General features: G+C 40.0%; 2 protein-coding genes across 5 annotated transcripts; both read right to left on the bottom strand.

Moving 5' to 3' along the window:
- Positions 1-34,314: 34,314 nt before the first annotated feature.
- CMYA5 (cardiomyopathy associated 5) lies at positions 34,315-83,289 on the bottom strand. The gene is made up of 14 exons (XM_056514582.1): positions 83,247-83,289; positions 83,044-83,149; positions 61,757-72,149; positions 59,001-59,096; positions 58,021-58,254; positions 56,257-56,279; positions 54,164-54,285; positions 50,083-50,232; positions 49,040-49,186; positions 45,631-45,775; positions 37,742-37,875; positions 36,871-36,970; positions 35,753-35,929; positions 34,315-34,903 (listed from the first exon to the last, which is right to left on the bottom strand). The coding sequence occupies exons 1-14, from the start codon at positions 83,287-83,289 to the stop codon at positions 34,651-34,653; spliced, it is 12,123 nt and encodes a 4,040-aa protein (XP_056370557.1). The 3' UTR covers positions 34,315-34,650.
- Positions 83,290-83,906: 617 nt separating this feature from the next.
- TENT2 (terminal nucleotidyltransferase 2) lies at positions 83,907-130,038 on the bottom strand. 4 transcript variants are annotated; one of them, XM_056513390.1, is made up of 15 exons: positions 129,886-130,038; positions 128,209-128,400; positions 127,471-127,608; positions 125,990-126,245; positions 124,878-124,992; positions 124,665-124,756; positions 124,245-124,311; positions 117,894-117,963; positions 114,689-114,765; positions 111,348-111,476; positions 109,151-109,194; positions 103,019-103,155; positions 94,924-95,015; positions 89,909-89,988; positions 83,907-88,061 (listed from the first exon to the last, which is right to left on the bottom strand). In XM_056513390.1, the coding sequence occupies exons 2-15, from the start codon at positions 128,361-128,363 to the stop codon at positions 87,987-87,989; spliced, it is 1,527 nt and encodes a 508-aa protein (XP_056369365.1). In that variant the 5' UTR covers positions 128,364-128,400; positions 129,886-130,038; the 3' UTR covers positions 83,907-87,986. The 4 variants fall into 4 exon arrangements, with proteins under 4 accessions (XP_056369365.1, XP_056369364.1, XP_056369366.1 ...); XM_056513389.1 differs by having other exon boundaries at positions 129,703-130,008; XM_056513391.1 differs by lacking the exon at positions 129,886-130,038 and adding an exon at positions 129,577-129,786.
- Positions 130,039-130,531: the final 493 nt, after the last annotated feature.

The raw sequence follows: 130,531 nt of genomic DNA, 5'->3' as shown, positions 1-130,531 counted from the left end.
TCTTTGAAGAGACCATCCTCCTCCAGGCCTAATACCTCCACAAGTACCAGAATGTAAAGAATATAAAATATATCAAAGAATATAAAATGTCACTCAGTATTTTGTGAAAACCAGTACTGGTGAGATGAACAGAGTGGGGTTGTATTGGCATTAGTGTGTGACATGGGACTACATTTAGTGAGAAAGCCTGCCATATGGTATCCTTTGAAAATCTCCACCCCCAAGCTATCCTAATACCTGCTGGCAGGTGCAGAGATTTTCTGCATAACAGAAATATGACAATTCTAATATAAAGTGGAAATACACCTGTGAAAGCAGAGGAGGAAGGAAGAAAGAGTAAGGTTTAGAAGAATGACCTGTGCTCATAGGACTTGAGTGGAAGCAATGAAACTGATCAACAGAGAAGAATACAATGTTTACAAAAGGTCAGATAGCCTGTGCTCTGATGAAGCCAGGCTGTGATGCAGGGAGGGTGGCAACAGAAGTGCAGCCTGGTCCATGTGCCTGTGCTTCTTCCAGCTCTCCCAACAGGACAACAGACCATAGTGGCACAAATGCCCAAAACTGGGAAAGAAAACAGTAGGGAAACTTGACTGTATGTCTTCCTTCCTTGGAATATGTGCTTGTGAGAATGTCAGTGGGTAGAAACAACTTACACAGAGATTTGCAAAATAAAATCCCACTCTCCTTTCACACGGTCTTTTGCTTAGTCTTCCTACACTAATTTCCTACACAGACAGTAAATAACACTTCAATTTACAACTGGGAACTTCACCTAAAGAAGCCCACTCCTGAAGCTTTATTGAGAGGTACTTGCCTTTGTCAACATTAGATCTCAAAAAGAAATGACAACCAATAATACCCAGAGGCCATGGGAGTTAGTTCACCTCCAAGACATTTTGATTATCTTTTCTAGAGAAGGATGGCAGAAGGTGGGTTTTTAAAAAAGCACATTTGCACTTTCAAAATGTCATTAGTCAAATGGCTGTCTAGACCTGTATCTCCAAACATGTAAACCAATGCCCATTTGGGAGCTCAGAGCACACACTCCTCCTTTTTTTCACCTTGTAGGAAATTATCAGAAGCAGTCAGAAGGAAAACTCCCTGCTGTTTCTGACCTGGAAAGAATGCTGGGCCTGAAATGCTATTGCCAAAGGTTCCAACACAAATAGACAGGGGGAAAAATCAACACCTCAGCATGGAGGGGTGGGAGAGATAACAGGATGGGATAGGTTGCTGCAACAGCAAAGAAAATAGTCAACACTACAGAGTTCTGTCCAAGTGGTTAATGGAAATGGCATCTGAATGAAATGAGAATAAATAAAATGCCAGAAATCAAAATTTCTGCTTTATATGCCCTATTCTGAGCTAGTCAGTAAAAAAACACAGAGGAAACACTTATAAAGAAATGGGAACAGTGCCCATACTTCAGAAAAATAAACAGAAATGTCTTTACTTATATGAGGCAGGTAGTCTGAAGTAAGCAACCCCAGTAAGTGTTGTGGGGAGCTCCACCTGGAGTCTGACTCTCCCAGCCCTGGAATAAATGCAGACCAAGTAATCTGAATGTGGGAGCAGAAGAGACACAGCTGTGATGAGAGTCCACAAAAGATGAGGTCTATCAGATCACCAAAAAAACAGGAGTAACCTTGCTGGAAGACAGAGTAGATTAAAGCAGAGGACATAGGTCCCAAGCAAAGGTGATCAGTGAGTTATTTCTGAGATCATTACTGAATTGCAGAACTCCTCATGATGAGCAGCATGTACAGCTTGGTATCTGCAATACCTTTTCATGTGAAAAATAAAGCTTCTGTCCACTGAATTATACTGGAAATTTTCCAAAGATGAGTATCAGCCCATGACTGGAATGGCTCAAAGCCACTTTCCTCAGTATCTGGAGGGGCACATATTTCACCCAAGATAGTCCAAAACTATTGACAAGCTGCAAAGCCAAGACATATGCCAGGTCTGTATGAAGTCTGTACAAATTTAACCAGTGAAACAGAGCAAAGGTACTGTATTGTCCCTTTGGAATGAATCCTATTTGTGTACAATATCAAAATGTCACAGGGGCTTTAGAAACTCTACAAAGGAGTGTGGTTCTCCAACACCAAGAAGGCACTGGACTGCTGCACATATGACATTTAAGTAAGGAAAAATATCACATCTATGATAATTCTAGTGCAGCTTAACACACAGCTAAGCTGTATTAGAATTATGTGAAAAAATGCACGTCATCCAGAAAAGCCAGCTACTATTCCTATATATGAAAGAAAGGGCACATCCAAAAAGGGTCAAACCCGAAATATAGCTGAAAGTATGAAAGTATAAGGACAGGTGCATTCCCCCATGCAATACACTTACAGAGAAATATCATGTCTAACTTCATCTCAGACAGTTCCTTGAAGGAAGACCTAGAAACACCTGATGATGTACTGCAAGGTGAATTTGATGTAATTTCCAAGCCTACTGACACTGCTGCAGACATCAGCAGTTTTGGCTTTGGTGGGTGCAGTACAAGTAATGCAGATGTGAGTGGAAACCTGCAGTGAATTGCTCAGCTGGTTATCAGACACCAAAACTTAGGAAAATAATATTTAACAAACAATTATTATCCTCATTGACTCAAAAGGTCACAAGCTTTTTGTATCCTGAACAGACAGGAGCTATTCTTCTCTCATAGTTTTTTCTTCTAATCTATAAGCAAATGAGCTGTCAGAGAGAGCAAGGCATGCCAATATTAAAAGAAAAAAAATCAACAATTCAAAAACCCCGTCTTGTTTACCAGAACAATTCCTCTGTACAAGAACAGCATTGCAAATCAAGGTCAGTATCTATGTGTTGAAAGTATCAGGCTGGTCCACTACACAGCCTTAGGGGTAAGTCTCAGCCTGGCACTGGTAGCTCTCTTTAAAGCATGTGGGGCTGAAAGACACCAAATCTACAAAGATTTAGTCAAGTTAACTTATAACCATCAAACAGCAGAGTATGATTGCCCCAGACCTAAACAAGTTCTGATGAAAAACTGACTTTATGAAAAACATAAAGTACAGGAAGCAATGATTAAGAGCAGCCTCTAGGGAGCAGGCCTAGGTGAAACTCTAAGAATGCAATGTGAGAGATGGGGAGGAATTTTCTGAAAAAATGCTTTCTCTAAAATCTGCTTCCTTCAATTATCATCTTGAAATTCCTATGTAAAGAACTCAGAGTAGCTAAGAGCCTTATGGTCTGAGTTTTTACATAGGAATTTCAAGATGATAATTCAGCTACCTGCTCTTAGCAACAGCAGCATCACTGAGTACTAACAGGAAGGAAGATCTCGAGTACATCTGGTCCATCACCTTGCCCTCCTGAGAGCTCTGAGAACACTAGCAGTACTCTTCTCAGAACCTACCAATTATCTTTTTTTAATGGTATTTGAGTTTCTGTCAATAATTAAATATCAGAATCCCAGGGACTGGAATTTTAGAGATATGGTTGGACTCAGTAATTTGTGGGTGGATAAGGCAATCAATTTGTCATGCCAGATCTTAGTTTCACCCCTGTTTGGAAAAGCATTGTCACTGAAATATGTAGAAAATTCTGTAGGATTGAAACTTCTGGTGTCTTTCAAGAAGTACAGAGCCTAACAGGAACAGAGCGAATCTTCACCTGGTTCTAAACACAGCTGAACACAACTCATCAACAGCATTATGACCTTAGTGCAGGGAAGATTCTGAGAAGGCTTTCAGAGGCTGTAATGAGACAGCTTCAGAAATGCATAGATAAAAGAAAAAAAAAGTGATGAAAATCCTTCTGTGAGCCACATAATTAAATCCCAATGATGGGTGAAGCTGGTGACTTGTGGGCACCATAACTAGCAGATCCTAATAAAGACTGTACACTATCTTCATAAGTCTCAGCAAGTGACCAAGTGAAGAAAGTGGCTTTATTGTTATGGCTTGGGGCCCTCCCTAGCCGTGGAGCAGGGCTCTGTTTGGGGCAGATGTTGCACAGCTGGACAGATATGCCAGTCTCCACTCTCTGTACCCTCACCCTTGCAACGGTGTTCTGCAACCCACAGATACCAATACCTTGTCTGACCAAGACCCTTTCTCTGCAGCAGAACCCTTAGGGTTTTTCCTGTCTTGTCTACAAGGCTACAGGCTGTGTCCATTTCTACAGCCTCTATCCAGGTTCAGGTTCTCCTGAATGAGATGTGTGTTGAAAGATGAGTGCTGACTCAAGGGTACTTGCAGAACAGTGTTCAGACAACCTTTCCAGGAACTATCTTGCTTAAGAGATAGGGTACCAATACACGTCCAAAATCATAATTGCCTTTGTTTAGGTTGTTATGAGTCAGTTCTCGTCTTTGTGACGTAGAACAGCATTCAGGTTAAAATTGTTTAAAGATGAAAGTTTTTATGTGCTATGACAAAAACTGGATCTCTAGTGGTGGCTTTTAAAGGTAACAGATATTCTAACATCCCCAAAGTGAAGACTCATGACAACTGGAAAAAATCAAAGCAGAATTAACTGCACCCACAGCTTGCAATAAAATCCCATTTTGGATATCAGACATCTGCAATCATTGTCAAAAAGTAGGACATACTATGGCTAAATGCCTCAGGAAATTCCAAAGCACAGTCTTGGTAACCTCTCAGTTGTTCCATTAGTTGCCAATCATAAAAGCCTAGGGATCTAAGAGGATATCCAGATATGAAATTGCAATTTCTATTGCTTTAAGTCTGAAAGGTAATACATGTTTTTCTAGCATCTTGTAGTATCTGGAATTCTCACTGGTGATCTTTCTGGCAGAGCCTTTTGTGGTACATGCTTTATTTACTGCAATATTGCCAAAGTGAATTTTCTGCTACATAAATGTGATGATGGCAGAACCTGATCTCCTCATGAATTTCTGAATCTTCTTGTTATAGAATCTCTTGACCATTCTAATTATTTTTCATGTCTAGTACAAAACCTGTTTATAGAATGCAATAAATGAAAAAAAGTTCCTTCTTGCTTATTTTTCTGATCATATCACAGAATGGGTAATGTTGGAAGGGGCTACAATGAGTCCTGTGGTCCAACTTCCCTGCTCCAGCACATCCCTGAGCAATTTCATAGGATTGTGTCCAGACAGTTCTGCCTTGCAGTGAGGGAGACTCCACAATGTCTCTGGGCCATCAGCTCCAGTCACCTCCACAGTAAATAAGCTCTTCCTTATGCTCAAGTAGAACTTTCTGTGCATCATTTTCTGCCCATTGCTTCTTGTTCTATTGCTCAGCATCACAGAGAACAGCCTGGTCCATCTTCTTGGTATCTTTTTTTCAGATCCTTGTACACATTGATGGGGTCCCCTCTCAGCTCTATCTCCTTGAGGCTGAACAGCCCCAGCTCCCCCTGCCTTTCCTCATAAGAGAGATGCTCCAGACCCCTCATCATCTCTGCAGCCCCACCCCAGGAGCTCCATGTCTCTCCTGTCCTGAGGAGCCCAGAACTGGACACAGCACTCCAGGTGAGGCCTCACAGAGCTGAGTGCAGGGGCAGGATCACCTCCCTTCACCTGCTGGCAATGCTCCTCCCAATGTCCCCCAGGATCCCATTGGATTTCTTGGCCACCAGGACACGCTGCTGGCTCATGGGCATCTTGTTGTCCAGCAGGACCCCCAGGTCCTTCTCTGCAGAGCTGCTCCCCAGCAGGTCAGCCCCAGGCTGTGCTGGTGCCTGGGCTTGTTCCTCCCCAGGTGCAGGACCCTGCTCTTGCCTTTGCTGAATATCACAGGGCTCTTTGTCCATCTCTCCAGCCTGCCGAGGTCCTTCTGAAGGGATGCACAGCACTCTGGGGTATCAGCTGCTCTGCCCAGCTCTGTGTCCTCTGAATTTGCTGAGCAGGCATCTGCCCCTCCACCCAAGTCATGGATGAATAAGTTAAACAGCACAGCATTGAACCTTGAGGGACAGCACTAGGGACAGGCCTCCACCTGTGGCCAGGCCCTGTGCCACTGATTTTGACCCTCTGGGATCTGCTGTTCAGCCAGTTCTCAATTCACCTCATTTTCCACTCATTCTGTCCACTCTTCCTGAGTCTGCCTATGAGGATGTTGTGAGACAGCCTTGCTGAATCTGAGGTAGACACTATCCACTCTTCTCCCCTCATCCATCCAGGAAAAACCTCTGCAGGTCTAACAGGTATCAATTGTCAGCAATGTCCTGTTTCTCTGTCCTTACGTTTATCTTTAACAATAAATTCAAATAATCTCAAAGAAATATTTACTACTGAAGACAAAATCTATTTATCTTTTAGGCCTAAAGTAACCTCATCCTACTCTATTTGCCCCAACCTATATTCTTCTAATACTTTCTCACCTTCTCTTTCTGATGGCTTATAAAGTTCATTGATTTCTCTTGTATTTACACCTCCTGTGTGGTATAAAGACAGCTAGCACACCAGCACATTACATTTTTAAGGTGTATGACTAGATGGGGTCCAATATGGTAATAAGCGAGGGGCAAGGGCAGGAAACCAAATCAGCAACTGGTTGGTGGTTCAGGGAAGGGAATACCTCCACAGGGCCCAACAGAAGAGATGGCTCAGGGCTTGAGTTTGTTATAGCATTCCTAAAGACAAAGGCTTGGTAAAAATTTTAGCCCACTTTTTGAGAGCTTTGGTCAAGGCTCACAAAAAGTGGACCAGAAAAGGATGAAAACTAGGCACCAAATATATCTATCCTAAATGCAAAACAAATACAAAATGGAATACTACTGCTAGACTATGCTCAACTCTAATATAAATATTAGATCTGGAATATTCACACCTAGATAATGTCAGTCTTGCCTGGTACCCTTTCTGTGGTACAGAAGTTAGGAGGAACTTCTGATTTTTGGGCTCAAGTTTTCCCTGACTATGCCCAGGAAACACAGAGATATAAGAGGTGATCAGGTGAGGAGGTGGCCATAATTTTACATATTTGTCTCCATTAGTTTGGTGTCAGTAACAAAGGCAATGTTAGGTTGAGGCTTATTTCTAGTTTTGGAAAGGGAAACCAAAATTCTCCTTTCCTATTCCTTGCAAATTATGGCTAGACTATCTTCTTATCATGCATGGTGGAACAGAGTTTAAAATCACAAAATAAATGGACAATAGCTAGAAACTGACTCTGCAGAGAAATGATCCCATTTCTCTCTTCCTGCTTTTCCCTGGTTTGGGGACATATCACAGAATAAGGGCATTCAACAGTAGAATCCAAAATAGAAGGGGGTTTGCAGTAGGAGATCACCTTTCTTGGCCTTTCAAGAAAGAAAGAAAAGATCACAAAGGGGATGTGGTTTTGTATAAGTAAGAAAAAAGAAGTGAGGAAGCACTCTCCACTTCCTAAGTGCAAGGAGAGGTTCATAGTCATAGGACACCTTGTGGCTCACGCTTTGTCAGATGATAGGGGCAACAAGATGAGCAGACACAGGTTTTAGCAGGGATTGTGGGAGAGTCTGATCCAATACAACAGCAATACAAGGAGTTAGATAAAGCAGAGTACTCACAAGCTGATCAGACTAACCACTTTGGGCTGAGCATGTTGTCTGTGACACTCCCACTTCCTCACTAATCCTTCATCAGGAAGTCTCTCCTTTGTTGCCTGCAGTCTTCTCTGATGACTGCACTTTGTTTCTCCATCCTTGCTCAGCTGCTCACTGCTTGGTAGGTGATACAGAAACATTGATACGTGCACAATGGTTCCCAAAACCAGCACCTAGCCACACACTGTGCTGACATGCACGTGCAAACCATTATACAGTCACGTAGTTTAGTTAGATCATCCAGTATAGTTTAACCCTCTTCTTGAGACTTTGATCACTGCTCTGCTGGAAATGGAATATTCCATGGTCTCTCAAACTAGTTATTCAAAAGTTTTCATATGAATGCTTTTCATGCAAATACAAACCCAGCAATTATAATGAGGCAGATATTTGAGGCTGATACATCCCCATGCTGCTACAAAGGATCCACCTTCACTTCCCAGCATGAATTCCTAGCTCACAGTGACCTGTACTATGTATTATGAAGGTCATTTAGCAATATGTAGAAAGAAAAAAACACTTCATAGTTTTCTGCAAGCACTGGATTATGATCAGACTTTGAACAACAGGTTTCTCCACTAATATACAGACCTCTAGACTGATGGGTCATAGGAGCCTCAGCTGTTCCTGTTGCAATTACTGGCTTCCAAGAAAAAAATTAAGAGTTCTTTTCTGCAATGTCTCAGTAATGAAGAGCACAAGAAAATACATGGTAAACACATTATTCATGTGGAGAATCAGCTCTTTTGCAGTTCTGGGAAAAGAAATTCTTCTAATTTTGATGTTGGAGTCTGCAGACAATCACTCCAACATAGTTCCTTTTATCATCGTAATAATATGTTTTTCTTTCCTAGTGCTTATTTTCTCCCTGGTAGATATGACGCATTATGCTCTTGGGTTTCTTTAAGAGCTCTTTTTTCTCTCTCTCAGTGGTGGTTTCTAAAACCATTTTTATCTAGTCCTCACTTCACTGCTTAAGCATTTGTTATGTTCTAGCATTCCAATTATTTTAATTGAAAGCTTAGCCAATTCAATAAAGTCTGTTTGCTCCTGGTTTAAACTGATGATGTGGCAGGATTAGTCTCTGATCCAGGCTGCTATGGGGTAGCTGGCTTATCTTGGCGGGAGAGCTGGAATTCAGTGTTAAATCTCTGCAAGAAGAAACTGTTTTAAACCCATGCAGATTCCTCACAGCTCTTTCTGCTCCAAACATCCTCCTTCCCACTGGAAAGGAAAACAGCACAGGAAGATAGTGGTGCTCATAACCAATATGACCAGAGCAGGATCTTCTCAGAGAAGCAGCTTCTGGCTCCACTGGCATAAAAATGAAACTGTAAGTGTGCCCTGGCTGATACAGGATGACAACTTTCCCCCTTAATCAAATGTAACAGGTGTAAAATATCCCAGGTTTAGTGCCTCTGCACTCATAGGCAGTGCTTAATGGGCAATAGAGGAGCTTTTCTGCCTGTCTTGGGCTAAAGGAAAGCTGGAAAGCTGGAAAGCTGTCATCTAAGGGAGCCTCCAGGAGCCTGCAGCACCATCAGGAATGTGAGGTAAACAGACACTGCTGGTGTTTCCATTAAGCATTGTCCCATTAACCACTGTCCTATAAAACAATATCCTCTGCTAGAAATAGCACCAATTTCAAGGATCTTCCTTTGTGAAGTATGGAAGTTAGAAACTTCAATTTTCCTAATTTAGTGAGGAAAACAAGCTGTTAGAAAGTTCCTGGTCTGTGCAACACTAAAGTAAAAGAGATGTGATGTGGGTGTGACTAAAGATGGAGAAAAACAAGTAAAGAAATAGTACACCAGAGAGTTAACTATTTTTTTTTCAAGAAAAAAAACAGCCTCCCCTCCAAAAAAAACCCCCCCAAAAAAAACCAACAAACACCAAAAAAACAAAAACCCTCCACAAAAACCTCTAAAACATACAAACAAAACCACAAACACCCCCCCTCCTCCAAAACGAACAAAAAACCCCCAAAAAAATCCCCACAAAAACAAAAAACCCCACAAACAACCCCAAAAAAAAACTCCCACCAACCAAAAAAGGAAGCCTACAAACTATTTCTCCCTTACAGGAGTGTTGTGAAAGAGACTTATTGATAAAGGGCCTGCTTATATTGCATGAGTTCAAAGGGAAGAACAGGTTGCTCCTTCACTGTGTTACCTTTTCAGAAAGGGTCCTGTTGGAATTGTCAGTAATAGGTATGAGGTGATTCATTAAATACAACAGTTTGGAGAAACTCAGCATTTGGAAAAGTAAGGTGATTCAAAAGATAATGCACTCCAGCTCCAGATGCAATCCCTGTCTGAGGTTGTCAGAAGGTATCCAAGGCAGAGAAGCTGTACTGAGATTTTTCAAATGCCGTGATGCTCAAGCCTGGATCTGATCCCCAGAGCAACCACTGTTACCACTTGAAGGCTTAGCTGAGTTCTCTGTTTCTGTTTATTTTGCTTTCTGGACTGTCTGATATCCTAAGGCTTGAACAGAGTGATTAAAGCAAAGGAAAATATTTTTCCTTCAAGTATTCTCAATTAAACTCTAGCTGACTTATAAACTCCAGTGTGGTATTGGATAGCTCAAGTACCTAGTACCCAGCCTAACCTACCCAGCATACTGATGTAGTCTGTAGTGGGAGCATCTGAGTTCAAGAAGCATTTGACAGCACTGTCACACACAGGGTGTGATTCCTGGGTGTCCTGCATAGGGCCAGGAGCTGGACTTCATGATCCTGTTTGGTCCTTCCCAACTCAGCATATGCTACAATCCTGTGATCTCTCTCTTTTCTCCAGTTGAGTTTCCAGGTGATCAAACATCCTGCACATAGTGGATTTGAATTCTTAGAAGCCAACCCTCTGTTTTCCAGAGGAGATTAAATATTACCTTAGGTCATAAAACACACTCCCTGCATAGAGTACTTAATCCCACAAAATACTGTTAAAACATATCCCAAGCCAGACATTTGTAGACAAAAGGTTTGGACTTGGTCTCTTACAGATGGAGGCTGCTAAGAGACGAGAGATTATCTCAATACATTATGTCATTAACTTGATTGTGCCTTAGTTTCCTATGTAATTTTTACTTTTTTTTTTTTTCTTGAAGAGTGGTTTTTTCCTTGCTCAGTCTTTTTGAGGTCTCCAATTGCTTTTATCTAAAGCAAATATTTTTTGCTTTCTGGATGGAATATTAAAAAAAAAATCCAAATATCATTATTCCATCTTTTTCTCCCTTTTTTTTTTTTTATTTTTTTAAGAAACTCCCCTTAAGATTCACATCGGTCAAGAGTATAAGCATAGAATCATGCCACTGAACAGTGAGCTGTTGAAAAAACTTGCTATCAAAATTTTCTCAGTACATTGAAGTGATATAAAAAGTTTTTCACCTAAGCTGGACACAATTGATTACACCATCAGTAAAAACAAATATAATTTTCCCAGTCAAACATAATGAGGTAAGGCAAGTCCATTCATTTATGCTTAAGAAGGATCTCAAATTGTTTTGCAAGTATACTGTTTTTTTCTTAAATCCTATCAGTGCAAACAGGCAGAAACCAATTAGGAGTTTATTAGTGTGTTAAGGTGTTATTAATTCTTATTATATTCTTATTCTTATATAATGAATCAATGTTTCTGCATTAGCCTTTGGTCACTGATTAAGCAACACACTTAAATACAGACTTTAATTATGGGAACAGTCCTCTGAAGTTAGTCATGTGTTCAAGCGTGCAAATTATAAAATGCATGTCATGTTTACAGTGTAAGAGCCATAATACCAAAGACTCTCTGAAGCAAGGAATGATTCAAGCTGACATGTCTCCTACTGTTAGAGCTTTTCAGAAGGTGAAGATACTTCCATGTCTTTCCTTTCCTGTCTCCCCACCTGTGTTGTTAGGTAATAGCAGATAAATCCAGAACAACCTTGTGGGAAGAGCAGCGAAGAAAACCATGGCAGGCCCTAGAGCAGGATGTTAGGAAGCACAGAAAAGTACTCCATTCAATGGGTGAGAGAAGTGCCCAGCACTCCCAGCTGTTGGAGCTCCTTGCACCACTGAGTGGCTCTGAGCCATCCACGTGTCCGAGTGAGCTGAGCAAGGAATGCCTTGAGCCTGGAGCACAGTAATGCAGGAGGACAGCACTTGACAGAGAGCTCTGTCTGGACTGCAGGCAAGCAGGGGTTTGTCACTGAGGTGTCTGGAAGACAGGCACGGCTGGGCAGTGCCTATGGCAAGGTGATGGCTCAGGTCAATGCCAGGCTGAGCTCTCCAGCCGGCCCAGGGCAGCTCACTGTCACCTTTAGCAGCGTCTGTAGCCTGGGTAGTCCTGACACAGGCAGCATGACTGTTCACAGGCTTTCTGTTCTGTCACACTAGCACAGTCTGCTATAGCCATCACACAGTAATTTTTCCCAGCCAGCAGTCAGAATACTCTCTTTGGAGGCCTAACAGTGTCTCAGAGATACAATAACTACTTCCATTTCATGGAGACATGACTTTCTCTGGAGCTGGTCTGAGACTCTGGAAGTTGCTCTTCAGCCATGCCAGGAGCCAGGGATCTTCTCAAAACTCAATGGTATGTGCAGTGTGAAGAATGCTTTCTGGAGTTTTCTATGTGAATACACAAAAAACTAAAGCTAAACAGTTTTCTCTCAACAACTTCAAGGGCTTACCAGACCATAAACTATGATCATGCAAGTCTCTCTTTGGCAGAAAAGTGTGGCATTATGAACAATACACCAGAACAGTTGATTTTATTTTTCATCTGTTCTAGTAAGTGTTTGGGTGTCAGAGCAGTACAAAGCAGGCTTAGATGCAATGCTAAGTCTACCTCAGCTCCCTAGAGGAATGAGATGGGATTAACTGACATGCAAACTTTCTAACCAGTTACTTGGGGCTTGTTTCTGCATATAAATAATCAACATGCTCTTAGAGGAACTTGCACAGCCTCACATGAACATCTAACCTAAAGTCTGAATTGGGGATGTAGACCTGGGCTCTCTATCTTTAATCACCTATCTGAGCTGATAAAGGTGCCCATACCAGTGCTCTTTGAACCTGTAGAGTCTGAGCTGGCTGAATCATCACCTCAGGTGCCATTTCTCTCCATTCACACCACACCTTTCACTGGACAAACACACTCCTAACTTAGGCATCTCACTCAAGTGTGCTTTGCATCATCCCTGTAGCTCTGTCCAGAGCAGTGCTGGTGTACCCAGGGATATGCCTTTAAGTGTTTGTCCTCAAGATTTGGGATTAATCCCAGTAATTTGTGCCTAAGTCTTAACCATTACTGTGCTTTAATCTGCCAGATGCAAGGGAATATAGTCACTTGTTAACAATCTCCTGTCTTGTTGTTGATAAGCCTTCCCTATGGCCTCCTTAAACTAGCTCAGGTTAAATATATACACGCTATTTTAAAATAAGAAGCTGTAAGAAGAAGAAAATCAGAGCCTATATTACAGTGGCATAACAGCAGTGCTGAATGCAAACAGAGAGCTTACTGCTGTGGGAGGCACAGCACCATGGCAGCAGCTTGCCTTTCGTGTGAACAAAGTGCAAGGAGAGAAGGCTCCTGCACAAGGCGTGACACAAGATGCTCTCCAGTGTGCCACGTCTCTGAGCTGAGCCTAAGCAGGCTGCAGCACTGAACCTCAGATTCAAGAGAGCTGCAATATGAGGACTGAGGAGGCTTAGAGAACTTTGTGAAGTGTTGGAGCAATCAAAGGCTGTGGAAATGTCTCACAGGTTGGTTCAGGGCATCCAGTTCAGCTTCACCCTCTTCACTTAATTGACAGCAGACTCCAAGGGAGAAGCCTGACTTTAATCTGGATCGATGTGCTTCCCAATATATTCATTTACCTTTGAAGAGCCCGTTTCTCATATGAATCTTATTATTTTTCTGCCTCATGCTCTTTGATCTATAAAGAATTGAAAGTCCTTGCAGAGCCCTTGTAGGGCCATTCTTCCTCTATTTCCTTCCCATGGATGTCTATGTTATGACATTTATAGATGCAAGCTCTTATGTGCATACTTACATGGATGGGCACTTACAGTGCCTAGGCTGAGACATACCTGGAAATGTGTTCCTACTTCAAGTCCATTTTCTGCCTACCCATCTTCTTTTTTTGGCTCTTTCCGATGATTTCATTCCAATACTATTTTTGGTTTTTAATGACTTCTCACCTCTTCCATCCATTCCTTTACCCGTTTCTTCTCTAAGCTCCCTGATCACCTTAGTTTCCCATACAGAGGTGGCAGTATAGGGGTTACTTGTCTTTTTTTTGTCCTTTTTTTTTCCTTTTTTTTTTTTTTTTTTTTTTCTCTGTCTCCACTAAGTATTTTTCTTCTTTTAGTTACCCCTTCTGAATCACTTTTCTGTTTTGGACTTTTCAGAACCATTATCCTCTGAATTGTCTTTGCTCTTGACTATTCAACACCCTCTGGGCTGACTCAGCCCAGGCTGTGTGGGAATTGATTGGGAATGAATCAGCAGCTCAGTGCTCAGAAGGGAATTAACAATCTATTTACTCTCAGATGATTCCTGTCTCTCCACCTCCATCTCCAATGACCATTTTCCAAATAAAACTATTTATAATCTTCAGATATATGAACAGGCAGAGCTCTAGAGAGGGGCTGTAAAAGTTACGTTAAGGCAGTAGGTGGCTGAAGCCATTAAAAGTTTCAAGTGGCAATAGCTAAAATTAGTCCAAGTGGAGAGAAGATTATTAGCTAGGAGACTTATGGGTCCTACGCAGCAGGTGGTCTGTTTCCAGAAATCAAAATGTTCTAAAACCCAGCAAATACCTTTCACATTCAAGTGTTATTTTTATTCAACTCCAATTATAAAAATGGTCTTTCCTCATGTGGAAGTATCAGAAAGCAGTAAGAGCAACAAGTACATATATAGGGTGGGAACTTCTGTAGTGTACAAAAACTTTTTGTGATAGTACTTCATTTGAGTACTTCATTTCAAGCACAAAGACCCTTTTCAGACACATACTTTGAGCAGCCAAATGATGAAAACTGCAGAATACGCAGAAGCTGCTCTTCAGTAAAGTCAGTTTCCTCTTCCTCTGGAAACGCTCTTGTTAGTCAGATGCTTCTTATTTTTTCCCATAGACTAAGTTTATTGTACAGTCTGCTGCTCCTACAACACTGGATGCATGAACATGAGGGAATTTACCCTCCACTCTTGACAAGGGACATAAACCAGAAATTAGCCTAGTAAAGTCAAAGTCTTACAGTGGTGTAAAGGTGAAACAAGAGCATTGGTTCTGCAGAGGAGAAAAGAGGAGAAAAGAGGAGAAGATTCTCAATATTTATTTCGGTAACAGCCGCAGTATGAATTTGTCTGATGCCCCTCTGGTGAGGTCTTACCCTTTTTTGTGATGTGATTGGAATTAACTTGTTCTGTTTTGTTCCCCTTTAAAATTACTGATTGCAGTAATTTTAAAGAACAGAAGCAATTAGAAAAAGCAGAGCCTTGTCATTTCCCTGAGTATTTAGGCTTAAAGAACAGGATGTTCATCCTTGAAAAATGCTTCTTGAAAATTCGACAAGACTCTTCTACTTCACTCACTGTTCTTTCCCTCAGATGAACACTTGTCCATGTCTGGCCTGTAATTACAGTCCTGCCAAATTAAACAAATAGAAAGAAGAGTAGAAAACATTATAACAAAGCTGGAACAGAAAGCATTTGATTTGAGGCAGTATCCTTTGATTTGCAAGGTGAAGAGTCCAAATGCTTGTTTACCTCAAAATACTCTCCCTTTGGCACCTGCCAAACAATAAATTTTTAACTAGTTCAATTTGAAATGGACCTTTTATGCTAGTTTTAGAGGCAAACATCTTTGTAAACACAGCATCACAGGCCTGCCACAGAAGAATGCTGGGAGACCAAGCCAACATAAATGGCTAATAACCCAATTGTTTTAAATAGAAATGTACCACAGGAGAACCACCTGCTTGGCTTCCACTTCCAAAATTATTTCCATGTGAATAGTTTAAGAGAGCTGTGAATACAGAAGGAAAAGAAGACAATATGATCTGCATTTGTGACAGATTTTGTGGTGGCCACCAAGGCAAATAATGCACTGACTTAAGAGAAGTTTAACTGGTCCTTCAGCCACCAGTTGTTCATCATTAGATATCAGGAAAGAGAAACACTAGGTTTTTTGAAGCAGAAAAATAATTTCTTTCTGGTCAAAACTGTTTCAGTAGGGTTTACACTTTGGGGTTTTAGTCAGTAACAACTGAGCTTTTCAGAGTAATCTCTAGAGAAGAAAAATTCAGCTTCTTATACACTGACCTACTAAGCAAATGTCTTGATTGCTGGAAACAGAATGTATTTTAGAATCAAAAAATAAGAGGTTTTACTGTTTGCTTCATCTTCACAATGACACTCCCATTTCAAACATCATTATTGGAGGATCATCTAGCTCTTGCACATGTAGATTAGTAATGAAAATGCATCCTAAGAAGACCAGCTAAGGTTTCCAACTGACAGCATATTTCAGCATCACATAACGTGATTCTGTTGTACACTGGTTACTGAGAAACAAAATTAGAAGAAGCAACTATGAATTAAAAAGCACTGAGAGACCTGTTTTCTTTGTAGACATGATGGCCATTTCCATCTACAGAACAATCAATTGCATCAGCCTTTTAGCTGGTCATGGTCCCAGTGCAGTGAGATACTCATTCTAGGCTCCTTTCTTCTCTCTGAACTGGTTTTTTGTTTTGGTTTTTGTTTTTGTTTTGTTTTTTTGTTTTTTTGTTTTGTTTTGTTTTTTTAAGAGGACCATCTGTTCTTCATATCAAATTCATAAGAGAAAAATGTTCTCAGTTTTAGAATTTTAAATCACTTTATCTCCCTCTTCTGTTTCCTTAGTATTCTTGTTAGTTCTAATTTTGGAGATATATTTGGTATTAAGACAGAAAGTATGTTGAAGTAAGGAGGTATGTGGCCAGTTAGGGAGACTGGATACATTTAGCATTTAAGGATGGATACACCTTTGGACCCGAATCCTTTGGTGCTCACTTGCTTGGGCTCTCTGCAGCCACAGCAGGGCAGTGTGATGGGAAGCTTTCCCAAATCTCACACAGAGGTCTCCCAAGGCCCATCCCAGACCCTGGTGGGAAGCAGGGACGTGTGTGTAGCCATAGGACAAGCCAAATTAGAAGCAGCAACTACTTTGCTTCACATGGGGCTAAAGACCAGGCATACAAATAGGAATCCACCATCTCTTCATAAGGACTCAACCTCTGTCAGCACAGAGGCTGGCCTGGATTTTCTGAAGCATTTAAGGAAAAGTGGCATAAGAGAAAAGTCAAATGGAGAAGTAAATCTGAGCTCCACCAGTGGTGATTACCATGCCTGGGAAGGAAGAGGGGCAGAAAACAAAAACTGGCTTTAGCTGTGCAGAGGGGAAAGGACATTTAGCACCATGGAGGTTAAAATATCTTTTTCTGTACTTGAAGCATTGGGGCATAAAGGAGTTTTCTGTCAACCCAAGCCTCAGGAAGTTGTGCTGTGCTTCACACCAAGTTCCCCAGTTCCAAGGAATGGCAAAGTAATTGGGAGGTCATGCCTCTCTCATGCTATTTTTCAGAAAAGGAGTGATTTTTTTTTTCCTGAATTGATGATCAAGACTGACTCAGACTGCCTGGCATTTCAATGATATTGGGAAGCTGGCCTCTGTAGAAGCTAACAACTTTACTCATTAGCAGAGTGAAGATATTTTTTGCCACTGTTCCTGGAACACATTCAGAAACATTACCATACACCAAAATACTTAAATAGTACAATTTACTCAGAATGTCTTTCAGATAACAGCAGCTGGAACCAACCAAAACCTATTAGAGACTTGCTTAACAGATGCAAGTCCTGGCCCCCAGTTCATAATTACTGTCCTCAGCTCAGTGGATCTGATTACAGATTTACCCCTCAGATCTTCCAGTCTATGACTAACAGAAGAGAGGATGAGACTACCAGGGTGTCCTGTGCATATTTTTCCTTCTGGAACTATCACACAGTGTCTCTTCTGGCATATCCTATCCTACACAATTTCCAGGACAGGTAATGATCACTATTGTGATCTGTCAAAGAATGATGCAAACTGCTAGTGCAAGTGCCCATCACTGTGACACACAGAGGACATTATCACCACTTTTACTCCACCAATTATATTCAGCCATGACTAGCGCAGCCATGTCCAAGACTGTGGCACAGATGAAGGAAATAGAATATGTCTGGAACATCATTTTTTGGCTAATCCCAGCTGTTTGGCATCAGTGGCTTCTGTCCATAAGGCTTTTTTTATTTTATGTGGAGGATCAGTCTGTCTTAGGAATAGCAAAGTCATATATAAGCTCAAAAATTATCTTTCCCTCTCACCCTTCTATGTGGAGCACTTTATGAAAGCATAAAGGTGGATGAACTGCCAGTGTACTGACATAGATTTCCCTTTCAATACCACTGACAGGATATTCCTCTTATAACCTCATTCATTTCTGACAAAACAATTTTTCCACAAGCATATAGCTTGAGCTGAACAATGTATTTATACTACTATACTGTTCTTCATACAACATATCAAAAAGGGAAGCAAAAGTTGCCATTTTCTCTTGCAACTAACTTTTTCTCTCTCTAAAGACAACTGTCTAAAACACAGCTGTCCCAACTGAAGGCCAAAAGTGTGTAAAATAAAATTAGCTTCTCAAGAGCTGTGAGTTATCAATAACACCATCGGTCCAGATTCTTTGAATTCCTTCCCAGATGAAGAAAAGCAGAGATAACTGGGTGGCAAAAATGCACCTAGTCTTGGGTCCCAACAAAAACTTTCTGTGCAGTTCAGTTCTTCTTGCCACATATTGCCTTGTTACAGAAAATAGGTGACAAGAAAATAACTTTATTCTTAAAAAAATATATTATTTATAATTTTTTAAATTGGAAAACACATGTTTCTCATCTCCAAAATACCCAGATGAAAGAAGGAATTGTGACTCCACTGCTGTTTCAGAATAACTTCAGTGATTTGTACGTTGTTCCAGTAACCTACAACAGAGCCTGGGGACAGTCACAGTGGTGTAAGAATGTTGAAAGACAGAAGCAGAGCCCAGAATAACCCTACCCTACCTGAAGAAAAAGAGAACCCCTTAGGTGAGAATATATAGTTACACATGCATGGGATGGGATCAGTAATGGATGGCAGCAGCAGTTCAAAAATGGGTCTGTACATTTCACTGTATCATAAGTTGTACTATTATACAAAAGGCATGTATTTTATGGGAGTACATAAGCATAAGTAAGAATTCTGGGAAAATACTCTTCTTGACTCAGTACTAGTTGTTCTCTATTTCTTGTATTAGTCAGTAGATGTCAGGAAAAAACCAAACTACAAAAGGAGTATAGCAGCTGAGGAGCATGCAGAAAATGAAAAGTTGCTGCTCAGAGGTGTGGAAAGATAACTTGTGAGAAAATAGATTAAAAATCAGGTTTATGCAAAGATGATATTGTACAGAGACACAACGATGTAAATAAGTATCAGCAAAATGGAAAGAAATAGATATTTCTGCATGCCACTTGCTTACAGCATAGCAAAGAACATTTATATTTGGCACAAGTTAAAAATCTGAAGCCACAAGGAACATCAAATACCAGATTGCTTTTCAGAGAGCTTATAGAATTTAAAACATTGGACAAGAGAACTTTCCTGAGCAAAATGATTGTGAAGTCTGCACACCATCCTTAAATACTGTGGCCCTAAAAATAGCTCCAAAATTTTGCCACAGATCATATAAGATGCTGGTTAAGAGTGCCTTAATATTTATGCAAGGAATTCCAAGGCAATCTCTTAATATTTACCAAAATGACCAGAAGATGATGCAATGCCATGTAAATCCACTAGAATGGACCTATTAAAGGACAGTGAAAACGACAGAAAATAAGAGAAGCATGAGATAGGTTAGTGAAGTTGCCATCAAAGATTTAGAATCAGCTTTTAACATAGAAAATATTGGGAACACAACATATTTTTGCTATTGTGTCTCCTCTTTGTATACAGAGTGCTGTTCCCATGTCTGGGAAAGCTCCAATAACAGGGAGAGGGAAAGAGGATACAATCTTTATCCTCCAGAAGAGGTTCTGGGTACCAATGCGTGTCCAAATTTAGGCAGTGTTAATAACCCAGGACAAGCATCTCTTTGCCAGGAGTCTGCAGCTGCAGCATAATCTGAATGGACTGTGTCAGACAGGACTGTGACAGACATCTCTGGATGTGCCCATCACTCACTAGAAAACAACTGTTACTCCTGGACTGGCTCAGCAATTTCTCCTTTCCTACATCTGTCCCTTTGCAAAGGCACTTCCAGAGCTTTGCAAAACCTGCAGACACTGCACCTAAAGGAGCAGGTCTCTTGTGGTAATTCTATAGGTGAAGGGACAGAGCCTCATGATGACAAGCAGGTACTGAGCCTCAGCTGGCCCCAGCTCCCCACTGGGTTCATGGCCAGTGTTCCCTAAGGCTAGGCTAATGCTATCTGAGCTGAGGAAATTAATAAATTTTGAACAGACTTTCACAACAGTCCAGGTTCTGACAGCAGGACATTGGTTGCAGACCTTTAAACAAAAGTTTTCTGAAGGAAAGAAGTTGAGAGTTCCTTATGTCCTCAGAGCACCAGGGAAGTCTGCAAGGCAGTGCTTGGCTCTGAGCCACGCTTGGTTCAGATAGCAACACAGATAATGGGGTGAGGTACCAAGCCATTGGTATCTTCTTGGAGATGAATGAGCTGTGAGCCAGTCACTTTACAGCTTCAGCTCTCCTCCTCCTTCCTGGATGGAAGTTAGAGCAACCAGCTCCCAGGCTGCAAAGGATTTGCTTTCTCCTAAAGAAGCTCTTGGTTGCTAAGCAGTATCTATGTGGGCATCAGACCTCCACAAAATCTTGGGGATCTGCCTCACCAGAATGTCATGGTGAAGCTCAAACATCCCACTGAGATGTGATTACATGCAAAGTTTCCATTATATAGTGCTAATTTTACTGCAGCAGCTTAAAATAATTTTTTGAAGGGGTTACAGAGGATACTTTTGTTACAAGGTTGGGCAGGTGAATTCAGCACGGAGATCAATGGTATGAGGTCTAATTGGAAGCCAGTAACACTTGGTGTACCCCAGGAACTCAATACTAGGTCCAACATTGTTCAACATCTTTATTAACAAATTGGATGATGAGGTAGAATGTATTTTCAGCAAGTTTGCCAATGACACATAACGGGGAGGAGTGGCTGGTATGCTAGTGGCTGCTGGCCAGAGGGACCTTGACAGTCTGGAGAAATGGGCTGAAAGACACGTCAAGACACGTCAAGTTCAGTGAGGGGATTTGCAAAGCCTGCCCCTGGAGAGGAACGAGCACCAGTAGGGAGCTGGCTGACTGGAAAGCAGCTATGCAGTAAGGGACCTGTGGGTCCTGGTGCTCTGTCAGGACTGTGCCCCTCCACCTGGAGCACCCCCTCTGTGCCAAGCCTTGGCTGGTGGCATGCTGCAGTCCCACACAGCAGCTATGCCATCACTGTGGGTGCCACTGAAGACTTCCAGCCTTCCTCTGCCTTCCCTGGCTGCCTCCTTCAGCACCTTTTGCTTGCTCAAGTTATGATGCTTTTGAGGGTGGAACAGATTGGGTAGGAAGTCTTGAACTGTGAAGGGGATGAGGAAGATAGGGAGATTGGAGGGCAGTCCTTGGGGCTGGCTGACCCACAGGGCTGCTTCTGCTGCCACATTTCATCCTTCAAAGACACAATTTGTGAGGCTTTTGACTCTCCTCTCCCATCTTTTTCTGTGTCTTTCTTTGCTTTTCCACTTGTAGTGCCAAGAAATCTCTAGACTTGCCTCTAGGCAGGACATGTTTTGCGTGCTCAGGACAGCCAGGAGCTGAGCACCTCTGCTGTAGCAGCCACCACCAGGCAGCTGCAGTGGGCAGGGCTCACTGGAGCTGAGCTCCAGCTGCCTGAGCAACGTCAGAAGTGCAGCCCTTTTCGACAGATGCTTCCACACCTTCTGTTTCCACTGCATGCTGCAGTGATCTGCCGTGACGGCTGTGGCTGCTCTGCAGGCAGCTTTCAACTGTCCTGGATGTGTAAGGGCAGTCAGCAGCTGTACAGAGGCCATGGTCAACCTGGCCTCCTGCTGGAAAAATGCTGTGTCCAGGGAGCAGAGCCCTGCAGCAGCACTGCACCCAGTGCCAAAGGCCCTGGCCCCTGCAATGAGCCCACCTCTGGCAGAAGGGGCACGGGGGGAGATGCCAACAGCTCCATGGTTTCCCAGTGTCTCTGTCCAGCAGACCACAGGGTAGAGTACAGCAGATGAACCTGACAGTTGCTATGCCCTGCAGTGCTGAGAGGAATTTGAATAAATATGCAGAAGCTTTCGGATAGCATTTGTTTCAAAACCAAAGCACAAGCTACTGCAGAGAATGCTTACCAGCCTCCTCCCTCTCTCTCCCATCCACCAGGGCAGAGCTGTCCAAGTATCTCAAGCACCTGCTGGGCCACCTGTCCTGAAGACCCGTGAAGCAGGGTCCCCTGACAGAGCCCATGCTGACAGCCCTGTCCTTGCTGGACTCTCTTGCTGGTGCCTTTGCAACCAAGTAGCTCCTGTCATCCTCCATTCACAGCCCTCCAAGCCTTTCCCAGACACTTTTCTAGAACAGCAGCCAAGCTATCGCAGCTCCAAACATTGCTTGAGGGCTCCACTGGGCTAGGAGGCAGAAAACATCAGGACCATTTTTGTTACTTTGAGGGTGACAGAATAATGGTACATGTTGCTCAGAGGGCTGGTGGAGTCACCATCCTTGGAGATCTTCAAAAACCACCTGGACATCATCCTATGCAGCATTCAGTGACTCTGATTGTCAGGGAGGTTGGACAAGATGACCTACCGAGGCTCCTTACAACCTTAATAACCATTCTGTAATTCCATGATACAGGTGATGGACCTTTTATACTGGTAGATCTATGGGACCTAATAGGATATGGCCCTCTATTCCAAAGCAGAATATATAATGAAATATATAGACCCATCTTGTTTGAGTTACTGAGTAAACTCAGAATTTTCTGGCTTAGTAACATTATCTTGTCTTCTCCTGGTCTCCCTGGAAGTTCCACAAACCCTTTCCTTTTTTTCTTTTAAATTAATAGCTCTTCCCTTTTCCTCAATCTGAGTTACAAGAACTAATGAGCTGGCATAAAATAGTCCAAATATTCATCATTTGCACCAAGGTCATTCCAGGAATGCAATCAGAGGAAAGTGTTTTAAGAATTTGTCAGTCCTTGTGAAGCCATACTTGCATGATATACACCCACACATGCATGCTTTGACTGTAGATTAAAAAAGGAGAAAGTGAGAGTGCTTCTCACATTGCTGCAGTCACTGAATTAGACACTTGCAAAAACAGAAATCAGTGCTGTCACTACAGGCTGAATGAGAAGTAGGAGAGAAAATCTGAGACTGGCTATGGCTACTAGTTCCTTTACTTGTAGGTGTAGGCTGTGGATAGAGTCGTAGAAATATTAGAATTGTTAGGGTTGGAAAGAATCTCCAGGATCATCAAGTCCAAACATCAACCCAGAACCACCATCAGTTTCACCATTAAGCCATTTCCCCAAGTGCTGCATCCACACATTTTTTTAAACACTTCCAGGGAGGACGACTCCACAGTTTTCCTCGGCAGACTGTTCCAATGTTTTACCATGCTTTACATGATTTTTTTTCCTGATATCTAATCTAAACCTCTCCTGGCACAACTTAAGGCCATTCTCTCTTGTCCCATCACTGTTTCCTGGGAGAAGAGACCAACCCCCACATGTCTATAGCTTCCTTTGGCAGAGTCATAGAGAACAAAGAGTTTTCCCCTGAGCCTCCTTTTTTCCAGGCTAAACACCCCCAGCTCCCTCAACTGCTTCTCATCAGACTCACAGCATTGGCCTCAGCCAGATCCCTCTGCAGAGCCTTCCTGCCCTCCAACAGATCAATAACCCACACAGCCTGGTGTCACCTGTGAACTGACTGAGGATGCTCTTGGTACCCTCATCCAGATCACTGATAAAGATATTAAACAGGACTGGTCCCAGAGCTGATCCCTGGGGAACAGCACTGGTGGCTGATCACCAGCTGGATGTGACTCCCCTCATCTCCTCTCTGGGCCCAGCTGACCAGGTGGTTTTTAAATCATGAACAGTGCACTGACACAAGCCATCAGCTGCCAGTTCCTCCAGGATAGTGCTGTGGGAGACAGTGTAGAGGCTTTAGTAGAGTCCATGCAGAGCACAGGCTTTCCCTGAATCTACAAAGCAGGTCACCCTGTCACAGAAGGAGCTCAGGTTGGTCAGTCAGGACCTGCCCTTCACAAACCCCTGCTGGCTCGGGCTGAGCCCTGGCTGTCCTGCACACACCATGTCATGGCACTCAGGATGAGCTGCTCTGTGACTTTCCCTGGATGCTCCTTCTAAACCTCCTTTTAGATGGGTGTCACTTCTGGTCGCCTGGGGCCTCCCTGGCTAACTAGAATTTGTGGTAAATGACAGAAAGTACCTTGGTTAAGCTCTAACTCCCTCAGGTGGATCCCATCTGGCCCCAAGGACTTTTGCAGATCTTAGTGGCACAACAGGTCACTGACAGTTCCCTCCCAGATTGTGGGATTTATTCAGCTCCCTGTCTCTGTCTTCCAGATTCAGGAATCTGGATACCTTGAGGACAACTGGTCTTGCTATTAAAGACTGAGGCAAAGAAGGCATTAAGTACCTCATCCTTCTTATCCTTTCTCACTGTTTTCCCCACAAACAACTAAGGATGGAGATTCTCCTTGACTCTCTTTTTGTTGCTGATGTATTTCTCAGTTCCTCAGAGAACCTGTGGGTGCCCCACCCCTGGAAGTGTTCAAGGCCAGGTTTGATGGGGGATTGATCTAAAGAATGGCAATCCATTCCAGGGCTGTTGGAAAGAGATGATCTTTAAGGTCCCTTTCAAAGCAAATCTTTCTATGGTTCTATGACTGCCTGCCATCCCAAGTAGAACCTCATTTCAATTCCCCTCATCTCTGATGTCCCTCCCTCTGCCTGGTGGGATAGAGGGTAGAGGATCCACTGCTTCTTGTGATGTGGATTGCAGATGTGCTTGTCCCAGGGTGGTAGAGTACAGTTCTACCAGTCAATCTCCTCAGAGTCCCCAGCACTTCTCAGCCTTTCTCCTTCTTCCAGCTCTGCCACCAGGTTGAAGAGACTGCCCACATGATCATGTTTCACACAACTGTTTTCTCTGCTGCCCTCTAAGAGCAGTGTCAGGCTCTGGCACTTCCTGCAGCATGGAACCCAGACAGCTCCATGTTTCTGTGGGAGCTCCATCTGGGCCATCCCATCCTTTGTGGTGCACAAAAGAGGATTTGTCTTTTGACTGAGTGGAAGCCAAGCTTCTTCAGTGAGACTGATGGCCACCAGCTGAGCTAAGAGTTTGGGCTGGCAGTCCTCAGCACCCACCCTGGGCATCCTTCCTTGCGAGCTGCTGCACCATGCTCTGGTTGCTTGCACTCCCTGAGGGTGGCTTTTGTACGTGTGGGGGTCACTGTCACTCTTACTGCCACCCACTCTGAGTCAGAGCTGCCTGTGAGTCAGGGCTCCACTGCTTCCTCCACTGCTCAGGGCAGAGGGGCTGGCGTACCTCTCTCTACTCTGGATTTGAGGTCTTACCAGCTTAAGAAAGCTTCTCTTGCTCCTTTGGCCCAATCCTTGCCTCCAGAGCACATCTGTCCATGCAGTTTGCCTTGGAGTCTTCAAAGATGTTAACATTGGTGGGAGCAAGGACATTGCAAACAGAATATAAATATTTAAAAGCAAAAGGCAGGCATGTACGGGTTAATCCATGAAAGGCAGGTGGGACTAAACAAGTTATTGGTTGATCTACCACACCAGCAAGCCAACCAACCAGTCTTTGATAGTCACAAGCAGGCACAATTCAGCGGGGATAATGCACCATATACTCTGGTATGGTTACCAGAGGTGGCTGGGATTCATGGTATGAGCACTTTCCCCACATGGGGGAGAACAGGGAAGCTTATAGAAAGGATTACAGAAGACTAGTTGCATACCACAAGTCAAGAATTTCCTTAAAAATCTTTTTTTTTTTTTTTTTTTTTAAATTAAAAAAAATGCCTACTTGTCACAGCTGGAAATTTCAGTAAGATGTGAAGAACAATAATTGCACTCATACAGAATTACAGCAAGAGACCTGTTGCTGTGAAATTGCTGTAAGTCAAGTACACATCACATGTAGTTACTATTTTCAGTCATGTTTAGGAGCTGTTGCTTGGTGGGGACTAGCTATTCCACGTGCCAGCTACATTCTGCAGTCTTTCTGGTACCTGATTTGGAGCTCGCCATTCTGTTGTTTTGCCTTAAGTATAGGATATTGTATCCTATACTGAGAGGGCTGAGAGGGATGATTTAACAGCTTACCCAGCTGCACCTCTGCAGGGCTGAGGAGATGGAACTGCACTCCAGCATCACTGTCCTTTTCAGTAGTTCCTTTGTCAGTCCCAAGGAAACTGGCCTTCCTGGCAGCATTTGTCTTTCTTCTCAGTGTTAGGTTCATTTCTGCAGTTTGTCCACAAACCAGACTGGAAATCTCAGCTGAAGCAGGCAGTGAATCAAGGATGGCTGTTCTACAGTTCTCAGAGGGAGGGAAGTATCCAAGGAACCAGACTATGTAAAGCTCTAGTGTGGGAACTGTTGCTCTGAATTAATTTCAGTGCCATGAGTCTGACAAAATGTTTGCTTTTTTAATGCACACATATATGATCTCTTGGTACCTAATTAACAGATCTAATTAACTGTACATTAAAAAGAAGAGTTCACAGAATCACTTGGGTTGGAAAAGACCTCTAATAATGATTATCAAGTCCAACCTTTGACTGATCACCACCCTGTCAACTAGACCGTGGCACTGAGTGCCACATCCCGTCACTATGTGCTGTTACATGTCTGTTACAAGTTGACAAAAATAAGACCTGGTCTAAATACCCAGCATATCCCTCTTTCCTATCCATTCCTTCCTTTGTGAAGTGAAAGTCAGCATTCATATATTCTATTCCCGAGTAATACTCAGTAATATCTCCAAGCTTTTGCTTCCCTATGGAATATTTAAATGTTTTTACATATGTGGTGCCAGTCATGGATTTTTTTTTTTGCTTCATCTTGATTGTTGCAGCCTTTACCCATTGCATCTTTTATATCCTCCATAACCACTGCACTACAGCTAATAGAGCTGCCTTGCAGTTACTATACGAACAGAGCATGTGTACCACCTTAGAACATAGAAACTAAACTGTAAAAGGCAGATAACTATTTTAAGCTTTGAAAGCTAAAGCTAGCCTGCTTAATTAAAGATCAAAATTATACTAGTTAAAGGAAGAGTTTCACTAATGTAAAGATCTTAAATTATTTCTAGTCTTGTTTGAAAAACAACAGTGTAAAAATTATGCCAAAGACAGAGCTCTGTATAAATTCTTGTGATTTCTTGTAAATAATTTTGCTGTGAGCAGAAATCCACTTTTTTAAAGATGAGAAATATACTACAAAGTGGTTGGAAATACAGCATTCAGTGGCAGAACATAAAATACTTCCTTACTGTAGGCCACAATCCTAAAGTACTTGGTAGGGTAGTTGGGGAAGAGAACCTTTTTAGTGGGTTTGTCTCTGGTAAATTCAGTGGGGCTTACCCACCTTTGTCCTTTTAACTGAACTGTTTATTTTGGGCATGATTTAAAGTGCACAATAAACTCTTGCATCCTGAATGTCTTTGGCAGCAGGAATATTGTTCAGATGGATACTAACTGCTATGCTCACTCTACAGGATTTTCCAGGGTCCAGCAACTGTGGAAGAACAACTGGAAGTAAAGCTGGTGGCATTTTGAGGAATTGTTTGATTTATTGCTCTTTACTTGCCCAAATGTGCCACATGTAATCAGCATGCTCAGACTATTCAGGCTCTACTGAAGTTATTGAATGTGTGCAAAAACAACTGCAGTGCCAGGCAGCAAGGCTGAGTGCATTGAAATCACAGAATACAGCACCAATTTATGGTAGAGAAGCATAACACAGATGTATATGGCCCTGAGTTAAAAATGCAAATTTTTCACTTGGGGCTTAGTGACTCTCTTTACTTATTTAAACTATTTATTTATTTATTTAATTCTTAACACCCAAGAAATGCCCCAGTTTAATTTTCAAAATCTGCTTTTATAATCTAGACAGTAATGTTCTTTCTGTACCTGGGCAGCCTATGTCTGCTGTGAGAGCAGCACAGAAAGCTCTTTACTTACCTCAACACACATTCTTTGCTTTGAAAGGAAGCCCTCATTTCACACAGGAAGTAGTGACACAGATTATTTCCTAAGCCCTAGCAGTCATTTATTAGTTATTTACACTGCTAGTTGCACATCTGGTTCAAAATAGTTTTATTCAGATTGTACTTCTTCAAAATACTTTTATTAATATTTGTTTCAGAATAAAATACTTATTGGGAAATGATACTGGTAGTCAGTGTGGGACACCAGTACCAGTGGATGTTGTTGTTGGAACAGATGCAACACTCCTTTCTGATAAGATAATTTCTTCTAGCTTTCCTTTTTTTTTTTTTTTTTTTTTTTGGTTGGCTTTTTTTTTCCCAAAGTCTGCTTTCATTTTTACTTTTTAATTGTTTTTTTAAAGATAGCAGGAACCAGACATATGCATATCTAAAACATGGTACAGAATTAGGTAAAATAATCTCTGTTGATTTTACTTCAAAATGCAGTCCTCCCCTTCACAGTGAAAATGAAAATTTGCTGGTGACAGGTTTGCTGCCATCAACCAGCTATGAAGTCTGCTCCAGTCCAGGGAGGGAGAGGATGCCATCCAGAGGAACCTGGACAGGCTTGACAGCTCGACCTGTGCGAACGCTTGAAGTTCAACAGGGCCAAGTGCAAGGCCCTGCACCTGGGTCAGGGCAATCCCAAACACAAGCAGAGGATGAGTGGAGGATGGAGAGAGAACAGCCTTGACAAGAGGGACTCGGGGACTTTTATGGACAAGACACTCATCATGGTCTGACAACATGCACTCGTAGCCCAGAAAACCAGCTACATCCTGAGCTGCATCAAAGGCAGCACAGCCAGCAGCCCGCCAGGGAGGTGATTCTGCCCCAGTACTCCCAAGAACATGAGCACTTTGCCTGGAGTGCTGTGCCCATCTCTGGGCCCATTCTAATGAACAGCTGGAGCAAATTCAGAGCAGGGCCACAGAGATCACCAGAGGAATGGAGCACCTCTGCTGTGAGGACAGGCTGAGAGAGTTGGGACTGTTTAGCCTAGAGAAGAGAAGGCTCTGGGTAGATCTTATAGCACCTTCCAGTACCTGAAGAGAGTCTACAAGAGAGCTGGTAGAGGGACTTTTGAACAGGGCATGCAGTGACAGGACAAAGGGGAGTGGCTTTAAACTGAAGAAAGGCACGTTTAGATTAGGCATTAGGAGGAAATTCTCTACGTGAGGGTGAAGCACTTGAATAGGTTGCCTAGAGAAGTAGTGGATGCCCTGTCCCTGCAAGTGCTCCAGACCAGGTTGGATGGAACTCTGAGCAACGCGGTCTAAGGTGTCCCTGCCCATGGCAGGGTGTTTGGAACTAGACAATCTTCAATGTCCAGGGCAGAAATCTGTTCCATTTTGTCTTGGTTTGATTTAGATTTGCCTATTTTAATATACTCAATTTCTCTTTGAGATAGGATTTAGGAGCAAAAACAAGGCAGTCCTAAAACTTAAAGGGGTATAAAGAAGAAATTTATTAGTAACACAGAGAAAATAAGAAATGCAGAATAAGATTTCCAGTTCACTCCCTCCACCCCCCTGCCCCCCACCTTAACATATTTCTTAACAACAATATAAAGAGTACAATATTCATTCAGTTTTCCAATTAAATTATCATCTCAGTTCACTCTAGACAGAAAAGTTCCCTCTTGTTTTAGCCATAGGGTTCTATTCCAAGAGAAGAATAAAGTTCTCGTTTGTCTTCACTTTCACAATTTGCATCCGCCTGGGAAAATCTGCAAATCGTGGAACTCCTCCCATCTTCACAGTCTTTCCAGAGCTTTGTTATGGGTCATGTAAAAAAATCTCATGGGGTATTACCTTTAAGAGCAAGCTGTTCAAAGACAAAAATTCTCTTCATCTCTTTTTCCATCAAATATCTCTGTTCATCTTTCCATTCTCCAGAACAGAGACCCCCATTCCCTCAGGACAAAGGATCTTTTTCCTCAAACACTTCAACCCCCTCAAGCTTTCTCCACAATTTAAAGGAATTTCACTGTAGTCCAGTCCACCCCATAGCTTACAAAAAGGGTTTTCAGCCAAACTATTAAAGGTGTCTCTTCAATCTCTTCCCATGTGGAAACTTGGCTCCCACTTAACTGGCTTTAGTATACTTTCTGCTTTATTCCTCTCATTCAAGGGAGGTCAGGAGATCTGCAGTCTTATCGGAGCATTGGAAGGGTTAAAATTGCACACAGAAGATGAAGGGAGCCGTGCCAGGATTTTTCAGGCCGCTCAGGCTGCGCGGGGGAGACTCGGCTGGACTCTGTTCCAGCTGCATTTCTCCCAAGCTGTGTGGGCAGCTGGGGGGGAGCTAGGATCTTAGCAAAGGTTTGCCTTTCCCCGGCCATCGGGGCCCCGAGTTGAAAACGGGGGGTGTTGGTGGCTCCCCCCCTCGCCCAGCCAGGCCGCACGGGGAGGGGCCGGGCCGGGCCAGCCTTCCTTCTCTGGAGGCCGGAAGGCAAAAAACAGCGTTTGGCTTTATCGATGCGATTCATGAAAGTGAAGTAACTTTTTAGTTGGTTACCCAGGCTGTCAATCACTAATTCAGCCCTCCGATTGGTTTTAGGAACTCACAGATGAAGTTCTCTTAGAGCAAAACTGCTGTGTGTGTCTCTGTGCTCTGTGCTTCTCCTCCTCTCATGCAAAACCAGCACACATTTCCTTCCAACATGTGTCCTGCAGGAACTGTCCTGCAGTGTAACCTCTGGTCAATAAATACTACTTTTCATAGTGCCATAAAACTGGACAAACTTACCATGAAAAACGTAGCTCAGTATCTCTTCCCCAGCAGCAGGCTGGAAGTTCCTCTCTCTTCCTTGGTGGTTCTGTAACTGTCTGAGCATACTGGGATTCTCTATAGCTAGTAAATCCATCAGCAAAATTATAGTAATGCAATTGTGATTACACCACAGAATGTGATTTTTCAAATCAAACTTAAACTTCAACATGCTTCAGGTCCTACTTGTTAATCTGAAGTGAGAATAGTTTGAAAGATACTAATTTCATATTACTCTTAAATCCATCTTTATGTACATATTAAAAATCCCTGCAATGCTGATAGAAATAGTATTTCACATGTAAATCACAGGCAATATCACAGGACTGTGGATCTAGCAACAACTTAATGGGCATGAGTCTTACAACAGATTTAGTGATAATATGCACATGGTTCTCAACAACAGTGGTCTGGGGGGGGGGTGGTTAATGTACCTGTTTGTAAAATAAGGCATTACCTGACCATTTTCCGTACCAATCATGCTGAAAGAGCAGCCAGGTCACAAGCAGAGGTGCTCCTGCAGGTGCAGAAGTGGTGAAAGCTCTGTGGTTTGCAGACGCATTGCCACGTCTGCCTGACGTGGCACAGAAGCATGAAATCCTCTCTGGGGCAGACTGATCTAAGCAAGGTTTGTGGATCAATATGACTGATACTAATAGTATTTCAGTTCAGCTCTATTTTGACAGTAGAAATAAATGCTTCTGCCTTTACAGTCAAGCCTATATTCTCATCTCAGTGCACAGGCGTTTACAAGCCTAATCTAAAATCTGCTGAAGCAAGAGGGAATTGTTCCTTTTACTGTAATGTGTTTATGTGCTTCAGGCCAGTTCAATTATTTATTAAATGCTTACACTTCTAGGCATAAGCTTTTGCACTTCAGAATGAAAATACACCCCAGATTACTAGTGAACTCTTTTGCAGATATTTGTGTAACTTTTAAAATGTTGTTCTAAGCATAAAATGATGACTACACTGTGTACAGACATTACACAACCCTCACAATATTTTTGTGAAGTCTTAGTAATTATCAGCAAAGTTAAGTAACATTATTTGCTGGGTTTGAGCTATTTCTAAATGCTAAATTCATCAAGCACAACAATAATATAGTGACTTGGAGTTTTTTGTCTTTTTCTTATAGCATACAAGCTACAAATGTCAGGAAAAATTAAGAGCAATAAATGTCAAAGTCTCAGTTCATCTGAATGCCAAGTTATATTGAAGTTATATTGTGAACTGTATATTGAAGTGCTTAAGGACAGTCACCTTCTGGAAAGTAAGTTTCTGAACTTAATGCCCATCAGACAAGTAAAACATCACAGTAGATGTACATTCCTCTGAGCTTTCCAAGGGCAGGCTAGGAAAGTTTTCACTGTATGCTGTAAGTCCTAGGAGCTTAGCTGTGCCTTTCAGGGCCTGCTTACTTCACCAACATGATTTTTTTTTCCTTATACTGAATCTTTACTTGTATATAGTTTCCTGTTTAATGTGCACTTTTTTTCATTTTTCTGAACAGGACTTCTTCATCTGGCATAGCTTAAAGCAGACCAGATTTAGACATTCAAATGAGTACTGCTTAAGCTCTTTGAGTGACACTTTCTTTTTAAAATAACTTACCCAGCTTTCACAATAACAGTAAATACATATTTTGATACTTTTTTCAATTTAAAAGGTGGACCTTATATAAAATTCATCAAGAAAACAGGCCATTTTTTGAAATTACCCAAATATTTCTAAGAATGAGGTGCCTCCAAAAAAAAACATTTTGCCAAGCTTAGGTGCTGTGGTAACTGAGTGATAATGTCTGGCAATAGACAAAGCTTTCATTTTTCATTTTAAAATCACTAATTACAACTAATACATTGTTGCCTTTAACAAGGCAATTGCTTCTTATCTTCACTTAAAAAAAATCCAGATAATCTCCTATAATTTTGTTCTCCTTTTATCACTGTCTCTTCCCTTGTCAACACATTGTACTGGTGTCCATGAAGCAATCCCCTTTTGGAATGGCAGTGATCAGGGTGAGGAGGGCAGAGGTAGGATCAGCCCAGTACTGGGATATTTCAGGCTTACTTCTAAGAACCACATTAAGCTCTGGAGGTAGCCAAACCTTTGGTGAAGCTCACCGGCTGCAGGAGTCTGAGGAACACACCCTGCTGACACCACTGACCTGCATCTTAGTTTATCACCATCTGCTTTGTGTGAGTTTCCAACCTACCTTCTGTCGCCTCCTCCTCTTCAGCCTTCAGAGTAATGCTACCCGCATTGCCCTTTCTGTCTTTCTTTCCCAATTAATCCTGGACCTTTTCTCACCATCCTCCACACCTCTACAAAACTCTCACTAGAGCCAACAGGACACAATCCTGCTATTTTATTACGCTCTCTCCCTGACAGGGAGTCAGAAGTAGCACCATTTTATTGAAACTCCAGGAAGAGCTCCAGCTTAAAATAAGTGGTCACAGGATTCTTTTTGTGTTGCCTTAACCAAGCTCAGGCTTGCCTGAGCTTGCTATGACAGTCTGGATTGCGGCTCTCCTGGGACAGCAAGCATATAGCAGGCTGGAGCAGAAAACACATGCCTTGGTGGTGTTAAATCATAAATAAACCAACAGCAGCAGGCACCTTCTCCGAGCATAAAAAGGAGAAGCTTCATTGTAACTCATTTAGCTCCTCTTTTCAGCTGCAAACATTATTGCAATCCTGAAACCTGTCTTAATTTGGAGAGTACAGCTCTTCAGCTGAGCTCAAACATGAGTCTGGCAACAGAGTCCCCTGAGGCAGAGATCTCCAGAGCAGGCACAGCATGAAAACATTGCCTGCCTGCTCTAAGATTAATTTCCCCCAGCATTCACTGGAGTTTAGCACCACTGGCATTTGTGCCTCCAGCCTGAGACAAGGCCATACCACCAATCTGTGAAGTGCTTGGAAAATGGTTTGAAAAAGCAAAGGAGAAAAATCAGCATCCTACTCCTGTGCTGACATAAACCAATTTTAGCCCACCTGTTTTGGTGGCCCTGAAACACTGCACCTCACTGTCATGTTGCTGCTACTAGCGTGGATAACAGTAAGGAGCAGAGAAGATGCAGGAAAATGTACAAAAACCTGAAATTAGGAGCATCAAATTTGTAAGAGCAAAGCTAAAAAGCAGTGACAGGAAGTGGTGTTCCACAAGGTCCTGCACAGCAATCTTCCTTTCACTATCAAAACCACTGACTTGACATACTGAGGATGAAAAACACAAGAGAAGAGTTTTATTACTACTATCAAGTTTCCTTATACCTGTGCTTTGTGAGCAGCTACTCACAAGCACAGCTATTTATTGACACAGACAGGTAGCCTTTACTCTGCTGTGAGCAGGACAGGTAGGTGTGGCATACTCAGACTCCACATGACTGATACAAAGAATGAGCTTGGGACTCCCTCATTTTGCAAACATGAGGATCTGTATGTGACCAACTTTTCTTAATTTGTCCATTGGCAAACAAGGGCACAATTTGCAGCATGTTTCAGTTGCTGAATTTTTATACATTTTCTAAGCACATCATCTTGGATCCAGGCTCTGACTGTCCTGGCAAATGATAAAACAATGATTCTCATATATTGCAGTGAGAAATGCATTTATTTCATACATGGGTTCATGATCAACTTTAAAAAGACAGCTAGCACTATCATATCTAACAAAACTTCTTTATCCCCTTAGAAGTACTGCTCTGTGTATTACTAGGTGCGTGCTCCATCTGAAGGAGTTGATTTTCTTCCAGGCTCAGGGTGATTATTTAGCTGAGCAGTAACTACAATTACTGATGATGTGAAGGAGAGCTGTGCACGTAGCATTCATCAGTGAAGACTAGCTATCCCTTCCTGGCATACCTCTTCCTCCCTCTACCCCCTGATCCTGTATTTGCCAGTTTTCTGGAAACTGTGAAGCAGGAGATTAGCTCTGCTTCACAAACTCTGGCAGCTCCATTCCTGTGCACAGGGTAAGCACTCCTGCCTTCTCCAGAGCAAAGGCTGGGTAAGCAGCATCAGTGAATTTGTGCCTGATGGCAAACAGCACCAGTCCTCTCTCTGCATTGAAGAACAGCAGCCTGCCACTACTGTAATCCAACAGAATGCCAATCCTGGCCAGGTGTTCCGTCACATGGACATCACTCATCACACCAGTGTGAAGAAATCTGTAAAGATAGCTGCGGGAAAATAGAAACCATAATACAATGAGCCTCCCCACAGCAATTTACCAGAAATAACCTGCAGCTTAATTCCAATCTATTAACAGGTGGCTGCATACAGCAGCCTATCACGTGGCTGCAGCATTTTGCTCGGTATGTAGGCAAAGCAAATGTGGCATCACTTCAAGCCTTGCCTGGCATCCTGACAAGCTTTTTCAATTGGCATATTTGGACTCATAGAAAAATGCCTCTTGGACGTGTCATTTTACTAGTAATGGTCATACATCTATACAATTCCACACTGAAAAAGCACACTTGTTTAGTTCAAGAGTACCTTTACAAAGTAGTAGGGTGGTGTCTTATAAATCTCCAAGCAGCCTAGCACTGGCCTGCTACCACAGACTACCCCAGTACCCTGCAGTCCTGCCACAGTGGCAGGTGAGTGTCTATCACTGTGAAGGACAAGGCCAGAGAAAACATTCCCTATCAAGTCTTAATATCTCCTGCAAATGGAAGTAGGTTCTAGAAAGGCTTCATTTATGGAAATAAATACCCTGGCCAGGATTTTGTGAAGCAAATCAGGATATGAGCAGCAACAAACTAGATCTTTAAGTTTCATTCACTGTCTGGATGAAGGGTGCTAAAATCATCTGTTTTACTTTAATTTTCCTTTTTAATGTGCTTTATAAGATCTTTTAAACTAAGAAGAGGTCTAAAGATCTTATGTAGATGGCCTTTTCTTATTATTCAAATTTACATAAAGGAAGCAGAAAAATCCTTTCTGCTTTCATGATTCTTGTGGCTGGCCAGCTTTTTTCTCATGAAGGACAAGTAACTCCCCAAGCCAGCAGACTGAATCCTCTTTACCTGGTTTGTGTAGGACAGCACCTCATGCACCACGAGGTATCACTCAACCCCAGGACATTGCTCTGTGTTATTGCCTCATAGCAAATCCCAATCCTGTAGCTTCTGCAGGCAGAAACAATAATTTCCCAGTAATGACATCCTTGAGCAGGCAGCAGTTCACCCAGGACTGAAGGAAATCTGTTTGTGGAAGATGCAATACAGTAAAGAAAATGTGGTGGTAGACAAACTATATTGTGATATTTCTTTCAGTCAAATCATGAAGCATTATGTAAAATTACTCTGTTGTTCTAACTGCAGGATTTTATTAAAGATTTAATTGAGAGTCTTTTCATCTTTGCACTGAGATGGACTTACCTAAAAGATCTCAAATTTAGAAGGCTTGTTCAAGCTAGAAAATCTGACGGTTTTATGTAGACACAGTCACAAACATCTTGTGTACATTCAGAGGTAACAGCAACAAAAAGTGCTTAAACCTGGAAATCCTCATCACCTTTTAAAAAGCCCTGACAGTATGGCACAAGTTATACAAGTGGATCTGTACTTGTCCTAGGACTGATATCATGTCAACCCCATTGCAATGTTCTCAATGGATAGAGCTAGCCTGGTACAATCATGTTAACATATCCCAGGAGCACCTCCTAGCTCTCTAAACCCACAAACACTTTGGAAAACATTACCAATAATGTCCTCAGGAGAGAAGAAAACTATGGAAGATGGATTACTTCTATCCACAATATATTAAAAACAAAGACCACAGAGCTGACCTTCTCAGGGCAGCAAAAAATTGCTTTGAAACTCTGATGGATTAAGCGGTGACCATGGGCTGAAACAAATCAAACAATCCAAGTAGGTACCACTGCCTTTGACTTTCTAGCCATTCCTTAGTGTGACATTGAACTCTTCCCCAGTAACTGTATCAATCCCACCACTGACCTTATTGAGATGTTACAGTGTTTTAAAGTGGGGCTCAGTTGCATGAAGCCCAGAGGCTGCATGATGAAAATGATTCAGTTCTTCTACAAAATTAGTGTAATGTGAAAGATATCAATTGGCAAAATATTAAAGTGAGGGATCCATCCTGAGCCCAGGATGGTTTTGCTCATCATACTGCTACTCACCCAGTGAGTTTGGTTTTTTCAGGAAGGTGGATCACTGTTGCATTGGAAGAGATTTGCAGTGCAGGATGCGCTGTGTCACTCAGCAAGCGAAATCGAGTTCCTGGTACAATTCATGAGAAAGAAACACCATCTGAGAGGCTGGATACATTAATGTGAGATGAACCACAAAATGTTAAGCAACAACTACAGCCATCTTAGCTGCACAGCGCTGTGTCTGCTGGCAGGTAGAAGTGACAGAAAATTGGATGCAAATACAAGAAGTCTTCCAAGCTGAGACAGCAGTCATATTCAGAAATGCAGACAGGTGATAAAGAGGTCTTGAAGAGTATGCAAGAAGTTTTAACAATTTTCAATCAATTGCTTTTTTGAAAATAGCAAATTTGAATTTTGAGGCTGATCTGGAAGAACCATACATAACACTATTTATCTGGAAATCTTAGAGTTTGAATCATCAATTACAACTGCTTTGCTTGCTTCCTCATCACTCAAACTCCATCAGGTTTTAATTGTGAGAGGTTCTCTCTAAGATCATGACAACTTCTATCTGATTGTGCTCTGTCAGATTCAAGCAAACTGAGATCCCTGAAGAATACTTAGTCACTTCATCTTTCTGACAGAATTCAACATGTTTGCTTCTGAGATCACACCAGTTTTACACAGGACATAAATATACGAACTTCAAGTGAAGTAGTCCTGATTATTCTAATTTTAAGGAAAAAAATCGATATAAATTTGAGTTAACAACATAAAAACTTCAAAAACTCGGTCACAACCATGTTGGGAACTTCAGGTATAATTTACAAAGAACAATGTTTGGCTACCTTGCCCTTCCACCATATTGTTTTGACATCAGAAAGTGATGATGATCTACCTTTAGTTGAGATGAGAGCTGCTTCACTTTGTTCACTTGTCCCAAATGGGTTGGCAGCCCTCAAATAGAAGAAATAGTTCACATTGGGCTCCAGGGATACTTTCAATTCAGGTTTCCTTATACCAGTGAAAGATCTGCAAATGTTGAAGATACATTAAAATGTATGCAGGTATCCAAAGCAGACAAGACTATTTTATGCCAACAGCTAAGTTCCCTAGCCATAGTATTTACTACTAAAAAAACAAACACCATACAGAAACTCCAAACAAGAAAGGCAAACATTGTTTTCACAAACAACTGGGTTATGCAGGAGCTTCAGCATTTCACTTGAGGGATTGTCATCCCTTTGTCTGACGAAGTTTCAGGCCTTTGCTCCTGCACCAGCTAATCACCCAGTGCAGTCATTTGTAATGATCACTTTATGTTCATTATGTGGCAAAATTCATTACACAAAACTTAAGCAGAACAAATCCTCATCTGCTTCCTGTGAAAAATCTGGGGGTTTGTTTTGGTTTGGTTTGGTTTTGGTTTGGTTTGGTTTTTTTAACAAAATGAGCAAGTTTCTGAAGGAAAAAAACCCACCTTTTAATTAATTAGTTACACGACATTGAATACGCTTGTGCTTTACTATCTGGGCACATGCTACTAGTCCAAAAGAATTGATACCCTTATCTGCGGCAGCACAGAATCATGCTTTTCATCATAGAATCATCATAGAATGGTGATTAACTTCTTATTAGGAACTCTCACTCACAAATCCTGCAACAGCTAAGCCTGGGCTCCATCTTTGTTGTGGTGCCATGCACTCTAACAGGGCAGTTTTGCAGGAGGCAGAGCAGAGAAGCTGCTTTCACACAGTTCTCTGCTTTGATTATGCTCCCCAGTGCAGTGCCTCAAAAACTCCAGCCCCCACATCCTCTACCCCTGGTATCTTGACACACTGCTAGAAAGCAGGAGTCAGCACCCACTCAAATTGCTTCACAGGTGCTTTTAAGTACCAGTGAAAGCATTTTGGGTGGATAGAAAAATGCCATTTTATTTTCTACATTGACAGCAGTATAAAAGATTGGCTTAACAAATTCTCTTGCACTGGATCTTGATTTTCCTCTTTTTTTTTGCCTCTTATGATAACAGCAAAGCCAGACAATATATGTGCTCTACATTGTATGCCTGCAGGTAAAGACTGTTTATCTGTATAAAGTAGGCAATTTCCTCCCAGAAATGCTTTTAGGAATCTACAAGGCAAGTACTTAAATTCTAGAATGGGAGACTTGCCTTTGGAGAGTCAGCAAGACACTTTTCCCTTTCACCTCAGGTATGAGAGTGGAGCCCACCATGATATTTCTCCACGACGGCAAGCAGTGCCTCTGTGAGAAGCCAGACTAAATGAATTACTTTTTCCAGCACAAACTGCTGTGACCCCAGAGGAGGTAAGGCGAGTCAGCAGTCAGATCAGATCGTTTCTATTCATTAGGGGTGACTGTTCTTACGCATATATCCCACCAGAGAGCAGTACAAACTGAAAAATAATCAGTGCTCATCCATCAGGATTTTTCACATGCCTGCTTCTGCTGCACTTATCACATCGAGGTAAAACCTTGCAGCTCTTAATACACCAGATTCCTGCTTACACCACACAGATCTCTTTCTAGGAGGATGGCATCTTCAGAAAAGATGGGTGCATCATCCTTATTAGTCTGTGACAGGTATTTTGCACTGACAGTTATCATTAAGAGCAATTGAGAGCATCGAGAAAATGCACTGGGTACTTCTGTGACCTGTTCCTTCAATTTAAAAGAATTTCAGAGCGTCTGGGGCTCCAGCATGATCAGCACAAGACTATGCTACTTTCAGGGAATGTATTACATTAATGCTGGAACTCATGCAGTAAAGACAAATGGCAGAAATTGCATTGTTTGTTTCACCCTCGTGACTCACCAAGACCCTGAACACAAGACCACTCCAGCAAGGCACTGACAGCACAGCAGGCTGAAAATTTTGGGTAAGAGATGTAATCTGATGAATTGACTGATAAGAACACAAGCTCCTTAGACTTGAGTACAGGGGATGAGAAGATAGATTGAAGATGGATTGAAGAAAGTGACAAGATGGGAACTAAGAAAGGAGACAAATATGAAAGAAGTGAAAGGAAAAACAGGATAGAAGCAGAGGTAGGGGAAAAGAAGTAGGCACCTAAGATTTGAAGAAATTTGACCATGCTTCCTAGGCAAGACTTACCAATCTGCTCCTTAAAATTAGCACACTGATATCTTTGATGTAAATCTGAAGCACAGACCACCAGAGAGGAGTTTTGAGCAAGGAGTTGTAAGTGAGATGAAAAGAGGATATGCTAAGCTGCTCCTTGAAAGCTGTCTGCAGCACTGTGTAGATCAGTATGCCTTAAGCACAGTGACGGTCTGTACATGGCTCCTTCTTCTGTCTTCTGAAAAATGCCATGTAAGTCAGTATCCTTCCAAAGAAATTAGACCTTCTTTTTCACTATGTACTATTTATCAGATGATTACATAATAAAATAAAAAATAATTCCTAAACTCAATTAGACATTAGTTACATTGTGGTATAACAAGTAGACATGGAGTATTCATACTCTGGGGTATGGATTCCAGAGATATCTCATAGGTATTTAGAGAACGTGTTGGGTCCAGACATTTGCAGATGAGGATCAGCAGTCAGTGTTCAGACTTAGGTCTCTTACAAATACAAAATTCTCTAAATCAGAATTTGGATGCATGTTTAAGTCAGAGGGCAACAGCATGCTGCTTCTCAGTCATAATAGTGAGACAGAAAAATCTTGACTTCAAGCAGATCTGGTCTGTAAAACAGCGTTCAGATTTTTGAATAGCATGCTCTGCTTGGTAATCTATTTCAGCCAGCTTTAAGCTGCCTAAGAATAAGAGCCCATCAGTTTTAGCTATGATTAAAGCTTAAAAACAGTTTTGCTGCTGCCAACTAATGAAAGAGAATATGCTGACAAGAAGGAATTCCATTTGATATATTCTGAGCCAGATCCAACAGCAAAAGAAGCTGCGAGCAAAGAAGAAAGAGGTCTTGCTATCTGTTGCCTCTCCTCCCTAGAAGGTAGAGTGAAGGGAGAGAGTGAATACTGAGGGGTCTCCATTAAGCACAGTAGTTTATCATGCTTTAGATTTAGATTTAGATCAGTGCTTAGCTTACAGCATACAGGTTATGTGTAGGAGAAGGCGAGGGAAAATGCATCCTGACTGTGTTGGTGGAAGGCTGTTTCATTTCTGATTTCTTGTAACAAGCTCTGCAGATGGATCTTCCTCAAGCTCACCTTAAGTAGTGAACCGTAATTTTGAAAGAAAAAGAAATCCACCTACAACTTTTCTAATGTCAGATAGTTTCTACTTTATATACACCTGCCCACTTTAGAGATGACTTGAAATGTAATAATGTTGTTATCAAAGCGTGAGGCATCCTGGTCCTTAGATTAAATGGTATTCTTTTTGCACTGTCCTCTGAATTTCTTGGTATCGTTGACACAAAAATTAGTGCACAGAAAGTCAAGAAGCATTTGAAGTAAATATTTTAAGCATCTCCTGTCAATCCATCTCATTGTAAAAGGAACCTGTAAGACTGAAAATCCACTCTTCAAATATCAGGTACATGCTATATAAAGCAGAACAAAAATGACTTGCATGTTCCTTCACCTTTAACTTGCCAAGGAATATTATAGTAACAGTTTTCTGCTAAATTTGTGATTTCTCTGGTTTTAGAGAAATCTGATGCTGTGTTTTCATGCCCATTTCTTTCATCAGCATCCTCATTTATTTAAAGGAAACAGCATCTAGGGGATATTTTTTAATATTGCCTGAACCAAGCAAACTATAAGCCTTGCAGTGATTCACAACACCCTCTGTGCTATAATTGTCATTTCCACCCCCAAGATCCCACTGAAACAGTACCTCCAGAGCTGTGCTGCTATCACTGATATGGAGTTAGGGTGAAAGTATGCAAGCATACAGAAAGGGTGCACCACGAATGGAAAAAACCTCTTGAAGCTAAAAATAAAGAGCGAATAGATCTGAGTTTGCTCCCAGCTATGCTGCATGCCTCTCCTCTCCTCTCCTCTCCTCTCCTCTCCTCTCCTCTCCTCTCCTCTCCTCTCCTCTCCTCTCCTCTCCTCTCCTCTCCTCTCCTCTCCTCTCCTCTCCTCTCCTCTCCTCTCCTCTCCTCTCCTCTCCTCTCCTCTCCTCTCCTCTCCTCTCCTCTCCTCTCCTCTCCTCTCCTCTCCTCTCCTCTCCTCTCCTCTCCTCTCCTCTCCTCTCCTCTCCTCTCCTCTCCTCTCCTCTCCTCTCCTCTCCTCTCCTCTTCTCTCCTCTCCTCAGGTTGTCAAAACACCCCCTGCTTTCTGCTATCTGCAATCGGTAGAGTTAGATGGAAGGAAGGTTATGTGTTTCCAATACCCTGTTTCCTGAGCTACAAGAATTGTCATGTGGGCAAAGAAAGAGGAGGGAGGCTTGCTTCTCTTGTTCAGCATTAGATTTGCTCCATGAGGAAACTGAAAATTTCACTTCCTAGAAGTGCCGGTCTTGAGAGGATGACATTCAGTAGCTTCCACTTTCACAAGCTCATCACATACTGCACCTATTTCTGCCTCCCTGAGTCTTATGGATTTCTCATGATGTGACACAGGCTTTCCATCTGAACAGCCTACATACCTAATCCCTGGACTACATTTCTCACGGCTTTCCATCTTCCACCCACAACTCCATTGACTTCTCAGCACAAAGAGACTGAACAGTGAGAAAATAGCAGAGCTCTTGAAACTGAAAGAAACATTTTAAAGCATCACTCATAAAGATTCTGGAAAAAGATGCAACCTGGAAGGAGCTTTGAAACTACTGCAGAAGGCCAGGGGTTCATTCTTGTGGAAGATTTAAGATGATTTTATATGATGATTTACATGTCCCTCAGTTGGCAAGCTGGAAAAAAGAGAGAAAGGAGAAGGGAAAATGTAGATGTGGGTGGAGGTTTTTTGGTCAGTTGATTGGTTGTTGGTTTTTTGTATGTTTTGGTTGGTTAGGATTTAGTAGTTTTTTGTTTGTTTTGGTTTGGTTTGGTTTTTGACAGTATTTGAAAGGAAACTTTAGTGAGGTTTCATTTCCAAATGTGTTTCATATTCTCCATGGGGAACTGGGATTGCTCCTAAGATGTTCTTGGAGTTACTCAAAAGCATCCTGGGCAACCAACTCTAGGGGGCTCTTCTTGATCAGGGGTGTTGCTTTAGATGATCTCCAAAGGTCCCTTCCAACCTCAACCATACCATGATTCTGTGGCATGCTGAAGTTTGCATGGGCCTGACTTAGACCATGTCTCTAGCTGTTCAATGAGAGCGTTTCTCTCTGTTTACTCCCTTGGCAGTGTCCTTTACTTTGGGTGAGCTTCCAGAATGACATCTGTGAAAGCAGCCTTTAGGGATGGGATCATGCTGCCCTCTCCAGACCTTTTCTTGAATGTTCTTACCTGACCTCTGCTTTCACACTATGCCCACAGCAACAACTGAATGAACCTTCTAGGGTTGCTGAGAAATGTGTTTGAACTCCCACCCAGGGACTGGGAAATTGCTTAGCTCCAGGGCTGCTGCAAGCACAAAAGGCACAGGCTATGAGAGGGCTCCACATTTGGCTGACCCCCAAGATGCATGTTGCTCAGGAAACCTGTAAAGGACAAACTCCAAGCTTTCAAAGAAAACAAAATCAGAAGAATCTACAAAATTTGAGACCAAAATTCTGGGTGTGCATAGAATCAGAGTTTAATTCTACCTTATATTGTTACTTGGCTTCTAGTCAAGTTGATTGACTTCTATTCAAGCTTATTTCTAATTCTAAATTGCACCTTTGGAGGCCTTGGATACAAGTGATACAGGCAGTGTTCTCTACCTACCAGTGGGCTTTTTTCCCTTCAACCTTATGTAAAATCTTAAACAGAAATCTTCAGAAAAATGTCTCCATCACTATAACAACTTGCAACACCACAGAAGATTTCCAGGTTATTCTAAGAGGGATGATTTAGGAAAAAGAAAGAGGGAAATTGTTTTTAGGGAAAGTAAGTGGCAAAACATTGTTTTTGACACACGAAAAGAGGCCAAAGTCCTTCTACAAATAGAGAATTTTAAACGATAGCAATTCTGAGAAAATTCATTATTTAGTCCTGTGGAGTTTTCACACTTGTCACATTTAAAGGCCAGCTTCTGCTGACAGGGAGGCCAAAAAGTCAAATGTGACTCAGTATAATTATAAACACGTTAGATTTTACACAAGGTCACTCAAGAAAGCAAAGGGGTCTGTTCTGGAAGCTTTTTTGCCACATTTATCACCACACAAGCAAACACTTAGTGTTGCCAACACCTTGCTCATGGATTACAGAAATCAGCACAGTTTCTGGTTTAGTTTTGAGAAAAAAAGTCAATTTCAGATAACAGCACAGAAACTTGAGGGCAAACAACCAGCATATGTTTTGGGGGCAGCTCCATTATCTTTGACCAACAGTGACTTTGGCAGGTTGACAGGGACCTGACAGCCTCATGAAATATGTACGAAACAGAGCAAGCCCCTCCGAGAGGCAGGAGAACTGGGCGAGATCTCTCCTTGATTGCAGTAATGCAGCACACTGGTACTGCATGATAAAAAGTCTCCCACCCACACAGAAATTTTTAATTTCAGTTTCCAGCCTACTTTTGTAAGGAGCAAGGCATTCACAATTTCACAGTTGTACTTCTCTCTTATAAAGCTATGAACACTTCAGTCCACCCAACTAATTTTGACTGCAGGGCATGAAGCCCTTCCCTCCTTTTCATAGAGCTCTTCTCTCTCTACCCCATCTCCATGATGCCCACATTAACTAGCCCATAGGTGAAGACCTTAATCAGGCTTCCCAGGAGGTGCAAAAGACAACATCATCTGGGCTGAGACTCTTCCACAGAGTCCTGTAGGGCAAGTCATCCCTCTCCACAAAACTTCTCAGACCTTTGCAGTTATATTATGCTGGAATATTGTCACTGTTTTAAAAGGAAAACAAACAAAACCCCCAAGCCCTAAGGACATACAGGCCACCATGTAACTCCCAGCCTACAGCTGACGGGCTGGAACTAGATGAACTTTAAGGTCTCTTCCAACTGAGGTTATTCTAAGATTCTATGATTCTGCAACAATTTTCACTGCATTTCAGCACAGTGCACAGTTACACAGCTCAGGGGTGCCAACATCCCTCCTTGACCTCTCTTCTATGCAGCACAGGCTTAGCATAGGGGAAACCATAGAGGGTCTGGCATAGGTAGCCACTGCCCTGAATTTCAAAGCCACTCTTGGAGCCCTGTGGCATGCCCGCACAGCCAGACAGCGCCGAGCTCAGCCGTGCGTTGTGAGATTCTGCACGCATGTCCAGACAGCACAGATGGGTCACCAGGATTACTGAGACACCCGTATCACCCTTGCTAGCCCAGAGATGAGTCTGTCTTGCTCTCCGCAAAGCGAAGAGCAAACCGGGCCATGCTGCTCCATCACTCCCCTTCCCGTGGAGCTGCCCTGCTCTGCCTTGCCTAAAATTGCTTCCCCGCCCAGCACAGCCCCCAGACTTCTGGCTGATGGCAGGCAGCGTACATCTCCACGGTGTTGGCCTCACAAGAAAGGGATTGTCCGGTTAAGCAGAATAAAAAGGAAGTATTTTTATGTTTCAGCCTAATCTCACAGATTAGCGCCTGCCCCTAAATTGCTCAGCACACAGAAGCAGATTTCTTCCGTGCGTGGCTGCAGGCAGGATAATCTCTTGCGTGATGAGCCGCGGTCCGGGGGACGGTCACCAGTGGCCTGGCGTGGCCGAGGGGCTTTGGTGGGCGCGGCACTGACCTGAGCCCGTCTCCCTCGGGCGAGTGCTGCCGGCAGAACTCCACGATGAAGGACTCGGCGGACGCGGGCGCGGCTCGCCAGCGCACCGTGGCTGTGTCCCAACACACGGTGCAGTCCTCGGCCTTGATGGTGGGCACGGCGGGTGCTGGGGACACAAGGACACGTCAGCTCTACTGCCAGGAGGGTGGCCCTTGGAGGGGCATCTTAGGAGGGGAAGGAACAGTCCCCCTCCTTGAAAACCCACGCGATGATTTTTGCCCATCCAGCAGTGATCTTTTGCTTGGTTGTATTTGAATGGCAGAGGGGTACATTACAGGGAAAACAAACGATAAAAACATGCCGGGAAAGTAATTGTGAATAGCTGTGCATTTGTCACATCCCTAGAATGGTAAATTTTTATGCCTTTCCTCAAGCAATGTGTCCTCATTTCTGCCAGTCTGCAAGGAGCAGAGCACCGAGGCAGCCCTGCCTACAGCTCTTCCTGCATCACCTCAATCCTGTCCCCAGCAGTCCCTGCATGAACTGCATTAGAAAAATGTGCTGCTGCAGAAATGACAGGGAGATGGTGACTTTCTGTTTAATTATGTCCTGGTTATTTTTGCAATGCTAAAATTCTGTCCTGTAATTTCTCCTTTTTAGAGATTCTGTTTAAGAACTACAGGCCCAACTGCAATACATAAAATGGAATATAAAATAATGCACTAGCTGCAAGTAATCAAAAGCTATTGTGTGAAACTGCAGATTCAACACTGTAGGCTGAAAATGGCTCAGTTGTATTCTCTTGCTTTTTCCCATTCTGGGATATAGCTACAGAAAACACCTTACGACCTGTTGTGAAACTCACATAAACAGTCCTAATGCCAGTACTTTTGGGGTTCCAAACAGGAAACCTAAGACGAAAGTAGGGATTAGATGATTTTATGACAAGATAATAGGACTACAGGAAACATTCCAGATGCATTCTGGTTTTTTAAGAAAAATTATTTGTTTTTATTAGAAAAGGAAAGGAAAACACCCACAAGTATTTAAGAGTTTCCTAGTTTAGTGAAAATCAGGAGGTTAGCAGTCAGGTTAAGTTTTATTTTATATTTTACTACAGGAACAACTAATGTACATATTCAGAAGAACAATGAATATGAGGGATAGAGCATCATCTGGCAATACCTCTTTGTACCTTCCTTAGCAATAGTTCTCTACTGGTTAATTTGATTATTATCTGTTTCTAAATGCATCCTTGCTAAAGAATGAAAAATTAATAGCTGAATCCCCTAATACCTGCATTCAGCAGCTTACACACATACCTACACCTACGTATGTGTAAACAGTATGTCACAAGTCATTAAGCTTTTTCTACTGTAACTTGAAAATATCTGTCTAAAGAGTAGCTGAAGTGAGCATACCAGAAAAAGCTATTACTGTGCTTCTGAGATTTTTTTAACAAATCAACTGCAGCTAGAATACATAATCTAATTTAGTTGTAATATTCTGGAACTCATGTAAATGATTGTGTAAGAGGCAAAGAGCCAACAGGGTGAGAATCACACAGGTTTTGAGGAACAGCAGAAGGTAGTGTTCACTCTTTAGGACTGCAAGGTGACACCACCAGGAGATCAGCTGTGGGGAAGGGGTCAGGCAGATAGAGAGGTACTCCTGCCTTCTGCACCACCCCCTCATAGAAAATACTGTTTGGAAACAGAATGTTCCTCAGCCGAGGAAAGGGAGAGCTGTGAGTCTGGGAGGTGGAGGATCATGAGCCAGGGAGTTCTGGGTGGATGGTACAGTAGCATCTACCTGCATTCCCCACAACTCTTCAGGCTATTGACACCTCCATGGGTGCAGCGCCAGAAGAGAAATTTTGTGGGCTTTCCCAGTAACTGGAAGAGTCTCAGCTTTGTTCAGCTATTATATAATTGCATGTACCAGCAAATTATTTTCTTATATGTGCAAACTTTTAATCTGAATTTCTAAAAATAAACTCTACATTATTGCTTCTGAGTTCATTGGGCTGCTTGAAGAATTGAAATATTTTATCTTTATATCAAAGCAGCTGGACTACCACTGAAAAACTGGATTCCATTACTGGTGCTCACCTTCTGCCTCCAGTGTTGAAGAGAATGCAGCAACTTTGCATCAGCAATCCTCAGCTGTGTCCCCACAAGTTCATCTGGAGCTCATGCACTCCAGAGGGAATTCAACTGAGCTTTGAGGGAAGGTATTTAATAAGCCCACATTTTCCCCAATTTATTTGTTTTCTTAAAGAAACAGACTGAAGGAAGCTGTTAAAGACTCATACAAATTAACTTTTCTTAGAAGGATTCAATTTTCTTAGGAAAAGGTATGCTGAGCCTGACACTGAATGATAGAGGGCTTTCTTAAAAATAATGATTTTAGAAAGGTGAAACCTCCTTCTAAAATTATGATTTATTAGCTAGCAATAACTCATAATTATTTGTGCATTTGGCAGAAAGTTTGCACCATGTTCAAGTTGCATTGCTAGGCCAAAAATTTTAATTTCTCTTTTGAGTTCTCTGGAAAATAACCTTTGTTAAAATACAAATCACAAATTAAGTATTATTAATAGATTTGAAGTCCAGTAGATTAAGCAATAGGCTAGAAGCTGTGGCTGCTGCCAAGTGATTTCAACAAGAAACTCAGTGTGGTACAGAATTTTTTATTATGAAATTGTTAGATATCTTTGCCTGTATTTGTGACTGCAGGAATGGAATAATTGTTTTTATCCTGCAGCACTGAAAAAATTGTCTGGCAGGAGGGCCTCAAACAAAAGGATGCTTCTTCTTGCTTGTAATTCAAGAAGCAACAGTTTTGTCAATACAAATTATTAAAGAAATTAATGCTCAGAAAAATTAATCAGTCAAATGAAGCTCATAAGCAATACTCATCTAGTTACTCATCTCAATTTATACTACTTAAACAACAACAGAGCCTCTCATGCACACCTGAGATTTGTGCCCCACTGAGCAAGACACAGCAGGTAACTTCAATAAAGCAGTCCTTCCCTTGAAAAACTAATACCTTAAATCAATGCAACATAGATGTATCATGGATGGGAGAGAGGCAAAACATTCAGCCATCTCCTCCACTGTGGGCAGGAGAGGGAGCAGCAGGAGGGAGCAGCCAGGTGGCTTTCCCAGAGCTTCCATGGGGCACTGCAACACACTCAGAAGATAAACACAACAACACTGGAAACATCTTCAAATCTGAATGCCTTCAAATTTCCTCTCAGGAGAAATTATGCCACTATTTCTTAGCACAGGGGAATGTCTATGAACTGCCTGCTACCTGCCAGATGGGCTAAATGAAGCAGTTTCTTCTGTGTCAGTAACACCTGGACTAAATTGGTCTAAGGACCTGAAACTTGTAATAATCAAATGACAAAAAATGTACGTACCTGTTTTAAAAATGGCTTTTTCACTGGGTAAACTGCAGCCTGTGCCATTCACAGCCATGACCCACACACTGTAGCAGCGATCTGGCTCCAGGTCCTCCAGAATGCAGTGGCTCTCTTTCACTGTCACTCTGTATTCTTCCACTAAGGCTAGGAGAACATACACAAGCACAGGACCTCACACTCATGGTTGCACTGGTAGGGCTTACAACTAAGCCTCTCAAATGACATAAAAAAAATCCAGAAATTATTACTAGCTAAGTTATCCATATTTCATTATGATAGAAAGCTTTTGACGTGCCTTTGAGTTGAGACTACACAAATGCCCTCCATGGCAAGTGGAGATTATTGCACTCAGTTCTATTGGATTGCAAGTTTGGAACATGCAACCAGCAGTTACCAACCCTGGTGTCACCACTCTATAGTAACAGTTCCTCATAATGAACTATATATCTATAATGAACTAACTTAGCTATAAATTACATATTACTAAAATCCCATAACATCCTTTAGCCTGCACGTATATGCATACATGGATTTGTGGAGACTGGTCCAAATAAAAAGTGACTTTATTAATTTTTAACATTTGAAATATTTTGAAAAAATATTTGTCTACATGTGGAAATACTGACTACCTTTTCCTAATGCTTTTTCAATGAGGACATATTTCTGAAGAACATTCAGGGTCCTAAAAACATAATGAAACCTGTCCCCCTGGAAGCTCTGAAGTCCCCATGAGTAACAACAGGGCAGCATGGACACATCCTCTCTGCTCTCTGATGGTCAGGCATCTTCATGAAAAGGCACTTCAACCAGTGAAAACAACTGCCCTTGCAGACCATGATATTATCTTGCATTTGCGGGGACAAAGGGGAGGAGAAGAAACAGCATCTTGCTCATGATCTCCTCCCCAGCTGCCTGTCTTTAGTTCTATACCTGATGTCTTCACAGCCTATTTCTCTTCCCATGTCCTGGGCACTACCCTGCAGCTCATCCTCCCATCTGCTTACCCCAGGCCAGGGCAGAAAGGGCAAGGTTTTACACACCCCCTGCATCTTTGCTGGCTTGCAGCTCCTCCATACAGTAGACCTGGAAGCAGTCAATGGTATCCCCGTCATTCACAGACCAGTAGACAGCAATGGAGGTGCTGGTGGCTGAGTTTGGCTCCTGAGGTATGACAGTTGGTGTCTGTGGGACTGAAAGAAAAGTTTCCCATTGTTATACATACTCCTGTGTTTTCAGCCAAATTACCTACAAATCCATCAGTCAACCCAATTGCTTATTTTCAGTCAGGTTGCTTATTTCCACAGAGCAACAGCAGGAAATACAGAATACTGGTGCAGTTTTAGAGCAACAGCAATTTCTAAACTAGATACAGAAAAAAAAAAAAGTATCTGCTCAGCATTGGAAGACCCCGTTTCCCTCACAAGTCTGAACAAAATAAGATGCACTCCTAGTACTGGGACCACCCAAACTCAGCACAAAGTGTGCACCTACACCCTCTCCCAGAGAGACATGTGTGTACTGATCCCAGAAACATGGGCAGGGAAAGGACCTGCCACACCAGGAGGGGATTCGTGCAGCGTGTCAGCGCTGCTGATGCTGACAGCAGAAGGGATGTGCTTCAAGCAGAGAAGGCTCAACTGCTCTGGGGAGCAGGAGGATCCCTGCACTCTTGGGTCCACCCCTGCTCTGGGGTGCACACACAGCTTGGCACTCCTTCCTGCCACAGTCATTTCCCCACAGAGCCAGGGGCCTGACAATTCTTGCAGGTGAACCAGAGCTCTGCCAAAGCATCTGAACCCCATGGGGCTATCAGGATCATTCCTCACAAAGTGCTTGAAAGACTTCAAGGCTCCCCATCTTTCACACAAACTTTTGTCTCCTGATTGACACAGATTCAGCCCCAGATGAGATATTGTTCGCCTCTGTGATTATGTCATAGAAGAGAGGGAGGGGAAAGAAAGAAGCAAAAAGCCCCAAAAGATGATAATTGTTAAAGTGATTGCAGGGAACGAAAATACATGGTTCTATTTCTTCACCCAGTAAATTTCCATATTTCATGAATTCTCTTAGAATCTTAGCAGAAAGCTTTAGCTTTCTTTTCAGTTATCTCCACAGTAATGATGATGATCCCCTGTGGCATGAACAAGGCAAATGCAGATGCTGGCTGTTTCCTTATGATTTATAAAGAGAGCTACCAGTACAGTAGCATTACATCTGCTTCCCATTGAAAAAAAATTATCCTTCTTATTGCTAAAAACAATCCTCATTTTATCTTTTGACTGCATCTAGTGTTGGCATTTAAGAAATTTATCACATCTTTAGGAAAATACTTCCTTTCAGTGGACATGGTGGGGAAACCATTTTTTCCCCATGAAGTTGCCTAGAAACCACTATTTTTGATCACAGAAACCCCACAGTTGCAAGATTTATTATTATGCCAAATCTGAACAGAAGCTAGTTTACTGAATGAAACTTTTGGAAAAAAAAAAAAAAAAAAAAAAAAAAAAAATCACAGATCGAAATTCAGTTCAGCAACACTGAGAAACATTTGATTTTGATTTCTAATTTCCTTTTGCATAATATGAAACAATTTGAGGGGAAGCAATTTCAAAACAAGAAGCTGAACTGTTTTCTTCAGAAATAGGAACTTTTTTTTATTATTCAGAAATAGAATTGTCCTCTTTTAAGTGTTTCTTTTTCAAGTGAGTTTTAATAAAAAATATGAGGTATTTGCAATGTGAGTTTGACTAAATGATATTTTTCAACAGAAAAGTGGCATATGTTCTCATCAGTTCAGTTTTCATTGAAGTCCTGTGGTGTACAGAAGTTTTCTGTCATGCTAAGTAATCTCCACAGTAATCCATGTTTTCTGATATAATGAGAAACAGTATTTCCTCTGTGACCCTACTGGAAACATTTTCACAATCAGCAAAGGTTCCTGCCTTCCAGTATAAAAGGCCAGGACTTGAACTGGGCTTTGGAAATAATGACTTTACATTTTTTTTAATTATTCCCTCTTCTATTCCCAGGCAGAACTTGAGGCTCCATTATGCTCAATGGCCTGCTGCATTTATGAATGGAAATGGATTATGTAAAAGGAAGAAGAATTTGAGAGAAAAGAGCTTTTCATTAGTGGATATGGAAAATTTGGAAATGGAGGGCATTTTGAAGGAAAGATGTTTTTTGAAGTAGTAAAAATAATATTCTATAAAATTGTTCAGTAAAACATGATTCTTTCTGAAGGAAAATACATGGATTAAAGAAACTTGGCACATTTATATGCATTTCATCATATGGCTTCAGTCAAATAAAATTCCAAGCATCTGAAAATGGTCCCCTGTATGTGATCAATTATGTATTCAAGCCATTCAATTCCAAGTCAAGTTTCATGTATACAGGTAACAATTTTCCTTCAGGAAGGTTGTAACCTTGAAAAAACAAACTATCAAATAAATAAGAAAAAACACACCAAAATTTTTGTCCACTGCTTGTCGAAGTAAAAATCATAGCAGTTGAAATACTTTGCAGTAAAAGTGAAGACAGAAAACTAGGTATGTTAGAGATTAAGTAAGCATAAAGGATAAGGAGCTTTGAAGATCTCTTACTAGTGGATAATTATTCATTTGCAGTTTGTCAAAGCAAACTGGTCTAGAGCCAGCAAACAGAGTAGCTAATGCAAACTAATCCAGAAAGCAGACTACAGCAGTTTAGAGAAATAAACATTGGAGTGGCTTGTGGGAATAGAAAAAAACAGTGGCTCTGTCCTCTTGTATGACCTTGGATTCCTAGGAGGAATGAACAATTGCACCCATGGGACTGCAAGAGGTAGTTTTGGAACTAATCCAAGACACACAGCACATTTACACCAGCAAGTTAAATGGCAGAATGAGTTACAAAAATGTAACTAATTTATCCTGAATTTTATCTGTAACTTTTATCTTCCCAAAAAATGACACTGCAATTGTGCTGCATGTACAAACGCTTCAAATAAGAAGCTTCAAATGCCACAGGCAAATTCATACACATCTGACAAGGACATTAACATCTCAGATATATTTGAGTTCCTCTACGTCTAATAAAAGCAGTGGTGTGGAGAAGAGAGACAATCTTCCCCTATTCACTCTGCTAAGTGCACTCAGCCCTTATTAGACACCAGAGAGTCTGCACAAGGTGGGCACTTCTCCAATGTCCCATTAATCTTGAAAATCCAGCCAGTGAATGAAGCACCTTGGGGAATCTAATGCTCTAGTTTCAGTGCTCAGGGACCAAACATGTGACAAAAGGTCTTCCCTTCAAAACCCAGGGAGCGACTGTGATGGCAGTGGTGCATGTAATGATGAATGGGAGGCCACAAAGCATGACAGTGAGGTGTGAGATCCCTAAACCACTGTTCTCTTGAAAAAGAAACCCTGGAATGAGGTCCCATCATGAAGAAAATGTATCCACAAAATGGTGCTGACAAGATCTTCGTTGACAGCTGTGCAGATCTAGATAATACACCTATATATACAGACAGAGCCCAGTCAGGCTTTTTAAAGGACATGAAATATCAGACCCTGATATTTCAAGCCTCTTTCTCACATGCAATTTTCACTACTACCTTCCCAGGCAGAGGCTGTTTCTAGCTACAGTTAACCACTTTCCTTTCACATCCCTTGGGAGTTTCAGGTTCTTCCATTCACTTGTGACAAGTACAGGGACCTCAGCCACCAACCAGCCCCCTCCTCTCATTCCCATTCCAAGCATTTTGGGGCTGCCACCCTCAGAGGAAAAGAGCTCAGGAGACTCTTTGATTGCTTCTTCTATCTCTGCATGCAAGGAAAAGCAATTTCTTTATCCCTGGGAGATTTACAGATCATGACCTTCAGCTTGTCTGAAGTACAGACGTCTGAAATGATGCAAGAATCCCCCAGTTTAGCACTTCTCCCTCTTGCTTATCTTACTGTACCTACTATAAGCCAAACACTTGTGCACAATTAAACTTCATTTTACATTCAACTGTGATTGCTAATTACATGGTTATCTACAGTTCTCAAATAGATTGTATTTTTAGCTTCCTGAAATTTCCAAAGTATTGCCAAAATGTTAGCTTTTGTGAAGATAATATCTGGAGTTTCTTACCAGCCACGTGTTGTAAGGAGTGTTGATTGCTTTGTCCTGGACTGTCTGCATAGTGCTCAAATAGTGAAAAAGCACTGGGCACCTTCTCTAAAGAGAGAGTGGTATCCATTGCAGAAAGTAACCTAATTGGAAGAAAACACACATCTGTCCATGTAAATCCTTTGGGGTATTACATAGTTTTCCAAAGGCCAGAAGTAAAGACCACATGACATATGCTTCTCTGAATGTTTCCTGGGAACTTGAGGACAGCATGCAAGGAGAAGCTGTCTTCCTGATTTTGAACAGTTAGACCATAGTGCAGTTTCTAATCAGGAGCACAGTGAGAGTGCACATGGTCTGTTTACACTTAACCCATGAGAATATGAAGATGTGGAAGTTCTCAGCAAGACTCTCAAGAACACAGGGGTTTAGGCTTGCTAATGCAGTGCCTTTAAAGGTTACAAACCTTAGAGCTAACTAGAGCAGCTGACTCGAGAGATGTAATGTAAAGCAGCTGCTTGTGGCAAGCGAAAAACATGAGAGGGAAGATAGCTCCCACTTAATTAGTCTGTATTTGCTGGGTTCGTGATAGGAAAAAAACCCAAAACATTTTTAACTCTAGGACAGAAGCAGCCACAAGAAAATGGAAGAAAATTTTTTTCAAGGCTTCTGAACTTTTTATTTCTCCCCTTTGTTTTTTTTTTTTCAGTCACTGAAGTAGTTAATTATGCATAATCTTAACAAAGCAAACAAATGTAAATACACTTCCTTTAGAAAAACATGCATTGTTAAATAGACTTGTTCTTAACCTATTTTAGGTAGACAGGTATTATCAAACTAAAGTAATAACCAAGCCCATGCACCAAACAGAATAAACTTTACTGTGTAAGTAAAAAAGCAAAGATCAAGTGGACAGAAAGCCTTGGAAAATTGTTTTGTCCCATTTTACCTGCTTTAATCTTATGCAATAAACTAAATGCGGTTCATGGCCAGACAGTTTGACTTGCAACAGGTGAGTCCAGATCTTTAGTTCTAATTCTGGAGATTAACAGAAACCTTGAAGGGGTGTTTGGCACATTCTCTTCAGATCGCTTTCCTGGTCTTGTAATCTGACTGCAAACTGAAACCCTGGTGTCACTGTTACACCCCAGTCCATGTCAGCACACATATCCCTGTGATGGCTGAGGCAGCCCTGACATGGGTATGGTTAGTATGCACTGCACATGCCCAAGCCCTCTGAGGAAAGTCAGGGGTGGTGGGCTGGGTGGTGCAGTTTTGGGAGCTTGCACAGGAGAAGCCTGCAGCTAGCTGCTCTGAAGGTTTTCCCTTTACCCTAGAAAAAATTTTAGGGGAATATGGGCTTATGTTTGAACACTTCTTTCCTAAAGGATGGGACTCACTTAACTCCCTGAAGGAAATCCCGCATGGCAGAGAACTGATTATGTATGCATTTACTGATGAGTACAGGCAGACCATGATGCAGTTATGATGAGGCACCAGCCCTCTGACACACCCTGAACCAGGCAGGGCAGATGAAAAGCCATGGGAAAACCTTAGCTCGCAGCCTCCTAGTCAGGTTTTGAAGTCTACTCAATCTCATCTTTCTGGCATTGTGTTCAGAAATATAGTCAAACCACCTGTCTTGCTTTGTGCTATAACTTTCAGAGACTAAGTGATACATAACAGGCCAGTGAAAAAAGTAACGTATCAGTGATATGTCTCATCAGTCTAGAAGGTGGAAGCACGGTCACAATGGTTGTGGTAGATGTATGTATACATATGTATATGCATGTATATGTATGTACATATACGTAGTAATAATTACAAGGAGCATCTCTTTAAAAATATCTATGTAGAGATTTAAAATCGTGCTGATGTTTTAATGTGCTATTTGTTTAATTAATATATTACAGAACATGTGCAAAACACTTCAAAACCAGTCAGTTACAGCAACAAGTATAAAGCCACTTTTCTAAATTTCATTATTTGCAAGGTTTATAAAGGTAGATCTCATTCCTAGCGGTGGGTTTTCAAAGCTTGCAAATACTAAATGAAGCGTCCAGCATGCTAGGCCTAGTACTCACTACAGTGCACTTAACCCATACTTCATGTACCTTTTATTCAATTCTTTAGATGACTAGAGAAAGGAAAAGAAATGTGTTAACAGTTTTCAAAACCCCCAAAGCTGAAAAGCCAATCATGATCATCTAACAGTCTTTCTACTCTCCACAGACATAAAACACACACCTTTATTGACTTGATGTTGTATGGAATGCTGCTCATTCACACCAACTGAGAATTTATTTCCTTAAGAATATTTCATTTCAAAGCTCTGGCTCAGCAGGATATTAGAGTATAAATCTCATTTTAAGTGCCTGAGGGGTCAGTATTCAATATCTAGGTTTAAAGTCGGAGCATAATCAAGTACTTTCTTAAACCAGGACTTTCATAGAAAGAAATCACTTGCTCATTAAAAATAGTTAAATCCAAATTCTGGCTAAGATGCCCTTCATAACTTCACATTACTAGAAGCCATGTGAGATTTGTACTTATGGAATGAGGATTTGTCCCATGCCCTAGGAATCTTCAGCTAATGTTTCCTAGCCTGTGGACAAAAAAGTTCCTGTCCTTTATCACTAAAAGAAGGGAGCAGGGAAATCCAGTAATTTTGACACCCTCACAAAACAATTACAGATTACAAAACTATCTTTTTGCCAAAGAACCGATCCTCACAAAATCAGGAAAATAATTTAGAGTTTTCATCCATCACAAAATAGCCAATTTACCACAACATTTACTTGGTTACAGGATACTACAACATTTTGTGGCACAGAGCAGGAAAGGAAACAAAATATAGGTCCGTCATTTTTGTAGCTGCTGGGGCATATATGGGCTGGACACTTGTATTTCGAAAGCTGGCTTATTTTGAATGACTGAACAGTCTTCAGATGGTAATTTGACCTTTCTATTTCAGGCATCCCAAGATAGTTTATCTGCAACTCCCAGACCACATACTAATTCCATAATGGGTGTAGATTATTTTCCCAGAAACTCCCTCATCTTTGAGACTAGTAATACACTTGTGGCCAGAAGAAAGTACTATGGCTCACTTAAGGACAAGTCTTGCACCACAAGAACAGTATTTAAGGACCAGCACCACCTTCTGAACAAAGTTTAAGACTAATGACTGTATGAGTTAGTAGCTCCAGTCCTGCAGATTCATTGGAGATGTTGTTAACATCCAGGAAGGACCATTAGAGCCACGCAGGTCCCATGCACAGCCCTCAGCCTAGCTCACTGCTGCGGTTTCACCCCAGTCCTCAACCAACACAGCCCCTCGCTGTTTTTCAACAGTAATTATTTATCGCAGCCTCAGTAATTTGAGTGCTTAAATATTGTCCATTACTCATTAAAAAACACCCCAAAACAACAACAAAACTCCAAAACAACAATACACAACAAAAAACAGCCCAGAAACTTTTCAATGATATTTTCCTCTTTCAAAGATCACTTTCTTGTTGTTTATTATTATAAATAATACGTATTTTATTTTGCATATGGTAAAATACCTAAATACTCTAACATCTCTTACTTCTCAGTTATTCATTCTAGATATATTATCAAACTGTCTTTTCACCTTCTTAAAAAACAAACAGAACCATTTCAGTAGCATGTCATATTTTTGTCCTGTGCATCTTCTCTATATTTCTGAGAATTCTCACATCAAAACCAAATGATCCAGCAGTTTCAGAGTGGAATAGCTGAACTAGCAGTATTTAGCTATCTTAAAAAAAAAAAAATCATTGAAACTCTAGATACAGATGTCTTTTCCTAACTAATATCATAAAAGCTACAGCATGAAAGCCAATTTTACTTACATTTAGGAAAACAAATCCATCCACTTCATCTGTTTCTTTTACTGTTGTCTCCAAAGTTTCCTTTGCTGAATCAACAGTTTGCTGGAAATTTACCATTTGCTCATACAGGTACTCCATTTTCATCTTCTTCACTTCCTCAAAGTTCTCTGATTTCTCATCATATTGTGCTACCACTTTCTTAAGCATCTCTTCATTCTGCTTTTCCAGTAAGTCTGCATTTTTCTTGCAGTTTTCCTGAAGAATAAAATGATAACATTTAATGAATACACAGAAATTCTCAATTACCCATACATGAGCCATCCACCAGATTAATCCTGGCACATTGACAATAAGACAATTTTATTTCTGCAGGCAAACTCCTATGGGAGAAATATCTCTAGAGAAATACATCAAAAACAACAACAGAGAGTTTTCGTTTTGTTTTGGGGTTGTTTTTTGTTTTGTTTTGGGCATTTTTTGGTGTTTTTTGTTTGTTTGTTTGTTTGTTTGTTTGTTTGTTTGTTTGTTTGTTTTTTAATGCTGGGGCTTAAATTTAAACCTTAATATTTGATTACTGAGATAGGAAATCTGACCAAAAATTAGCTAAAACTGCATACTTACAACTGGAGTTAATACAGTTCTCAAGGCTTAAGAACTTGGGCAACAGAACTTAAGATACTGGTCAATTAATTTAGATGCTTTGCATGGGTTTCTACATAAAGACACAGTCTGAGCTTTTTATATGTATAAACAAAATTAAGGTAACTTTTTCATTCAGTGTTTAACAGCTACATATTTCACTTTGGAGGAAGAAAAAGATTGCTTTCTTGCACATTACTTCAAAGTTAACACCTTCCAGTGAACTTCAGAGAAATCAATTTGAGGACTGGAGAAGCAGTCCATTTTAGTGGAAGCAATGATGCTGCACAACAAAGCAAGCATATTTTAGAAGTAATCTTATAGAGGGAAAGAAAACTAGTGTGATAAAACACTGGACTTACCTCAACTGAGTTAAATCGCAATTCAATATCACTCACAAACTCTTCAATCTTCATTGACTTTTCTTCCAGTGCTGCTAGCAATTTACTTAACTGATCCTGAAATTTAAAATGTTTCAGTAACTTGGGCAGGTTAATTTATAAACTTTTTACACAGAATTTCTTTTAGGTGAATATTTTCTTTTTGCTATGAGCCACCATTGGAACAATTCCTAAGTAAGTTCAAGTATCGCCCTGGCTGCAAAAAGAAGCACAGAAATAGCAACTGGAACAGTTTCCAAACCAAAACAAGTGAGCTCAGTTCGATAAGGTGCTGTGTCTATACAAGCTGTTGAACACTATGAATTCCAATGAAGCTTTGCCAGAGAGTGAGGGTACTCAGAGCCTCACAAGTGTCCTTGAGAGATCACAGGAACAAGCCCATAAAAACAAAGATAACAAAGGTAGTTGTGAGGGTAATAGATAATACCATGTCATGGCTTTTTAAATTAGAATTGTAAAGATAGGTACATAGAGACCCATATATAGATAAATATATATATACCTTTATGTATGTATATGTAATTCCTGCAAACAAGAAGTCATCAAAATCACTGGTTGAGTTATGTGAAACAAAAGCAGTCCAAGGCACAACAGACACCAGAAACAACTCAGAACTTTTTCTTAGTGCATCTTAACCTTTTATGAAAATAAGATGCTGAACTGCTTTGGCAAAATTCATAATTTATAAAAATGCTTAGTTTTAATTCAATGGCATAAATCTAAAAGGAGGGTTATCTTCTTTTGTAACAGCTTCTTAATATGGCAAAATTTTACAGCTAGATCTGTAGAAAAAAGCACACAACTTTACATTAATTACAAATGTCACATTGGACAATGCAATTGTAAGGTCACTTTAAAAACTATAAAGGGCAAATCATCAAGATTTGGAAACAAATTTCTGTTTTTCAGCATGAACTGTAAGATCTGACAGATGCCATCCACAGCTCATTTAATTTACTGTGAAGCTATCTTCTCACAGTTTTCATGCAACAACAATAAATAAAAAAAATCTAAAAATCATGCAACATGCATTTTATTATATTAATGTTTTCTCAGTAATTATACACAAGTAACAAGAGATATACAAATGCAGTCTCAAAGTAACCTGAGCCCTGAGTGTCAGAAATCATGTGAAGCCAGGCCCATGTTGCAGCCAAATTTAATATTGGCTTCATATCCGTGCTCCACAGCCAGGCAGTGATGTCATGGGATGTTTATTTGCAGCTTCACTTGACTTGCTGTAATGCAGGTATATTTGAGGGGTGGCTGGGATCTGTGACTTTATTGCTGGCTTACTTGTACCTTGTTATCACTGCTAAGTCAAGCATGAATGGCCATATACAAGAAACAGCCCTACATCTGAGCACCATGGAGATAGTTTGCAAGTACTGATATTTTAAACTGTCACATTGACTCCTCCTACTTTTGATCTCTCTCTTCTACATGTGAGATAACATAAGTACCACCAATAAACGCCCTTCTGGATTTCAGTAAAATGACATGAAATCTGTATTCCTGTCAAATGAACATGTTCCAAAAAAAAGACTTCACCTTTCATTTACAGAGGTGAGGGTAAATAGCTGGCAACCAAGAAAGAAACATCTGTACAATATGTTCACTTGTACACGAACAGATCTGATTGTGAGAAGTGAGGTATCATAAACCTGTTTTTTTTCACAAGCAGAACTGCACTTTAACGAACAATAGCTTCCACAGGAAAAGCATTTTCACAAGTATTTATAGCAATGGACTAGCTTACTGAAATTGAGGGCATTTTATCTGTCTTTTAGGGGGAAACAGCTTGGATATAGTGGCAAGAAGTAGGACTTATAAACTCTTACCTGTGGTGACACCACAATGCTATTTGCACGGATCACAGAATGGTTTGTGTTGGAAGTGGCCTGAAAGACCATTTAGTTCCTATTTCTTTGCCATGGGTAGGGACACCTTCCATTAGACCAGGTTGCTCAGAGCCACATCCAGCCAGGTCTTGAACACTTCCAGGGGTGGGGCATCCACAACTTCTCTGGACAACCTGTTCCACTGCCACATCACTCTTACCATGAAGAATTTTTCTCCTAATGTCTAATATAAATCTGCCCCCTTTCAGTTTAAAGATATTGCCCCTTGTCCTGTCACTACATGCCCTTGTAAAACATCCCTCTCCAGTTTAAGGCCATTCTGCATATGAAAGCGAATGGAACAGAAAATAAGTTGGCACTTCAACAAAACTGTGCAGAGTAATTTATCTAACACCTCCAAGCAACCAATCCATGTAAGTGGGACAGGGAACACTTTATGATGATACCAGTCTCCACACAGGGAGGTTTCTGTACCTTGTCAAGTGAAGTGAGCTGCTGTAACTGAAGTTTTATTTTCATAGAAACAATATTCTCCCCATTTCTCCCCCTACATATCAAAACCAGAACAAACTTGCACAGATAAGACTGAAAGATGGTAACAACTATGTATAAACAAGGCCATTCAAATTTCTGAATAAATTAAAATACCAGCTTAGCAAGACTAGGACTCCAGAGAATACCTTAATAAGATAGTCTCCCTTCAAGATCTCCAACAGGTGCGTAGGAATAGTTTTTATTTAATAGATGCTGCAACTTAGCTTCTGGACTGCTCTTTGAAGCTTCTCCTTTTAACAACTCAAGAGGACTGGAGAAATTAGCCTTAGTAGCTACTTTTTTACTCAAATTAATTCTTACCTTCATCTTGGTTGCAGCATCATCTAGTGTTGTGACTTCATGGTCCTTATGCTCTCCAAAAAGCTTGTCAATAGCAGATATTGGGCATTTGCAGTGGTAACAATAAGTGTCTACTTGTGCTTTCTTCAGATCTCTTTGTGGGCTCTCAATTTGAGGAATGTTTGTTGCTGATTTTTCAGGATACATCACCACAAAGCCTGAATCTTCAAGCTCAACAGGAGTTCTTTGTTCTGGCTCATTTACAAATTCATAACTATCAGCAGCATTATCAAAGGAGTCCCTGTCCTCAAATAATAGCTCCTCATGTGTAAATTGAGATGATATTTCATCTTGCAAAAGCTCTTCTTGTGTAATCACATCATAGTCCATTGACTCAGCAAAATCTTCATAAACATCACGGTGCTGCTCCTCTCTTTGTGAGTCTGGATTCTCTGTTTCCTGAGTGGTAGGAACACAGGACAGATGTTCCTGAGTAAACTGATCATCTAAACTGTCTTCAGTGGGAGCCCTGACATATGGAACGTACTTTTCTATTTGAGGAACTGCTGTTATATCTTCCTGTTCTTCCTGCTTAGTACTAGCTTCTTGATATGCAGCCCCCTGATAAACCACTTGATGACTGTATCCTTGTTGACTTGACTGCTCTGGCAACTCTTCAGTTCTTTCTACTGGTACGTTTTCTTCTCTTTGTTCAGTGATATCAGTTCCTGCACCTGAAAGAACTGTTCTGCTTCCGAAAGGAATGGCATGCATTGGCTTGCAAATTGTTGCTTGAATGTTGCTGTCAACCTGGAATTTGTCTCTCTCCCTAATCCCTCTTTCTGACAGAACCTCAGTTTTGACATACTGAACAGATCCCTGCTTCTGCTTATCCTCTGAACTGCAAACCAAAATTCCTCCACTAAAGGACTCATCTTCTGATATCTGGTCTTTTTGAGGCCCTATGAGCTTACTTGGAATTTCATCTTTAAGAATGTATTTTTCAAAATACATTCCAGTTCCATCATCTGTGTCTGAATTTCTACTAGGGAAAGAAGCATTAGAATTACCACTTTCTTCATCAGAGGGAGTTTCATCCTTTGTCTTTTCACCTACTGCTTCTGCATAGAGGTCCTTGTATAAAAATGATAGAGCAGGTGGCTCCTCTAAAAGCTCCGGGTTAACTGCAGCAACCGTGGTAGGGAACAAGAGAGATCGTTCTAGCACTCCTTCTTCTGAATCAAAGAGTGGGGTTCCTGGTGACTTCCATTCATCTTCTACATTAGTAATGCTTTTATTGCTAGAATCAATTGATTTCTGCTGTGGTAAAGGTTTTGAAGCATCTGCATAGGACTGCATTTCGCTTTCTCCTTTTATGGTACCATAAAAGACTTCATCCAGGTCCTCAAGTAAGGAAAACTCTTCCAAAGTATCTACCTCAGTACTTTCTTTAAAAGATTTGGCTTCTTCCATTGATTCATTGGGGTCTTCTGTCACAGGAGACAATGAAATTCGTCTTTCAAATTGTGGCTTAACCGGGGATTTGTCATCAATCAATGTGTATTTTTCAAAATAATCCATATCAGCAGTACCATTATTAGGATCCAACTTTGCATAATTGTTGTTTTCTGGCAACAGAAGGTTTTCTTGTTGAGTTTCTTCAGTTTCCTCAGCATCTTCCTTTTTTATCAATTCTATTAGTTCATGGCTTGCAGGTCCCACTACTGAGCTTTCTGAAATTTCTGTGGTTCTTCCCAAAGTTAAGGCTCTCTGGCCATCCTCAACTAATTTTCTTCTAAATGAAGGATTTGTTTCCAAGTATTCCAATTTATCAGGCATGTGTTTACTTTCTTCTTGATCAACAGAAGAAATATGTGCAGGTGCATGAATATTGAGTATTTCATAACCTTCTGAAATTATATTAAATAAATCTTTTTGTTCAGTAGTCTCCAGAGCACCCTGACTGTCTTCTACAACACTTCCACGCTCCATTTCTTCCTCTTCTCCTCTCATGTAATGTTCAGGAACTTCAGATATTTTGCCTGCCTCCAGATGTTGCACTGCTTCAGTTTTTGTAGGATGTAAAGTACTAGTTTCATGCTCCAGAAGTTTATCTGGACCTTGATTATCTCCTACCAGAGATGGTAAATCATACCTTTGTGTTCTGGGACTAGTGTCTGAGGACTTCCTGTAAGGGGATTTATTTGACTCTGATTCAGAAACTCTAAATGTATGTCCCTTAGTCTCTGTAGTTCCATGAACTGTAAATTCTGTGCAACTTCCAGCTGGGAATTGTTCTGATCCAAAATCAGAAGCCTCAATTCTGTGTGTGTCTGCTTCCGCAGCCCCTATTGGACTAATTGAGCGAGCTTTCACCTCTTCTACCAGCCAGCTAGCCAGCCCAAAAGATGGAATATCTGGGTTCTGCTTTTCTTCAGAAATTGAGCTGAGGGGCTTCTCTACTGAAGAAAGGCTGCCCCATTCACTAGAATAATGCTGAGTTTTGTGTGTTTCATGAACAAGGTCTGATGAAACATCTTCCAAGGTTGTACGCTTTTGATCTTCAAAAGATTGTTGCATTTCACATCTATGATCTCCTTCAGTATAAATGCCTGAAACTTTATTAGATGGCTTTCCAAGCATGTCTGCTATATCAGATAAAGATGATGGAATATTTTGCTTCTCTTCATCATCAGTGAGAGGCACTGACACTGACTTTTCAAGTTCTGAATTTCCAGGTAATTTATGAAAAGGTATAAATGACCCTGATGACACTGCTTGCTGGTCTGCTACACCAGTCACCTTTGACTCTGTGGCCACTGACCTTGGCAGTGTCTGTACATCGGGTTGCATTTCTTGTTCATATTGCTCAGTAGTGAATTTGGGGTGACTTCTTAGCTGTTCTGGAGACAAATACATTGTGTCCAATGCACAGGATTCTGGCTTTTCTTTATCTTGTACTTGAGATGTACTCTCCAAGTGCACTGTCTTTAAGCTTGCCATTTCAAGTGAACTGAGTTGAATTTTTTGCAACTGTTTTTCATTGTGGGGTGGAATTACATGTTCACATTCTGATTGTTTGGGCTGGGTAATAAGTGGCTGCATACTTTCATTTTCTTGTTTGGCAAGGGACCGTGTGGGAACCAAATATTCAGACACTGGTTTTGAATAAGGTGGAATTTCTTGCTCACATGTTTCATCAGCTGAATAAAATGGAACTGAAGGTTCAGACTGCAGTTTTGAAGGTACAGTCAAGTAATCCTGACTTTCTAGAGTTTCTATTTTATCTGTAGAATATGACAAATTTTGTTGTTCAGGTTCTAATTGTGTAGCTGTGTGAAAGTATTGTGGAGTCTGCTCTCTCTCAGCTTCACATAAAATTTCACATTCAGCCTCTGACTTTGCAGCTACAGGCAAACGTAGAAGACTTTCTGTATTGTCTGCTTCTTTTCTTGCAAAAAAGGACCTTGGCTCAGGCTGGGCCATTTCTGAGTGCTCTATTTTATAGTGGGAGTAAGATATATCTAAATGTTTGGGGGGTGAGCCTCCAATTACAGTTGAAGCCCTTGGGCTTCCTTCAGGGCTTGTTTCTGAGACAGTGTGTGGATCACCCAAAGGCACAGAGACTGTTTGTTCAATAACAGATGAATATGGTTGAATTTTGTGGCTGTCTGCTTCCTCAGAGGAAAATGATAAATGTTGCTCCATTTCCAACTGAGCACTTCGAGATGAAGGAGCACAACTGTCTTGCTTCTGTGAATGTCCTGCTCTCAGTGGGGCCATTTCATGCTTTTCTGCTTTGTCAGTAGGACTTAATAAATCTGATTGTTTGGAGTCTGGTTGTGTAGTTCCCTGTTCCTCGGTCCTGACAAAGGTATGTGCTACAGAAGGTGTTTCTGGCTGCTCTGTTTCAACATCAGAGGACTGCAAACTAACACGCGGCTGTTCTGGTTGGACCCCATCCCTCCAGTTTGTTTCACCAGTGAAATACGGTATCTCTGGATGCTCCAGCTGGGCAGTCTGCTCTGCCTTGCCACAGGAATATGATGAATCTAGTGGCTTTATTACATGAATCTCTGCTTTGCCAAGAGAGTATGACAAATCTGGATGTTTTGAATGCAGTTGTTCTGGTTCCAACTGCTCTGATTTTTCTGTGGAATACAAAACACCAGAAGGTGTGAACCCTGCTTGTGCAGTGTCCTGTTTTTCCATTTTGCCAGAGGAACAGAAGTCTGGGAACTCCCCTTCCACTGGGGATGTATTTGGTTGCTCTTCCATGCCATGGGGACTGGAAAACACTGGTTGTTCCAATTTTAGTTGTACTATTTCCTCTGGGTGCAATGTATAGCTTCCCCTCTCCTGTTTCACCTCCAGCTGTGCACTTTGTTTTTCTTCACTAACAGAAGAGGACAAATCTGTGTGCAGTACTTTGTCCCTGACATTTGCATGTTCAGACTCTGGTAGAGCAGCCCATGATGGCTTTGTTTTGACAAATGAATGCAACAAACTCTGTCCTTTCAGCTCTGGCTGTGTTGTTTTATGAGGCTCTGCTGTGCCAACAGAGAATGACAAATCTGCATATTCTGAGTTTGCTTGGGAATTTTGCAGTCCTTCTGTTTTCTCCATAGAGCACTGCAGCTCAGGGTGTTCTGCCTGCATTCCTGCATCTTTCCACTCCTCTGCTTTGCTGAGAGATGATGAAAATTCATCTGTCTTTTCTTGCTCTGGTTGAATATTTTCCTGCTGTACTGTGTCAGTGGAATGAAATAAATCCAGGCACTCCAAATCCTCATTAGCAATTTGAGTTTGCTGTGTTTCACCAATTGAACATGATAAATCCATTATTTCTGCCTCTGGCCATATGATTTCATGATATTCTAATCTGCCAGCAGATAAATCTGAATGGTGTGATTTTGCATTTAAAGTTTCTTGTTCTGCCTCACTGAGAGAATGACGTAATTCTAAATGTCCCAATTCTGTCTGTGCTTTCTTGCCTTGTGCCTCTTTTTCTAAAGAATGCAAGAAGCCTGGCTTTTCCTCTCCAGCAGTTTGTCCTTGCTTTGTTGTGCCAGGCCAAGATAACAGATCTGGTTTTTCTAACACTGGTTGTGTAGTTCCTTGTGGCCTTGCTTTATCAATGGAATGCAGTGAATCGGGATGCTTTGGCTCTGCTTTTAGCATTTCTCTTTGCTCCATTTTTCCACTCTGGGATAGTGCATCTGGAGCTCTCTGTTTCTCCTTTGAAGCTTGCGGATGCTCTGCTCTGCTGACAGACTGCTCCTCTTCAGAGCATTCCACAGTTGTGTGTTCCATCCCTTTCTGCCCCACTTCCCTGGCCAGGGGTGCCAAGCTTGCATGGCCTGGCTCCAGCTGTGCAGGTGGGAGTTTCTCTATTTTGTCATGGCCATACAATGCACCTGGCTCTTCCAACCCCAGCTGGATTGTTTCCTGCACTTTGTTGAGGGAATGTGCTAGACCAGGGTGTTCAGGTTTCAGCTGTGATGTTTGCAGCCCTCCTACTTTGAAAACAGAGTAAGGCAAATCAGAATGTCCCTGCCCTGGTTCTGCCATTTCTGTTTTCTCTGCTGTATCCACAGAACATGACAAATGAGGAATTTCCACTTCTGGCTGAGCTGTTTTCTGTTCCATTTGTCCAAAGGGATAATTTTGCTCTGTTTCTCGTACTCTTCGTTGTACCTCTGTGCTGTCCAGAGGAGATATCACATCAGTATGCTCTGCCTCTGGTAGTATCATTTCATTTGGCCTATCAATGGAAAATGATAAATTTGGTTGTTCCAAGCTCTCCTGGGCATGCTCTAAAGTGTCTCTTTTAACAGGAGAATGTGTTAACTTTTCTTGCTCTAACTCCTGCTTTGCGGCTTTCTGCTGCTTCTCTCTGCCAAGAGAAAGTTTTCTGTGTTTTTGATCCAATGGTGCTACTTCTTCCTGGTTTGTCTCACCAGTGGAATGTGACAAATCAGAATGCTTCATTTCCCACGGTGCAATCTCCGGATGTTTTGACTTTATTTGTGCAGTTGCTGGAGAAGCTCTTTTTCTAGCTACTTTAGGCAATTCTTGGTGTTTAGACTCAAACTTTGGAGTTGATTGCTCTTCGCCTTTACCAAAGGAGAATGATGAATCTGAATATTTTGAATCCAATTGTGAGCATGATTGATTTGGGTATTGAGATTCTACTTCCATACTTTCATCTTGTGCTGCTTCACCCAGGCTTCCTTGTGAATCTAAATGTTCTGATTTTTGCTGAGTTTCTCCCATGGAGTATGAGAGATCTGGACGTTCTGACTCCTGCTCCACAATGTCACCTTGTTTTGATTCACCACGGTCACATAAAATATCTGTATGTTCTACCATTGCTTGTTCAGTTTCTCCTTGCTTCAAATGGAGTGGTAAGGTTAGGTTTTTCAATAATTTTTCTTGCTCATGAGAGGAATACGGCAAATCTGGATATTCTGAAGTTATTTCCATTTCCAGTGGAGCTTCTTTTTCACTGGAAGAAGGCAAAAATGTTTGCTCCAGCTTTGGATGTACTATTTCTTGTTGCTGTGATTTGTGTTGTATAATTTCCTTCACTGGTTCTGTACTTACATAAAATGTTTTTTCTGGATTTGCTGACTCTGTTTGCATTTCTTCTCGCATTTGTTTATTGAATGAATATGGCAAAGATGGATGCACTAACCCTGGTTGAGGTATTTCTTGCTGTGCCAAATTAATTTGGTCTACAACCTCCTCTTTATCCATGCTTTCTGAAATAACTGAGTACTCTGTTTCCATTTGCACAGCTTCTTGTTGGTCTGTTTCCTGCTGTTTTACCTGTCTTTGTACTGTGTTTTGTTCTGGCTGGGGCACTTTCAGTGGTGATGTTTCCTGTTGCTGACCACCAGCAGTGGAACAGGAAGGAAAAGACTGCTCCTGCTCCCTTTGCGTCTTTTCCCAGGGCTTGGCTCTGTCAGTCAGTTGTGACTGCAAAGGTCCTAACTCCACTCCCTTTTGCATCACTTCTCCAGTGATAAATGAGAAATCCCTCTTTTCTGAAACTACTTGTACATTTTCATGTTGCTCTGCTTCACTAATGAAACTTGATGGCTCTGTACCTTCTAAGTTTCTCTGTACAGCTTCGTGTACCATTCTTCCCTGAGAATAGAGTGAATCAGTTTGTTCCAGCTTTGGTTGCAATTTTTGATGTTCTGTTTTGCCAGTGGAAGATGCTGTCTCTGGCTGTTTTGCCTTCAGCTGTGAAATTTTATGTTCCTGCTCTTTTCTGGTAGAATGTGGCCAAACTGGATGCTCTGACTCCAGTTGAATAATTTCTCCTTGCATTGCCACTGCAGAGGAATCCACCTTACCTCCAGACTGCGAATCCTGCTGTACAGGCTGTGGCTGTTCTCCTTTGTCAGTTTGTGACAGTTTTTGCTCCTTTGTTTTATTTAGGGGATACGGTAACTCTGAAAATGCTGTTTCGAGATACCCAGTTTGTTGTATCTCAGCCCTCCCAGTGGAATCAAATATATCTGGATGTACCAACCGGAGTTCTGTAGTATTTTCTTTCTCTGCTTCCTCCATGAAACATGATAAATCTGAATGTGCTAGTGCAAGCTCTTCTTCTTCTCCTTGTTTTTCTTTTTCAGGGGAATAAGACTGTTCCAGTTCGAAAGGACTGAATGCTTGGTTTTCTGTTTCTTCCCTGGAAAGCAAAACCTGATGCTCCTTTTCCAGCTGTGCACTTTGCATTGCCTTGACTACTTCCTTGGTTAAAGAAGACTCTGGATAAACGATATCCAGCTGTGCACTCTCTGGTTTCATCATTTCTTCTCTGGAATATGATAGATCTGAGTGCCCTGTCTCCAACCGTGCACTATCTGATTGCTCCATTTCTTCCCTGGAAAATGGGAAGTCTGAATGCTCCATTTCCAGCTGTGCACTCTCTGGTTTTTTTCTTTCTTCCTTGGAAGAAAATTCTGGTTGTTCTGTCTCCACTTGTGATCTCCCTGATTTCTCTGTTTCTTTTGTGGAAAAAAGCAGTTCCGGATAGTCTGTATCTGGTATTGCACTCTCTGATCCCTCTGTTTCTTCCTTGGAATATGAGAAATCTGGAAGTTCTGTCTCTAGCTGTGCACTTCCTGGTTCCTCTATTTCTTCCCTGGAAAAAGAGAAGTCTGGATGCTCCATTTCCAGCTGTGCACTCTCTGATTCTTTTGTTTCTTCTTTGGAAGAAAATTCTGGGTGTTCTATCTCCACTTGTGATCTCCTTGATGTCTCTGTTTCTTTTGTGGTAAAAAGCAGTTCTGGATAGTCTGTATCTGGTATTGCACTCTCTGATCCCCCTGTTTCTTCCTTGGAATATGAGAAATCTGGAAGTTCCGTCTCTAGCTGTGCACTCTCTGATTCTTCCATTTCTTCCCTAGAAAAAGAGAAGTCTGGATGCTCCATCTCCATCTGTTCATCCTTCAATTCCTCTGTTTCTTCCTTGGGAGAAGAGAAGTCTGGATGCTCTGTCTCCATCTGTGTTGTCTCTGATTCTCCAGTTTCTTCAGTGGAATATGAGAGACCTGGGTGTTCCATCTCCATTTGCCCACCTTCTGCTTGTTTGTTTTCTTCAATGGAAAAATCAGAATGATCAAAATCTACTGCTTTATTTATATCTGAAGTTTTCTGTGTTTCTTCTGTTTCTGTCTGAACAGGATACGAAATGCCAAAATATTTGGAATCTATATTTTCAGGAATCGGTGGTTTTAACTTAATTCCTTGCTTCTCTGTTTCCTGAAGTGAAAAGCCTTGTTCAGAATTTGTTTTGTTCTCCAAATGAATATTTTTATTTTCTGAGGATGGGGTCTTTTGACCCTCTTCTCTTTCAGCTGAATACATTAGATCTGAAGTCGTTGACTCTGACAGTGCAGTTGTTGATGATGGACACTCCGTTTCTTGCTTCTCTGTTTCATTTCCAGAATATGGTAGAAGTACATGTTCAGACTCAGACTGTGCAGCTTCTGATGACTGAGAAATAATATCTTCCTGAATTCTTTCAGATGAAGTGGAATCTTTGGAATTAGCTGAGGGAACATCAGGTAAGTAAGACTTCTCTGTGTCCCTCTCAAGATGTTTTGACATAGATTCTGTAGGCAAAATATGCTGGGAACTTGGTCTATCTAACTCACTAACAAAATCTGCTGAAACAGACTGTGGTGCAGAATTGGGCTGAACTTCCTGCTTCTTCATTTCATCCAGATGGTCTGATGCTGTCAGCAGGGATTGGTCTGGTTTCTTGTTTGCGTTTTTGGCTGAGGAAAGCAGCCCTTGTTTCTCATCAGACTTGAGTGATGTGGAGGTTGTCGACTCTGTTATTGATGTTCTGGCCATGCCTGAATGACTCTGCTGCTTCCTGGCTTCTTCATTCTTCAGTGAATGCCCTGAAACCTGATTTGGAGTCTCCAAAAGAGGTTGTCTCTCTTTTCTTTCTTCACATTCAAGAGTTGATTCTTTCATTTTATAAGGATCAATATTTTCAGAGGAAACATCATTTTTCTTAGTAAGCTGTTTTTCAAGATGTGGTATTGGTGAAGAAAAGCTTTGATTTGCTTGTTCTGTGAGTTGCTGTCTTTGCTTCCTTCTTCTCTCTGAAGGTGTTTCAAGAATTTTACTTCTTGCTGCCTGAAAATGTTTTGGACGTGCTGCTTCTGAGAGTGAACCGAACTTCTGCAATCTTTCTTTTACTGATGTTTCAAGGAACTTTTCAGAATCTCCTGAAGCTGAACTACTTCTCCGGATTCTGTTTTTCTCCAGTGTTTCAGGGGCTGGCCCAGTCCCTCCAAAAATTGAGTTGAACAGCTGGATTCTAGCTTGTACTGGTCCTCCAAGAATTGGACCGACTTTTCTCAGTCTGCTCTCCCTAAATATTGATCTTATTGGAGCACGTTTTACCGGTTCTTCTGTGATATTCTCTAGATCTTCTTTGTTCTCCAGCATTTCCTCATCTGTGTCTTGTTCTTCCACCTGCTCTACGTTCAACACAGAGGCTTGCACATCTCCTAGAACAGTTCTTGGTTCTTGCCTCTGCATTCCAGAAGAGTCACGTTTTTTATTGCACTGGCCTCCCTTCGGTCTTGTAGCCACTGGCACCCTATTTGAAGATTTGCGTGTCCTTTTCCGAATGATCTTGCCTTCATCCATGATAAAGATAACTTTTCCTGGAGGAGAACCTACTGGTGAACTTTCCATACTGTAAAGATCAGAAGCTGTACTAGTTTCTGAGGTCCAGGGAGTAGAACATCTGCTCGAGCTGGTTTCCCAGGTTATTCCACTGTCTTCACTTTGGCATGTTACCATAGAAAAGGAAGGGTTAGTCATGATGTACTGCAGCTTGGGTTTCACATCTTCACTTTGGATAAGATCTTTAAAACTACAAACAAAAGAAGAAATAAAAAAAATAAAAAAAAGCTGTAAAAACACACAACAAATTAAATTATTGCAGGAAAAACTAAATTTCTTCATTAAAACAAAAATGGCTTTCAAAGTTGTAAAAATACTGCATAAGCATAAATCTTGAAGTACAGGCATAAGAAAAGTCATATTTCATCTCACAACTATATTTTAGATGAATTTGTGTAAAACTGCATGTTGCAAGGTTAATTCAATGAAGGGGAGGTGTTTAAATGATCTTGACAATGCAGGAAGAACAGTCTTTGATCTGACCTTGTTTTGCCAGTGTGAGATTGAGCTGATTCTGGGGCTATTCTACAGCATGTGTTTATCTCACAGTATAAATTAAACCTTCCATTAAACACTTCAAAGATACTGTCAGTGTTTTAATAGCACCCACACTTGCTTTGCGCAAGTGTGAACGATTATACAATGTTCAAAGCAGTAGAGAGTCTATCCACTGGTTTGTTACTGTCTTCTCTTATATTTTATCCTCTAAGCACTCTAGATATTTAACAAAGTAATTTAGAATACATTCAACAATTAAAATATAATGACACCTCCCCAAATGAAACTGTAATGTTTCATAAAGCTAGTTTTAAACTTTATGGTGTGTAATCAATATACTATAATATGGTGCAACAAAATCTCTCAGCTAAAATATTAAAAAGGCCAGAGAAAGGCTTTTCTGAGGATCTTTAGAAACGAAAACTTCAAGTTCTTCAAACTCTTCAAATCAAGAATGTAAAGATTAGCAAAAGCAATAAAAAGACACAATGTGTGGAGGGTTTAGTATTTTTATGCTAAGAAAAAAAAAAAAGAGAGCACAGAAAAGGTAATCAAAGCTTAACCCCAGTATTTCTTTAGTAGAGAGTAGTTCATTTATGGAAATCACATTTGTAGCTGGTGGAAAGACATGAAAGAGAGTATCTGCTGGACAAGATGTAGCCTTCAGTAGAGCAGAAGCAATGAAGTCTCTGTCACTCCCACAGAAGAATGCACATCTACACACAACATCCTGCTTCCACTGAACAGAGGGAAGGGTCACTTTTCACTGATTAGGATAAAGCACTTCAGCTAAAGTGAAGAAACCTAGCTACTGATCAGGGATCAGAAAAGCAGAGCCCATCTGACCACCCTGAGCAGCTGCCAGATGCTGTGGCCCCACACCACACAGGTGACAGAGATACCTGCAGGCTGTAGAGGCAGGGGGATGCCCCTGAGAAGCAGGTGGCACCATGCCAGACAGTGCCGAGCACCAGTCAGAAGGCAGAGGTCTTTGAAGGAGGAGAAGAAATCATGTGAGAAGTCATAACTGGTTCATTCAGCAAACCCTCTGGACAGTTTTTTGTAAAAGACTCAGTGAAAATACTCAGTACCTAATGGAAACAGAAATGTAATCCTCCTACTGGCAGTGCTACCCTTACCTTTCCATGAATTTACTTTCCAGAGTCCAGAACAAGAAGGGCTGCACTGGGCTGGACCATGCTCAGGTCTGTGCAGACCAAGGCACAGATCATGATGTCCTCAGTGCTAACTGAAGGGTGAAGTCACCCCGTGGGACAATAGCCTGACAGCCCGTGGTGGGACAACACAGTATCAAACTCCAGCCACAGGGCTTAAACCCAGTTGTGGTGATGGGTGCAGATGGTGACCGGCAGGACAACTTGAAGGCCCCTCAAAGCATGTCTGAGAGTGCAACACTGAATAACTGCCCTCCTAGCCCCCAGATTAAAGCCTCAGCATGTACAGCTGCCTCGGTGTAGTTCTCTCTAGAAAGGCTAGCTCCATAGGTGAAAACTTACAGGCTTGGGGAAAGAGGTACAGCAGAACATATCTACACCATTTTTTCCTCTTAGGTTTTCCTTTGCCAGTTCCATGGCTTGGCATTGACATGGACATAGCAAAATAAAATAAAAATTTTAAAAAAAGAAAAATCAATAGCAATAGTACTAAAAAAGTTTTTTGAGTCCACAACAACAGATGAACATTTTCTTTTTCTTCTAAATAATTCTTATATTTTAAAACCTATTTTTCTGCACTACTTGATGCTATTAAATAAACCTTCATACAGAACAGAGCACTCCCACTTGAGCTGATATTAATGAATAAGAACGGGTTGCCCTAACCCTGCCTATGCAAAAAGCTTGACTTATATGCATAATGATCTCATTTTCATGGTCACAAACTTGTCACAGCTCATATTTCTCTACAGTGTGAGGAGATAGTGCTTTATATTTTTAAGACCAGAATGAGAGACATGGAACTCAAACATTTACTTCCAATGCACTTCCAAATGCTGCCCTTTTGTGAACTGTTTAGAAGCTGCAAGTAGTAGCTGAAAGACCCCTCTCAAGTCAGAGGAAGTGTCCGCCACTGCAAAAAGACATTTGCAATGTTTTTGCTCATAAACGTAGATATGAAGCCACTGACTTCCAGGGCAAAAGCCAGTGCTGTTATTTTTTCCATGTAGACATTTCACACCCATTCCTATTGGGACTTACATTATCAGCATGTTATTTCACTGCTAGGACATTGACTTAAACATTTTCTTAGTCTTGGAGACACTGACAACCAGTTTTGTGCCTCCTGCCATAATAGTTCAAACCCACATTTTTCTTCTTGCCTCCTCCTGCTTCTCACAGCCCTCTGCCTCTCACTATGACTTCTGTGTCCACTAGGAATTCAGGTTTCGAGACTGGCAGGCTGGACAGATGTTCCTTTATGTGCCACGTGAGGGAAGAGTTTTCAGCTCCCCAGCTGCTGGAGAGGTTGTGTTCCCACAGTGAGTGGGGTCTATCCACCTTTGCACACCACTACTATGAGAGATACAGGTAGTCAGCCTATCAGCTTTCTAAAATTCTCCCCAGTCTCTCTTTATCCTCTTCATATCAGACCTTGCCACTGCTGGTATCACAAAATTGTGCAGCTGTTTGCTGCGTAATTCCTCACAAGCTGAAAACAATACAGATAAAATTACCTAAATGCCAACATACATCTGTAGTCTGCACTGACAAGACCTCATTTTCTGAAAGCTCCTACTTTAGGCACAGTGTGGGAGTGGTGGAAATGGGTGTCATCCGTTGCAATACAGGATGTGGCCAGAAATGTGCATTCTATCACCAACTGTTGAAGCCAGGTGCAGGCAGTGATCCTTATCTCCGTGGCACATATTATCTGCTAATGGGCCATCTTTAAAACCAGGTGGGACAATCATCTTTATCTTTCATACAACCTCCCTCCAGGAAGATATCATGTGCTGCTGGGCCATTGAGCTCCACTGTATGACTGATAAAATTACATCATCCCACTGGGAGATGCTCCAGCCAGATGGAGGAGGCAAGCTTTTCCTACTTAGATAAAAACTGAGATTTTGAATGCAAAGGCAGCATTTTCCACTGGATTCCAGAGGAAAGCCAGACCTTTCCACATCATCCCAGGACATTCAGAGGAAAACTGCACCCTTCGACAGGATCACTGCTTCAACAGAACCACATCTGTCAGTCCAGGGGGACTGTAACCACCATTTAATGGGACTGCTACCAACACCCTGACTGACAGGGTGTCAGGTTGTATTCTGACTCTGTCAGTGTTTTGGGATTATTCTTTGTAATACTGTATTTCTATTTTAATTTTCCTAGTAAAGAACTGTTATTCCTAATTCCCATATCTTTGCCTGAGAGCCCCTTAATTTCAAAATTATAATAATTAGGAGGGAGAGGGATTACATTCTCCATTTCAAAGAGAGTCTTCTGTCTTTCTCAGTAGACACCTGTTCTCCAAAATAGGACAATTGGTATTGGCCAGCTTGTCTTACCAATTGAAGGAAACACTTTTGTGTGCTTATGTTTCTACTCTGTAGATATCTGCAGTTTCTGCCTTTACCATGGTGTCCCTTTCCCCCTACAGCAATCAGTATGCTCAACAAGATCTCTGCCTATTGTTCTGCATTTCCGAAGGCTACAGCTCACCCATCTTCTTCAGGCTAAGAGAATTGGGAGCTACAGATAGACACCATTTCAAACCCAGCCTTCCACCGGATAAGATACTGTTGACTTTTTTCAGTTAATGATACTTCTTCTGGCAATGGAGTGGCTTGTGCATCTGTTGAAATTCAAAGGGACTGTTATTTAAAAGCAGTAAGACAGCTGCTTGCGCAGCTAAACCCAAAGCTGGATTTTCTGATGAGTAGCTGGGAGCCAGGAGCTGGGTTTGTCTCACACATTTTTTTCCATCTTGTCTGAAGGGACACAACCTGCTGTAGGACTAGTCCGTTTTCCAGACACCAAGTCATGGCATGTCCTAGTGGCACTTGCCATTTGCAGAATCAGATGCTGCTTGAGAAACCACCGCACCTCCATTCCCAGATATCTGTCATGCTCTTGCATTCTGGATTCTCCACGGTGTTGTAGAGGGAGCACAGGTACCAAACACTTCTGTCTGGGTGGAACTGGGTGGGACCTTTACACAGTTAAGCAATCACTCTGTTGAGAACAAATGGGGAACTTTTTGAAGTCTGAGAGCCCTACTGCAACACAGGCCTTTATTAAGGATTTAGTTAGTTAGTTAGTTAGTTTTACACAAAAGGCTGAAGAGAAACAAAACATGCAGTGCCCAGATACAGGAGCAAATGGGGGCTGGTTGCACCCCTCCCCTCTGCAATGCCTCACCTCAACATTCTGCCCCATTCAGCTGCTCTCAAGTACATTTTTCTCAAGCCTCTGCCCTGACATGCTTAAAATGGCCTGCACAGTTCTGCTTACTACCTCTCTTACCTTCCTGCTCATGTTGCAGGTGGCAGAAAAACAGCCCCGCCAACCTCTTCCACCCTGGCCCAAGTCAGGTACTACATCATCTAGAGTAATCTAAAATCCCATTTGCTTTCCTCAGGTCTTTCTCTGCTTGGTAACTTCTCTTTTTGGAAGACAAATCCACAGTACTCCTCAGCCCTTCCTTCTCACCATCCATTTGCTATTATTCCAGTCTTTTGCTCTCCTAGATGCTGCAGCATCCCCTTCATGGCAGGAAGATCCATTTTCATCAATCATTATAAGAGACTTTCTCTAAAGCTTACACATCTCTGATCTTGTGAAAGAACTGCTTCATAAAACAAACAAACAAACAAACTCAACCACTTTCAGAACTCAAGGACTTTCTCCCCATTTTTCTCCCCATCTACTGGTTTGTGTTGGTTGTGCTTTTGATTGGCACCTGGGGGAGGGATTCACGGAGATTTTGTTTGTTTGTTTGTTTGTTTGTTTCTCCCTGAGAACTTCCTCTGTGAGTTGATGGGACCAATTGGAGGCTGGTTTGGTTGTTGACAGCCTGAGAAACCAATTAGAGAATTCAGTCCGGCTCCGTGAGTTCACGATTTGAAGCAAGTAAACCCCGGGAAAGCTCTCTTTTGTTTCCAGCCTTTCACAAGGTAGCAGGGCCCGGGCCGGGCCCTTTCCCCTGCGGCCTGGCTGGGCCGGGCCGGGCTCGGGAGGCCGCCGGGCCCCGTTTTCAATGGGGGCACTGATAGCCAGGGAGGAGAGGCCCTTTGCTGAGATCCGAGTCCCCGTCCTGCCCAGCGTGGCCACGGCTCGGCAGAGCCTGTCCTGTCACCGGCTGGGCACAGCCCTCTCCTGTCACCGGCTGGGCAGAGCCTGTCCTGTGACCGGCTGGGCACAGCCCTGCCCTGTCACCGGCTGGGCAGAGCCTGTCCCTGTCACCGGCTGGGCACAGCCCTGCCCTGTCACCGGCTGGGCACAGCCTGCCCTGTCACCGGCTGGGCAGAGCCTGTCCTGTCACCGGCTGGGCACAGCCCTGCCCTGTCACCTGCTGGGCACAGCCTGCCCTGTCACCGGCTGGGCAGAGCCTGTCCTGTCACCGGCTGGGCACAGCCCTGCCCTGTCACCTGCTGGGCACAGCCCTGTCCTGTCACCGGCTGGGCACAGCCCTGTCCTGTCACCGGCTGGGCACAGCCTGCCCTGTCACCGGCTGGGCAGAGCCCTGTCCTGTCACCGGCTGAGCACAGCCCTGTCCTGTCACCGGCTGGGCAGAACCTGCCCTGTCACCGGCTGGGCACAGCCCTGTCCTGTCACCGGCTGGGCACAGCCCTGTCCTCTCACCGGCTGGGCAGAACCTGCCCTGTCACCGGCTGGGCACAGCCCTGTCCTGTCACCGGCTGGGCAGAGCCTGTCCTGTCACCGGCTGGGCACAGCCCTGTCCTGTCACCGGCTGAGCACAGCCCTGTCCTGTCACCGGCTGGGCAGAACCTGCCCTGTCACCGGCTGGGCACAGCCCTGTCCTGTCACCGGCTGGGCACAGCCCTGTCCTCTCACCGGCTGGGCAGAACCTGCCCTGTCACCGGCTGGGCACAGCCCTGTCCTGTCACCGGCTGGGCAGAGCCTGTCCTGTCACCGGCTGGGCACAGCCCTGCCCTGTCACCGGCTGGGCACAGCCCTGTCCTGTCACCGGCTGGGCAGAGCCTGTCCTGTCACCGGCTGGGCACAGCCCTGTCCTGTCACCGGCTGGGCACAGCCCTGTCCTGTCACCGGCTGGGCACAGCCTGTCCTGTCACCGGCTGGGCACAGCCCTGCCCTGTCACCGGCTGGGCAGAGCCTGCCCTGTCACCGGCTGGGCAGAGCCCTGCCCTGTCACCTGCTGGGCACAGCCTCTCCTGTCACCGGCTGGGCACAGCCCTGTCCTGTCACCGGCTGGGCAGAGCCTGCCCTGTCACCGGCTGGGCACAGCCCTGTCCTGTCACCGGCTGGGCAGAGCCTGCCCTGTCACCGGCTGGGCACAGCCCTCTCCTGTCACCGGCTCGGAGCAGCCTGGCGTGGCCGGGCCCTTGGGGAGGCAGCAGGGGCTCGTTCTGGCAAAGCCCCTCCACGCCCTGGCCTGCTGGGCAAGGCGGAGGGGAGACAAGCTGCCGAGGGCAGCCCTCACCCGGCTCCGTGCGGCCGGGTGTCCTGGGATCCCGGCACGGCTCCAGCACGGCCGGCCGCAGCCTCTGCATCCTCTGTGTGAGACTGTAACCCTTCCAGCGCTCAGATAAGGCTGGCAGACCTTCAATCCTCCCTTGAGTGAGAGGAAAAGGAAGAGAGGATGCACCAAAGTCAGTGAAGCAGGAGCCAAGTTCTACATGGTAGGACAATGAGGAGACGCTGTGAATTTAGGCTGAAACTTCCTTTTATGAGGCTACAGGGATGGACTGTGCTACACTAAAAATTCCTATAAACTGTGGAAAAAGACACGGGGAGTTGGAGTGTTCAACTTAATAGATTGTTGAGCAAAAGTACGTGTGTTGAGGATCCTTCGGCCTGAGTGAAAAAGGGGATCTCTGTTCCTGGGAATGAAGTATGAACAAAAGAAAGAGAGATGAAGAGAACTTTTGCTTTTGAACAGTTCATTCTTAAAAGTAAACACCCCGTGAGTTTAACATGGCTACAAACACAGTTTGAGAGAGCTGTGAAGATGGGAGGGATTCGTAGAAAGTGCAGCCACAAGAGAGGGTTTTGCGTTTTTTTTCTCCTGTTGTGGAAAAAACCCTTATAGCTGAACAAAGAGAAGACTTCTCTCTCTAAAGTGAACTGAAAAAGATTATCTAAGTTGGTAACTGACTAAAGTGTTTCTGTATTGCTGTTGTTAAGAAGGAGAAGAACGTGTGGAAGAAGGAAGGAGGGAGGGTCTGAAGATTTTATTCCGAATGTATTATTTCTTTACGTTGTTAATAAAGTTTTCCACCTTTTTAAGTTTTAGGCCTGTTGCTTTTGCTCCTAGTTTTAATCTCACAACAGAAAATGAGCATATTGAAACTTGGCAAATCTAAACTATAACATGATTATAGGCAAACACTAAATGAGCAGATAAAATGAACCCTTACCTATTCCAGGCAAATAAGCTGTCTGGAAACACTTAAATTGGCTGCAGAGCCATTTTTATGTAAAGCCTGCACACAGAGCCCTTCCCACTGTAGAAGGAAGTCAGCTGAGAATAGTCTGAAAGACAGAACTGTGTCAGAAGAGCACATCCATCACACATTTGTTACAGACACAGATATTCCAGTGGGTATGTAAACCAGTTAAATGGTAAAAAATTCTACTTTAGTTAGACCTGAATTTTCACCATTACCAATACAAAAATTAAAACCTGATAACTTCATACTCATGCTTGCCTTAACAAACATAGTATTCAAAATATTTTCCCTATTTAGGTGATACATGGAGCTATAGATGCAGCTATAGATAGTAAAATGTCCAAAGGCAAGTAAATATTATACGGGTCCTAGACAGAGCAGTGGGGTTATGAAACCCTTATCCCACCTTTTTAATAGGTTCTGATGCTGCAAGTTAGTCTCATTACTTATAAAAAAAGTGTGCTGCAAAACAAAATTATTTAAACTTTATGTTAATAAGGGTAATAAAGACATGAAATCCAAACTCTTCTGCCTTTCATATGCATGCCTTGTAATTTTGAGACAAGTCATAATTTCTGCTGCAGCTTTTGGGATTTAATTTGCTGCAGCTGCTGCACAGTGTGGAAGCAGAGTGGTTTGGTCAGAGCTCAGGGGCTGGTGTCTCAGAGGACCACCAGGGCTCTTCTGCTTGTTTCACAGAGGCACATACTGACCTTGGAGCAGTCAGTTATCTTGCTGCATGACTCTCATATAAAATAGGTATGAGGCTATTTAACCTGCTTGAAAAGCAGAAATAGGAGCCAGTGGGGACTTTCCTGCTGATTTGCACAACCAGGTGCTGTTCAACTGCATTCAAAGGAGGAAAGCAGAAGCAACAGAGAACCTGGGGTTGTTAAAAATAAATTGATGGCAGCAGAGTCCAGTACAAGCTGCCTTAAGCCATGTTTGCATATTAGTTACATCTCCTCTAAGCTATGTTTTCAAAGCCCATGCTCTCAAAAAAATCTGTTCTGCAATGGGGGCTTGAAAACCTGTTTATCAACGAATAATTAGCTCACAGCTTGAGTAAGTATCTCCCAGGGGCTCAATCTATTTGTTCTCAACCTGTCAGGAACTCTGCCCAGGTATTGACCACAGGAGGAGGCCCAAAGTTCAATAACCCTGCTGATATTTGCAACATCTAAGCAATTAAAGAGTCAGTTCCTATTTAACTTTTCTAAGCTATTGCTGAGTGCTTGGTGAAGTCACCACATTTGTGCTGAACCCAGAATTTTACATCTCCTTTAACTTACGTTAAACTAACCAATTTATTAATGCTGTTACACTTAGCATAGCTGTGTTAAAAACCTCTTTAGCAGACTCTAACTTGTTTATTAGTAAGACAGTTAAGGACAGAGAAAAACTCTGCTATTTTTAATATAACTGGGAGCTAAAGGGAATGTTTGCTTTGATTTACATAAGTGCTGAGATGCAATGCCCAAGTTTGCATTGCAGAGGTTGGCAGTCAGAAGCAAGACCCAGCTGTGTGGAGCTGCTAACAGGCACCCATGGAAAAATCATCCTCTCAGCACAAGTAGTAAATAACTGTGAGACTAGATAGATTTCACTCCCTTTTTAGCAATTCCTACTTGTGTTTTACAATTTCAGTTTTATTAATAGCTGCTTAATTGCAGATTCTATTAAAAACTATCTGTCTAAATTGTGTTTTAGCTGCCTGCAGTGAGCAACTCCACTCCATGGACTTCAGCTGGTTTCCTTGCAGGAATACAGCCATGTGCAAGCAGTGTTTTATTGGCACGCAATCTCTCTCTCTCTGCTAGTATAGGTCTGAAAAGCCAACACCTTCCTTGGGAATAAAGGAGCATTAAACATCAGGGTGTCCCCCCACTGCAGAAAACACTGCAGAGAGCCCCCACTGACATCTTTTTCATCTGGTGACCATCAGCAATGTCAGAAAACACTTTGAACTGTGATACATAGAGTGATGGTGAATGTAGATGGCTTCACAGCACTGAGGTATTAAGAACTGTATGACACATTTCTTAAAAGGTAGATTTCTGGAAAAAACTTATGCTAACAACATTAACATCTTAGGCGCTTCCTGCAGTAACCACTTTCAACTGATAGGGTCTACTCAAGACAAGGAAAAAGTCTCGACACTTGGAATGTTCTGGGGACTCTCAGGCCCTGTGGTTTCTTTATGAAACCAACAGCACTGGCACAGCCAGAGTCTGTCTGCATGGATCAGGTTGCAGATGCCTCCACATCCTGCGCAGGTCCATTGGGCAGGGCACGGGGCCACAGCCTTGCTTGTTACATTCCTAATGGTAACAGAGCAATAGCAGGACAACCAACTCTTTTATGGGAGAGATATTCAGAAAAAAAATACTAAAAAAAGACTAAAAAATAAAGATCAAAGGGACAGAGTACTTCCCATTCCACCACAAAAACCAGCCATACAAATCATGACCAGCAAGAGCAGGCATGTATAACAAGTTTTTCCTTTTTAAGGAAAGAAGAAACTGAAGAAGGAGGGACAAGTGGGAAGGAATAAAGGGCCATAAAAAAGAACCAATTTTAATGCACCATTATAATCTTTGAGCATTTTCTCCCTGACAAGCAAATCTGCAGAGCATTTAAGATCCATATGTGACAAAGAGTCAGCCAGAGAGGGAGGAGTGGAAGGAGATGCCACTTGAGCTGGCACATCAGAGGATCTTTAAATAGAAAAGCTTTCAGGGAACTCAGGGTAGGCGCTTACCACACAAAACTTAATTACAGCCATACTCATCTGAAAAAAATATTACAGCCCTCTACTCCCCCCTTTTTTAATCTGCAGCAATTGGGCAAGGTTAGGGGGAAAAGCCACTAAACCAGTATAGGACTCCAATCCTGGCATCTCCTGGAGGATGATGCTTTGGGATGGAGCTACCAGCTCCCTCTGAGGCTATGAGTCCCTGAGGAGACATACCTGTTAGTCAGCTCCTCTGCTTCCTCTGGGTCCACGGCCTCCTCATCCTCCTCTTCTTCTTCCTCCTCCTCTTCCTCCTCCTCCTCCTCCTCCTCTTCTTCATCTCCTATGAAGGACGAGGTCTCAGGATGCCCTCTCACACTCGGTGCCAGCGGGAGCCCTCCATTCCCTTCCCTGCTCAGGCCCTTGCCGGTGATGTTTACCCCCAACCCTGTCCTCCCCAGGGCTGCCTGAAGCAACTGTCATCCCCAGTAGCACTCACTTCTCCTGACTCAGGGCAGTCTTTAAATAGAAGGCAGCAAAGTTACAGCGCAGAGTCGCTGCTGTTCCTACCCTGGCTCCTAGCACCAGCCCGGTGCCAGGACACGTGGTCCTGTGGCCATCTCTCCAGCTGCTCTCCCCCTTCGCCTGCCGCCGCTGCCACAGAGCCGCTTGTGCAGCAGACAGGGCAGTCAGGCAGCAGCAGGGAGGAAGGCGGCCAAGCAGACCTTCCCTCAGTCACCTCCAGCAAATTTGGAGTGGATGGTATAGATGATGCAGGAGAGTTTATCTGTGGCCCCACAAGAAAGTACATTCCACAAGTTCTGCCCTTGAGCACATCCAGAGTGCCTCAAGCTAGAGCTGGAAAGGTCAAATAAAATAACTAGTGGATGAACCTCCAACAAACACATTTAATTATTAATATCGTACTGTAAGAGATATGAGATGCACTGTGGTATTTAACTATGCAGAAGGAATGTATTTAAACCCTCACTTTATCATTATGTTAAATCCCAGGACCTTTAAAACCTCCTATTTGAGCGGACTTGAACCAATTAAGAGTTTAAAGCAAAGACAAACTATACTACCATGTACAGTTTAGGTTAAGCCACATTTACCCTTTATTATTCATGCACTTTACACAAAATGCAGTGCTTTTCAGACAAAACAGAAATATTTCTAATATGTACTAGTCAAAATAATGACTTTATTAAAAAAAAATATTATTAGCAGAGGAGGAAAAGCGCTAGAACCCCTGATTCTAAGTAAAGAATTTCCAAGATATTTCAAGTATAAACAACTGTATTGCACAGTATAATTCTAATGCCCCCATCTTTTTTTTTTTTTTTTTTTTTTCACTGGTCTTCAAATAAATAGCTGGTTATAAATCAATCAGCAAACTCTCACTTAAGAGTGCTATAAGTATAGAAACACCCAGCCCTGTACTTCTGACTACAACCCACTTCTGCACGCTAAATCAAAATTCTCCTGACATTTCAAAATAGTATGTACAGGTAAAATCTTTCTGCTCTCTTGGCCCATGCAGCCATATACACAATTTACAATGCGACAATGTAATTTTTTTTAAAAGTGTATTTGAAACAGATATTAAACTAAATTAAACTCTACATTTCATCATAAGCGTAGACAGTGTACACAGCAAAATGTAAAGAATACGAAGTACTCTTCCTTAAATTCCATGTGGAAGGCAAGAGCATTACAAGTCTTCTAGAAATGCTTATAGATGAAACATACATACATTGCAAAAGTTTTGATTCAGTCTCCAGCACAGCAAGAGAAAGGCAAGTACTCTTTTACCAAAAACCCTTCAACTTTTTTCCATCTGTACTTCTCACAAGTGAATCTGACCTGTGGACTAAAATCGCACATTCTTTCATGCACTTCAGACAAGCATCATACGCAGTAAAATCAAAGAAATATTTATATCTGAACACAAGGATTACAGAGAAAAAGGCAAAAAAAAACCCAAACTACAAAATACAGGACAACCCGTAGCGAGTACAGTACAATAAATCAAGAGTGACATTCTCTCATGGACATAAATTTAACATCAAATATACTGTGAATCGAGTCCAGTAACACAAGTTCAAGTAAAGCACTAGTTCCAAATAGATGTTTGGGATTCACAAATATAATGTATTCACAAACGCTAACTTAAGGTTTTATACAAATCATCTTACAACCTTTTCTCATCACTATCTGTTTTTTCCCAAACAATCATGTCACCTTGCTATGTGAGTCTTAAAATTGATTTATATTGATTTCTTTGTGAGGGATTTTAAAAAAAATAACACTTATACTGTCAACACACCTAAAGGTACTGAGAGTTCACTTACACATTCACATTTCAAGACAAGTGAGAGCAAGAGCCAGAATAGAAACTCTAAGTTTCACAGTGTATAGCCTATACAGTTCTGCATTACTGTCTCCAAATGTGAAGTTCTTGCTGATGTTTGATCCTACTGTACACCTCTGAGCCTGAAGGACTTAAAGTTCTTAAAATCCTAGAGAAGACACTAGTAGTTTCTGACACGAGGTGAAAAAAGACCAGAGAACCCAGTGCCAAAAAGGGTAGCCAAGAATAATAATTTTTAAAAATAAATAAATGAAAGCACTGAACTAAACCAGTTTTATTCCAAGGCAATAACAAATCCCAGAGAAGACAGCATCTTGCACACACACTGAAACCTTGGTCACTTGTGAAAAATACCTTTTACCAAAGAAAAAACTACTCCTGCTAGGATGTATGCCAAGGGTAAAAGTTTTTAGTTTGAAGCTGAGGAAAGGTGAAAACTTTACCCTAAAACTAAAAGGTATGATAGCCATTAGTGAATTTTTCACTCTGGGTATTTGCCCAGAGTAGATGAAAACCCAGGTCATTAAACCTCTAACAACCTAGACTATACAGACTGAATAAAAGTTAAAATCCAGCTCCTACCCACTATCCCCAAGCCATTTATTTTGTGGTATTATATCTGATTTTTTCTGACAAAAGTTGCAGCCCACTATTTAACAATTATGCTACCAACAGGCTTGTTCTAAAAAAATTGGTGAAAACGACCATCTAGAATTTCTAGTTATAGACATGGCTTATCAGAAGGACATAAACTTGGGAAAAAAATACAAAAGGATTCTTTTGAAAGACACAGACTATTGTGGTTACAGACCATATCTTGTATTAAAAATACCACTGAATTGGTAGGGCAATTTTCATAGAATAGCTCAGAGATACCACAATTTTTTACGCTAACCTTTTAAAAACCATTAGGAAGAAGTGGTTTCAAACAGGAAGCACTGATTTAAAGTGTAAAAAATGTTGACACATAAGGTGATGCAATACAAACTCATAAGAAAGTTTTATGCCTTTTATAAGGTTTTGTTTCTCACATTCAGCTCAAAATACATTTTTACCAACTTTAGACATTTATGTCTCTTCTTATTTATCCTATGTTGGGAGAGTTTTAAATTTTGTAGACAAAGATGTAGCCAATATATTTTTAAAGAAGATATAGCCAACACTTCTTTTTCCCAGAATCTACACAGAGCTTGTAGAGCATCTTTGAATCCAGACATCATCCTGTCCTAAAATTTTGTGCTTCAATATTACATAAAGTGAACGAAAGTGAATGTTTCACTGACACCCAAGTCTACCATACTATAGAGAGAGGGCAGTGAGGGTCAAGATATGCAATGGGGGAAAACGTTTCAGTGGACTGCTAGAGTCATATTAGAACTGAAAGTTTAAATTCCAAAAGAGAAGTCAATTGCAGAAACAAGACAAAATTCTACGCAGACTACCCGTGACAAAATGTGTAGGAAGTAATCTCACATCAGGCATATATTTTACAGTATTTAGAACTTCTAAATAAACTAGAACTTAAAAGTTTGCACAAGAAGACATGATCCTTGTTATTTTACAGTTATAAGGGTTTTCACAATTTTGTTAGAGGATGTAATAAATCAAACTTTTGCCTATTCACAGATGTACTGCAGAATAGCCATGATAGATTTTGATGAATTGCAACATGGGTCTCACCTCACAGGGCATTTAATTAGAGGAACTATTTTAAAGATGCAGTACAAAATAACATAAATTGGAAAAATAACCCGTATCTTCCATATATAAACTTTATTTTACTGGACCCCATATAAAATATTAAACTTTAAAAAATGGAAGTACGACTTTAATATTGGTGGTAAATACAGTCTTAATTTATTTTCTTCAATAACAAATATGTGAGAGAACAAATTGTGCTACAGGAGGTCTAAGAGAAGGTTTGCAATTTTTTGGAAGAGCCATAATTCTCAGAATTACTTACTTAGGTTCAATTTACAGTGGCTGACCAATTCACAAACATTTACACAAAATCAAATGAGAAGCCAAATTTATTTTAGCACTGATATGAGGTGTTTTGACTTTGGTCTTTTTCTCCAAAAGAGACATCACTACTGCTTCAAATACGTAAAAGGAAGCATTAAATCTTTTCCTGCCTACTCTGTGTGCATGTGAAATATTTACGTGCATTGAATTGAGCTTTTTTACTTCAACTTCTTCGTAGTACAACTGTTGCTTGAAATGTCCAGTTTAGATTATAGTTCTTGATATTCAGAGTACTACCAACCATAATCTAGCTTCATTTTCATAAACAGTTGCTTGTAATTCCAAGTAAAAGTGAAATAAAACTGGAAAGTGCTAAGTTGAGCAGAAGTGCTTACTGCAATCAAGCAGATGTAAAGCACAGACTCTCTGTTCATCAAGACGTTGGTAGTGCACAGAGCCTTAAGGATGTAGTCAGATTTGCACATGGTTGAACTTTGAGTATCTGTCTTTCATGGTTAAATCTGTCTAAATCAATGGTTACACAGATCACGGAAGAAACAAGTAAGTATATCCCCATACTTTCCTTAAAATAGATGTATTCTTGTTGTTTGTTGCAAGTTTCTTCTAGAAGTCAACAATGCCAGCATTTTCAGAAAGCATATCTTTGAATGAACAGCTGTATTAACAAACATCGATAATAAAATATGCCACTTCCTTATAAACATTTCCTTAAAAATTTACAGAGAAAAACAGGTCGTAAAAACCATGGGGTGCCTCCTGATTATGACACTGTTCTTTAATTCAGCAGGATCCAAAAAAAAGGGAAAATGAAAGAAGCTAGTCATCTTTTCTGTTTGGCTGCTTTTAAAGGTAATATACAGTTCAGATCTTTCTTGTCTCGTAACAACCGCCAAGCCTGAGGGAAAAAAACACAGGTATTTTAAAAAAATACTATTTAATCTTTGCCATTAAAACTTAAATACCATTATAAGCAATAAGGATCACACTTCCACAAAATTAAGGTTGATTTTTTCCCCTTCTTGAAAAGAAAGTTTGCGGGTTGAGGGTTTTTTGGATTCGTTTTTGGAATTTTTTAAGGGAAGCAAAATCCAAAAAGCACACAAAATGCAACAAACTAATGAGGAAGGTAAAACCTTTGAAGAACAGACTAGATTTTTGGAGACAGAGATGTTAACAATATTTAAGCATTACACTGGTATTCTAACTGTAAAATAATTGTCTCAAATACACATGTCAAAGTTCCCAATAAATAATATTATGCACTATCATTTCCAGAACTCAGTTGTGTCTCTAAAATAGTTATTTCAACTTTCTTCTTTCTTTCTAGTTTGAGTTTCAGGACATCTGTTATGCTGTGAGCCTGCAAAGAACTACAGCGACCCTCCTGTGTTTATACAGAAGTTATTTACACTCCAATGTGCAATTAAAACCAGAAGAAGAACAATTCTCTCAAGGACAAAACAGATTGCTTAAGCTTCTTAAAAAACAGTGCAGGATATTAAAAAGTACTTGCACTTTTAGAGCAACTGTCATTCTTACAGTATCTGGTAAGAAGGACATTTTTTCAGGACTGTATCACTCTAGTGTATTGCATCCAGACAGCTAGGATAAAATATCTGCTTTTATATTTTTCAGAAAACTACAGAGGTTTGAAACAAATTTTGTTAACTGAAAATTCTGAAAAGAGAACTTCACTCTGATTTCACAGCACCATAAGAGCCCAAACCACTTCATGAACATGACTTCAGCAGATTCATAAAATCAACTATTTTATGTACAACTATGTGAAAGATTCAGTATTTTGTAACTAACATGGTTAAATAAAAGAAAAAAACAATGAACATTTATGAACAGAATTACAAAGAAAATGTTATCCTTTTCAGACAAAGGTGTCTCTTGCAGCATTTGCTCTATTAAAAGTATCTGGCATTGAATTACTTTTTTGCCTTCAACATAATTAAAGAGTTGAATAACTGGAGTAAACATGAAGCTCCAAGGACCGCTTAATAGGGGAGTCTTAACTGGTTAAAGCTGGAAGCCAGTTCTATGCACAAATCCCCAGTCATAACTACATACAAAATAGTCAGAGATTTCAGAAAACATTTGACATGCGATTCCTATGCAATGCCTATGACAGGAGACAAGCATAAAAGAGAGCTGGTTGCAAAAATTTTTCAGAAAAAAGATGTTTAACCAAGGTCTAGATTTTTTCTTGTTTCAAAGTGTGCTTTCCTCCCCTGACTGGGACAGTGAAAGCTCCTGTTTGAACTACTCATGTTCTAAAACTGAGTGTGGTCCCCTAAAGAAAAATATCTATCTAATTAAGTTATCAACCCAATTATTTTGGTGGCTATATTATTTTAAAAAGGGATAGTAAGAAGTATAAAATATTATGTATTACCAGTTAAATTCATGTAGGAATAAATAATGAAAGAAAAAAAAGTTGTAATTTTAAAGCTATTAACCACTGCTACAATTTTACACACACAGGAAAATCTAAGAGAAAGGGTTTTTACTATTTTGAGTACCCATTGCAGTGTAAACCTAAAGTTTAATGGCAGACATTAATGAATACCTTAAGAAATTATTTTTCCGTATTTTCTTTAAAAACGCACACTTATATTACTTATAATACAAAGAATAAAACATCAGAAACAGGCAAGTTTAATGACCAGTACTTTTCAGATAGTATAACTATCTTGAAAAACAAAGTGACCAGAAAAACTGAGATGTACTTTTTACCTGTGCAAATTCACCTCTGATGATATCAAACTTCTGCTTCTCATGTACAGCTCTGGCAGTATTTGTCCCATCAAAGGGCTCTGCAAGATCAAAAACAAACATGAAAACTATTAAAAAAATCAAGAGTTAGTTTGTTTCTACTAATGAAATAGGGTCAAGCATATAATTGCTTCCCAAAAGTGTTTTAAATAGTCAGTTCCTCTTTGGTTTTTAAGCTTTCCTTCTACATAACATTTATCAAAAAAAAACCTCAAAGCAAAACTAAACTAAACCAACCAATTAAACAAAACAACCCCCTACAAGAAAAAAACACCCAAGCAAAACAAACAAACCAGTTTAAAAAAAAAAAAAAAGCCTCAAGCCCTGAATTTTCTGATTGCCTTGAACGGAGAACATCCTAAAGAGAGTTTGCAGATGACACAAAGCTAAGCAGTGCAGTTGACACTACAGGACAGGATGCCAGCCAGAGGCACATAGACAAACCTGTGCAGTGGACCCAGGAGGACTTCAGGAAATTCAACAAGTACAAGGTACTGCACCTACTGGGGCAATCCCAGACATGATTACAGACTGGAAAAGTCACTGAGAGCAGCCCTGCCCACAAGGACTTGGGGGTGCTGTTGGGTGAGAGGCTGGACATGACCCAGCCATGGGCACTGCCAGCCCAGAGAGCCAAACGTGTGCTGGGTGCATCCAGAGCAGAGTGGGCAGCAGGGCAGGGAGGGGATTCTGCCCCTCTGCTCTGCTCTGCTGAGACCCCACCTGCAGTGCTGCACCCAGCTCTGGGGTCCCAGCACAGGAACAACACGGACCTGCTGGAGAGAGGCCAGAGGAGGCCACCAAGGTGATCAGAGGGATGGAGCACCTCTCCTAAGAGGACAGACTGAGAGAGCTGGAGTTGTTCAATCAGGAGAGAAGGCTCTGGGAGAGATCTCATAGCACCTTCCAGTATGTAAAAGGGGCCTATGAGAGAGCTGGAGAGGGCACTTTTCACAAGAACATGCAGCACCAGCTGGAATGGCTTTAAACCAAAAAGGACAAGCTTAAGACCAGATATTAGGAAGAAATTCTTTACTGTGAAGGTGGTGAGGCACTGGAAGAGGTTGCTTAGAGAAGTTGTGGATGCCCCATCCCTGGAAGTGCTCAAGGCCTGGTTGGATGGGGCTCTGAGAAAACTGGTCTAGTGAAAGTGTCCCTGTCCATGGCAGGGGTGTTGGAAAGAGATGATACTTGAACTCCCTTCCAACTAAACCATTCTATGATTCAAGGAATGCTCTAACGATATGTAATTCAGAATAAACTCAGGTTATTTCATACCTATTCTGCAATATTTGCTCATAATTTAAACATTTAGGGGTTCTACTTTCTAACTGACTACAAATTATTATGTTCCCCCCCAGTTTTTATCCCAACTTAATTAACAGTTTGGAACTTTTAAACTGCAAGATTAGAAAAGTATTTTTTGCTACTGATAAGGCTGCCAACATTAAAGCAATTGATACTAAAAAATTATAATGCAGAGCACTATGCACTACAGGGTGCTACAGAACAGATTTTATAGTCTTCTTTCTTAGTAGAGAACTGCTTAAGTGACATTGTATATTTCACACTGATAAAATGTATGCAAGTCCTCACAGACCACAGAGCCAGAGAAGTATTTGTTAGATCAGGTAGATTTTTTTCTGTGTGTTGGTTATGGATTACTTTTATTTAGATAATGATGTATATACCAAAATAAAGCATTACACAGACACCAGAAAGGCTTGTGTCTTTACGGAGACTGGAATTTCAAACTTGGTACTTCTTCATGGCTTTAGATTTTTATTTCTGCTACCTCTTTAAATTCACTAAGAAATGTTTTCATGCAATAAATAATGTATTTAGCAGTTTTCTATAAGGATTCTTTTCAAACTACCTAGTTTTCAGTGGACAGTTACAGGCAGATTTTTTATTTTAGAATGCATCATACATTTAGTTTAAAACAAAAACTGGAAACCAAATAAAACATAAACAGTCCTCTAGTGTCAGTCCCATTACTTGAGAGAGTTATAAAATTAAGAACTCCACGTCCCTTTCTATGTGAACAAATACAGTATTTCATTTGTGTATCATAAATGTGATTGTAACTGCTTTTCTAATGCTAGGACTTTTACACTGAACCAAGTTATATCTATATTTTAAAGCAACAATGGCTGAAGTGTACAATCTTCTGAAACCAGTGGAAAAATGGCACTCTGGTCACAAAAGCTATCTCACATCATCCCTTTAATCTTCCTGCATATTTACTGACTGTCAAAAGACAAACTGGTTCTCTGAAGAACAGCAAGATTGCATAATACTGCAATCAGCTACTCTTTACACCACTACATTTTCTAACCATTAAGACAGAGTTTATTTTAAGTTATTTTGTTCACACAGAGAGATGAGAATATTAAAAGAAAAAAGTAACACAGTTTTAACACTGTGCTTGAGGGAAAGGCTAAAGGGAATCATTTTTCCAAATAAAAATACAAGATATCACACAACTTTGGAATTGCTGCTGACAAAGCCCTGAGGAATTGTTTTTAAAATTATTTTTAGCATGTGGATCTAAAAGACTTAAAACTACACAATGCATCATGTGCAGCATAGATGGCTTCTTATTTGACTTCCCTAAACGATTATCAATGTAATTATCTCATAAAACTGCCACATTTCTAGCTTTTCCTTTTTCAACAGAAGAGTATTTGATATTACTTGATACAGACACGATTTAAACTGAAACTAGAAGAGTTGCTAGCCATTTAGAGCTTCTGACAAGGATTGCTTAAAATATTATCTAAAAGCAGGGTTCTCTGTATCCCTATCATGGTAAAAGCCTATCATATTTTAAAGTGTCTGGAAAGAGCGTCTCTACTATATTTGTTTCTCTAACAGCAGAAATTACATGTGAGAATCAGCCTTAAGCCCCATAACATTTAAAACAGAGCACAGTTTTTCTGTGCTAATCTAAATACTGTACTACATGCAGAATTGTGGAAACTTGCAGGCACAGACTTGTGTAATCTATAAATAAATATATTTTGGATATTTAAAAAATATGTGATAGTACCAATTACTGAAATTTTGTTCTGCAAACAGGAAAATTAGACAAAGTCTAGGAAAACAGAATATATTGGCATGTTTAGCTAATTTTTGAAATCTTCTTTCCAAGTAGACAGAAATTTAACTACATACTTTGTTAACCTAATTCAGACTAACAGCTGTTATAAACATGAAATTTACCTTGGGTAAAAATAGATTTTATTTTTCCCTCCCAAATTAGAAGTAAAAACTTGGTATGTGAGGCTAAATCCACTAAGTCTTGAACCAAGGAAGGAATCAGATATATCACCTATAGATAATTTTGCCCTTTTTAATAGTTAAAAAAAATTAGAAAAGTTGTATGTAACTAAGACTAGATATTGCATGTAATTAAATGCAATATCTAGAGTGTCTATTTTGTATGTTGATGTTTATTCTATTTTCCAGCCTGGCAGAAAGATAACCTAATTTTTCAACCACTTTGTAATGTCATAAAATGCATGAGAGCTTGAAACACACAGCTCCCTGCAACAGAGTGGTTCAGCATCACGTGACAGCAGCAAACATAGCTGCCCAGCATTCCCACCTCCCACATTCAGACCAGAGCCTTGGCAATGCCTCACTACACTATTCTGAATCATTTCAGCTGTGCAGATACTTTAATTCTCACATTTCTCAACTCTAAGACTACAGAGTCCAGTGTAACCATATTTCAGTGTGCTGTTCTCCTGTAACTGTTGATTTTTCCCCAAAAGGTCAAATAAAGAACATGAATCCCATCATGTGCCTTTACACTGACATTCATATGACTATGGCCAAGTTGGTGAGCTCTGGACCACAGAATAACCAAGTTCACCAGCAGGTGAAGCTGACTGAAGATTATTCTCTGCAGAGAGCAGCACATATGCAGGAAAGTGCACCTCATCAATCTTGAAGAATGTCTGTCCAGCCACAGGACTTCTGCCTCATTCTCCTCCTCACCGAGCAAAACCTTCGCAGTGTCTAACACCTTTACCCATACCGTTTGTCTCCTGTTCAAGTTACATTCCTATTTCATCCTGAGACTTCAACCCTTGATATCCTTATCCTAAAAAAGCTTCCAATAATTTGCAGCCAAGGCCCAGGCCATCTCTGCCTTTGTGACAACTGTTTCCAGTTACACAGCAACTCTCAGACCCTTCCTTACTTCTCATTCTCCAAACATCTTAATCCTTCTCTTGGTTTATCATCTTCTCTTTCCTTAGTGCAAGCTTGATCTCTTATGTATGCCTACCTGCTCATCTTCCCCATGTACATTCCCCATAGTAGCTGAAAGGTGTCACTAGCACATGAATCAGATTGCCTGTATAGAGCTCCTACTCAGTTCTGCACTGAAACAGCTGAGACCTGGAATTTCAACAGGTACCCTGGGTTTACCCTCCAGCTCTGAAATGCATCATGTAGTCTCTGGAAAAAGTCCATGTTCACTAGCCAGCCAAAAATAGAACCCACAAGGGGATCAACATACACATAACCTGGTCACTGCAATGCCAGAATATTTCTACAACAAAGAATATTCTTCAAGAATAATCTGTGCCTGCTGTGTTTTTTCAGAGGTTCAAACTTGGCAAAACTTGATAACTATTTTTGTGGAGCAGAAAAACACACTACCTGGCATAAAGGCCATTCCTTATCAAAGTCCTGAGCCCTGTTCCAAAAGTAACAGGGCAATGAATGCTCTTGAAGAAAAGGTCAGGAGTACTATTTTAAAACACTTTAGAACTGGAAGCTTCCTTCTCAAATGTTTTTGATGAGACTGTTTACAAACCATTTACATTGGTTAAAATTCCTTCTCTACATAATACACAGTTACTAAATATTTCTCAAAACACAACCAAGGTAAAGTCTAATTGATAGATTTATATATTTAATGCCTTAATAGTTAAAAATTATAATGCAATTTCACATTTTACCTTCTACACAAATAAATTTGTTTCTCCATTCAATACCATCAGGTCTTGCAATAGCCTTGGCCTCACGAACTGAAATAATCTGATGGCTCCAACTATAAAAAAGGAAAAAAATTTGCAAAAAATTTTAACTCTTAGTTCTAAATTCAAAGGATCAGTTTACATTAAAAAATTGTCAGATTGAAATGCCATAAGCTTGAATAACACAGTATTTTATAATAATGAGTAATTCAGTTTAACATTATGAGTAGGAAACAACAAAATTTTTCTACTAACAGAAGTACAAAAAGCACCTTCAAAACAGAGCATCCCAGGTATCCATGAGTAAAATATATATACAATGGAATTTTTTCAACTAATAATGTCAAACTAAATTTGCATTGTCACCTACATTTATTCCAAAGTTCAAAATAAATTACAGAATCTAATCTTCCAGAATTTTCTGTAGGAAAAAAAGGAATATAAGGAGTAAGTGCAGACAAGTCACATATTGCATTCCGTAAACAATACTCAATAGTATAAAGATATGTAGAAATAACTTGCTCATGGGCAGGCTCCTTGTGCAAGGAACCTACTACTAGAAAGTTGCAACACCTTATATATGCTGAATTTTAGATCTGCAGGTACAACTCTCTACCACTTTCCGCAGGCAGCTTTTTAACAAAACAAGGAAATGACCACATTTAAACAGGAACAGCATGCAGATTATAGGGCAGCCTTTATGATGTGCCACCATCTTTACGATGCTTGGCACAACAATATGCCAAACGTAATGAAAGTAAAAAAAACAAAACCCACTTTCAGTTTTATGTTCTTATCTAACCCAGCCACCTTTCAGCTGCTCTTAAATAGAGAGCAGCTCATCCTGCATGCCATTCATGTGCCACATCAAAAACAGTCAGGAGACTGGGCCCAGCCAGCAGGGGTTTATGAAAGGCAGATTCTGACTGACCAGCCTGATATCCTTCTGTAACAACGTGGATATGTGCTGTGGACGTAGTCTACATGGAGTTTAGTAGAGCCTTTGACACCATTTCCCACAGCATTATCCTGGAGAAACTGGCTGCTGATGGCTTGGGCAAATGTGCTCTTCACTGGATAAACTGCCAGGATGGCTGGGCCCAGAGGGTGGTGGTGAGTGGAGTTACTTCCAGCTGGTGGCCACAGGTGCTGTTCCCCAGGGCTCAGAACTGGGGCCAGGTGTGTTTAGTATCTTCACCGACTATCTCATGGAGTGCAGCCTCAGTCAGTTCACAGGTGACACCAGGCTGTGTGGGTTATTGATGTGCTGGAGGGCAGGAAGGCTCTGCACAGGGATCTGCACAGGCTGGATCATGGCTGAGGCCAGTGGTGTGAGGTTCAACAGGGCCCAGTGCTGGGTCCTGCCCTTGGGTCACAACAACCCCAGGCAGTGCCACAGGCTGGGACAGAGTGGCTGGAAAGGACCTGGGGGTGCTGGTGCCAGCAGCTGAACATGAGCCAGGGTGTGCCCAGGGAGCCAAGAAGGCCAATGGCATCCTGGCCTGGATCAGCAGTAGAGGGGCCAGCAGGAGCACAGCAGTCAACTCTCTCCCTGTACTGGGAACTGATGAAGCCACACCTTGAATCATGTGTTCAGTTTTTGGCCCCTTATTACAAGAAACACACTGAGGCCCTGAGGTTTGTCCAAGGAAGGCCAATGGTGCTGGGGAAGAGTCTAGAAAACATGTCCTATGAGGAGCAGCTGATGGAAATGGGTTTTTTTATTCTTGAGAAATGGAAGCTCAAAGAAGATCTCCTCCCTCTCTACAACTACTAGAAGGTTGTAGCCAGGTGGAGGGTCAATCTCTTCTGCCATGTGTCAAGGAAAAGAAGAAATGGCCTTAAATTGCACTAGGAGAGGTTCAGTTTAGATATTAGAAAACAATTTTTCACTGAAAAAGTAAACATTGGAATAAGTTGCCTAGGGAAGTGATGGAATCAACATTTCTGGAAATGTCCAAGACATGTCCAGGTGTGGCACCTGGGAATATATTGCACTGGTGGTTACAGTGTTGCTGCATTGAAAGCCGCATTAGATAATCTTAAAGGTCTCTTCTAGATGATTCTGTAAACCAAGGAGCCACCACATCAGTGAAACAGCTAGATCATCAATACATCACCATATTTCCTGACTAAATGGGTAGAAATAGTTGGGCTATGTACTGCCAGCTATAACGGTCTTATGTACACCTGAGAGAGCAGCTGGGCTGGGTACATCAACCACCTGCCGTAAATCTGTAGATATCAACTGCAAATTTAAATACTGTCTATAACTCATCAGTCAAATCTGAAAGAATTCTGTCCTACCTAGACCACAGATCTCCTGTCATAACTCCAGTAAGTCAACAATGACAAGACAGCAAAAAATCTGCGACTGTAATTCTACAAATTATCTCGAAGACAACTCATAATTAAAGCCTCCTATGGAACTCAGTTGTTTGAATAACTGTATTTCCAAAGAACACGTTCATTAAACAGTATGAATAGGGCTTATTTTTAAAAAGTGGAGGACATGGCACACTAGGAGATCTAGGATATCTCAGTGTGTGTATTTAGGTTTCTCTAGATATAGTCTTTATGAAATTAGTAATGGTGATCTTTTCTAGCATTCAATGTAAGCTAAAGCCTCCATTCTAACCTAATCATCATTCCTTAATTCCCATAGTAGACTGCTTTTGTGATAGAGATAATAGCATTGAATACTTTCCTATCATGTGTTTTAATAATCAACCATTAACATGAGCCTAATTCCGATGAATTACTAAAAAAAACCCCAAACACACACACACACAAAGAAAAAAAGAAAAAAAGAAAAAAAGAAAAAAAGAAAAAAAGAAAAAAAGAAAAAAAGAAAAAAAGAAAAAAAGAAAAAAAGAAAAAAAGAAAAAAAGAAAAAAAGAAAAAAAGAAAAAGGAAAAAGGAAAAAGGAAAAAGGAAAAAGGAAAAAGGAAAAAGGAAAAAAAAGAAAAAAAGAAAAAAGGAAAAAGGAAAAAGGAAAAAGGAAAAAAAAGAAAAAAGAAAAAAGGAAAAAGGAAAAAGGAAAAAGGAAAAAGGAAAAAGGAAAAAGGAAAAAGGAAAAAGGAAAAAGGAAAAAAAAGAAAAAAGAAAAAAGAAAAAAGAAAAAAGAAAAAAGAAAAAAGAAAAAAGAAAAAAGAAAAAAGAAAAAAGAAAAAACCTCTGTGCTTAGAGCTTCAAACAAACCTACACTGCAGCTCAAGACCACGGGTTGCGAGCAGAAGCTTACAGTTTGGTTTTTTTGAAAGCTTATTTAAAAATCAGAGATCCAGACCAGTGAGGAGGAAAAAAAAAGAGAGAAAGAAACAAGTTATGCAAAGAAGTATTTGATCTGCATTTGGTTTAACCAGGCAGTACTGTTCCACTTGAAACAGTAATTCTTCTCTTGAATTCTTTTTTTCCTAGGCTATACTTGATTCCTCAGCAAAAAAATAAAGCGTTTATAACACACTGGTTAAGCAACAAGCAAGAAGAAAGTGGCAATTCTTGCTGTTTAAAAAGCCTTTTATTCAAATTTGAAACTTGAAAGGCTTTTTGAAAACAACTCTTTTATCTGACAGTCTTACAGAGCTGCCTTGGTACTAAGACCATACTGAATTAGAAATTAATTATGAATAGCAAATTATTTGTAACTCAATTTTAGCTACTTTGGCTTGCATATAATAACTTCATTGTTGCCAACATAAAGCAGATATTCTTCCAGCGCACATTTTCAATATGTAAGTTAACAATGCCATTTAAACAGCTATTTCAATTATCAGTTATTTCTGTTGTCATTGACTGCATCAGGTATGTGATCTTCATGGCAAAGGCAAGTATTTGAAAGAAGACTAGGTATTTTCAGCCAATGTGTATGACTACAGTACAAACAGAATAAAAAGCTTATCTTTTTCAGAGCATTCTTACAAATCAAAGCCACTTGTATGAACAAAATAAGATTGGTACAAGTTGCAAACATATTTAATTCAACACAGTATAAAAAAATGATCCCTTTATTACTTGACCAATTCTATAGTGAAAAGAGCTGAAAGCAACTTCTCACTGAAATTTTATATTTTGCCATTAAAATGTAAGCAAGCTTTAACCATGTCCACCATATACAAATCAGTGAATGATTTTAAAACAACTGCTGCTTAACCTGTAATGGTAAATTTAAGGAAAGTAACCACAAAACAATAAACACAGGGGTCTCACTTTGTAAGGAGATAGCCAAGTGAAAACCTGCTGCCTTCACTCACAGTTGCAGAACTGAAATCAGACACCTACTCAGAGAGGCTGGTAAACACATTTCCAAATACTTGCTTTGGAGAACATCTACAATTTTTTCCTGATCACATTCACTACTTACAATTTTAAATATTTAAATATTTAAATATTTAAAGTTAAAATGAAATCATAACCATAGCCAGCTGTATCATAAGAAGCATTACACCAACTTGAACTCTTATGGCATGATAATTATACAACCATAAAGGAAAAACAAGCTTTGCCATATATGGTGTGTTATTCCAATGCATGCTGCAATTTCCAAACCACGTTTTTTTGGGAACTGGGACGAAGTGGTATAAAATTTACTTCTTATGGACACACTGGAAACCCTGGAGTAGGGCTGTGGAAAAGGTTCTGGAACATCTTATAGTCTAAATAAACAAAATTTTAAAAGCATAAGGAAAAATAAACACAGCACAAAGACTTATGCATGACTGCACAGGATGGAAAGCTCCTATTTCTTCCTTTGCTACCCTCTTTAAATCAAGTAAATCACATCAAGTAAAATAAATCATGGATTTTAACTGAAATGCATAATGGCCTTTGCTAGAGTGAAGGAGAAGTTTAAAACAATATATCTCCATCTTCTCTTGTCTTCCTGACCATTACGTTTGAAATAGATAAGCAGTTAAACATTCTAGGCAGGTGACTTCAGTGATTTATTCTGTTCAAAATTATGATCTTCACAAATGATCTGATCATGCCTGATTGCATGCTGTTCATTCAGCAAAATACTTTTACTTTTACGAAAATTGAAGTCACACTCTCTGTAGCAATCTTTTCATCAAACATGTGACAGTCCAATAGGGAAAGTTCAGTGGCCCAGTACAGATCATATAAATATAGTCTCATTCAACAGTCACAGTGTATGAAATAGAATCTCAAAATTTTGGTGCACAAAGACACTAGTAACTGTTTCACAGGGAAAACAAAGAGTGAAAAAACTACGTATTACAGCAAAGAAAATACTCAACACACTCTAACACTAGCTCTTCCATGAAAGGGAGAACTAAGAGAGCCCTGTGTTATCCGTACTTGCAAGTTGAACATGAGTCAGCCATGCCCTGGCAGCCAGGAGGGCCACCCATGTCCTGGGGGCATCAGGCACAGCATCACCAGCCAGGCAAGGGAGAGGATTGTGCCAGTGCTCTGATCTGGGGCAGCCTCACCTCGAGTGCTGGGGGCAGTTTGGGGTGCTGTAGTATAAATAAACACATAAAGCTATTGTAGAGTGTCTGAAGCAAGGCCACAATAATCATGAAGGGCCTTGAGGGGATGCTGTATGAAGAACAGCTTTGGTCACTTGGTTTGTTCAGACTGGAGAAAGGGAGACTGGGGAGACCTCATTGCAGTCTGCAACTTCCTCATGAGGGAAGGAGGAAGGGCAGACACTGATTCCTTCACTCTCATGACAGAGCTTAAGGTAAGAGCATGAAGCTGAGTCAGGGGAGGTTTAGTTTTGATATTAGGAATATATTTTGCACCCAGAGGGTGGTCGGGCACTGGAACAGACTCCCCAGAGAAGTGGTCACAGCCCCAGCCTGACGGAGTTCAAGAAGTGTTTGGACAATGCTCTCAGGCACATGGTGTGAATCTTAGGGATGATCCCACACAGGGCCAGGAGCTGGACTTCAATTATCCTGATGGGTCCCTTCCAACCAAGCATATTTATGACTCTGTGATTCCATGTATTTAATTCTTACCCTCATTCTCACTTGTACTGTTGTTTCCACCAGCAGCTTCAGAACAAAGATAACAAATCCTGTGTTTAACATGAGACTACTTTTACTTTCACTGGCTGGCTATCACACACAAAATCTTTTAAGCGCTATGTTCATGTTCCTCCCTATGGTGCACTAATTTGTCTTCTCCAGTCAATAAAACTACATGGAATTTTACTATCAATCCTATTCTTTTCAAACAGGATTTATAATTGTCAGGGATACACAGAAAAACAGTACACTTGACTACATTTTATTTCCATAGCAGAAAGAGTTAAAAATAATATAGGCTGCTGCATTAAGTACATCATTTCCTCAAATGACTTCTCAGCTATACAGTAACATTTTAAACACAGGAATTCTAATGGCCATTTTTGCTGGTATTTTGTTTCTTTTTTTTAACAGAATATCACAATCAAAATGTTTAAATACTTAACAGATACTGAACACTAGAACACACCAGGTATTCTTTTCATTCAGTTGCTTTTTGAAACATTTTCTTTCCTTGACATCAGCAGCTATCCTATCTTCACTACCTACTTTTTCAAGCTTTGTTTTACCCAGAAGCTCCTCTGTGTGTCTCTGAATAAATTTAGGTAGTAATTTTTTCCTGATTTATAATCATCACAAAAATAGTATTTAGGGATCGCCATCAGCTCAAACACTGATATTGCAGAATTTTTTGTCTGCAATATCACTGTTTGACATACATCTTAGCATATCCTAACAGCAGACAAAAATTAGATCATTCTGGACCAGCCACCAACTTAAGCAGAAATCTGGTCTTGACTATATTCACAAGTACCCAAACTCAGAAACGTCAAACTAAGTATTTTTCCTGTAATTAGACAAGATCATCTCTGCCACTTCACACAGGCAAACCAGAAAATTCCTCAGTGGAAAAGATATTCATTCTCATATATGAGAAGATCAACAGCTTGTACAGTAGAGTAATAATAAATTCATGTAGTGTCCACATAACTTAAGAACCTAAGGTTATCATCCAGCAGTGTCTTCTCAACTGCCTCTTTAACAAACATCACCTTGTGAGTTGAAAAGACAGGTATCAGGAGAAACATTTAAGACAAAAGACCATTCTCTTATCTGAAGATCATTGAAAGAAAAACTCTTACATGAAAATCTCTCAGTCAGGTTTAAGCATACACAAAATGCAGTTGATTCACAGATTACTACAGCCCATATTTCAGATATGATGTGCACCCCAGAGATGCACATGATTTTATGGTCTTTCATTTCTTATATTAATGTAAATTATGAACACTTCCAAAATTATGAGTATCCAATTGTATGCTCTGTTCTTCCAAGAAATGGAGATGATGCACATGTGCATGAAATAACTGCATCAGAATTTATTTAGAAGATCTTTCAGCTGAGGTACAACCATTTGATATTTTATATGAACAAGCATTTTTTCTATGAAATTCAGAAATACATGAGGAACAATTTGGCGACAAAGCTGTAACTTAAGGCCTTCTCAGATGCCTTCACAACTTTAGCTTGTCCTCTTATATTAGGAAGTCCAGATGCCAAAATTAAACTCAGATTCTAGCAAACTAATAATAGGAGTGAAACAACTGTATACAGGAGACTTCTTTACTAGGTGAGGCCTATATAGATGTATACTCTGGTAGAAGTAAGGAGCCACCTGGCAAGTTACCTCCATTGACTCAGTGTGACAAAAGATAAGCCCTTAAGGTCCAAATAATTAATATCACAATTGATATCTTACATGACAGCTAAGAAAAGACCTTTCTCGCACTTGAATAGGTAGTTATAGAATAGTGTAACTGTGTAACAAAACCCAGTAATTTTTCACGGACAAAGCTCTCTTACTTTTGGCAGCTATTTTATAGGAAAGAATGCCTGAAGAAGATATCAGACAATTTACCAGTATTTCTGTTAGCATTTATCCTTTTCACTCATTTCCTCTCTATCAGTTACCACTCCTGCATTGCGGCTTTTCTTTCTTTCAAGGGTTATAAAGGCTATATTGAATAGAAGGAATCAAAGTTTCACATCTTGTAAACCACTAAAATGAGTTTATTACTTACTCAAATTCTGTGGCATAATATTTGAAGAAGCCTATCAGCAAATCTCCAAGGCTTGATCCATTTTTTGAGATGTATGGAGGAATGGTACGTGGAGCTTGATGAACAAGATGCAACTGCATAGTAGGATCGAAACATTCCTGTCAAAATAAAATCAGACTGTATATATATATATATATATATATATATATATGTATGTATGTTTACACACAGAGAGAGCCTTAACCCAGATGCATGTATTTTCCACAATAAGAAAGCTGTCTATTGTTTGCATATTATAAGTTCAAAGACAACTTACAAGCCAAGAACGACTTCTCTTCTACCCCACTGAATACTAGTTACTCCCCCTGAACAATCATCCTGCACAGGAGGATACAAGACCATCTCTTGACTTCTGTTTACTAAAGAATTTTAACATGGGAGAACCTTTGAACCAGACTTGCATCTAAAACCCCAAGAGCAAAAGCTGAGTAAGGTAGCCTACACTGAGCTGACTGCAGATCAGCTGAGAAATATGTAGGTGAAGTTAATGCACCTACTGTCAATTTCCCACAGCTGAACTGAAGTACAGAAATAATCAAGAGGGAAAGCCTACCAGAGCTCCCAAGCACAGAGTTAAAAACTGCATATGAAACCCACTATAAAATGAACCTGCATCCACCCACAAAATAAGCATGAAGACTGCAGGTATTATTTACTCTAGCCAAGAATGAAAAAAAAGCAAACCGAAAAACCAACCAGCTGTGAAATCATACAAAACACCTGAACACACAGAATGCTGCACTTCAGCTGAAGTATGCTTTTCTGTAGGGGAAGAGGGTTAATATGATGGGGTAAGAAAAAAAAAAAAAAATCAGGTTTGCTACAAAAAGAAGGCACTATTGCCAAGTTAAAAAGGAATATATACAAGACTAAATAAACATGGTTTTAGAACTGCCCTGCCATTTCAGTGTCCATTGCATACTTTAGGTTCTTCTGACAGACTGGGGGTACATGGAAGTAAACATTATTACTAGGAACAATTTTTATAACTTGCTATTACCTGGTTTTAACACTGTGTTACAGCAATGTTGTGTATTTTACTGAAAATGACCTCAAGATACACAGGACCGAATATTATATTCACATAAAGAAAAATATTTATGTAAACTTAGGAACGTGTTCACTCATTACTATATCTCCTTATCCCTCCCCACAAATTCATTTTTTATTTTTAAAAGTAGTATCAGGCATGATTCAAACTTTGTACTAGAATAGCACTAGAAGCACTACATAGAGTAGTATTATTTCCATGTTCACAGCTGGCACTGCTTCCTCTGAGAAAAGTACTAATAAGTGATAAAACCAGTAAGACTGGAAAGTTTGAGACTCCCATCCTCTTTACGCCAGCTCCAGCAAAACTTCCTGGAACTTTGTGCAACATCTTTTGGGGAAAAAAGATGTATTTATCTTCTAGAGATAAAAGAGCGCATGATGCAATGCTACATATAAAACATTATTTTAGTTTGCAAAGCTCAGAATTTAACAGCCTATAGTTCATCAGAAGACACCAAAACAATGGAAACACAGACATAAAAAGCAGATATGCAGTATACAAACACCTACAAAGAGAATAATTGTTCCAATGCCATATAATAAATACAGTTGTAACCCTAAAGTTAAACAGAAAGGCACTATAGTGAAAGTCACTTATTGCCCATCCCCACAGAAAGCTAAGGAAGAGTCAGAACAATAGAATTTAGAATTAGTATACCAGCTGATAAAGAAGCATATAAGAGAGGAGGGGAAAGGAAGAAAAAATGGGCCACTGATCTACAAAAATACAAACCAGAAGTGCAATAAAATTACAACAGACATTTACTAAGACTAGTAAGTGTTTAGAGGCAGTAGAAAAGGACAACAAGATTAATTTTTTTACACTTTGAATATTTGAATGCCTAAGAACTTCTCAATTGCCAGAAAATCTGCCATCACAATGAGGTTGATATCCTCAGCAGCAAAAAAGTTAGCCTTTATTATTTTTCATAAAAACAAGCTTTTTTTTTACTGGCAGGCAATAAGATATCAGACCAATCAATGTTTATCTTACACAGAAAGGCTTTTGCCTTCAAGAAAATACATTCCCATTATTCTATGCGCTTCAGTAAAAACACAGGTTACAGTCTATAGCAGGTAACCCCCACCACCTAGTTTACGAGACACAAAAATAATTCTCATTTCCACTTAGTTTAGTGGTTATGTCACTACAAAAATTGCTCTTATAAAGACATTTTGGATTGCAAAATAGAAGGCATAGACAGATATTAATTTTCTGAAAGAAAATAAGACTTATTAATGGTATTAATGGTAACAGTAACTAAAGCAATGTATTAATCACAATTTGTGATACTGTTAGAAGATTTATTTTTTAAGTACTGTCAGTTGCTGATCACCCCACAGAGAGAAAAATCCAGTCTTTCATCTTTCTGAAATACAAAAAATTTGTTATGTAAGCAGTTGCTATTACCATTACCATTAGAAAGTTCTACATGTAAAACCAAATTAACTGCTACTTAAAACTGTCAAGATTTAGTGAAGACTTCTGTCAAGATATACCAATATTCAATAACTCAATTACCGACAATGTAATTAAAGGTCATTCCTTAACAAAGCAATTCATTCAGTGTCCAGTGAATAAGAGGTCAGACAAGCTACCGGATACCCAGACACCTTTTCATGCTTTGCCACAGACAGCCCATGATAAACCCCTAGCTTCAACCCATCTCTATTCACCTGTTGTAAAACAAAGATAACAGTATTTTCTTTCCTGTAGAGGGACTCAGGGAATAACTAGGCAAACAAAACAAGGTGCAGCTTACAGATCCTACACATAGGTGAGGTTGCTAAAAAAAAGGAATTACAAAGCACCCTTCAAAGTAAGTTTTCTTAACTTGTTCTAGAAGGCAAAAGATTCAGCTTCTATTAAAACTAATACTTTTGCTTACTGTGTCTTTGCCTCATGGTGTCTTAAGAGACAGTAATTAGATTCAGAATCTGACTGATCAACAAATATAAATGAGCTCTCCATTATTTTAAGATATCCCAGAAAAGGGACACAAAGTATTTTTCCTTTTTTTTTTTTTTTTTTGCTGGATCTCTAATCTTTACTTTGATTAGGTGATTTCTCAAGAAATACCAGTATTCAGCAACATGCTTCATGTTCAAGCTACTTAATGCTTTCAATTATGCTTATTCCACCTTATACACTGGAAAGGAACAGAAGTCTACATCAAAATAAAATTTATATTTTAATATCTTGATGTATAGTGACTTTAGCTCTGAATGTACAAGAATCTTTGTTTAAAAAAATTTAGTAGTAACACGAGCATGTCTTGATGTTGCTGTATATTCACACACATAAAATATCCTTTTCCCCAGTCCAATAGATGAATATTTAACTCATGTTTATATTTTTTAAAAGTGAAACTCAGTGTGAAGCAAACTGTGTCTTCCCAAGGGCTAACTCCCATGTTAAGAATCCTCTCACCTTCTGCCCCACCTTTTGCAAGACATGAAGCCAAGGCAGCATAAACAAAGATGTGCTAAAGCTAGAGTCCTTGAAGTTCACCATCCAGAGCACTCATGGAAAACAAATTTCATCTTGACTTCAGCTAAGACACCAGACTTCCTGAAGAGTGGAAAGTCAGGCACAAGGTTCCTTCTCAGTGCCAGTGACAGCAATGTTCACCAGTCATAGTGTTTTAAGCCACCACAGGTTCTCTAGAGCTTACCTGTGGAGTCCTGACATGGAAGCATGTACTACATAGACTTCAAAACTGATGAACACTTGGTGGGCTATTGTCATCTATCTTATCTGGCTAGAGAACAAGGGAAGCCCCAGAATACAACCCCACATTTGATGTGGTCTGATACTCCCTCTGAAGTAGTGGTTGCAAAACACATCAGCTTGGTGCCAACTCGAAACTGCCCCAACAGAATTCAAAAGTGTGCAAATCTGGTTGCTTTCCAGGACTTCTCACCCCTCACATTTGCAGTAGATAAACTGAGACACAGAATCTGTCTTTTGTTTCCTCCTCAATGTAAGCAAGTCTCTTTTATATGATACAAACAATTTAAGACAAACAGCTTCCTCCAAATCACAGAAGTATTTTCAGGCTGCAGAATCGATTTTAAAAAACTGTGGGAAGGTGTAGATAGGGAAGATGCAGTAGTTTGTATAGTTTTTGTACGAAGACACAACTCAGACCAGCTACAATCACAAGAGAAAGATACGGTTTCTTTTGATACTGAAATTTCCCTGTGCTTTTTAATTATTACTGCAAGCCACATGACCAAAATTGTTTTGCTGTATTTTTCATTCTAAATTGCTTTGAAATACCAGTATTCAGAAATTTTAAGTTTCATCATTTTTAAACATTTTATTATATTCCTAGCGGAAATAGTATCAAAAACATACTTGCAATTTGGTTTTGTAGTAAGCATGTATAAAATAGTCTGTTTATTTTGTTAGCAATTCTAGAATATATTGTCCATTCTCCAAATATAAGATAACTAACAGACAAAGAACAACAAAACTAAATATAGTCTATATCAGAATAGGGCAAAGATGCAATTCCTACAGCAGTGCTCACCTGCATTTTACCATTTTCACATAACACAAGATAAAACTTTGCTTTTAGATTCATTAGGATTTTCAGCTTAAGGTGTTGTATATGCTTGCTTTAAAGACTGAAGGTATTAACATTTGTATTGTGTTCTGAAGGCCTCTACATAGTTCGAACATGACAAATATAAATATCTGTATTATAAATACAGAAGAGTCAAAAGCTGCCAGTTCTATACACTTTTCTCTAAACAACATGCTACGCAAAACTTACACTACACTACGTAAGCTTTAATGAAACGTAATTACCAAATCCAGCAATTCAAAAACCTATCAGATAAAGATAACTACAAAAATGAAAGATAGCTCCAAAGTCTTTTCAGTACTCCCAATGAAGAAACTAGAAGGTATAGAATACCATTAAAAAATCATTTTAGAGTACCATTAAGGAAAAGATAAAGACCAAAAAATATAGCACAGGTATCCTTAAGCAGATTTACAACACAGAAATAAAACTGCAGTGAATTATTGCTCAATGCTTTCTTCTGCATCTCAATTATCTTAATTACCCAAAATGGCTGACACCACAATATTTTCTCCCTGATGTTCAGCACCATTAAATATTCCCATTTCAGCATTATGGGAAATACAGGCAGAAGATAGAATGGCTTTCTCATACTAGCTTGGCACAATTGTCAGCAACGTATTAAAATCCCCCATATATAGACAGAAATACGAAACTACGTTAACTATGAATAAAGAAAAATTTTAAGTGACACATATGAGACAGGTAAAGAGGAAGGAACCAAGGAATTTTTTTTAAATAAATTACAGCATACAGCTATTCAGCAATAGCACTTCTGTGCACAGACAAATACTTAGGAGGGCAGCTCTTACTTCTAGATAATTTTTCTTAGATTAAATCTCACTAATAACATTCCAAATTCTGGAGGGACCAAAGCATACCGATTCACTGATTTCTCCAGAAATGAACAGAGTATGATCTGACTACAATAGCAAAGTTGCAAAAAGGTGTTTTCTTGTTGGACTGAAGTAAAATCTTGCGATGTTTCAAGTTTCCTTAGTAAACATTTATAGCTCATTTTCTGCACGTGGAAATAGCAGGCAACTCAACAGCTGTGAGACAGTATGGAATTCTGAAGCACCAGAGCTGGGTGAAAAAGCACTACTTAACATATTAAGAAAAAGAAACCAGAAAGTCACAGCTGACACAGGGATATTTCCAGGCCAGCTTAAAGAGAATTAGGTCAGTATTTTTCATTAGCACTTTCTTCTAAAGTCTTTCTAAACTTTCTGTGTGTCAAAATCCTCCCATACATAACAGAATTTTCATAAAAGAAATTTTTAAAAGCAGCAAATAACCTCTTTCGCACTTTATGTATAGTATATCTATGACCTGACCTACAGACTGTTAATTCAACTTAATCCATCAGAGATAGTTAAGAATTCATATATTTAGATAAGCAGGTCACACACATATATGATGTAGTAAATCCATAAGAAACACTTACTGGGTAATTTTTTTGGAGGGATGGAAGGATGGGTTCAGGTAAGGCTGCAAAAAAAAAGTTTAAAGTTGCTGTGATTCATGCAATTCACAGGAAGCAATATCATAACAACTACATCAAAGAGTTGCATTGAAATTCTATCTTAAAAACATTTATCCAGAACTTAACTTTCACGCATTTTGCAAAATAAGTTATTTGGCAAACATTTATATTACTATATTTTGTACTAAACAGTACTATAGGAACTTTATTCAGCTAATGAAAGGTCTTACCAAGATACTACTATATGTAAAAGGCATTGAAAAATTCTAGTAACAATTTATTTCTGAAATTCATATTGATTCATGGATATAAGAAAATAAACTAGAGTCCCTAAATGAAAAATTAGAGTTTCACTCACCTTTTTTCCTTACATCTACTACAATTTTATTAACAAGTCTACAGTTACTGCAAGAGAACACATTTTTCACCTGCCAAGTATTACATACTGAGTCTCCAAATGTAACCTATTAAAAAAACGCTCAACACATTTAGTAGGCATTACTAGCAAAATCGCCATAAAATACCTAAATACAGTCTAATAGTGTTAGCTGATCTGCTAAATGGCAAAGTTATGAAGATCATGCAGTCATTAACAACACTAACAAACACAAAATTATCTAAATATTGGTCACTTTTATGAAAACCAAGGACTGGGATTGCATCTACTAAACTATATAAATTAGAGGCAAAAAAGAAAAAAAAAAAATCACCCAGGTTACATGGTCCTATACATGGACCAAAATCCCAAAGTATTCACATCCTACTCAAGTAGCTCTAGAACTGTCACAGCACTCTTCAAACTAAAGCCTTAGCATCATGTCTTCAGCATGGTTTAAGAAACTGGTCTACATCATTCACTAGGGAAAATAATAAATAAAATTCAGTACATAGGTCTTGGACTTGGAACTTAGTTCACCCTTCAACAAGGTTTTACAGGTGAAGAGGCGTTACAGAATTCTTTTTCCACAGGAACTAAGAATAAGAACAGAAGAATTCTCAGAATGTACTTGAGGTATCTTCAAAAAGTAGAATATACTATCAGGACTGCTAAGAAAATTAACACAGCTGCTTCAATAACGTTTTTATTTTGTTATGGGTGTTCATGTTTCTGCAACGTCTTGGATACTTTCCAGTTCTCTACCATATTAAATTAAAAGGCAACAAAACCTGAGCAATACATACAATCAAGGTACAATCTAGGTGTGTATGCTTTAGTAAGCTTTACTAAGAGGATGAATGGGAAGGGAAAAATTACCACTTACCACTAGCACTTGCCCTATGAGTTTCCATTTCTTACTGTTCAAGCTAGTTAGACATATTATCTGGAAGAAAGTTCATGTGCAAGATACTGATGTATCTACAAAACAAACTCAAGCCACACTAAACTGAGTTCAAAGATAACCACATTAGTATAAGAATATGGAAATAATTTAAGTAGTATAGAAAAGAAAATTGCCTAGTGAAGGCAGGGATACTAGTGCAAAAGAAAGGCGTCCTTTTTTTCTCTCCACAGTATCACCAACAAAAACATCATTAGAAGTTCTAGGACACAGGCTATTTTCAGGAACGTTATATGCGTATAGCAGGGGAAAAAAGCCTAAAATCTGTAGGGATAAAACATCAGAACCTAAAAATCTGGTGCTTAGATGTATGTACAGTGTACAGAGCCACACCTCAGGTGCTTTTTCTCATGCCTTTTTTTTTCCCCCTACTGAAAATGCTGAGGAAACACAGGTAGAAGGCTTCTCTTTGGTTTGTGGACCACTGATCTTCCCAAGACAGCTGACTGATCACAGTTTTTCATGCAAAGGATTATTTGAATGCTTTTTTTTTATAGAGGCGTCTATAGCTGCCAGAGATGACTACAGTAAATATCTTTATGCATTTTTGTGAACTAGTACCTGAGTTTATTTTATAGCTACGCAGTGTTCTGCAGGTACATTTTTTTTCCAAACCCTTTCACAGCTGGTAACTCTGCCTCCAAAGAACAGGTCCACTTGTTAAAGACAAATGCAACACTAAGGAAATTGAGTAAACTTGCTTTACTTTTAAATATTTCTGTGTAGAAGACAATTACTGTTGTTTTATTTCATTAAAGAAGAAAACTACACAAATATCAACTTAAGAGGGACAGTTTCAAAATGTAAAAAATACTTACTCTGTAAATAGTGCAAAACCATCAACACAAGACTATAGCTGTTTAAAGTACCACGACTGGCATCATTTATATCATGAAAACTTGCCCACTTCTTAACAACAAGTACTAATGGACGAACTCGATTCTCAACTGCAAGTAAAATAAACATATCTCAAAAAAGTACCTTTAACTAGACAGCAATTAATCAACATTTGCTCTTATTTGAACAACACAGTAGTTTTATGTTCTAAGGTTACTTTCTGCAGGCATTTCATATAATTTACTTAGTTATTGTACAATTACTATCCATCATATAAAAATCAAAACAAAATATTTGCATTTGAAAACAGTTTTTTGAGTAATAAGATCCACAGACACATTACAAGAGGAATACAAGGAAATTTGCAAAGCATCATTTTCTACTTCTAAGATCTCTACAGTTCATTGTACAAATTTTCTCTGAAATAACTTGCTGCCTGAAGAGACCCTATGTTATTTTTTTATTTAGGCTACACAAACTTTGAAGGCAGAGAAAACAATTCTTGTGGTTGGAAGACACAGCTGATTCTTAAGTTTACATCAGGATACATGAGAGCAGTAACCCCTGCAAGCAAACATAAATTTTAAATTTGCCTTGTCCTCAATAGCTTTTTATGTACAGTATCTCTTTAAATTAATACATATGCATTTCATGAGGAAAAACATAAATACAGCCATATTCCAGGCACAGTCTTCTGAATTTCTGGTGAATATAGATAACCTTTTAATTAAGGTATTAATCTATTGTAGGTTGACATCACTCACCACAAACTCCTGGTCTCTCCAGCATACTTTATTATTTGCAGGATCTGCAGAAGCAGATCATCAATTCAGCCAAGTGCCTTACAAGGTCCTTAAAAGCTTAAACATTCTGGAGTATCTTTTCTAACCTGACATCATTATCCAAAGTTTTGTATTCTGCTTATCAGGACACAAAGACAAAAAACACCCTACATCTGCAAAGCTGGGGTGCTCTCTGTTATCCGTAAAACTATCAAGCATGATTTTCTCTCAACATATTCAGTTGTTCAGAATAGATGCCCATGTAAGTGGTACTCTTCTCAGAATGAACGTCCCACTAGATCTGGAAGACCTTTTGAAGACAACCAAACTCCTTATCACTAATCACTTTATTCCTGACGTTGTTCACCAGTGGTTGAACTGAAAAATAAAACTTAGTACGCTAATTGTGAGATGCCAAAAAAGTACTGTACAGACACCACACAAAGATGCATTAATTGGAATATATTTTTTTCATGAGAGAAAAACACAAATAGATTTCAGTCTCAAACATAGCTATTTTGTGTCACAGTAGAAAAGACCTTTTTTTAGTTGACCTCATTTTGAGATATTAAATTCTGCCTGCTGGTCCTTCTAATTAGTATATAACAAAGTTAGTGTGCAATACGGCCAGTAAACTTTGTCTGATACCTCGATACAAGCTACCCCTCAAGAAAATGCTCAGTAATGTTATTTGCATGAACCTATGAAGTCCAGCTTTCACTAACTGAAAAATAGCTAGCAAAAATTGCTGATTAATCACAGATATGCTCCCTTCAATAAATTCCTGGTAACATAACTGCATAGACTTTGCCTTCTAGCTCTGCCTAATCTATCTACATTTATTGTGGACATTTGGTGTCACCTTACCTCATCATCCTCGATGTTTTCTAGAGCACTCATGCACCAACGCAGAAAAGTTAACTTCAAAACAGACAGAAGAGCATCCACAGAAATTTTTTGAATTTTAGCTTTTTGCAGTTTTAGCTTTTTTGTCATGTTCACTAAGATAGCTAGTTCCTTGTTTGCCTGAGCATCTAATTTATTCCAATGGAAAATAGACCAATACATCTTCCACATTAGAAGTAATTTGATAACTTTTTCCCTCATGTAAGTTGAAGCCCTTCAACTACACATTTAAGTGAGCAAGAGAATAAATGTAAGGCTATCCACCTCTGCTCATATGACTTATAAAAGCATGGAAAGAGATAGTCTGACAAAAGCTTCCATTTTGTTTTGTGTGTCACAAAACAAGAGTTTTCTTGTCCAAGGAGGACAAGACAGACAAACTGTATGATACAGTTTGACTATTTAGCAAGGCCCAGAACATTGAGAAGATAATATTTTCAATTACAAGTCTCCCTTCACTACTAACTCACTCCTTGACCTCAAGGAAACATTATTTAGCCTTCACCAGGAAACCTGAAGTTAATTTGATTGGCCTTATAAAAGTGAACACCACAGAAGAACTAGGGATACTAGAGCTCTTTTCACATATGGATTTGTCTGCCCTACAGTGATTTTCTGAGAAGAGTAAAGACGATCTGTGACAGAAGCTCCAAATAAATTTATCAACATTAGACTTTGTAAGGTGACTGCTTATCCACAGTCATAAATGACAATTACTATATCCTAATATTTTTAAACTTGGAAGCATATCCTTTTCCAGTCGAACACCTTCCTGAATGTATGAAGAAATCAGAGTTAACTAACTGATCCAGGACAAGCTGCAGACTGCCCTAGTGGCAAGAACATGGAAGACAAACTACTCTGAATGAAATATTCATAAAAATTAACTGTGAAGGTAACTTCTATTGGTAACAGCCCACCTTAAATAGAAAGAAATTCCTTTATGCAAAAACTGAAGAAAGTAGCAAAGAAACAAATGCAAATGCCCTAGAAGAAAAAAGCCGAGGAACACTCCTTTATGTACTTATCTGCAAAACGATATTGCAATGCCAAGAAAGAAACCCTTAGTTTACCACTAAGAGTGCTGTTGTTATTACATTCCTTTCACAAGGCTGTTTCACAATCTCTCCCTAAAATGCAAGCTCCTGACCAGAAACAAACAAATTTTTATTTGGGATTAGTATAAATTATGAAGCAGTATTTTGGATTTTTCAAGGAAAGATTCTGCAACAGCACACAGACATAGCTGGCTATCAGCCATCCATACTGTCACTGGCTGTAAGGAAATAAAAAAAGTTGGAGATTATACCATTAGATAATCACCACTATCATGATCTTATTACCTGCAAATACCTGAAGCAACCCTTGTAGTAGATACATGGACCTTAATATGAAGAATTTTTGTTGTCATCTTAATATTATAATATGCAATTAAAAACATACCTAGCTGATTTCTCCATGTATTTAGAATGAGCAACAAGAACTTATCTTAAAGCTATTTAATCCAGCTAAATAGGTAATTATATATATATATATATAGTAATCTATTAAATTTTCATAGCATATAAATACCAAAATACAAACTCTAAAAGCAAAGTTTAAATTAATAAGAAAATATTAAAATAAGAACTTACTGAATGCATATGCTCTCAGAAGGAATGTATTTCTTATACCTATCACATTGTTTACATTCAAGTCGAAATCCACATTGCTGTTAGGGAGGATAAAGAAAAATCAAGCATCTTGGTATTCAATTTCTGAATGTTTACTACTTACTTTATGACAGATATAGAGAAATGTAAGTTTAATATGAAGCCCTGGAAACTTTCTTCAGAGTTTTAAATGCCATGATTCCTCTAGTTCTGTTTATAGTACCTGAGCCACTTATAGACTTGAACTCCTTTGTTATAAAACTATAATTGTTGTTTTACATGAAGAATACATGTAGATACAAATTTAGACTTTAAGACAACTTAAGATATTTTTAAAATTTTTACAAAATCTTTCTCTTAAGTACATTTGCACTACATGATTGACTGCAGATAACTTTTGATACCAGGAAGGATTCTCTGAGGTATTAGTTTATGAAATTATCCCAATGAACTGAGAAAGAGAATTGGAAGAGGTCAGAATGTAAGAACCATTTTTGCAATGATAGTAAGAGAGAATCAGTACTTTGGAATAAAACCAATTCTGAATAAACACTGCATGCTTTATAATAAAACAGTTTAGATACTTTTCATTTTGTTAAGATTAAATAAGGCAAACAAGCACTAACTGCTTTATTTACAACACAACCTGCCCCCAAGTTTGAATTTCCTACTGCATAGAGAGCCTAATTACTCAAAGAACTCAAGAGATTATATTTCATTCATTGTCAATAAGCCACATCAATATTAACTCGCAACAAGAAGAGCCTATTACTAGACAAAGAAGTAGCTATCTGTGATATACACTATTTTCATTTCATATGCACGTTTCATTAACATAGTACTTGTTCACCCAATACTTCTTTGGATTTTCTTGACTATATAAGGGGAACATGGACCTGAAATGCATTAAATTTCATAAGACAAAAATTTGAGGCCCACAAGAAATTTTTTTTGTATTTTGAACATTTTTCATTTTTTATATCTTTTATACACTTTTTACAACAAAACACTTTTTTACATCAAAACTACTGCATCATTTTAAAGCTGAGTTAGTACTAAGCATAACCTTTTGTATGTTTTAAGAATATAGTACATAGTAGTATAAGAAATAAACAAGCTTCAGCTACCACTTCACAGTTGTAAATACAAGCATGAATACCCACAAAAATGTTAACCGCATGTGCAAATATAATCAAAAAATTTCAGATGACATGTGTAATTCCAATTAATCCAAATTGTCAAGAAGACTATTTACCAGATGCCGACTGAAGCAAGTTCTATTGCATGTTTGCTATGCATGTTCAATAGCTGCTGCAGTAGTGGCAAGAGAAAAAGTTTTGTACTGCTCAGACTCAAGTTCTACTAAAAAGCAGTAAAGGAGAGGAAAAGAGTCAACTGCACATCAACTGCAGCAGAAAAGAAAGGTTTTCTGTAGTATAAAAATCTTGATAATTGATCAAAGTCTTGCTGGGAAGCAGAATCAGCATTAGAATAATTTTCTGGGAAAGACTACCAAAAAAAAGGATGGTAAGTCTTTAAGTGCAGTGGATCTTCTCTTACTTTTACAGCACTATAAACCCCCAAGTTTAAAGGTTATAAAAGAGAACAGATACAAACTGAATGCTTTTTCATTCACTGAATCAAAGTAAGGAGAAACAGCCATTTTCAATTATATAGTAGTAGTAGTAGTAGTAATAATAATAGTAATAATAATATCTATATCTATATCTATATCTATATCTATATCTATATCTATATCTATATCTATATCTATATCTATATCTATATTTCAGTTACTGGTAACACATTAGAATGTGCATCTCCAGATTCAGATATAACACCCATTGAATTTGACCACATTCTCCCAGCAGCTGGACATCAAAAAACTAGCTTTCACAGGAAGCTTGTAAAGTTGAGCTTCCAATTCTGGCAAAGATGGGCTTAGTGCCCGGGATACAGGATATCCAATCCATTTTTCAAGACCTCTGTGAAAAAATGCATGAGTATCCATTTTTCATACATCTAAGCCTACAGGAGATAAGAGGCCAGTAAGAGACTGGAAAGAGAAAAATGCTTAAAAGAAAAGACAAAACAAGGACGGAGGTGACAGGTTATCTAAGAGAATAATAACTGTGAAGACAGAAAACAAATAAAAAATGAACTATAATAAAGAAAAATCCCAACCCAAAATTATGACATTCTGTGCCACTCCTCTATTCCACAAAAGCAATACAGAAAACCAGATGGTGAACAATATCGGATTTCACTCTGCACAAATATAACGTGCTGTTTCTAGTCTTAGAAGATCATACTTGGATTTACTGGAAAATAGAGTTCTTTAAATCCTGTCTGTAAGGTATATAATTATCATGACTTATGTTTTGAAAGTTACTGTACTATGGATTAAAGTGCTTACAAAAAGACTTCAGTCTTCTCACACAATCACTTCCATTCAGTTCCATATAAAAGATTTATTTTTAAAGCTTATTTTCTCATTTTAAATTGAAAAAAAATATTCTTGCTTTAATCCCATAACTCATTCAATATTTGCACCAGGAATTTAGCATTTCATTTAGGTAAGAAAAGACTAGCATTTCTATTGTGATATACTTTCATAGAGAGACGCCAGAAAAATATGCTTATTTGTTTTTGAAAGAGAGGCAGGGTTGCAAAATTTTAGGATCATACAGACAGGTTAAGACAGTTATATTAAAGTTGTTCAAAGTCCAATTTACAAAGAAGGATGAAACTATGTTACTATAGGAAACGGATACATATCAGTGTAACAAAACAAAGCCAATGAACACAGGAAGATGTGAACATTACTCAGACAGTCAACATATTTCAGTGTTTGCATGATCTTTTCCTCTGTCAAATACTTTTATCACACACAATAAGAAATACATCATCATCTGTCCTAGTGTGTCCCTCTAAATTATTCTCACGTCCTCATAATGAATATACAAAGAATACAAGAAAATATCACCACAAACTAGTTCGTTTCAGTGGTGTTTGTAAGAGCTCAATAGCTGTATCTGCACAGCAAGCAAAATTATATTTCACAACAGTTTTCTTCCTACCACTACTTTACTGTCAAAAAACAGTGGGACTACTCCTAAGGGCAGGACATATATAGAATACTTTCCCACGTCAAAGTTGAAAAGATTACGCTGAACAAAATACTTGCCTGACTTTATCCCTGAATTTCACTATTGGCACTTTTGCTCTTATTAGCTGTGGTCGCTCAATGTAGCTTGCTGAAAGGGAGAAAAATACGCAATTAAGTTTCATGCAAAATGCAGACCTTAATATAAGATTATGTAATAGAATCTTATAGACCAATTTATAGTAAATTGCAGCTTATTAAAGTTAGTAGTATTGTGCTAAACTAAGGAACCTTCAGCAACCATAGCAAAAAAACAGCCTAGGAAGGCAAGTGAAACACCCCCCACACTAAACATTAGAGAAGAAGTAAGTAGAACATAAGAGTAGAAGACTTTTCTGAAGGAAATATATTCCAGAAATTTGAACATAGGGAATGCAGTACTACAATGCTTTCATGGAACAATACTTATAATACAAATCCTGAATAGTTATAAACAAGGTACAAAAATAAAAGAGCAAGAATATATCCAACAAGGATGGGCTAATGATAAGCTTAAAACCTGTTTTGAAAACAGTTCATCTGAATGATAAAGTACATACCAAGAAATGCTACTGAAAACAGGACAATGCTTTCTATCAAAGACGGGATAAACTTTATCTGCCTTTTGCTTTAATAGTGATAGGACATGAAATAAATCCACATTGATGATGATTATCTACATAGTATAGACATACAAGCTCAAAGTCAGACCATCCAAACTCACACATACTAATATCAGCCACTCACACAGAGTCACCAAATGCACCCTCCACACTCAGCTCCCCATATCATTGCATATCATTGTGACTTCCCTAGACTTCACAACACCTCAGCCTATATTCAGTAGTTTCCCATAATCCTGAATGAATACTGTGCCCAAGAAAGTAATGGAAAAGAAAAAAAAGTAAAGCCTGTAGGTTACATGATGTGAATTTGGGCAAAAGGCATGATTTTAGTAATTACTTCTGTTGCCAAATCTAGGACCACTTGACTTTGTCCATATCCAACATCATATATTTTTCCATTGTTTCTATAAATTAACCTCAGATTTGCATAAATAGCATCACAGTACAAGTAATATAGACTAAAAATAACATTGAATAAAACGTGATTTTTTTCTTTATATCCAGAAAAAGCAGTAAGGCACTTCTATCAGCTGAATAGCCACCTTGATTAAACAGCATCATCTCCATTGCTTTTGGATGACAAATTCAGATTTGGTGGAACACTGCTGTGCAATACTCAATTAAAACAAACTTCTTCTTTTTTTTTTTTTTTTTTTTTTGAGACTTTCTGAAACTGTTTTGTGGATATGCATGTTCAGATAGATTTGACCTAAGGCAATCTTTTATCTGGACTTTAATGCATTGCACAAATCTAAGCAACACACAGACTGGCACTCAGAATAAAAGACATACTAATTTACTGATGTTATTGGAAGAATCTTAATTGAACAACTTCATATTCACTGTCTGCTAAATTAACACAAGCATCCCCTCCATCTAGTTGCACCTTCAGACACATTCAGGCATCTCTCCTCCAGCATCCCAGAACATTGTTAAAGTGAGATTCTAAAGCCTGCAGAGCTCTCTGCCTCCACTCCTTTCACTACCAAATTTAAGGCAAAGATTCCCAATGCATAACACATGGTAGGCAGCAGTGGATGTCCATCTGTATGCCATAGCAATTCAACTTTCCTCACTATGACCCTTCCCAACGCTCTTCAGAAGTTAACTGAACTCGTTCATGACAATCCACTTCCAAACACATCCTTGTCTGCAAATGCCTCCTTACACTTAATGGATGCTTGTGTCAAACTAGTTGACTAAGAAAAAAAACCAGCCCAAAACATAATCCCAATCTGTTTCACAGGATAGTAAAAAGCAAGGAGGAAGATGGAAGAAATATGAGGAATTTAGAAGGCAGTAACTTCCTGCTGGTATCCTCTTTCTTGGCTCAGACCAATGATGCTGTTAGCAGAAACTCTATTGTACCTTACTGTGTTGGGTTGCAATACAGAATGTGGCCAGAAATGTGCCTTCTATCACCAACTGTTGAAGCCGGTGGGGCAGTGATCCTTATCCGTGGCACATATTATCTGCTAATGGGCCATCTTTAAGGTGGGGGAATCATCTTTATCTTTTCCACAACCCATCCTCCCTCCAGGAAGTTATCATGTGCTGCTGGGCCATTGAGTTCCACTGTATGACTGATAAAATTACATCATCCCATTGGGAAATGCTCCAGCCAGGGGGAGGAGCCAAGCCTTTCCTACCTCGATAGAAACGGAGATTTTGGACACCAAGATACTTCTTTCCACTGGATCCCAGAGGAAAGCTGGACCTTTCCACATCATCCCTGGACATTCAGAGGAAAATTGCACCCTTCTTCAGGAGCACTGCTTCAGCTGAACCACATCTGCCACTGCAGGAGGACTGTAGCCACCATTTAATGGGACTGCTACCAACACCCTGACTGACAGGGTGTCAGGTTGTATTCTGACTCTGTCAGTGTTCTGGGATTGTTCTTTATAATACTGTATTTCTATTTTAATTTTCCTAGTAAAGAACTGTTATTCTTAATTGCCATATCTTTGCCTGAGAGCCCTTAATTTCAAAATTATAACAATTCAGAGCAAGGTGGTTTACATTCTCCATTTCAAAGAGAAGCTTCTGCCTTTATTGGCAGATACCTGTCCTTCAAACCAGGACACTTATGTATACATAATGTAAGGGGGAAGAAACAGTCACAAATACAGGATGTGGAATTCTGAAATACATAGAGGTTGAATAAGTGTCTTAGTAAACCCACTATGTGATCATGAAAGTTATGAGCAGAGAGGCTACACCAAAATACATGAAAAGAAATCTATACAGTTGCTCCGCAGTTTTGGACATTTCTATGAAAAGGTCATGAACATCACTTCAGCTTAGCAAGAAATAATATAACAGCTTCAAAGAAGACTAAACACTGGCTCATATATAACTTATTCATGCAGAATTTCAGACTGAAGATCTTAATTCTCTCTCCCCTTTTAGAGAATGAAAGATTAAGCAATTGTACAGAATATTAATCCCAAACATGGTATATGCCAAAAAGATCTTTGACATCCTGGTTATGTAGCCTGCTCCCATTGCTTTGGTTATACTATAGAAGGAGAAATTGGATAACACGGAAGTCTGGATCCACATTCATGAAAAATCTAGGAAGGTACAACGCACCACAGGATGAAATAACTGCTGATTTTCTGGAATTCACTCAATAATATGCACAGTCCTTCAAAGTAATTCAATTGAGCTCAAATTCCTTTGCTTGTCCCAGCTGTTACACATTTCCCACTAGACCACCACTGGGCAGATTCCACTCTGATACCCTATATGCTACTGCAGATATTTTTAAATCTCTTTTGAAGAGAAAATGAGCTCTTTTTTATTTATGCAGACAGTAAATACCTGTTAACCTAATACCATCAAGGTGTTTTTCAAATGAATCCTGCACAGATGAATGTGAAGTGAGGAATTACTCTGACATTTACTTTCAGTGGTTTAGATATAACCAGTTATCACTCCAAATTCAATTATCACCCCAAATTAATGCTTCACATTTTTAAAGACACAGCACTTAAAGACACTTGACTTCAGCACACAGTTCTGGGAAAGTCAGCCAATCTTGTAAAAAAATACATTTCCAGGTATCTGAACAAATAAGACAAGACATTACACGTGATCAGTTAGTCTTTGATATGGATTATATATTTGCTATCCCTATATGTCTCTTCTCTAGGAGAAACATAATACATAACTTTAAGACTAACACGCCCCACAAAAATGAATAAAATATCAGAACCTTTTTCCCACTTTTCTCTGCGATTAAGACTATTCAAAAACAGAACACATTTTCATTTCAGTCAGTATTCTAGATGCAGAATGACAACACAGAAAAGCCCCTGGTATAAGACTTAGAATCTGATGGACTAAAATTCCTTGCTCACACTTGTTACCTTTTACAAACCTGAAATTGAAATAAACTAGAGCTTATACAGATTTTGAATCTGTATAATCTAATCTAATAATAACATTCAACTCTATATGAAGGATAAAAGAGAGGGCACTTAGAGTTCTGAAGACAAAACCAATTGTCAAAGGGACTGATCTAATTCACACTTGGAATGCTTCTTCACTTATCCATCACAGAATTAAGACAAAACAAGCACAGAATCACTCTTACTGTCCTTACACTGGAACACACAGGAACACTGCAGAGTGCAAGAACAAAGAGGGAGATGCTGCGAGATGCACAGATAGAAAAAACTTCTCCCAAGTTTCTGAACCAAAGTGATATGGAAAAAGGTTAAAAAAGCTCTAAAACTTTGCCTATGCTACAAGTATCGTCCTTATTTCTTGTTGTCCTTTAACTCTTTCACAAAACCAGAGCAAGATATTATTTGAAATAGCATCTTATATTTTCTCCCTCTCATTATTCTGCTTACATCTTGGCACACACTTTGCTAGCTTTCATCTTTGGCCCAAACTATGTTTATTTCCATTCTCTCATGTGAAGCAACAGTAAGTTTTATTACTGCTCACACACTTGCCAGAACATGCTGCAGTCTCTCTTCTACAGAAGAAAGAAAGAAATATTTAACTAATATTGTCAAAAAGGTATTACCTTAAAATTACAGCATAGAATCATACATGCTAACAGGGCAGCACAAAAGTTGAAGATAGTTATCAGAAGCAGCTTCACATATTTTAGGTAGACAGACTTTCCTTGGTTTATAGTAAGCACTACAGAGCAACAACTAAAACTTCAGTGTGTGATCAACATTATTCTCATATTAAATCCAAACCACAGCACTGTACCAGGTACTAAGAAGAAAATTAACCATCTCACTTGAAACAAGGACACCTCTTGTTCCAGAAGTACTAAACCTTGGCACAGCTGAGCTACAGCTTGTAAATTAGCTCAATCTAAGTGGAAAGACCCATGTGCCAAAGCGTTTTGGTTTTGAACACTTTCAACCAACTTTTCACAAAACATCCACACACACAGACACAGGACAGATTGCTAGGTATAGGAATTAACATCACAGTGATGTTAAGATTCTGAAGAGATGACATAAGAGGTCTATGTACCACAACTAAGACTGCCTGACAGGAGTGGTCATCTCAGCAGTGCTTTCTCCTGCCTTACTTTCCATAGAATATTTTGATTAAATCAAGCTGACCACTTGCAAGGTGTCAGAGAATTAAAAGCATCAAATGGTTAAAGGCACAAATACTTTTGGGGATCACTTCCACATGACCATCATAACTTTCTGATACTGGTAAACAAACTTGATTTTGTCCAACACTTTGTCACAGAACAAAAGCTCTTGAAAAAGATTGCTCATTTAGAAGCTTCTTGATCACTGGAAACACACCTATTTTATCACTGTGCTATCAGAAAGCACTGGAAAGAGTTGCACCACAGACAAATCGCATTAATTTTCAGATTTGCACAAATGTAAATAATCAGTAGTAATAAGCATTAAATATCAGATGCCTATTCAGCAACAGATGCATCAAGTCTTTCTTCTACATGAGCTGTTAAAATTTGTGCATGCATGCTTGCCAGCATTTTGAATGTCTGCATTTAAATTCATGGTTTGTTCCTTTTAGTGCTGCAGGACTGTTCAGAACATCACTATAAGGAGTACCACCAAAGAATCTATCACAAGTCTGGAAAGCAGGGTGATCATGTCATTGATATCAGCAAATGTCAGGGTATTTTATAATTCCAAGGCTGATACAAAAGCACCTTTGAAGTAGAAGACTTTCACATTTAAGTCAAGAACTGCCCATGTGAATTCTTAATCTGGAGGGAGTCTAAACAATAAGCTATAGAAACTATCAATTGACATGTTTTATCTGTATATGCCGATATTGTCAGTGTTGATTATTTTCTTCATTAGGCACCTAAGTTAATTATATCTCAAAAGAAAAAAATTAAGTCTACTGTGAATAACATCTTATTTTACAAATTCTTAAGAGTATTTTTCCCAGGAAGACACTGGAAGCTAAAATATTAGCAAGAGTTTGCTAACAGAGGCTTCCCAAACAGAAACCTACTCCCTTCTCATTGTGTTCCACAATTCAAAAGTCACCTGAGCTATTACTCATGATTGAAGTCCACTAGCTTCCAAGAAAGACTGTTGTTTTTCTAATTACCATTCATCAGCATTAGGCAAAATTCTTCAAAGAGTATTGTGACTAGACAGTACTTCCTAGACTAGATTGTGACTAGTACTGTTCCTAGACAGGACACAATTACATACATTAGTTGCAATGGAGCATCAACACTTCTTCTAGAGCTGCCAATAATCTTACCACCTCACTTTAGACGGTAACTTACAAAGTTTAGTACTGAAGAGTTTTTGGACTAAGCTGAGTATACGTCTTGCTTCAGTCTTCTGATTCACCTGAAATGTGGTATTAAAATTAATGAAAAAAGTTGGTATCTCTCATTTAAATGTTCATAGTAAGCATGCTTTGCTTTTAAAATGAAATTAGTTCTCAGGATAATACATAAACATGTACACCAACATGTTCTATGGCCTACATACACGTTTATCACAGTAAATGCCAGACAGAAAAATCCATACTCAATATGCAATATTACTGGGCTCATAGTTTGTAGCTATTATGAGTGCAAAACTATGTTATTAAATAAAAAAAATTGAGGGTTTTTTTTATCATTTCAGGACTCAGTCTTTTAGCAGCATGCACATAAAACAAGACTTGGTTTTAACTACGTATGTTTTAAATTACTTACTGGCTCTTCTTTAACCACCAGGCATAAATCACCATCACTAGTACGAGTACCAAATCCATTCAGTGATGACCCAACCAAAAAAAGTCTGCTCTCTGTAATGGAAGAGGAATGAAAAATAAACATGATGTGACATATTATAGTTTGAGAGGAAGGAAGAACAACAAACTTCAAGAACATGCAAACTGATATTAAGTAATCAAATTCAAAACATACGTGGAAAAATTAGCTGAATTTCTCTCTGTAGCTCTGTTCTGCAAAGCTCTTTTCTGTCCAAATCGGAGGCCTGTTGTCGACATGTTTGAAACAGCTCCAAAACCTGTTGACTTAACTGGACACACATATACAAAAAGTAAAGACACAGCAAAGGGAACATTCTTTCCTGTCAGAGATGCAATTACATGAAACACAAAAGATTCGGTTATTAAAAAACCCAGCATAATTTCACATGACCTGCTCTCGTGTCTGGAGTTTTACTGCACTTAAAGTCATCACAATTAATAGTTCCCTAAAGAAATTTCTGTTAAGTTTCTAAATTTAAATTTGTTCCATTTGTTAAAAAAATCTCAAACCAGAGAAAATAATTTTTGCATCATCAGTATATGTAGTGAATGACGAGAGATATCTTCTGCTGACTTTAATGTCAACAGTTCACTTACCAGTAATAGGGAGAAAAAAAGTATTTTAAAACCTGATTTATATTAGCTTTCTTTTCCATCCCACATAAACTATTAAAGAAATCAGAACTTTGTTGGAAGGAGGTATTGACTGTTTTCCTTTCACAACATTGTTACATTTTATAACCAACAGGCATATTTACACTAGAAAACCCAAAACCCTTCTGTCATGTGGGCGCATAACAAGAAACAGCTCAAAACTGCACTCCATTTTCTTCTATATTCCAGAACAGCTATGACAGTAACTTTTATGCTTTCTTGAAAAGAGGTAGCGAATGTCTTCACAAGCCAAACACTGCATTTATTCAGAATGGGCTTCTCTCATACAACATTACATTAGTGGGGTTTTTTTTAGTCAGGATTCTCCTCATATCATGCGAGAAATGGACTATTTTTCAAAATTTTACTTCCTAGAACAGACACATAGGCTTCCTGACATTAGGATATAAAACACAAGGAAACAATACTCTGACTTCCCCTGCCCCAATAAAAATGCCTTAAATCCAAGCACAGACAAGGAAGTGATATAGAACCACAGTGGCAGCTACACTAATTGATACTCCTGCTAATGGCAGCTTACCAATAGATATCCCATGATACTGTCAAAAATCCTGGCAGACAGAAGTAAGCACAGGCACAGAAAGTCATTACCTCGTCCTTGGCAACAGGGAGGCTGGCTTCTGTAATGTCTGGAAACAAAGTATCTTGCAAAGGAGGGACACATCCAATTAAGGCTGGTAAGCCGTGTGCATACAACACCGGAGACTGAACAGAAATCAATGCTGGGAAGGAGTGTCTTCCTTCTTCTGGAAAAGGCACTGCTTGGTTAACTACAGCTGTGTCAGAATTGTGTGAGTGAATCCGCTTCCGTTTGGCATCATCTGGAACACTCTGTTGACTTTGTCTCCTACAGAGAGACACTATGTAATTCCTCTAGTTCACAAGCTCCAACTGAAGATTAAAACACAGTTTCTACAAAGTTTAAATACTAACACTTAATGGCACAACTACTTCTCTAAGCCCAAATATGCTACAGAACAGATGTGCCCATCCCAGGCACTATGTAAAACAAACCTTGAATGGGAAAAGAGAATACAGAATTACAGAAATGAAGCTGGATTGATGCAATTCTTTAAGGTATCTGCACTAACCAACTGAAACACAAACAACAAGTTTGTTTAAGCCGACTGCAAATCTCCCAACACAGCACAGTTTTTCATAGAACAGATGGCTCAAGAGGAAAAGATGCATGCAGCATGAAACCAGGAACTTCCTTAGTTTGTGGGATAATTACACACTCAGCTATAACTTAATAACATATATTTGGTTGTGCTTATTTCTTCATGCTAGATTTGGTAGAGAAATAGCATACAGGAGATAGTACTAAAGACAGACTACATAGAACCTTCCTTCCAATCAGCTGATTCCCACAATTACTAAAAACACTTATCAACTAGTATATCTGAACTAATAAGAACTGTTTTTTTTTCTAAAGCATTAAAAGAAAATTAAACCCTACATTTCTGCAAAATTTCCCTTTCTGTGGTAATTAAAATAACAAAGATAGTAATATAAATTCAAATTAATTAAAAAAAAAAACTACAAAAACCAGGTAGTTTTTGTAAAACCATAAAATCTGCCTTAAAAAAAGAACATATTTGAATTTAACACCTTGTATTTGAAAAATAATACATCACATAGTTAAGAAAATTAGGGAAAACACCTAATATGTCATCAGGAAAACATGACAATTCCCACAAAACCTTGAGGGTGCACTCTTATTTTTAACTAGACAAATTGCCAGGTAAAAGAACATAAACCAGCTTAAAGTCAAGCCCACACAGACTACAATCCACTGCAGTATTATAAAAAATCACTTAAATCACTTCTGCACGACTACAGCTGGTGGAAGTGAAAAACTAGGTACAGGAAATCACTTCTGAGTACTAAGATTCTCAAACAGGTACAATGCTTTAAAGAGCCAATACATGGCCTGTTTCTATCAAAAACAAAAAAGTTTTCAGTATTGCAGTTTCTACCACAACGCAAATTGCATAAGAAATTGGTATCAGATGAGTTTCTCAATGGGTATACTACAACCAGTATTAGTCACACACATACAAAGAACTTACTTTCTTCCTTGAAATGAGGTCACTGCATTTGACATAGACACTGGACTGCCACTTCCATAAGTCACTGGTTGCAGTGTAACAGCTGGACTAACAGTTGGAGTAGCTTCAATGTTCCCACTCAAAAGAGCTCTAGAAAGACTACAGACCATAACTATTATTCATAAGATAACCAAGATGCTTTTTATGGCTTAGTAGTTGTTAACTGAATATTAAACTATACAAGTCCTGTCATTTTTTTTCTTAGAAGGAATACATCTTTCTTTTCTATTCAATATGAAGATATATTTCAGCTTATAATATGTATTTCATTAAAAACAGAAAATGCTCATTCTTGATGGCAAATGTGTAGGAAAGGGATAGCAACCAAATTAACTTAAGGAACTGTTTAATTCAAAAGTCTAAAGAACACTACAGTTTCTTCAAATATAGACCCAAGAATAAATGCTTCTTCCCCTTCTCATCTCCTCCCTGTTTTCCCCAATAAACAAATATGATTGAAGATCATTAAAACTGAACTGTGGATTAACAAATCTAATTGGTGCAATTGCATCTCATGCATTATGCACATTGCAGGCGAGCATTGAGATCTGCAGGTCCATAAGAGAAATTATATAGCTCTTTTTTATATGCATGACATCTTCATGCTTTGTGAAGTTCAATGCAGTTCAATGCTAAAAACAGTGAAAACCTCCTCCATAAACAGACCCAACCCCTTCTATCAAATCTTTCTGTACTTACACTGCATTGCGAAAATGAAACGGAGGAATGGTAATTTGCTGGTGAGGAAGAGGAGTAGGGGGCATATTTGGAGGAAGTTTAGCAAAGAAAGTACTCTGTTGTTGATGTTTTGGAGGGAAGGATGGATGACCCAAGTTGGAAGAATTTGGGAACATGCTCCTTTCTACTTGAAGCAAACATGTATCCTTTTATCTAAAAAAATTAAAATCAGGCAAAAAGAAATATTAGTTACCTTTTAAGCTCTTAGTTTAAAAATTCAAGTAAGTTACAATATACTTCCAGGAATTGCTTAAGAGAATGGTGATCACAGGATTTACTTTCAGTACAAGACACTAAATAAAAATACTGCATACTCTGAAGTTTCATAATTACTGCTTACTTTATTTATGTTTAAAAGTGAATTTTTATACTCTCAATTTTAAGTTTAGTTTTTTTAAAAAAAATGACATATCACAAGATATAACAGTTTTCATCTCAGGCAAAAGTATCATGTAACAGTGGAATTTGTTTCATATTTGAAATATTCCACAATGGCATTCGCAACATATGGAAAGAAACCCTTGAATACATCATTAGAGCATGAAGATGCAGCCAGGCATGAACTACATGTTATGCCATGACATTAGCATTTTTTCATAACATGACATGTAAAAAAGCAGCCAAATGATAACACCAATTGGAACTAATCTAATCATGCTTTGAGAATAGAGTATTATTTTGCTGAACAGACTCTGAAAAGAAAAATACAGGTTTACTATCTTTTAAACTTAAAATTGATTCTGGTACAACTAGCCAGATAGCTCTGACTGTCACTGCAGGCAGCATTAGCACAAAGCATAAGAAAATGAATAATGAGGAGTTTATGTGGTTGGATTTGGCTTCGCTTCTAGTTTCCTGTGATAACAACCTACACTAGTGAATAGTAAATACAGGGACATTACTGCACTACTCCAAGAGGAAGCTACTAGAGTACTTCCTTCTTTTTTTTTTTTCTCACTTGATGGGGTGGGTGAGGCAAAGCATTATGCATTAATGGAAGTTGCTACTTGGACGTTCACTTTCAATTCTGCAGAAGAAATGCCACTGTGTTGCATAACAAGTAAGTCACTTGACATTTAGTCTGAATGAGTATTCATGTACTGTCCAAACTTTTCCATTTCCAGTAGACAGAATAACTGTTAACATGCCTCATTCTCCTCTGAGCAGACCAGGCACTCTCCACAGCACACCGTATACATAAACAGTTTATGGATACACTGTAACTACTAACAGAAGGATGAATGAGAATCAAGAGGCGCAGAATAAATACACGTTCGATTTAGCTTCTGAAGCTGTAAACACCAAGAAGACAGGCAACGGAGGAGTTACCTTCCCCAACCCAAAACAACGCAGCAGCACCTCACAACAGCGGCCACGACCTTTACCGTGTAACTTTCAGCACTGGTTACCTCGCCAGGAATCGCCAGGCTCCCCTAAACAATTGTCATAACTTACAGCGCAGTTCTTAGTTTGTCCCCGTGGGCACTGTTTCCAAACAAGCACGTCTTTCCCACGGAGCCGCTCAGCGAGCCGTGCCGGGACAGGTGTCCGGACCGGCCGCCACCCCTGCGGGGCCACAGCCCTGCCCCCCGGCGCCGCTCCCGGCCACGTCCACGCGGAACCCCCACGGACACTCACGCAGTGCCTGAGCGGAGGCAGGATGGGCGGGCCTGCGGGTAGCAGCGTGCGGGCAGGCAGCGCAGACCGGCTCCGCGGCCGAGCTCCGTCCGTCCCCCGGATGCAGAGCCCGCCGGAAGCGCTCCCTCCGCCCCGGCGCACGCCCCCTAGCGGCCCGGCGGGACGCGTGCGCTGGCGCTCGCGCGGCCGCCGTGAGGGGCGGTGGGAGGCGGCGGCGAGAGGCCCTGGCGCGGGCCGAAGGAGGCGTGACAGCGCAGCTGTTTCGCTTTCTATAATTACCGGCAGACTGTAATTGAGCTGCTGTTCAGGCGTGTGTCTAAGTTACTATATTCTGCTGCGTACCAGGATTTGGCCAAGGTGGATTATAGCATGCTAGGATTAATCTGGGGCCAGAAACATACTGAAGTGCTTGCTCCCTAAAGGATGACAAAAGCAAAAGCGTAGAATCATAGAATCATCAATGTTGGGCGAGATCTTTGAGATCGTGCAGTCCATCAACCGTCCATCCAGCACTACCACTGCAACCCCTGAACTACTAATTATCACCCAGCACAAGATCCAAACACCTCAAGGATATCTCAAGGTGACTCAATGACCTCCTTAGGCAATCCATTCCAATGCTTGAGCACCCTAACAATGGAGGGGA

Source organism: Oenanthe melanoleuca, chromosome Z (assembly GCF_029582105.1).
Source record: "Oenanthe melanoleuca isolate GR-GAL-2019-014 chromosome Z, OMel1.0, whole genome shotgun sequence".
Lineage (NCBI taxonomy): Eukaryota > Metazoa > Chordata > Aves > Passeriformes > Muscicapidae > Oenanthe > Oenanthe melanoleuca.
Note: the sequence above shows the minus strand (reverse complement) of the source record. Positions and strands in the feature narration are given on the sequence as shown.

Coding starts and splice junctions, on each gene's coding strand:
- TENT2 (XM_056513390.1), bottom strand. CDS start 128,363: ATGTTCCCAAATTCTTCCAACTTGGGTCATCCATCCTTCCCTCCAAAA. Junction 111,477..114,688: donor TCTGAGAGCATATGCATTCA/GTAAGTTCTTAT, acceptor TTTTACTTGCAG/TTGAGAATCGAGTTCGTCCA. Junction 109,195..111,347: donor GGTTTTGCACTATTTACAGA/GTAAGTATTTTT, acceptor TTTTTTTTGCAG/CCTTACCTGAACCCATCCTT.
- CMYA5 (XM_056514582.1), bottom strand. CDS start 83,289: ATGACAGTTGCTTCAGGCAGCCCTGGGGAGGACAGGGTTGGGG. Junction 59,097..61,756: donor ATGCTGCAACCAAGATGAAG/GTAAGAATTAAT, acceptor TTTAAATTTCAG/GATCAGTTAAGTAAATTGCT. Junction 50,233..54,163: donor CTCCTTACAACACGTGGCTG/GTAAGAAACTCC, acceptor CTTTTCTTTCAG/TCCCACAGACACCAACTGTC.